General features: G+C 37.6%; 2 long non-coding RNA genes and 2 pseudogenes across 2 annotated transcripts; 2 read left to right on the plus strand and 2 right to left on the minus strand.

Annotated features, from left to right (window-relative positions):
• Nucleotides 1-20686: 20686 nt before the first annotated feature.
• LOC129053295 (testis-specific XK-related protein, Y-linked 2-like) lies at nt 20687-21185 on the minus strand (annotated as a pseudogene).
• Nucleotides 21186-33306: 12121 nt separating this feature from the next.
• Nucleotides 33307-56803, plus strand: LOC129053296 (centriole and centriolar satellite protein OFD1-like; annotated as a pseudogene).
• Nucleotides 56804-57343: 540 nt separating this feature from the next.
• On the plus strand, nt 57344-76681 carry LOC129053205 (uncharacterized). Its single transcript, XR_010139066.1, has 3 exons — nt 57344-57451; nt 58174-58318; nt 76524-76681. It is a non-coding gene; the product is annotated as an uncharacterized LOC129053205 (long non-coding RNA).
• LOC129053204 (uncharacterized) lies at nt 76395-115145 on the minus strand. Its single transcript, XR_008518258.2, has 5 exons — nt 113879-115145; nt 111388-111477; nt 93162-93291; nt 78520-78663; nt 76395-76800 (listed from the first exon to the last, which is right to left on the minus strand). It is a non-coding gene; the product is annotated as an uncharacterized LOC129053204 (long non-coding RNA).
• Nucleotides 115146-144179: the final 29034 nt, after the last annotated feature.

The following is a 144179-nucleotide window of genomic DNA, read 5'->3' on the forward strand; positions in this document are numbered from 1 at the left end:
TGATATTTCCCTCCCTGTATTCCCATTGTTCAATTCCCACTTATGAGTGAGAACACATAGTGTTTGCTTTTCTGTTCCTGTGTTAGCTTGCTGAGAATGATGGTTTCCAGAATCATTCATGTCCCTGAAAAAGACATGAACTTATTCTTTTTAATGGCTGCATAGTATTCCATGGTGTATATGTGCTACATTTTCTTTATCCAGTCTATCATTGGTGGGCATTTGGGTTTGTTCCATGTCTTTTTCGTCTGCGAGTAGTGCCATAAGAAACATACATGTGCATGTTTCCTTATAGCAGAATGGTTTATAATCCTCTGGGTGTATACGACATAATGTGATTCCTGGGTCAAATGGTATTTCTGGTTGTAGATCCTTGAGGAATCACCACACTGTCTTCCAAAATGATTGAACTAATTTACATTCCCACCAGCAATATAGAGCATTCTTATTTCTTTACAACTTCAATAGCATCTGTTGTTTCCTCACTTTTTAATGGTCACCATCCTGACTGCTGTGAGGTGATATCTCATTGCAGTTTTAATGTGCATTTCTCTAATGACCAGTGATGCTGGCTTTTTTTATGTATGTTTGTTGGCTGATTAAATGCCTTCTTTTGAGAAGTGTCTGTTCATATGCTTTGCCCACTTTTTGATGGGGTTTGTCTGTTTTTTATTTTCTTGTAATTTTTTTTAAGTTTCTTGTAGATTTTGGATATTAGATCTTTGTCAGATGGATAGGTTGAAAAAATGTTCTCACATTCTGTATGTCACCTGCTCACTCTGACAATATTTTCCTTTGCTGTGGAGAAGCTCTTTAATTTAAGTAGGTCCCATTTGTCAATTTTGGATTCTGTTGCCATTGTTTTTGGTGTTTTTGTCATGAGGCCTTTGTCCATACCTATATCCTGAATGGTATTGTTTAGGTTTTCTTCTAGGGCTTTATGGTTTTAGATTTAAGGTTTAAGATTTTTTTAAAATTATACTTTAAGTTTTAGGGTACATGTGCACAATGTGCAGGTTAGTTACATATGTATACATGTGCCATGCTGGTGTGCTGCACCCACTAACTCGTCATTTAGCATTAGGTATATCTCCTAATGCTATCCCTTCCCCCTACCCTACCCCACAACTGTCCCCAGAGTGTGATGTTCCCCTTCCTGTGTCCATGTGTTCTCATTGTTCCATTCCCATCTATGAGTAAGAACATGTGGTGTTTGGTTTTTGTCCTTGCGATGGTTTACTGAGAATGATGATTTCCAATTTCATCCATGTCCCTACAAAGGACATGAACTCATCCTTTTTTATGGCTGCATAGTATTCCATGGTGTATATGTGCCACATTTTCTTAATTCAGTCTATCATTGTTGGACATTTGGGTTGGTTCCAAGTCTTTGCTATTGTGAATAGTGCCACAATAAACATACGTGTGCATGTGTCTTTATAGAAGCATGATTTATAGTCCTTTGGGTATATACCCAGTAATGGGATGGCTGGGTCAAATGGTATTTCTAGTTCTAGATCCCTGAGGAATCGCCACACTGACTTCCACAATGGTTGAACTAGTTTACAGTCCCACCAACAGTGTAAAAGTGTTCCTATTTCTCCAAATCCTCTCCAGCACCTGTTGTTTCCTGACTTTTTAATGATTGCCATTCTAACTGGTTTTGATTTGCCACTCATTGTGGTTTTGATTTGCATTTCTCTGATGGCCAGTGATGGTGAGCATTTTTTCATGTGTCTTTTGGCTGCATAAATGACTTCTTTTGAGAAGTGTCTGTTCATATCCTTTGTCCACTTTTTGATGGGGTTGTTTGTTTTTTTCTTGTAAATTTGTTGGAGTTCATTGGAGATTCTGGATATTAGCCCTCTGTCAGATGAGTAAGTTGTGAAAATTTTCTCCCATTTTGTAGGTTGCCTGTTCACTCTGATGGTAGTTTCTTTTGCTGTGCAGAAGCTCTTTAGTTTAATTAGATCCTCTTTGTCAATTTTGGCTTTTGTTGCTATTGCTTTTGGTGTTTTAGACATGAAGTCTTTGCCCATGCCTATGTCCTGAATGGTAATGCCTAGGTTTTCTTCTAGGGTTTTTATGGTTTTAGTTCTAATGTTTAAGTCTTTAATCCAACTTGAATTAATTTTTGTATAAGGTGTAAGGAAGGGATCCAGTTTCAGCTTTCTCCATATGGCTAGCCAGTTTTCCCAGCACCATTTATTAAATAGGGAATCCTTTCCCCATTGCTTGTTTTTCTCAGGTTTGTCAAAGATCAGATAGTTGTAGATATGCGACATTATTTCTGAGGGCTCTGTTCTGTCCCATTGATCTATGTCTCTGTTTTGGTAGCAGTACCATGCTGTTTTGGTTACTGTAGCATTGTAGTATAGTTTGAAGTCAGGTAGCGTGATGCCTCCAGCTTTGTTCTTTTGGCTTAACATTGACTTGGCGATGAGGACTCTTTTTTGGTTCCATATGAACTTTAAAGTAGTTTTTTCGAATTGTGTGAAGAAAGTCATTGGTAGCTTGATGGGGATGGCATTGCATCTATAAATTACCTTGGGTAGTATGGCCAATTTCACGATATTGATTCTTCCTACCCATGAGCATGGAATGTTCTTCCATTTGTTTGTATCCTCTTTTAATTTCATTGAGCAGTGGTTAGTAGTTCTCCTTGAAGAGGTCCTTCACGTCCCTTTTAAGTTGGATTCCTAATTATTTTATTCTCTTTGAAGCAATTGTGAATGGGAGTTCACTCATGATTTGGCTCTCTGTTTGTCTGTTATTGGTGTACAAGAATGCTTGTGATTTTTGTACATTGGTTTTGTATCCTGAGACTTTGCTGAAGTTGCTTATCAGCTTAAGGAGATTTTAGGCTGAGACAATGGGGTTTTCTAGATATACAATCATGTCGTCTGCAAACAGGGACAATTTGACTTCCTCTTTTCCTAATTGAATACAATTTATTTCCTTCTTCTGCCTAATTGCCATGGCCACAACTTCCAACACTATGTTGAATAGGAGTGGTGAGAGAGGGCATCCCTGTCTCATGCCAGTTTTCAAAGGGAATGCTTCCAGTTTTTGCCCATTCAGTATGATATTAGCTGTGGGTTTGTCATAGATAGCTCTTATCATTTTGAGATATGTCCCATCAATACCTAATTTATTGAGAGTTTTTAGCATGAAGTGTTGTTGAATTTTGTCAAAGGGCTTTTCTGCATCTATTGAGATAATCATATGGTTTTTGTCTTTGGTTCTGTGTATATGCTGGATTACATTTATTGATTTGTGTATATTGAACCAGCCTTGCATCCCAGGGATGAAGCCCACTTGATCATGGTGGATAAGCTTTTTGATGTGCTGCTGGATTCAGTTTGCTAATATTTTATTGAGGATTTTCGCATCAATATTCATCAAGGATAATGGTCTAAAATTCTCTTTTCCGGTTGTGTCTTTGCCCGGCTTTGGTATCAGGATGATGCTGGCCTCATAAAATGAGTTAGGGAGGATTCCCTCTTTTTCTATTGATTGGAATAGTTTCAGAAGGAATGGTACCATTTCCTCCTTGTACCTCTGGTAGTATTCAGCTGTGAATCCTTCTGGTCCTGGACTCTTTTTGGTTGGTAAGCTATTGATTATTGCCACAATTTCAGATCCTGTTATTGGTCTATTCAGAGATTCAACTTCTTCCTGGTTTAGTCTTGGGAGAGTGTATGTGTCAAGGAATTTACCCATTTCTTCTAGATTTTCTAGTTTATTTGCTTAGAGGTGTTTGTAGTATTCTCTGATGGTAGTTTGTATTTCTGTGGGATTGGTGGTGATTCATCTTGCATTAATTTTTGTATGAGGTATAGGAAAGGGATCCAGTTTCAGCTTTCTGCATATAGCTATCCAGTTTTCCCAGTACCAGGGAATCCTTCCCCCATTGCTTGCTTTTTTTAGGCCTGTCGAAGATCAGATCATTGTAGATGTGTGAATTACTTTAAGCAGTATGGTCATTTTCACGATATTGATTCTTCTTGTCCATGAACATAAATTTTTTTCCATATTTTTGTGTCCTCTGTTATTTCCTTGAGCAGCGGTTTGTAGCTCTCCATAAAGAAGTCCTTCCCATGCTTTGTAAGTTGCGTTTCTAGTAATTTTATTTTATTTGGAGCAATTGTGAATTTGAGTTTGCTCATGATTTGGCTCTCGTGTGTCTATTATTGGTTTATAGAAATGCTTGTGATTTTTGCACATTGATTTTTTAGCCTGACATTGCTGGTGTTCTTTACAAGCTTAAGAAACTTATACAATAGACAAGTTAAGGAGTATTGGAGCTGAGAAAACGGGATATTATAAATATACAGCTGTGTCATCTGCAAACAGGGATAATTTGATTTCTTTTATTTTTATTTGAATACCCTTTATTTCTTTCTCTTGCCTGATTGTCCTGGCCAGAACCTTCAATATTATGTTTAATAGGAGTGGTGAGAAAGGCCATGCTTGTCTGGTGCCTTTGTTTTATGTTTTCAAAGGGAATGTTTCCAGGTTTTGCCCATTCGGTATAATATTGCCTATGGGTTTGTCACAATCAGCTCTCATTAGTTTCTGATACATTCCATCAATACCCAGTTTATTGAGTGTTTTTAGCAAAAAGTGATGTTGAATTTTATCAAAGGCCTTTTCTGCATCTATAGAGATAATTATGTGTTTTTTGTCATCAGTTCTCTTTATGTGCTGGATTATGTTTATTGATTTGCATATGTTGAAACCAGACTAGCCATCTAAGGATGGAGCTGACTTTATTTTGATGGATAAGCTTTTTGATGTGTTGCTGGATTCAGTTTGCCAGTATTTTATAGTGGATATTCACTTCAATGTTCATCAGGGATATGGGTCTGAAATTTCCTTTTTTTGTTGCATCTCTGACAGGCTTTGGTAGTAGGATGATGCTGGCCTCATAAAATGAGTTCAGGAGGAGTCCCTCTTTTTCTACTGTTTGGAATAGTTTCAGAAGGAAATGGCACCAGCTTTTCTTTGTATGTCTGGTCGAAGCCAGCTGTGAATCTCTCTGGTCTGATGATTTTTTGTTTGGTAGGCTATTAATTACTGCCTCAATTTTGGAATGTGTTAGTCTCTTCAGGGATTCTACTTTTTTTCTGATTTAGTCTTCGAAAGGTGTATGTGTCCAGGAATTAATTTATTTCTTCTAGATTTTTTAGTTTATTTGAGGTGTTTACAGTATTCTCTTATGGTAGTTTGTGTGTCTAGAGATCAGTGGTTACATCCCCATGGTCATTTTTTTACTGTGTCTAATTGATTCTTCTCTCTTTTTTCTTTATTAGTCTGGCTAGCAGTCTATCTATTTTGTTAATCTTTACAGCAACAACAAAAATGCTCTTGGATTCATGGATTTTTGGAAGGATTTTCCTGTTTCTATCACCTTCAGTTACGCTCTGAACTCAGTTATTTCTTTTTTGTGTCAGGTTTTGAATTTGTTTGTACTTGCTTCTCTAATTCTTTTCCTTTCTTTCTTTTTTTTTAAGGCGTCTCATCGTGTCACCCACGCTGGAGTAGAGTGGTGCCACCTCAGCTTACTGTGACTTTTATCTTTTGGGTTCAAGAGATTATCCCACTTCACCCTCCCGAGTATCTGGGATTAAAATTGTGTGCCATTTTGACAGGCTACTTTTTTGTATTTTCTGTAGAGATGGAGATTCGTCATGTTGGTTGGCTAGGCTGGTCTTGGAGTCATGAACTCAGGCTACCTGCCTGGCTCAACTTCCCAAGTGCTGAAATAATAGGCATGAGCTACCATGCCCATCCCTCTAGTTCTTTTCATTCTGATTTTAGGGTGTTGATTTAAATCTGTCCCACTTTCTGACGTGGGCATTTAGTGCTATTAATTTCCCTCTTAACACTGCTTTAGCTGTGTCCCGGAGATTCTGGTAGGTTGTGTCTTTGTTCTCATTGGTTTCAAGCAACTTCTTTCTTTCTTTCTTAATGTTGTTATTTACCCAGTGGTCATTCAAGAGCAGGTTTTACAGTTTCCATGTAGTTGTGCAGTTCTGAATGAGTTTCTCAATCCTGAGCTCTAATTTTATTCCACCCTGGTTTGAGAGATGGTTTGTTTTGATTTCTGTTCTTTTGCATTTGATGAGAAGTGTTTTACCTCCAATTATGTTCTCTATTTTAGAATAAGTGCTATATGGTGCTGAGAATAATGTGTATTATGTTGATTTGGGGTGGAGAGTTCTGTAGATATCTATTAGCTCTGCTTGATCAAGAGCTGAGTTCAAGTCCAGAGTATTCGTGTTAATATTCTGTCTCATTTATCTGTGTAATATTGATAGTGGGGTGTTAAAATCTCCCACTATTATTGTGTGGGAGTCTAGGCTGTGTAAGTCTCTAAGAACTTGCTTTATAAATCTGGGTGCTCCTGTACTAGGTTCATATATATTTAGGATCATTATCTGTTTACCATTATGCAACTACTTTCTTTTTCTTTTTTGATCTATGTTGGTTTACAGTTTGTCTTAGGAGAGACTAGAATTACAATCCCTGCTTTTTTTTTTTTTTTTTTTTTACTTTCCATTTGCTTGGAAAATATTCCTTCATCCTTTTAGTTTGAGCCTATATGTGTCTTCACTCATGAGATGGGTTTCCTGAATATAGCATAACAAAGTGTCTTTACTCTTCATCCAATTTGCCAGTCTGTGTACTTTAATTGGCAAACTTAGTTCATTTACATTGAAGGTTAATATTGTTATGTGTCAATTTGATCCTGGCATAGCAATGCTAGCTGGTCATTTTGCATACTAGTTGATCCACTTTTTTCATAGTGTTGTTGGTCTTTATATTTTGATATTTTTTTCAGTGGTGAGTACAGGTTTTTTCTTTCCATATTTAGTGTTTTCTTCAGGAGCTCTTCTAAGGCAGGCATGGTGGTGACGAAAACCATCTACATTTGATTGTCTGTAACAATTATATTTTTCTTTTACTTATGAAGATTTGTTTGCCTGAATATAAAATGCTAGGTTGAATTTTTTTTTTCTTTAAGGATGATGAATATTGGCCCCTACTCTCTTCTGGCTTGTAAGGTTTCTGCAGGGAGAGCCACTGTTATTCTGATGGGCTTCCTTTTGTAGGTAACCCTGACCTTTCTCTCTGGCTGTCCTTAAAGTTTTTTCTTTTTGTTCAACCTTGGAGAATCTGACAGATATAGGTCTTGATGTTGCTCTTCTCGAGGAGTGTCTTAGTGGTGTTATCTGTATTTCCTGAAATTGAATGTTGGCCTGTCTTGCTGGGTTGCGGAAGTTCTACTGGATAATGCTTTGAAGTGTGTTTTCAAACTTGGTTCCATTTTCCCCATCACTTACAGGTACACCAATCAATTGTAGGTTTGGCCTTTTGACATGGTCCCATATTTCTTGGAGGCTAGTTTGTTCCTTTTTATTCATTTTTCTCTAATCTTGTCTTCACACTTTATTTCATTAAGTTGATCTTCCTTCTCTAATATCCTTTCTTCATCTTCATCGATTCAGCTACTGATACCTGTTTTTGCTTCACAATGTTTCTTGCACTGTGTTTTTCATCTCCATGAGGTCATACATGTTCTCCTCTAAACTGGTTATTTTTGTTAGCAGTTCCTGTAACGACTTATCAAGGTTCTTAGCTTCCTTGAATTGGGTTAGAACATACTCCTTTAGCTTAGAGAATTTTGTTATTACCGACCTTCTCAACTTTACTTCTGTCAATTCATCAACCTCATTCTCCATCCACTTTTGTGCGCTTGCTGCAGAGTGCTTGGAATCATTTGGGGGAGAAGAGGCATTCTAGTATTTTTGAATTTTTAGCACTTTTGTGCTGGATATTCCTCATTTTTTGCGGATTTATCTACCTGGGATCTTTGATGCTGATGGTCTTTGGATTGGGTTTTTGTGTGTATGTACTTTTTGTTGATGTTGATGTGACTGATTTCTGTTTGTTACTTTTTCTTCTAACAGTCAGGCATCTCTTCTGCAAGTCTGCTAGAGTTTGCGGGCGATATACTTTAGATGCTGTTTGCCTGGGTGTCATCATCTGAAGTTGCAGAACAACAATAATTGGAAGATTTGTTCCCGAATTGTACCTGACTGGTGCCAGCCAGAGCTCTCCTGTAGAAGTATCTGTTGAGCCCTGCTGGGAGGTGTCTCCTAGTCAGGAGGCACATGAGTCAGGGGCACATTTGAAAAGGCAGTCTGTCCCTGAGCAGAGCTTGAGCACGCTTCTGGGAGATACCCTGCTCTCTTCAGAGCAGGCAGGCAAGAATGTTTAAGTCTGCTGAAGTTGCACTCACAGCCATCCCCTTTCTCACAGGTTCTGTCCCAGGGAGATGGGAGTTTTACATATAAGCCCCTGAATGGAGCTGCTGCCTTTCTTTCAGAGATGCCCTTCTTAGTGAGGAGGAATCTAGAGAGCCAATCTGGCCACATCTGCTTTGCTTGCTTCTGTGAGTTCCATGTAGGCCAAACTTCCTGGCAGCTTTCTTAACACTGTGAGGGGAAATCCTTATACTCAAGTCTCAGTAATGGTGATCAATCGCCTCGCCACCAAGCTTGATCATTCCAGGTTGACTTCAGACTTCTAGGTGGATAGTGAGAATTTGAAGCCAGTGGATCTCTGCTTGTCGTGCTGCATGGGAGTGGGACCTGATGAGTGAGACCACTTGGTTACCTGGCTTTAGCCCCCTTTGCAGGGGTGTGAATGGTTCTTTGTCACTGGGGTTCCAGGTGCCACTGCGGTACAAATTTTTTTTTTTGCAGCTATCTCAGCCTCTGCCCAAACAGGCACCCAATTTTGTGCTTGAAACCTAAGCCTGTGGTTGCATAGGCACACTAGGGAATCTCCTGGTCTGTCAGTTGCAAAACCTGTGAGAAATGTGCAGAATGTGGGCTTGATAGCACAGCCCCTGATGGCTTTCCTTGGCTGGGGAGGAAATCCCCAGCCCCTCACACTTCCTTGGTGAGGCAACACTCACCGTGTATCTGCTGCCATTTGTGGGCTGCACTCAATGTCTAACCAGTCCCAGTGAGATGAACTGGGTACCTTAGGTGGAAATGCAGAAATTACTGGTCTTTTGTTGGTCTCTCTGGGAGCTGCCAACAAGAACTGTTCCTTTTCAACCATCTTGGCAGATGCCCACTGGCTTTTATTCTTATTTAAAGTGTGCACTCTTGAAATTACCAGAAGTTTCACTTGTATTTTTTAAAAGCAAAAAGGAAAAGAACAGGGAGAATTATTTTAATAAATTAGTCTCTGTCTTCAAATGTCAATCAAAATCAGTGCCATGTTGTGAAAGGTGAAGGAAAAACTAATAGACCAAAAACATGTGATTTCACACTTTGGCTCACTTTGAAAAAGCAGATTTGAGAAGGAAAACCTGAGAGTTCTATTCTGTATCAAGTATTTAGCATTGCAAAGTATGTACTGAAATTGAAATCAATGTTTTTTTTCAGTTCCCAAAGAAACTAATTTGTACTGTAGAAATTCATGTTGCTGCTTTGACATCTGTGGGTGTTCAGTTAGGATGGTGGGGAAAATTACTGGATGCAAACCTGACTGAGGGGTTGGCATCAGCTCCAGTGATAAACTTGGATGAAGGCAGCCTTTTCCCTTTAGTTAAATATATTAGAGTAGAAACAAAGGAATGTGGGGTGTTTATGCAACTAGCTTGCTTAGTCATGAGGTCCTAAGACTATCCTTTGACTTTCCATGGGTGCTTAGTTGCTTTCTAATCAGAAGTCCACACTGACAATTACCCTTTAGTGGTGTAGACTCAAGCTTTTGTCAATTAGTCGTTACTGAATAAATGCAAGTCTCACTAGCTGGTCAGGGCCACAGTCAAAACTGTTTACAACACTCTGCCTGGAGTCTGTAAGCAGCCCAGATGCTCAGCTGGACTGGCAAAGCAGAGTATCTGTGTTTCAGAGTACTTTATTCCCCCATTATTGAGTCAGGGTCTGTGGGACAGACCCCTGCAGACACCTGTAAAGGAGTCACTTTGTTGAATGAGATCTCTACATAGCGAAGTATCACACTAATTCAGCACATTGTCTTATTAGCTACAGCTTACTAACTCATTGTAGAAATCATGAATTAAAAAACAGGATAAATGCCACAATATGTACTAGCATATATTTTTTTAAAAATTTTTACTAAGTAGGGCTCAGAGTACAATCAATTTTCTGTGGCAAAACACATGCATGCTTCTTTTGGAAGCAATTGTGGAATAATGAGAAAACAATAATAACAAAAAGCGCCAGTCTGAAGATGTCATGTACTGTATGATTGCATTTCTATGACATTATAGAAAAGTCTACAGAGAAGGTAAACAGACCTGTGATGTACAGTGGTTTGTAGGGGGCAGGGCATGAGTTGAAAAGGGGAATAGGTTGTTGGAAAGAGGTACAAATGGGCCAGTTAGAATTAGCCTCCCTCTGGTTGGTGAGATTGTGCTATGTGTTTGGAAGAGCCAGTAGTGTGTAGTACCAGCATGAATAAAAAGGCTCCTACTCTGCCAGGCGTGGTGGATCATGTCTGTAATCCCAGCACTTTGGGAGACTGAGGTGTGTGGATCATGAGGTTAGGAGATAGACACCATCCTGGTTAACATGATGGAGCCCCATCTCTACTAAAAAATACAAAAAGTTAAGCCAGGCATGGTGGTGGGTGACTGTAGTTCCAGTTACTCAGGAGGCTGAGGCAGGAGAATGGCATGAACCCATGAGGTGGAATTTGCAGTGAGCGGAGACTGCGCCACTGCACTCCTGGCTGGGTGACAGAGTGAGACTCTGTCTCAAAAAAAAAAAAAAAAGACTGCAACTCACTCTAGAAGAGAATGCTCTTCTTTCACTACACATTGAACTATTTCAGGACCAATTCTTAGGAAGCCTTTCTTGTATGGGGTAAAGAATCATAAAATAAAATTCACCAATCTAAACATTTGTAGGTGTATAGGTAAGTGGCATTAAGTATGTTTGTGTTATTGTGCAACCACCACCACCATTTCACATTCTCACCAGCAATGCACAAGGGTTCCATTTGCTCCACATACTCTCTAACTCTCCTTTTTTCCAAAAAAAAAAAAAAAAAAAAGGCATTCTAGTGGGTATAAAGTGGTAATCTCATTGTGGTTTAGATATTTGTTTACCTAATGGCTGATGGTGTGGAACATATTTTTATGTGCTTATTGGCATTGAATTTGACAATGGTTTCCTGGGTATGACAGAGAATGCACAGAAAACAAAAGAAAAAATAGATAAATTAAACTTCATTAAAACTAAAATATTTCATGCTTCAAAAGACACTATCAGGTTAGTCAATAGAAAACCAACAGCATAGGACAAAATATTTGCAAGCCATATATAAGAATAAGGTCTACTATCCAGGATATAGAAAGAATTCTTACAACTCAAGAACAAAAAGACAAACAATTCAATTAAAAAAATAAATAGAGAAATTGAAAATACTTTTCTCCAAAGATACACAAAAAAACACATAAAAATTAGCTCAACATCACTCACCTCAGGGAAATGCAAATCAAAGCCACAATAAGATAGCACTTCACACTCATTATAATTATTACTATTTAAAAACCATAAACTAAAAAGTGTTGACATGGAAATGGAGAAACACAAAGGTAAAATCGTTCCTCTGCCTTGGAAAATAGTTTGGTATTTCTGCAAAAAGTTAAACATAGAATTATCATAGAAACCAGCAAATCCACTCCCAGGTACATTCACAAAACAACGTAAAGCAGGTATTAAAAAAAGTGTGCACATATATTGATAGCAGAATTATTCACAATAACTAAAACATGGAAAAAAAACAAATGTCCATCAACAAATAATAGAGAAAGAAAGCAGATTGCTAATTGTCAGGAGTCAGAAAGAGGACAGAAAGAGGACAGATTGGAAGTAGCTCCTTAATAGGTAGGGGATTTCCTTTTGGGATGATGAAAATAATTTGGAATTAAGAAGTGGTAGAACATGCACATTCCTGTGTCACTGAATTATACATTAAAAAACAGTTAACATTATTATGGGAATTATACCTCAATAAAAAAACAATCCTATCTCCAGTATTCCATCAGCGGGCTGAAGTCTCTTTCCATGGTGACCCCTTAGCCCGGGGTTCAAGTCCCTTCACAGTCCAGGACTGCTTGGGGCCTGGGCAGAAACATTCTGGACACATACTTCAGCCACCATGTCCACAAGCTCCTAGATCTGTTACTGGTGGAAAATATCTGATTTACTGGCAGCAAATCCATCTGCGTCTTTAGCAATGTCTGTTCTTGCCTCCTCAGGTGAAAGAATTCAACTGATGGGCATAAAGAAGGAAAAAAAAAAAAACCTGAGGCAAGTTTCACAGCAGGAGTGGACATTTACTAAAAAGCTTTAGAGCAGGAAAGAATGAAAAGTGCACTGGGAAGCGATACAAATGGGTGACTTGAAGAAGAAGTGTGGCCATTTCCCTTCATTCTGGGACTTTATAGGCTGGCCTAACTTGAGCATCTGGTGCCCCTTTTTCCATGATTCTTTCCTAAGCATCGGCTGCCAACAGGCACAGTGCCCTCCTTACCCTTGGGAAGTGAACATAGGCAGTGTGTTTGAGCATGTATATGCATGCCCATCTGAAGCTTCCTTCCTTTCTTTGGTGGAGTGATCCCAGAAAGTCATGCTGTGCCATTGTGTCTCTTAATGTGCATGCCTCAGTTCACTCACCCAGTATCTGAAATTTTATTGGAAGCCCTTGTTCCTCCTCCCTGGAGTGTGAGTTTAATTAACACTTTAATATTACCAGCTGTGTATCAGTAGGAACTTGTCTATCCCTGGCTCCCCTGCCAAATTATCATTTTTAGAGAAGCAATGTGATAACTGTCCAACCATTACCCAATGGCCTGACATTCCTGGCAGGTGGATGGCGAGAACCCTCTTCTGCCCCACCCATGCATGTTTAACTTCCTGTAACAGACCCATTGGCCATTTCCAGCTCCAGGTCACTTTTTCTCTGCTGCCTTTCCAGACTCCCAGTGATCAGTGATGCCTCCTCAGGGTTGTTCTGCATCTTGCTCAGGGTATCTTGCTCAGATCTGTATCTTGCTCAAGAACATTTCCTCAGGGTTCTTCTGTATCTTGCTCAATTGTAATCCAGACCTCAGCACATAATACCCATGGGTTGTTCCATTTCAATAAAGGAAAATTAACATTTTCTGAGCACCACCATGTGCAGGTGTCTTGCTCAGGTGAACTCACAGCAACGCTGCAAGGTATGAGTAGTCCCACATGTAGAGGAAAAGGCCGGGATCAGGTGACTGAGTGACTGACTTTCAATCACACAGCTTCCAAGTAACTTCAAGATTATTGATTTCATTTTTTAAATAATTTGTATGTCTTTATTGGTATTTTCAATTTTGAATCACTGTTCTCCTGGGTTCCCTTAGGTCTCTGAGAATAGTAAAATGAAGTAAATTGAAATATTGGATATTATTGAGCGTATTTGGATAACAAATTCTTAACCTCCACTATTCCTTAGTTTGTGGGTTATTTACTTGTTTAGCAACCCTCCAGAGCTATTTTTGTGGTCTGTGTTATTTGTGTTGTATATCCACTTAACCTGTGTTCTGTCACCCTTTTGATCATCTACTGTTCTCGACATATTTTTAAAAAACAATCCAAGAGAAAAAAGGAAAAGAAAGAAAAGAAAAACTGCCCAGACTTTGTATATGGACTCTTTGAGGAACTCTAGTGTTTAGCCCAAAGTCAGGGAAAAGTGAAAAGCTTTGGGGTCTTCTCCATGCATGCATCCAAAAATGGGCATGCTTACATCCTTCTAAATATACCAGTAGGAGTCTGAGTGTCGTGGTTCATATATGTAATCCCACCAATTTGGAAGGCTTAGGAGAACAAATCACTTGAGCCAGAAGTACGAGACCAGCCTTGACAACATGGTAAGATCTCTTCTGTTTAAAAAAATACAAAAATAAGCTGTTTCTGGTGGCCCATAATCTGAGATGCTGAGGGGGGAGGATAGGTGGAGTCCAGAGAGGTGAGATGCTCAGGAGGCTAACGTGGGAAGATCATTTGAACCCAAAGAAGTTGAGGCTGCAGTGGATCATGATCATGCCACAGGACTCCAACGTGGGCCACAGGGCAAGTTCTGTCCCTATTTAAAACCTAATCCAAAACAAACAACAACAAACTGTGAGAGTTTTTTGAAGCTGATTTTCCACATCAATTTTATTCCCAGACTCTTCCTTGCTGGCATTTTGTTTGTGTACTGCTTGACCTGACTCTTTTTCCTTGCTACAAGTGGCTCTGACCAGTATATTTCCTTTCCATAAATGCCTCCTGGGAGTCACCTTCTGCCCACAAGAAAGCTCTGAGGTGGGCTAAAGAAAAGCCTATGAGCTAATAATCTCCAAGGGAACCTGAGACATTTTAAATCACACAACCACAATTCTTTGAGATAAGCTCTCTATTTTCCCCATATGCATCAAAAAGCTATATCTAGAATTTAATCTTCTTCACAGTTGCCATGAAGCCATGGAGTAGGTGATGATGGGAAGTTAAAATGCCACATACTGTCTTGCCCAAACTCAGAGGTCAGGTCTTTCTTCATTAAACGATCCCCTGAGTTATGTTATTAGATTCCAGAGCTCCAAAAATCAAGTCTGAGGTCTTCTTCTCTTCCTTATATCTCTTCACTTTTAACCCAATGAACTCTAATGACAGCATAAAATAGAAACTTGATTAAATTTACCTTTCTTTTTAATGTTCAGAGAGGTTTTTTTGAGATGGAGTCTCACTCTCTCATACAGGCTAGAGTGCAGTGGTCCAATCTCGGTTCCCAGCAGCCTCTGCCTTCCAGGTTCAAGGGATTCTCTTGTCTCAGCTTCCTGAGTAGCTGGGATTACAGACATGCACCCCTGTGCCTGGCTAATGTTCTAATTTTTAGTAGAGAGGGGGTTTCACCATTTTGGCCAGGCTAGTCTCAAATTCTTGACCTGAAGTCATCCACCTGCCTCAGCCTCCTAAAGTGCTGGGATTACAAGCATGAGCCATCATGTCCAGACTGTTCTGTTAGATTTTATTTCAGGCTGCTTCCATCATTATCATGACAGCTATTCTGTCTTTCATATAATATGAAATAGTTAAGAAATATACGTTTTTGTTAGTAATTTTAATAGATATAAATTTATTATTTTCCAAATTATTAAGAGTTCAGTTAATTCATTTCACCACAGTATGGTAGTTGTTACAAAAAATTAAGTTCCATCTTGGGCCAGTTTAATCTCACAGTCTCTAACTCAACTATTTGAGTGTAAAAATTGACTCAATAATTAGACTATGTAATGTACAGCTCATTTATTATTATTGCATTAGTGGTATTTTATATAATTAAATGTAAAGGTGATATTTTAGGACATTATCATATTCATCTTGCAGAATTATACCCTCCTAAGAAGACAGAGTTACACTGGGTAGTTGTAGGCATTTCGCTACAGAGTTCAAAGCACACTCCTCAGATTTCACTGGGAAATGAAAAGTGAAATGTTATGATGGTTCTGGATAATATGGCCCTAACCAGTAAGGAGATGGCTTGTGTCTTCTGTGATAAAAAGGACAATAAATAATGAATTACTTGAGATTTCCCCACATGTTTGTTTCCTGCATTGTTTGAGTTTTAAATAATAAAAAGTCCAAATAATAACTGTCATAATAAATTTAAGTAATAAAAACATTTCAATAAATTTAAATATAAAATATTTATATGTGTTAGATGAATTAAATGGTCAGTGTACATTTCTCTATTCATGTAGCTTCAACAGGCTCTCAAGTACAGGGAAGAATATGCCAAGTTCCCACCTCTAAATGTCTTATAGCTAGGATGGATAGAAATGGAAGGAGTGAATAAAAAATTAACATAAGCTTATCTGCAACTCAACTGAAATCTTGTTTCATAAATAATCTATAGATGTGGTATTGAAACATTTAACACTGAAATTACAAAGTTGTATTTTTTACTATAATATTAAACACTTACAGAGAAGTTATTACATCTCAGAATTTTAGCTTAAAATGGTGGATATAATAGTAAATAACATTGAAATAGCTCCTCGCTGTACACAATAACAGTTAATAGTGAAGCAGAAAGGAAGAAGAATAGAAAGAAAAAGAAAAGAGATGTGTTTTATTCATCAAAAAGAAGAATAATTCTAGACCCTCAGTGAAAAATCAGTTGAATAGGGTGACACAGAAGCAGGAAATAAATGAAGATGTTGATACTATCATTTAGGGAATGATGAATGATGACCTCAACATTTGTAAGTGGTAGATAATAGAAAAGTTAATGTAGATAAAATATGAAAGAGATGAGGGAAAATAATATATTTGGAATACCTCAGTTTTTATGTTATATAGATGATGTATTTTTAGACAAAATAATGATGGAAGAGAGAGGCATGTAGAAAGTGTAAAGAAGTTCAGAGGAAGTTATCAATTTAGCTATCTTAATCTTGGGGTGCTTGTAAAAAAAGAAAAGCACAACATATAGGAATCCAGAGGTCATAACACTGATTGAATTCCTTAGAACTACAGGTTTAAAACAGAAGAGGCTTTTGTCTCAAAACAACATAAATAAAAAGCCGGGTGTGGTGGTGTGCATCTGTAGTCTCAGCGACTGTGGAGACTAATGCAGGAAGATTTCTTGAGCCCAGGAGTTTGAGGCTGTAGTCAGTCAAGGTCTCACTACTGCTCTCCAGGCTGGGTGAACATTTTCTTAAGGAAAGAAAAGAAAAAAGGAAAGGAAAAGGAAATGAGAAAGGGAAGGAAGAAGAGGTGTTCTGTGTAGTTACATTAGTGGTCTCACGAACAGACATCTGTGAGATAAAATGAAACAAAGGGCACTTAAAATTAAATAGAGAAATCAGAGGAAAGTTGAATCATATAATCCAAAGCAAAATAGTATTTCAGGAATGAGGGTGTGAATCAGTTGTGTAGATACACATGACTGCTTGAGTAATACGCAACAGACAAGTGAAATATGGGATTTAGTGACAAGTATAAGATATGATTCTGAAAAACAGGGTAAATGCCCGAAGAAAGGAGGGTTAAGAGAAATAAAATTAAACCTTGTCATGGCAAACTCTTTCCATGAGTCTTTCTATCATGGAAAATAAACAAATGAGTTGACAGTGCCATATCAAGGACTAAGAAAAGCAGCATGTTGATCTAGTAAAGAAAATGATCAAGCCTGGTTTGGTGGCTCACACCTGTACTTCCAGTACTTTGGGAAGCTAAGGTGGCGGGTCACTTGAGGTTTGTTCGAGCCCAGCCTTGGCAACAGAGTGAAACCCCATCACAATTCAAAATTCAAAATTTAGCCAAGCATTGGTAGTACATGCCTCTAACATCAGATACTCAGGATGCTGAGTCAGGAGAATCACCTGCATCTGGAAGGCTATGGTTGCAGTGAGCTGAGATTGTGCCAGAGACTCCGTCTCAAAAAAAATTAAACTAAAATAAAATAAAAAGTAAAGAAAATGATCCTGTAGGTAGAGTGAAGAAGTAATGGTACAGAGAGATAACAAATAATAAGTAAATCAGTGTTTTAAGAAGCTCTGAAATCCAAAGCACAGGTGAAGAGAGTCATAGATAGGAGCAGAAAAATAATACACACATCTACAGGAGCTTTGTTTTTGGTGGTGATTTCTCATGAAAAAGAAACACAAAAGAAAGTGTCAATAAGAAAGTTGTCTCCAGTGGTTGGTAGAAAAATAATGGAGAAAACAACAACAACAAAATAATGTAAATTATATAACATTAAGCTTTAGCGTTCTTCATCCCTTCCCATCATGATTGTTTCCCCAAGAAATAACAGAATCCAAATAGTCAAAACAGAAGAAAACATTAGCATATATTACTCTCTATGTATATTAAGCCAATTTTATTTTAATTGTAATTTGTTCTTTCAAAATTTTTATTTTAAATTAACAAATGTAAATATTTATGGGACACAAACTGATTTTTATAATGTATGTATATATTGCAAAAGAATTAAATTGGGCTAGTTACCATATCTATCATCTCACATAGTTATGATTACTTTCTTGTGGTAGGAATATATAAATTCTACTTTTTAAACAATCTGTTTATCTGAGATAGAATTCAACCTCTGCCTCCCTAGTTCAAGTTTTTCTCTTGCTCAGCCACTCGAGTAGCTAGGATGACATGCGCATGCCACCAAACCTGGCTAATTCTTGTATGTTCAGTAGAGGCAGTGTTTCATCATTTTGGCCAGGATGGTCTCAAACTCCTGGCCTCTAATGATCTTCCCACCATAGGCGTTCAAAGTGCTTGGATTTCAGACATGAGCCAACATGCCTGCCCTTTGTTTTTATTAATCAATTTTGAAGTTGACTTTTATTAACTGTGGTCACCATTCAGTGCAATGGATTTCCAGAATGCCTTCCTTTCTCACTGAAATATTTTACCCTTTGATGAACATCTCCCCTTTCTCTATCCACTCCTATCACCACCATCCACTCCAATCTCTGACTCTTTTCTTCTGTGTTTCTTTAAAGTGTCAGGGCCTTGCTGCATTGCCCAGGCTGGAGTACAGTGGCACAAGTATGGCTCACTGGGTCCTAAAACTTCTGACCCCAAGTGATCCAACCACCTCATCCTCCCAAAATGCTGGAGTTACAGGCATGAGCCACCACATCTGACATATTCACTGTTTGAATGAGTTCAACATTTTAGAGTTTATATATAATTGTGATCACCCTATACTTGTCTTTCTGTGCCTCTCTTATTACACTGAGCATAATATCTTCTATTTCCATTCACTTGGTCACAAATAAATAACAGGACTTCCTCCTGTTTTTAAGGCTGTATAGTATATCTCATTGTATGTATGTGCCACACTTTATCTGTTGATCTGTTGATGAGCACTTGGGTTGTTACTGTATCTTGGCTATTATGAATAACGCTGAGATGAATATAGGACTGCAGATATCTCTTTGATATACTAATTTTATATGCTTTGAGCACATATTTTGAAGTAGAGTAGCTGGATCATGTGGTAATTCTATTTTTAATTTAACTTTATTTTTGAAACCTCAATTCTATGACCCCAAAAGCACAGGCTACAAAAGCACAACAAAAAAACAATTGGATCACATTACATCAAACTAAAATGTTTCTGCACTGCAAAGGGAAAAAGGAAACAAATAACAGATTGAAGAGACAACTGAAACGCTTAGAGAAAATATCTGCAAACCATATATATGATAAACGGTGAATAATAAATACATACAAGGAACTCAAGCCACTTAACAACAACAACAACAAAAATTAAGCCTATGAAATATGTTCAAAGGACCTGAATTTACATTTCTCAAAAGAAGACATACAACTAGCCAACAACTCTAAATTTAATATTGATTAATTGATTGATTTGAGATGGATTCTCACTCTGTGATCCAGGCTGGAGTGCAGTGATATGATCTCAGCTCACTGAATCCTCCACCCACTGGTTTCCAGCAATTCTGCCTCAGCCTCCCTAGTAGCTGGGATTACAGGTATGTGCTACTTCTCCCAGCTAATTTCTGAACAACTGTATATTTAAAGATGCTCACCACCACCATCAGGGAAATGTAAATTAAAACCATCAACGAGACCTCCTTTCACACATGTTGGAATGGCCATTACTGTTAAGATGAAAAATGACAAGTGTTTTTGAGAATGCAGAGCACAGAGAATCCTTGTGCACTATTGGTAGGAATGTAAATATTAATTTAATGTAAATATATTAATATTATATTATTAACCTGATGATTTCTTTTTAATAGAACAGGTTTTGTGCTTTAAGATGCATTAATATGAATTGTTTTCTGTTCGCCAGTTTAATGAGAAAGACTTTAGTTACCTTAAATTAATATAAATAGGAGCATGCTCATAAGACTTCTCTTTCAGGTTCTCCTTAAGTACAGAATGAAAACTATAGGAAGTACTGTTTCTGAAAAGAAAATATTCGCTGATAATGTACATGCTAGATTACAAGCACTTGTTAAATTAAAGGCATACGTTCCAAAAATGTACTAGGTGAAAAATGCATTATGAGTTATTATTTTTTTTTTCTGCTCAGATTTTGGACACAGATGGATTTTTGATTTCGTTTTGTTTAAAAAGTTGTACAATTATATTGAAGAAAATAAAAATTACTAATGCATAGTAACAGGAGAAAAATCAATTTTATTAGAAACTACTTTCAAGACTTGCTGTTTATATTTTTATGAGTATCTTTATAAAGTCATATTCAGCCTCTTTACTCTTTGTTCTGTGAAAGTATATATGGATATTGCATACTTTTTATCGAAAATATCCAACCCTTCTCCATGAATGATAGTAATTCCTCAGCTGCTTATTTTTATTCTTTTAATTGAGTTTTCTCTAGATGTTTACACAATATCACAGTGCTTCTGGATGATTTTCTGTATGTCCTGGCAATACTTTCTCTGATCACCTTGGATGCAGACACTGACAGAAGAGGAGCATAAAGTCAATGGCTAATAGGTAGGTTATGATGAGCTATACGGCAATTAATGAGTCGCAAGACTTCAGTAAAATTTTCCCTCCAAAGAACTGAAATACCAATATTATTATCACATTTTCTAAAACCGGAAAGCTGCAGTGTTGGATTCTATGGCCCACCTCTGTCTCTTGTCAATTATTTTCTCATTTGACAGCTGCAGTTTCACTGATGACCAGCAGAGAAGTTGATGGCAGCATATAGTAGCATGATTAAGATATTATTAAGATAATAAGATCCATACTGTACCCACCATGCTGGAATTATTTTCTGTGTTGCTATGAAAATGAACTCCACTTTTCCAAAACTGCAGCCACGGTGCCAAAACTAATACAAAATATATGATTAATAGAAAGGGTAGGGTCCTCACTTTCAGAGATGCAGGGAAAAATTCCAGAGTCACTACACGTGAGATAATCACCAAGGAATGCCATATCATGACAAAGATGAATTTTATTACCCATAGCTTAATGGCAGCAAAGTCATTGCAGGTGTGGATTGCTAGTATGTTGCAGTGAATGGCCCCATACACAACTGATAAGAGAGAACATGTAATCAGCAATGCTATTAATGGTAAACATGAAAATGTTAGAGAATAATTTTTATTAGTAATGGCCACTTTCTCTTTTAAACTTGCCATGTTAACATATACGCCTTCCAACCCACCTCCTTCAGAAAATAATTTACTTAAAAGAAACAAACAAAAAAAAAGTGCTAACTTTCAATTATCAGGGATTTATTAAATTTATGCATACAAAATATATATTACTTCTGGGAAAAACAAATAATAAGAGAATACACATATACTCATATTTATAAACTTAAATACACATTCCCTCAAAGGAAATAACTGGAACAGATGAAATTGGATAGATACATTCATATCTGATGCTATAAGGTGTAACAGCACATACAAAGAATTCTCAATTAAGAAAAAATAAAATTACCTGAATTAGATCTTGAAAATGTAGTTTCTTTTTTGTAGAAAGTTAGAGTGTAAAGTAGGAAATTACAGTGTAAAATAGGAGGCAAATGTAATATAAACTGTGTTTTAGACTATGTTGATAACAGAAAATAGCAAATAAGCTGTGGAGTTAAAGTAAATCCTGGAAGTAGAACTTAACAGATTTTGCTAAGTGATGGAATACAAGGTACTAGAGAAGCAGAAAAACTGTAAGTTTTAGAAATTAAGTGGTATATGTGTACGTGCTTTTGTTTGTGTGTATTTATGTAATTTTATCAGAAAAACTTTTCATAAGCAAATTAATTTAATTTTGACATTGTTCTCCAAATAATTAGACTACTACGCACAAGAAAGAAAACCAAAATTATAAAGTAGTTGAATAACCAGTTTAAACAATTCTGTACTACATTCAGTTGAAAGAGTAAAAATTCATTTCACATATACAGGCGGATTAAAAAAAACACTCTTCATACATAACGAAATGAAGCCAGAAAACAAAAAGAGGCCAAATAGTCATCGCTCATCTAAAGTAATTACTCATTTTATAACACCATTTAGAAAATGAATATCAAGAGTCCATTTATTCCTTCAGGAATACCCAAAGAGAAACTCTAAAGCAATAACAGTCTGAACTGCATTTATGAGAAATAAGACTGAATAAAAATAAATGACCTAAAAATTAAATATTAGAAAGTAATTTTAGCTGGGTGTAGTGACTCATACTGTAATCCTAGCACTTTAGGAGGCTGAGGTGAGTAGATCACTTGAGCCCAACAAAACAACAATGACATCAACAACAACAACAACAGCAACAAGAAAACACACAAAAAAATGTTAGCCAGGCATGGAGGCACATGCCTGTAATCTCAACTATTCAGGAGGCAGAGGTGGGAGGATTGCTTGGACAAAGGAAGTAGGCATATAACTTTTTTGCCTTGGGACTTTTATATCCCTTTCCCCTGAGCCCAGCACTTTAGGAGGCTGATACTCAGGGTTAATCTTATAGACCAACCCAGGCAACAGATCAGAAACTATGATCTCAGCAGAACGGACTTCAGTTCCAGTCAATATTCCTGTTGATTGACTACAGTAACCTCAGGTACCAAATAAAAGACACAGGGCAGACCATGGAAGCTACAGGCCTTGAGTGCGCCCATTGCTGAACTGTGTGCTACGGGTGCAATCTGGCCCTGAGTCAGATTTGCTGGTCACATTACTCCAACCATGAAAGTCTGCTCATTAGTGTTTCCCCTAGTGCTACCAGGGCTGAAGCTGTCTTCGACTTAAAGACTTTAATTTCTTTCTTCTCCTTGCCCTGAATCTCTGGACAGGCTTACCATGGAAGAAAGCTTCCAAACAAAGCCAAACCATCTACATTGAATTAGGCACCTACATCACTGTGCAGACATTGATGCATAGTCACAAGGATTAGGATCGATGAGAGAAAGATGATGGCATCAAGTGGTCAAAATAAGGTGTCAGTGGTGACTGACCCAAAAGAGATGGGCATGGACACATTGCCTGACAAGGAACTCAAAATGGTTATTTTATGACAATGCAGTAGACTTCAGGAAAACACAAAGAATTCTGAAATTTATCAGATAAACTTACCTGAGAGATTAAAATAATGGGAGAAAAAACAAACAGAAATCTTGAAGAATAAAACACCACAAAATAAAAAATGCAATTGACAGCAATGACAACAGAAGTGGTCAAGCAGCAAAACTCAAACATAAGTCAATTCAAAGTATACAGTCAGAGGAGCAAATATAAATAAGATTCATGAGATTAATGGGATAACATCAAAACAGCAAAGGTATCAGACACTGGCATTCAAGAGTGTGGTAGAGCTGGGCACGATGGCTCATGCCTGTATTCCCAGCACTTTGGGAGGCCAAGGCGGGAGGATCAGATGTTGTCAAGAGCCTGAGAGCAGCCTGGCTACATGGTGAAACTGTTTCTCTATTAAAATACCAAAATTAGCCAGGTATATTGTTGGACATCTGTAATCCCAGCTACTCAGAAGGCTGAGTTTGGAGAATCACTCCAACTCAGGAGAATCTCTGGAACCCAGGACTTGGAAGTTGCAGTGAGTCACAATCACACCATCGCACTCCAACCTAAGAGACAAGAGCAAACCTCCATCTCAAAAAAAATGTATAAAAAAGAGTAGAAAGCTTGTTTAGAGAAATAATGAGAAACCTTTCCAAACTTAAATAAAAATATAAATATTCTGCCACAGGAATATCAAAGGTTTCCAATCATATTCAATTTCAATAAAAATATCTGCATGACTTAATATAACCTAACCAGCAAATATCAAAGACAAAGAGAGGATACAGAATTAAGCAGGAGAAAAAAAAGAAAATATTATATCAGGAATACAAGTATATAAGTAATATATGCATATATATAATACAAATGTTAATAGATCCAAAGACAGACAAAAAGTGCAAGATAATAATAGAAAACTTCAGCACCTTACTTTCTGCAAAGAATAGATAATGCAGACTGAATTCAATAAGTAAGCATTGGATTAAAATGCCCTGTAGGGCAAATGCTAAAAACAGCTACTGAACTATCCATCCAAGAGCTATAAAATAAACATTCTTCTCCACTGCATACATGGAAGATCTTCCAGGATACGTCATACATTAGGCAAAAAAAAAAATTACATCTTAACAAATTTGAAAAGATCAAAGTCTTATCAAGTATCTTTTCTGAAACCACTAAGTCATAAGTATATCAAAATTAAACAACATAATCCTGAACAACCAATGAGTCAATGAAGACAATAAGGAGAAAACACCGTGTTTCTTGAGTCAAAAATAGAAACACAACACCCCAAAACCTGTGGGATACAATCAAAGCAGTTTTAAGAGGGAAGTTATGGCAATAAATGCCTTCATCTAAAACAAGATATCAAATACACAACTTGATATTTCAATCAAGGAATTAGAAAAACAAAAAGCTAAACTTAAAAGTAAAAAAGCCCCTAATAAAGAAAATCAGAGCCAAAAAAGAGATACCATAACTGACACCAAGAAACAAATTAATGGAAAGAAATAGAATCAGCTTTAAAAAGTCACCTATTAAGGAAAAGCCCAGGACCTGATGTATTCACTGCTGCATTCTACCTACCACAAAAAGGAAACTACTGCCACTTTTTTTTTAACCTAGTCAAAACAAAAACATAAAAGTAAAAAGGAAGATGTGGGAACTGTTCCAACTCATTCCATGGGGATGGCATTAGGCTGATTACTAAACCAGACAAGGATACAAGAAAAAAGAGAAAACTATGGGCTAATATAACTGATAAACATAATGCAAAAATCCTCAACACAATACTGGGAAAATAACTTATAATGCACATTTAGGAAATCATTCACCATGATCAAGTGAGATTACAGGAATGCAAGAATGGTTTAATATACAAGAATTATTAAATGTCATAGATTACATCAACAAAATAAAGAACAAAATCTACACAGTCATTTCAATATATGAAAAAAATTAACAAAATTCAACATTTGTCACTATAAAATCTCTTAATAAATCATGCATAGAACAACTGTAACTCAACACCACAAATAACATAGACCCAAATAACCAGATAACACTATATATAATGAGCCCTTAGCTAATATCACACTCAATGAGAGTTAAAAGTTGAAAGCTTTACTGTGAAGATCTGAAAGAAGACCAGGATGTTCACTTTCACTACTTATATTAACATAAAACTGAAAGTCATTAGCCAGGTAAATTAGTCAAGAGAAAGTGAGAAAAGGCACCCAAATTGGAAAGGCAGAAGTAAAATTGACCAAATATGCTAATGACATAATATGGGAATCCTTAAACATACCACTGAAAAGTAGTTAGAACTAATTCTGAAAGTCAGTGATGTTTCAGTTTACGAAATCAACATATACAATTCCATAGCATTTCCATACACTAATAGCAAAATATATATAAAGAAAAACTTAAGAAAAATTCTCATTTACAATAGCTATGGGGGATAAAAAGGAGTAAATTTAACCAAGGGGGTAAAAAACATCTGCATTCTGAAAACTATGAAACATTAATAAAATGTTAAAATGACATAAATAAATGAAAATATATCTATGTTTCGACATTCATTGATTGGAAAAAGTAACAGGGTTAAAATGTTTATATGATCCAAAGCAGTGCAAAGATAGAATGCAATCTCTATCAAAACACCAATCACATTTTTCACAGAAATGGAAAAAATCCTAAATTAATACAAAAGCACACAGACACACGCACAAAAAACCTGAATAGTCAAAGCAATCGTGAAGATGGCAGTGCGGTTGGGGAGTGAACCCACAGAACTGGAGATGTCACAATGCTATAAACCGATACAATAGAATACAGTGAACAAAAATAAATTTACACCTGTATAGCCAACTGATATTCTGCAGAGGTGCCAAGAACACAAAACGAGAAAATGTCAGTCTCTTCAATAAGTGGTGCTGGGAAAACAAGAGGGCTACATGCAAAAGAATATAATTAGAACCCTATCTCTCACCACATACAAAAATTAACTCACACGGATTAAAAAGCCTACTGCAGTGGTGTGCCCCTGTAGTTTCAGCTACTCAGAAGTCTCAGACGGGAGGAGCACCTGAGCCTAGCTGTTCAAAGCTGTAGCATGAAACACTTATACCACTGTACTCCACACTAGGTAATATAGTGAGACCTCTCGTATAAGAATATATTTTTAAAAACATTTAAAAATAAAGACGTAATGAAAACACCAAACTGTCAAACTAGTAGAATAAATCACAAAACACATTTAATGACGTTGGTCTGGCAAGAATATTTTTCGGATAAGACTTCAAAAACACAAGCAAAAAACACACAAACAGAAAAGTGAGGTTACATTATACTAGAAAACTTCCATACAGCAAAAATGAAAATAAAATAAAATAAATCACCAGAGTGATAGACTGAGAGAAAATATTTGCAAACTGTACATCAGACAAGGAGTTAATCAAAATATACCAGGAACTAAAAAGGATTCAAAAGAACAAGAGAATAATAACCCGATTAAAAATAAGTATCTTCTGTTTTCAAAAGAATATACACACAGAGCTAACAGGTATGTGTGTGTGTGTGCGCGCGCGCGCATGTCTGTGGCTGTGTGTATATATATGTATATGATTACTCTCTCTCTCTATATATATATACACACGTACACACACACACATAAATATGCGTATAGTAATCTTAACATTTCTCATGATCACAGAATTGCAAACTCTACCTTCCAGGTTCAAGCGATTCCACTGCCTCAGCCTCTAAAGTAGCTGGAATTAGAGGCGCGTGCCACTCACCCAGCTAGTTTTCTATTTTTAGTAGAGATGGGGTTTCACCATATTAGCTAAGCTGACCTGGAACTGCCAACCTCAGGTGATCTGCCCGACTCAGCCTTTCAAGGTGCTGGGATTAGAGGTGTGAGCCACCATGCTCAGTCTATTGCAAGAAACTTAAGAAATTTATAAAATTTCATAAATTGACCTTGTAAAAAAGAATAAGTTGGCCAGGCACGATGGCACAGACCTGTAATCCCAACCCTTTCGGAGGCCAAAGTGGGTGGATCACGAGGTCAGGAGCTTCATACCAGCTGGACCAGTATAGTGAAACCCCATCTCTACTAAAAACACAAAAATTATCTAGGCATGGTGGTGTGCACCTGTAGTCCCAGCTACTCGGGAGGCTGAGGCAAGAAAATCCCCTGAACCTGGGAGCTGGAAGCTGTAGGGGGGTGAGATAACACCACTGCACTCCAGCCTGGGTGACAGAGCGAGACTCTGTCTCCAAACAACAACAAATATAGCAACAAAATGAGGTCTGTTTTTACTACATGGAGATTTGTTAGTTCTGATATTGTCAGGAGTTTTATTTACTGATCTCAGACTGCTGTGCTAGCAAACAGCGAGACTCCATGGGGTAGGACCCTCCGAGCCAGGTGCGGGATATAATCTCCTGGTGCCATTTTTTAAGCCCGTCAGAAAAGTGCAGTATTAGGGTGGGAGTGACCCAATTTTCCAGGTGCCGTCTGTCACCGCTTTCTTTGACTAGGATAGGGACCTCTGACCCCTTGCACTTCTCGAGTGAGGCAATGCCTCACCCTGCTTCAGCTCACACACGGTGTGCTGCACCCACTGTTCTGTGCCCACTGACTGGCACTCCCTACTGAGATGAACCCAGTACCTCAGATGGAAATGCAGAAATCACCCGTCTTCTCCATCGCTCACGCTGGGAGCTGTAGACCGGAGCTGTTCCTATTCGGCCATCTTGGCTGCCAGTCCAGTACTTTTCAAAAAGCAACATTAGGAGATAATGTCGGCTGAGCACGGTGACTCAAGTCTGTAATCACAGCACTTTGGGAGGCCGACGTGTGCAGATCACAAGTTCAGGAGTTTGAGACCATCTTGGCCAACATGGTGAAACCCCATCTCTACAAAATACAGAGATATATATATATATATATATATATATATATTTAACCAGTCGTGGTGGCACACCTGTAGTCCCAGCTTCTAGGGAGGCTAAGCCTGAGGAATCACTTGAACACAGGAGGCGGAGGTTGCAGTGAGCCGAGATCTTGTCCCTGCACTCCAGCCTGGATACAGAGCTAGACTCCATCTCAAAAATAAATAAATAAATAAAACAAAAGAGAGAGAAAGATAACATCAATCAGGCACAATATCTAATCTTAAAGATTACCAGAAAAATGAAACAGATGCATAAATAACTTGAGAATACATGAAATACATTAAAGTTACACAAATTTGCTATGCATTTATATATACATATATGCATATATGTATATGGAATATTGCTTGTACTTTAGGACACATTACATGTTATAACAATTAAAATATGATTCACGTTTTATATTTAAAAATATAAACATCATTGATATATCATTATGAAAATGTCTTACCTAAACTGGTGTATGTTACAAACAAGTAAATATATTTCTGTAAATAAAATCCCTATGATCTGAATCTTTTCTTCTAAGGACGTTAAGTACTCCTCTTAGTAACTGATCACTCTGGCTCAAGTTGTTACATTTCTGTGAAAAAGAAGTATTCATTGGTGTAATAGAATCAAGATTACAAAACAGCTTCTATCTGAATTAAAAGAGTCTCGTTCTTATAAAGAGCAAACGTCTCACAAAGAAAATTATTAAATACAATTCCTCTTTGAGAGAGAAAATAAAGAGCTGTGGTAAATTTTATTGTAGATTTTTTATGCTGCTATAATTAAAACAACAACAACAACAACAACAACAACACTTCCACAACTTCAACAGAATAATTTAAGACATTTAGTTATTTACATTATCACTAATTTTAATTTTATGTTACAGTTTCTTACTAAAATACTTTTCAATGTAACCAGGAGAAAAGTAAATTAAAAAAAAATAAACTTTAGTGATTTCCTAAATAATTGTGAATATTCAATACACAAAATAATTTAATCTTGTTTTTCAGAGGGCTGAGAAATCACTATTCATTACCATAAAATAATTTTTAAAACTCACAGGTGTTATAATGTGTAAGCATGCATTTGTGTATGGCAGATACATCAAATAGAGTCACATAAATTTGCTGATTTGAATTTGCAGACAACAGAATTTACTTCTAAGTATGTAATTACTCCAAAAAACAAAACAAAACTAACAGCTGTGCAATTACCTGACTAGAAACTGATAGAGCAGGAGCATCTTCATCTTTTTTTTTATTTTATTATTATTATACATTAAGTTTTAGGGTACATGTGCCCAATGTGCAGGTTTGTTACATATGGATCCATGTGCCATGTTGGTGTGCTGCACCCATTAACTCGTCGTTTAGCATTAGGTGTATCTCCTAATGCTATCCCTCCCCCCTCCCACCACCCCACAACAGTCCCCAGAGTGTGATGTTCCCCTTCCTGTGTCCATGTGTTCTCATTGTTCAATTCCCACCCATGAGTGAGAACACGCAATGTTTGGTTTTTTGTCCTTGCGATAGTTTACTGAGAATGATGCTTTCCAGTTTCATCCATGTCCAGCAGCTTCATCTTGAACAAATACTGCCACATTAACTTCCAGCTCTCTTTTTAACCTCGTGCATTTCAAGGAAATCACTTTTCTACTTACTAAAAGTAATAAGCACATTCCTTTCCCTTCAGGTGCACTAAGATAGGGAAGCTAGAAGCAGACATGGGGGATATGCCTACAACTCCAGAAAGATGTATGAAAACAGGCACAGAATGCTCTCTGTCAGAAAACCACAACAAAGAGACACAGAGGCAGTCAAAGCCTCTGATAAGCTCTGTGAGGCTGAATCATGAAAAACTCTTAGTCTGTTAACAGAGTGTGGCTCTGACTTAACCTGGCCAGCCCCCTCTCTCACACTGACTAAAAATAAACCTGTCCCTGTTGTCTGTCAAGCCACCCTTCAGGTTTCTCTCCTTTCTTTAATCCTTACAGTGGTTGCTGAAACCCTGGACCGGTATTGGTGGCAGAGGCTCCCTTACATCCCAGGAAGCTGTGGGCAATGGCAGCTTATCCTAAGTTAACTCCTGGGTCCTGAGAGTCTCTGGCCACCTGCCCCATCTTTTCTCTCATTTTACTCTCCAAGTGATTTGTGTGAGGACAACTGACCTGAAGGAAACTGCAAGGCTCAGGCCAGGGCTCTAAATCCCTCAAGTCTCAGGAATCCATCTCTAACACTGGCTCCCTCTTTCCTCTTCTCTCTCTCTTCCTCTCTCTCTCTCCCTCTCTCACTCTCTCTCTCTCTCTTACTCTCTCTTCCTCATGTGACTCCAGTCTGGCAGTCCCTTTGCCAATTCCAACTGGAACAGGCAACACTAATTCAGCCACCTGGTAAGATTTAACCATTTCCTGCTTTGCTCCTGGTAGCAGAGAAAGTCCAGACTGCTGTCCACTTCCTCGAAGGACCAATGGGACTAAGCTCGAGCAAACCCTGGGGACACACAGTGCTTTCTCAGCATAACTGTCCTCTTTCAGAAGGAGGATTCCAGGTCTCTGTCTATTGTCTGAGGACATCTAGAACAAAACAGAGCTGTTTCAAAATACCTTTATAGCAAATGCAGCTTCCAAGAAACGTCAATAATTAAGTATGTGAATGTACAAATATATCATTCAGTTGTACCCATAGGAAAGGTTTAGTATTACTGATATTTACAAGAAAAACAGACAAACAAAAAAACTTAACAGGTTTTACATTAAGGTCAAAAATTGCCAAAAGTTACATTATAACATGTAATTGAAAGTGCTAAACATAAATTTTCATGCAAGGTGTACAAAAACAGTAAAAATTTAAAAATTGTAAGAAGACTTAAAAATGTACATTTTGATTAAAAAGTTAAAAATAGGTTTGGGCAGACACTGAGCTAGCTTGAAGAGTTTTTTTTTTTCTTACCCCAGGGGCACTTGAAATGTCAGAAAGAAAGAACCATTCACTCCCTTGAAAGGGGGTGAAGCCATGGAACCAAGTGGTCTAGCTCAGTGGATGTTACCCCCGTAGAGCCCAGCAAGCTAAAATCCACTGCCTTGAAATTCTCGCTGCCAGCACAGTAGTCTGAAGTCAACCTGGAATGCTTGAGATTGGTGGGGACAGGGATGTCTACCATTACTGAGGCTTTAGTAGGTGGTTTTTCCCTTCACAGTGTAAAGAAAGCCACTGGGAAGTCACGGCAGCTCAGCAAAGCTGCTGTAGCCAGACTGCCTACCTAGATTTCTCCTCTTTGTTCAGAGCATCTCTGAAAGAATGGCAGCAGCCCCAGTTTGGGGGTTATAAATAAAACTTCCATCTCCCTGAAACAGAGCCCCTGGGGGAAAGTGTGGCTGTAGGCGCAGCTTCAGCAGACTTAAACCTTCCTGCCTGCTGGCTCTGAAGAGAGCTGCAGATTTCCAAAAGACTGCCTTCTCAAGTGGGTCCATGAAGCTCATGCCTCTTGACTGGGAGACTCCTCCTGGCAGGGATCAACAAACACATCATAGAGGAGTGCTCTGGCTGGCACCTGGCAGGTGCCCCTCTGGGATGAAGCTTTCAGAGGAAGGAACAGGCAGCAATCTTTGCTTTTCTGCATCCTCTGATAGTGACACACAGGCAAAAATGGTTGGAAGTAGACCTCCAGCAAAGTCCAGCACACCTGCAGCAGAAGGGCCTGATTGATAGAAGGAAAACTAACAACAGAAAGGCATAGTGTCAACATCTACTAAAAGGATTTCCTCTCTATATAGGAATATATATATATATATATAAAATATATTCAGGTTTTATTTATATATATATATATATATATACACATATATGTGTGTGTATATATATATATATATATATAGATAGATAGATATTCAAAGGTCACCAACATCAAAGAACAAAGGTACATAAATGAACAAAGATGAAAAAAGAAATCACAAAAAGGCTGAAAATTCCTAAAACAAGAACACCTCTTCTCCTCCAAAGGATCACAACTCCTCACCAGCAAGAAAACAAAAGTGAGTAGAGAATGAGTTTGAGGAATTGACAGAAGTAGGTTTCAGAAAGTGGGTAATAACAAACTCTTCCGAGCAAGAAAGAATGTTCTAACCCAATGCCAGGAGGCTAAGAACCTCAAAAAAAGGTCAGGGGAACTGCTAACTGTAATAACGAGTTGAAGGAAAAACATAAATAACACAATGGAGCTGAAAAACACAGCACAAAGACTGCATGAAGCATACACAAGTATCAACAGCCAAATCAATGAGGTGGAAGAAAGGATATCAAAGACTGAAGATCAATTTAATGGAATGAAGCATGAAGAAAAGTTTAGAGAAAAAGGAATAAAAAGGAACAAACAACGTCTCCAAGAAATATGAGACTATGTGAAAAGACTAAACCTACTTTGTTCATTTGTTTGTTAGTTTGTTTGAGATGGAGTCTTGCTCTATCGCCCAAGCTGGAGTGCAGGGGTGAGATCTCGGCTCACTGCAACCTGCTCCTTCTAGATTCAAGGGATTCTCCTACTTCAGCCTCCTGAGTAGCTGGGATTAAAGGCATGCATCATCATGCCGGTGTAAGTTTTGTAACTTTAGGAGAGACAGAGTTTCACTATATTGCCACAGCTGGTCTTTAATTCCTGGCCCCAAGTGATCTGCAGACCTCAGCCTCTCAAAGTGCTGAGATTAGAGTCATGAGCTACCATGCTCAGCCCAATTTCAACTTGTTGTATAAAATTTCTGTGACATCATCCACCTTCCCTTCACCCACAAAACGACTATTATTTAGAATTCCAATATATAATGCAAATAAAGCAACTGTCATGACCGACATATCTGCATTGGTATTAGTGTGTATTCATGGTCTGCTTGATTTTTTTATTGCTTTAAATAGGGGCCTTTGAAGAATCTCCAAGGAACATTTGTCCCAGAGACCCTGAGGAGGTGGCTACTCAGAATTAGATGATAGATTACATTGGGAAATTGAGGGCAAAAAGAGAACCTGGGATAGTTTCCAAATGTCTAGCTGAGGGGAACAAACAGTATGTGGCCTCTCTTCTAAGATGCCCTGATCCCAATCTGCAAAACCTGTGAGTACGTTAGGGTTCATGGCAAAGATAAATTAAAGTGGCTCATCAGTTGACCTTCAGATAGGAAGATTGCCCAGGATCATCCAGCTTGATCAATGCCATTAAAATGGCCTTAAATGTAGAAGATGAAAGCAAAAGAGGAAAGTCAGGGGGAAGTCACAGAAGAATGGAAAAACAATGTGATGTTGATGGCTTTGAAAACAGAGGATGGGGCTATAGCTAAGGAATACAGGAGGCCCGTAGAAGCTAGAAAGTGCAAGGAAACAAATTCTCCTCTAGAGCATCCAAGAGGAACACAGTCCTGTGCACACTTAGATTGTAGCCCAACAAGTACCTGTGTTGCACTCTTATGCTACAGAAGTGTAAGATGATACACTTATCTTCTATTAAATCACTAAATTTTTAATAATTTGTTACAGTGGCAGTAGGAAACTAACATAAGCCAAAGCCAGAAAAACCTGCAGATATGAGAGAAAAGGAAGGAAACTCCAGGAAGTGTCAGCAAATGAGTAGAAGGCACATTCTCTTAAGAGACTGGGGACAAAGGGAGTTCATCTGCCAGGGGCATGCATTTCAAAGCACTGTAGATAAGTTGTTGCATAGAGGCAATGAGGCATCAAGGTGAAGATATCTGCAGCAATATGGAAATGAGAGTGTGAGAAAGGGGTGGTTCCTCTCCACTGTGTATCCCCACCACTAATACAGAAATTGGTACTCAGCAAGTGTTCAATGCTTGCAGAATGGTACTGGAGGGTAGTGGCACGGCCTGCAGCATAGACAATATTGAAATGCAAGAATGACAGACATGGCAAGATTTCAGTGCTAAGTAGACTCAACAGTGCAAGGAGCCTTCTGAAACTTCCCATGCCGATGTCTCAGGGGTTTCAGAGGCTCCATGATGAAGTTTATGTTCAGATCGTCGACAGCAACTTTGTGAGAAGTTACTGGAGTTTTTTAAGTTACCTATGAGGAAATCCTGCATAACAAGAAACTGGGCTTGTTGGCTGAGAGAGAGCCAGGATCCTTATTTGTGATGGAAACAACAGCTGTCTCTGATAGGTAGGGCAACCTGGTCTTTGACAGGGAGAAGTCTAAAGAAATCAACTTGGTGATATGACGAGATCTCTCAATACCTTAAATTTAAGGAGTCTACATACACTAACTACTAATCAACATGAGCATGGGACCAGATGTCAGTGAGTCTAGAATCAAAAGGCTAAAAGGCCTCCAGTGAGTGGAAGTATGACACAAACACACACACACACACACACACACACACACACAAACACACATATATATATAATCAGGCTTTGAGGTTGATCGTAACTTAGTCTACCTCAGCAATTAAATCAATAACTTGAATGAAGACAACTTATCACATTCAAAAATAACACCAAGGGTTTATTTATTAGAATTCATTAGAAGGCAGAAGTTAGGATTCAAAATGATCTCTGTGGCTAAGGAAGTTGGGTGAAATTAACAAGATAGAAGTTAAGCGAATAGGAAAGAAAGCCCTGTACTTTGGATTAGAAATCAACTGTACAACCATAGGACAAGGGAAACCTAGATTAAGAAGAGTTCACCTACATCAAGTAAAGTGTTAACTTACTGCAAGCTCTGTAAGATGTAAAAGTCTGAGAGTTTGGTCAAAAAGCTAATGCAGTTCTAGCTGGTATTAAGAGCAAGATCGGGGAGAATGTTCATGCCCTCTTAGGGGAAGATAGTGAGTTCTGGGAATCATATCATCTTTGTGGAAGAAACTCATTTCTGGAAATCTATTGTAAATTAATCCATAACTCTGACCTGTGTGTGTTATAGGTGAGGGGAGGGCAAGACTTATGCTAGGGAAAGCTCTGGAAAGAAGACAAAAGCAACTGAAGGAACTGAGGATGTTTAAATGGTGCTGAGAGGAACTTTTTGGGGTGGAAGGGGAACAGGGTTTGGCATAGTACTATCTTTAAATACAATAAGCTGTCTAATGGAAAAGGTTGCCAAATGAGTTTCCTCTCATGAGTGAAATCTAATCAACTGGTATTGACTGCCATGAACTGGGGCTGAGAAATTTTCTGAGACTAAGTGTGGAAAGAAAAGGGGAAGAATGCTGTGTAGAAAAGAATGTAGGAAAGAATGCTGTGATCAATTATCCTTGTCTCCTATGGATTTCGGGATGTGCAGTGCCTACATGAGGCTGAACTCGACAGACTTATTCCAAACCATCACATAGGTCAAGCCCAGGGCTGCTCATTTGAAGTCACTGAAAACTACAATCTAATGGGTGGCTAGAACACCACCAGTGTCAGAGTGAGAGGATGCTTAATGAACTTGGAAGTCCCTGCCCTTAGTTTAATTTGCAGGAAAATGCACAATAAAACTCACGGACTCTCGTTCCAAACACATCCCTTTTTGTAGCTGGCCTCTGTAGAGACTCTATAGAAGAGCTTCTGGAAAAACTGTTCATTCCTGCCAACAGCAGTGTTTTCAGTCATCCCATAGACCTGGGGTCACTGATCTGTCATGGTACATGTCTATTGGAATAAGGAGGGGCAGTTTGAACACTGTTGATAGGTCTCTAATGTGACATTTTTCTATTAATATTATAAGCAATTATCTCACCTTTGGGAGAAGTTATGCTAGTTTTTGAAGAACATTTTATCTAATTGTATTCATATATTCAACCGTGTGATCAAAAGTGGGAGTGGGGTCTTCAGACACAATCTTTTTATTTGCTTGTTTGCTGTTCTTGCCCATGCTAGAGTGCAATGGCACGATCTCACTAACTGCAACCTGCGCTTTCCCAGATCAAGTGATTCTTCAGCTTCAGACTCCCAGAGAGCTTGGATTACAGATGTACGCCACCACACCTCGCTAATTTTTTGTGTTGTTAGTGAAAACCAGGTTTCACCATGTTAGCCAGGCTTGTCTGGAACTCCTGACCTCAGGTGATCCTTGAGCCTCGGCCTCCCAAAGTGCTGGGATTACAGGCATGAGCCACCATGCCTGGCAGATTATTATTACTTTTTATACAGTGGACTGGTGATACTACCTAACAACATTTAAAAGCTATCAACCTATTTTTAGAACACTGCTTTCATCATTTCATTATCCCATTCTAAAGCCTGGATGCGTCTCAACTACAGGAACATGTACTGGTATTCAAAGCAGACTCCCACATTGGGTCATGTCTTTTCTCAGCCCTATTGTTCCACCTCCACTAGAGTTTAGTCGTTTATTTTTTTTTTTCTTCCCGAAATCCACTTTGTCTGTATCCACTTCAGAGCTACTATTATTTCTCTTGTCTTGCCTGGAATGTTCTCCCTGATACTGCCCGCAACCCCTACCTATTTTTTAAAATCCAACTAAGTCTCTCCTCCTCAATTATTTCCACCAAAAACCTACAGGTTCTCCACTTCCTAAGAAGTCCTGTCACTCATACTGCCTCTTAAAGACTTTAAGTTTCTCACAGCCAGTCATGAAAATTCGTTTTACACTTCTTCATTGCTGTGTACAAAGCTGAAACTGATCAAATTTTATCCTCACAGGACTTAGATACCTTTTCAGGCTTATATTCCCAACATACAACTCTGGACTCAGGGTAGATTCCTTACTGACCCCAGAAGGTCCTGGATTTTTGTTTTTTTTTGTTTGTTTGTTTTTTATTACTTTATTTTATTACTTTTATTACTTTATTTATTACTTTATTACTTTTTATTACTTTACTTATTTATATATATACATATATATGAGTATATATATATATATATATATCTGAGCTCTTGCTCAATTATCTGGCTGTAACATGTTCATTATTGCTTCTGAGAGGGTTGGCTCCTTTTCTTTTTAATTACATGTAAGCATCATGAGGTCAGGCTCGCCTTTCCTCACAATACACAATGGTGGCTACTGAAAAACATTTAGCTCGTGGGTCTCGACCCTGAGCCATCTTGCTTCCAAGAGGTAATCCGGCAATGTCTGGGGACCCTTTTGGTTGTCTCGCTTGGAAGAGAAGATACTATTGACAAAATAGAGACCAAGGATACAGCTAAATCTACAAAGCACACGACAGCCTCCCAAAACAAAGAATCTGCTGGCTCCAAAAGGCAACAGTGGCTCCATTAAGAAACCCTGGGTCAATTGAATATTTGACTGTTAACCACCAAAGCAAAGACCCCAAGAGGGCAGAAACTTGCAGCTGGAAGTTCTCAGTGAATGGATGAGCCGGTCAGGGCGTGGTAGATCTGATTGGGCTACCCGAGGGAGGAGTGGAGATACAGCACCAACCTGCGCCGTCAGGCAGGGCCAGTGAAGTCCCACAGGGATCCAAAATGCGTGTTTCGACTCACTCCATCCTCTACCTGAAGCGACAGGCCAAGGAGGGAAAGGCAATCTCAGTCCCGCTGTGAAGACCGGCACCCCGCTGCTTCAGCCGAGTTCCCCGGGGGCAGATTTTTGGATACCCTGGATGTGCTCCCTCGAGATGTGGGTGGAGATTCTGGCCGGTGCTAGGCAACCAATGCATGTGCCATGTATCTTCAGACCAAGAAGACTGTACTAAGTAGGTCCCCAAGAGGAGCAGGATGCGATGTGACGGCTGTAATCTCACGTTGTTTTTCAGTCGTTCACCTCCCCTCTACCCCCGAAGTAATCTGTAACCATTTTGTCTTCTAATCCAACTTGCTCCCCATGTCTGTTGAGTCAAGATGAGCTGCGCAAAAAGCTACACCAAACGTTGATGAATGTGGGTGTACTGGGCACACTCAAACTATCGGATTTAGGTTTATCTGTTCCATAAGTTTTAGAAGTCTAACCTGTAATAGGTAGTTCACATTTATATTCATCCAATGTTTGGGTTTCAAAACTCTGCCCTGAAATATTACAGTCTCTTTGAAACCATTGAGAAAATGTTGCATTTGAGTCAACTTAAAGGAGAATGTTCAAATAATTAATTGAGCTGCCAATAAGATAGGAGCAGAAAGCATTTATATAATGAACACATTTTAGTAAGAATAGGCCTCTTTTATAAATCTGGCCTACAGTTTCCTAAACTAACAAGTGGGTTTGTAATGCGTTTTGATGTGGGACATTGGCGACATATAGAAAAAAACTAGTGTTCTGTTTTAATAGTCTAATCGGGAAATTAACACTTTCATCTTTAAACTATATTGATATGCCTGAATATTTCATTTGAGCAGCAAATATTTGTTAGTATACTTTATATTTGGATTAACAGCTAGGAATAGGATTAGCTCAATGTGTTTTCACTGCAATATGCATTTCATAAGCATATTTTACATTTAAAATGTGTAGATATATCCTGTGCATATATCCTTTTTAAATTTAAGTTATATGGTGTGAGCATTTCTCTGTTTCCTTAAAAGTTTCTTGAAATCCTCATTTTTAGTGGCAACAGTCTTATCTTTGGATATTTTTGTGACATACATAGCAGTCCCTTGTTGTTAAATATTTTGGTTATATTTTGCAACAGTCCACAGAGGTGCGATGAACTGGCAGAATTTTTTCCTATACTTCATATCCCAAGCATAAGCTGCTGAAATGGACTTCTAGGGAAGTGAAGTTAAGAGTCTGCAAATGGGTCTGGCTAATCACCAATTTCACTTGGAAGCTGAGGAAAGAAACATTTTTGTAGAACACACTGACCTTCTTGTGTCATGGGGTAAGACTTGTGTAGGGGAAGATTCCTAACTTCTGGCTATGGATCTAGAAACATTATGGAAATAAAAGGAAGTTTTCCAATGAATGTAACACATCTGTGTATATCTCTACTGAGACAATCCTACTGAAATTATTTTACCTTGTTTGACTTCCTTCCTTCCTTCTTTCATTTCTTCCTTCCTTTCTTCCTTTCTCCTTTCCTCCCTTTCTCCCTCCCTCCCTTAATTCCTTCTTCTATCCTTCATTCCTTCCTTCCTTCCTTAATTGTTTTCTTTTCTTTCTTTCTTCCTCCCTTGCAAGACACAAATTCAAAACCACCTAATTCATGAGTTGATGCACCCTGTATTGAATGAAGAATTGCACCCTCAGTCCATTTCAGTGCAAGGGAACTCCCTGTTACTAGGAACCCCTAACTCTTTAGTGGCTGATCACTAACAAAGATATGGCTATGAGTCTTCACTTTCTGTTTTCTTTCCAGAAATTTGTTAGCAAAAGAAAAGATAATGTATTTCCTTTTCTGTTTTTGAACTTTTTATTAACAGTTTTTTTTTCAGCTGACTGTAACATGCTGCATTATAGACAATTGCTTTTATACTAGGTCCACTTCTCGTTTCTCTTTGAATTTCCATTGTACCTGCACACAATACATTTGTTATGTAACAAGTGATTACTAAATTTGAAATTAATTTATTGGTATCACATTTAGTCTTTTGTAAAATTGCGATCTACAATCTCTAAATGTTTAAGAGCTCAAATTGATTTATCTATTTTCCATGTTGTTTGATAAGACTCTGCCAATCTGTTGAATGTCTGCTCTGAATTTGGCACTGTGATAGACACACAACAGATGTTTCGTGTGTTACAGATGAGGAACCAGACTGTGGAGAGTTGAATCAAATAACTTAAGTGATGTAATCCTTAAAAATCTTTAAAGTTTCCAAATAATAAAGTGACTGTCATTTTATTTTTTAGTACATTTCTAATTATTTTAACTATATTTCTTCACCATTATGGTTAAACATTTGTCCCAGTTTATTATTTTAAAGGTAGATGAAGCAAACTTTCCCTGTGAATGTGCGTGTGTGTGTGTGTGTGTGTAGACTGTTTTTTAATGCAGGTTTTAGTTCACGGCTAGGTTGATGGAGAAGTACAAAGAATTCCTATACACCCACTGCTCCTACACATGCACCGTCTTTCCCACTGTCAACATCGTTCATCAAAGTGGTACATTTGCTAGAATTGATAAACCTTCCGGGACAAGTCATTATTGCCAAAGTCTATAGTTTACATTAAATTTCACTCTTGGTGGTGTGTATATGCTTTTACTTTCTTTAGGTTGTCTATAGTTATCTAAGAGTTTCATATTCCAAAGTTTTAAGGACACAAGAAGCTTAGTATTATAATTATTTTATTTGATATGGAGTATTACTCTGTTGCTCATCCTGGAGTGCAGTGTCATGATTCCGGGCTGCAAACTTCACCTCCTGGGTTCCAGCGATTCTCCAGCCTCAGCGTCCAAAGTATCTGGGATTACAGGTGCTTGCCCAAGAACCTGGCTAATTTTTGTATTTCTAGTAGAGGCGGGGTTTCACTGTGTTGGCCAGGTTTGTCTCGAACTCCACATCTCAAGTGATCCATTTGCCTCAGCCTCCAAAATGCTGAGATTACATATGTGAGCCACAATGCGTAGCCTTAGTGCAGTATTTGAATTCAAATTTTAAATACGCTGAGTTTCTTCATACACAACCAAATTTTACTTATCGGCCTTATGAATGTATTTATTTACATATTTATTTTTTAGAAGTAGGGTCTCACTCTGTTACCAAGTCTGAAGGGCATTGGCATAATCTCAGCTTACTGAAACATCTGCCCCTCCTGGGTTCAAGCAATTATGCTAACTGCAACCTTTCAAGCAGCTGAGATTACTGGCACACACCACCACATTCTGCTGATTTTTTTTTTTTTTTATAGAGTCTGGGTTACTCTTGGTGGGCAGTGTTGTTTTCAATCCTGAGCTCATGTCATCTGCCCTCTTAGTCTGCCCAAGTGCTGTAATTACAACTATGAGACACTGTACCTTGTCTGGAATTCTTTTTTGATGTATCTTTCTCTAACTTTCTAATAATTATATACTCCTACTTATTGTGTACTTAGCAATTGTATAATTCTTACAATAGGAATTAATCCCACTCAAACAACTTAATGGTTTCTACTAACATAAAATACCAATGTAAAATATTTTCTTTAAAGGAAATTCAGTTGAAAACATATTCGTGTTCTTAGAGTAGACATAATTATTCATATATACTATAGCAGAAATATATATAAATACTTGCCCAAAATGTCTGTTTAACAGAATTTTAAGTGCACTGTAGTCATGATTGCAAGGACAGTGAAAATTTAGCTTATTTACATTTTTAAACACTACTTTTAAAAAATTGTAATTGAATAACATTTGATGTAAAACACTTAGAGATTAATTACATGATCAAGAAAGATATTTTATTATTTTAACTCAATGTTTTTGTAATTTATCTAACAGTGTAAGAAAGAGCTTGTATTTTGCTTTGTTAGCATAGTTGTAATCTTATTTTTTCTGAAGGAAGTTTCTTAATCTCTTATTCATAAATATATTATAATGTATCATTTAAACACTGCCATAAAACTATGTCTAATTAGTAACCTTTTATTTTCTTAAGGTATTTACTATGCAGGATTGATTGCACTCAATAAAATTCAGCCTACTTCCAGTTTCTAGAAATCACTGGTATGATTACTTAGTTTATATATTCTGCTTCGGTTTGTTAATTATAACTGAATAGCTTTATAAAGGTAAAATATTTTCTTTTAACAGGTCTCAGGATTTGATAAAGAAAATCAAAAATATAGGAGCCTACATATTTGTAAGCTATAGCAAGATTTTTCTATGTACTTTTCCTTATAAAATAATAAAGCTAATTTTGAGGGAGAACAGTAAGAAATTTAATTAGATTTAAATTACATGTTTTTCCTTGCTGACCATATCTTACTTTTTTAAACAATAGTTCACCTGTTCTGTAGGTCATTATTCCCATATTTTCATTTTTGTAATAACTTTCAGATAGTCAAATAAGAAAACTTCACACAGTATCAATGGCCCTACAGACACACTGAAAGATACTGTTTGTAAAAATATCTACTGTTGGGAATATTTCTAAAAAAAAAAAAAATCTTCAAAAAGCTGACTTTTAGGCCAAGTGTCTTTGTATACTAGGTATGCCTCTCAAGTACAATTGATAGAGTATTAAATGTGTTAATATGTCATTAAAGAAGAAAATATGTGTTTAGTAATGTGTAATATAACTTTTGTTATATATAAGCACCATCCACTGTAACTCTTTGTGATGGTGGAAATGTCTTTATCTATACTTTTTAATGTGGTAGCTGCTAGTCTCATGCGGCTATTGAGCAACTGAATGGTAGCTAGTGTAACTGAATAACTCAATTTTTAGTTTACATTTAATTAGCTACATGTGCTTAGTGACTACCAAAATGAACAACATGATTCTAAGGTATATAGGTAGTATCTATTGCTTAATTTTTACTTCAAAAGAAAAGGAGATATTACAGAACAATCTGTGGGCCAGGACAACTGCCTCATGCTTGTAATCTCAGGACTTTGGGAGGCAGAAGCAGGAGGATCACTGAAGGTCTGGAGTTAGAAATCAGCATGGTAAACACAGGGAAACCCTATCTCTACTAAAAATTCAAAAATTTGTGAGGCATGGTGGCAAGTGCCTTTTATCCCAGCTACTCTGGAGGCTGAGGCAAGATAATCACTTCAACCCAGGAGGGGAAGTTTGCAGTGAGCTCAGATCACATGACTGCACTCCAGCCTGGGTAACCTAGCTAGGTGCCATTTTACTCCCCACCAAGGAAAGAAAGAAGAAGAAGAAGAGAGAGAGAGAAAGGAAGGAAGGAAGGAAGGAAGGAGGAACTGTGGTAACACTTCTCACGCTGTGGCACCAAATTTGGGGGTCTGTCCCTTGCAGACCCCTGAACCCACAACGGATGAATAAAGTACACTGAAACATACATATTCTGCTTTGCCAGTCCAGCTGAAGCTGAGTGTCCGAGCCACTTACAGACTCCAGTAGAGTTTTGTGAACAGTGGCAACTGTGGCCCTGACCAGCAAATGAAACTCACACTTATCAGTAAAGATTAATTGACAAAGACTTGAGTCAACATCACTGGGGCAAAATTGACATTGTGGACTTCCCTAAGCACTTAAGCACCCATGGTACCTCAAAGGTTAGTCTTCAGACCACATGAGTAAACAAGCTAGCTAGATAACTTCCCCACATTCCTTTGTCAGTACTTTAATTTATTTAACTAAAGGTAAAGAAAGTCACTTTCAACCATATCTATTACTGAGGTTATGCAAACTCTCTGGCCTTCCAAGATGGTTTGTGGCTATTACTCTAACTATGTTTAATATTTTTTCCCACCAGACTGACTGAGCCCCCCAACATGAAAGAATCGATACATTTACTATATTACATTATCTTTAAAAATAGTTTTTCCATCTTTACAGAGTCTCTTTAAATGCATCTCCTTCAGAAAGATATCTGGGTGACAACCCTTACCAGCTTTACCTAGCATCCCAGTAAAATTTCTGGGAGTCAGAAAAATGATGAGTAGTGCTAGTCATACTAGTGCCAAAATTTGGATAGAACCTTTAGCTAACAATAAAATAACTTCTGGTAAATTAAAATTATTTTAAAGAGTGATGGCTTCTAATTAAACAACAGAAAACTTATAGGAAGATATATTGTATTTAACGGTTTTCTGCCCCCTGAGTCAGAGACCTGTGATCTTATCCTATTTTAGTATATCTACCCTCAGGGGATGCTAAGCTGTTGAATACTAACAGTACTTTCCTCCTAGATTCTAGTCACCCGTTCTTCCCAATCTTAATATTTCATTTGGCAGCCAAAGATACGCAGACAATGAAATGCACAAAATTTCGATGAAGAAAGAAAATTTGGACATTGACGCTTTGCTTTCTGAAAGTTAAAATTCTTATCTATAATTGGCAAAAGAATAGACACATACATCAATGGGAACAGACACAGAGAATCCAGAAATAGATTCACACAAATATTGTCAATTATTTTTTTTAACAATGGTGCAAAGGCAATTCAATAGAGGAAAGATAGTCTTTTGGATATGTGGCTCTGAAACAATTGAATATTCATGTGCATGAAAATGAACCATAGATCTAAATGTAAATTGCAAAACTATAAAATTTCCAAATAAAAACAAGAGAAAGTCTATGTGATCCTGAATTTCATGATGTGATATAACACCAAAAGCAAGATATATAAAAGAAAAATATAGATAAGTTAGACTTAATTGAAATTAAAACATCTCTGTGGAAGACACTGTTAAGAGAATGAAAAGACCCAGTGTCAAACCCATAAAGCTTTACATCACCAAGAATAAACATTAATGTTTGCCGTTGTTGGTCTGCTGATCCCTGGATAGAATGCAGACTTTGTCAAAACAATCTAACTGTAATGCCCTCACTGAAGAGGATAGGGATGGGGATAAGGTGCTGAGCTGACTAATGGTTTTAGTTTCAAGAAACCAAAAATTTCAAAAATAATTCATGCTTCTCGTTTAAAACAAAGTTTCAGATTATTCGGAAGGATATAAAGTGAAAGCAAACTAGCAATTTGTGCCCATGTCTAATCTGACTCTCCACTGATAATTAGAATTTTAATAATTTTGTTTCTTGGTTATTTTTGTAGAATTGTCTGAGTTTAAAACTCTATGTATTTCTAATTAAAACACATAATCAAATAAAATTATATTATAGATCATTTTGGCAATTTGCTTTTTCTATCAACCAATATATCTATCTGTAGCAGTATATTGAGACTAATTATTTTTAAAGTAAATATTTAACCCCCTATTAATGGAGATTTAGTTGTCTTATTGTATGCTTTTTTCCAATAGAGGCAACCAATATGCAGTGTGCACGCTGTGTGTGCTTATAAAAGTACAGCTGTGTGAATTCATAGAATTGGAATGAGTAGATTAAAAGACACTTGCATTTTGAATATATATAAGCACTGACACATTCCTCTCCCAAGTGAATGAGCACAGCTATACTTCCACTCCATTCCCAACACTAGCATTATCAAAAGTTTAATCTTAATGGTGTTATAGGGAAAATAATGGTTTCTTTGCTTTATTAATTTGCGTTTATGATTTTGTTCATGTTTACTCAACATCTGATAATCTTGCTTATCTTTGTTTGACATGTTATTTTTTCTGCAATCTGTCCATTTTTTTCCACATTTTTCCATTTTGTTTTCTTTTGTTTTAACTGATTTGTAAGAGCTCTTTAACGATATGACAATTTCATAACTTTAGTTCTGCTTATGCCTCCATATTATTGCAACTATTTTTTGAGTATATTATTTTTCTTTATTTTATGCCATATGTAAATTTTTAAATTTTATGTAGTGAGATTGATGAATATTTCTCCTTATTGCTTCCAGGTTTTGTATCATGCTTGGAAAGGACTTTTCGAAGATTTATTCTTAAAAGCTATTACCAGGCAAAGCTGCTCATTCTTGCGATCCCAGCCCAGGCAGGAGGATCACTTGAGGCCATGAGTTTGAGATCAGCCTGGGCAGGCAACACAGGAAGACCCTGTCTCTACAAAATAAATGACTAAATAAATAAATAAATAAATAAATTAGCTGGGTGTGGTGGATGTTGGTAAATGCCTGAGCGTTTTCAATATACAGAAAACTTGAAACAATTCTAGTCAACACTTACATACCTCTCACCTAAATTTCACTATTACATTTGTGTTATATATGCTTCATCATTTTTATCTGTCCATCTATTCATCTATCTTACTTTTTTTTTGTATTTCAAAGTAAATTGATGACACATATGCTTTCCCCTAAGTATACTCTTTACTTTTGAACCAGAAATCTGGCCTCTTACATACCTAAGCATACTTCTGTGTCCTAATTTTATGTGTTACTTTTTAATAGCTGACAACCTTCAGCTTATTAATGATCAATTGGCAGATGCTTATTCTCAGCATATAAAGTTTGAGTCTTTAGAAACAAAGCTAAATGAATATAAGAGGGAAATAGAAAACCAACTTCTGGCAGAAATGTGTCAAAAGGTAATCTGTATCTTGTTGCAGTTAACAAGAGTCATGTTCTTGTTTGTCACCTAAAGATTTAATCTTAGGTATGTTAAAAAATACTTGGAACTTTTAATAAAAAATGGAGTGCTTCAGTGTTGTGCATATCATTTTTTTCTGATGAGATTTGTTTATGACTTTGGATTGAGTTCTACAAATACAGTAAATGATATAAAACTATAGATTAAATAAATATAATACATTTGGACAGAGCATTAGTGTGGAGGCTAGCTGTAAAGGGAGAATCTGTTACTGTTCTTATAGTATAATGACTGGCGCTTTTATTTTTTGTAATAAATTTGCAATTGAATTCTTCATGGAAGTGATAAGAGTATGAGAAGGAATTAGCTATGTTCTGAAGTTATTTCGAGAAAGCTTGTCAAGCAGAATCTGAAGCCTTCATTCTTTGAGAAAAGAGTATCCTTGAAAGAAATCAAAAGCACCAAGAGGTGGTATTTAGAAAAATTTTTACTGGGTGGCTATTTTCTACAGCTGTTACTGGATTTACTCAAGATCCAGGAATGAGATGTTTCAATTGATGGAACAAGGCCCCTGAAGAGCAGTAGGGACTTTGGCCAAGAGTGCAAAAAATAAATAAATAAATAAAAAGAACGATGGACCTTGAGAAGGATACACAAATTTGTGCCCTTTGAGGCTGGTGGAGAGACAAGAATTGAAGAGGTGACCAGTCAAGTTGGAATTATGAGAAACATAGTTCCACTCACTCTAAAATTTTCTATAGCATTTCTGGAAATAGGGCTTGCTTCAGCTATAAAAAAGCTTCATCTTCTCAGGCAAATTAAGGAGATAGATTAAGGATTTCAGAAGCAACTTGGAGGTACAGAGTAGCTCATATGGATAAGGTAAGAACAGCTCTTTAAAGGAGAGTGCACTGATTACCTGTACTGATGGCCCAGTTGTAGTTTGGGTAACCTGGAATTGAGAGAGACAAAACCACATGTTTGTAGGTGAGTTTTCTGTTCTACCTCTGGGGAGGAATTTTAAGGGTCTCTTTCTGCTGCCCCTTTCAGTGAGGGTGGAAAGATGGAGATGCGCAGGAAGTGGAGCTTTGCAGAGCATAATTCATTTTCCTTGAGAAATGCAGCTTGTTCAGTTGGAGATTCTGTGTAGTAAAAGTAAGCAGAGAAGAGGGCAAGTGGCTGGTAACCTAGGGGGAAAGGGAGGTTTGAGCGGTAGTCTCAGTGATCAAGAACTAGATCTGGAGAGACTGGTAGGTGGAAGAATAAAGATCGTCCAGGAGTGCAGATTTGCAGAGTGAGGTTTCAGGTGGAGAAAGGAAATCAAAGGCAGTATGCTGCCATTGGATGGAGACATGAAAATGTGCAAGGGTAAAGATCCCTGGGGCGAAGGAGTCACCAGGGCCCCAAGGGTCATCCATGTGGCCATTTGATCTCATCACTGGGAAAATAACTGCAAAGGATTTGAAGAGGATGAGGAGTTACAGGGAGTTTATGTTGGCTTCTCCTTTAAGATATCTTATTCCTTTTCTAAGTGTGTGCCTTAGACGTGACAGTATTTACAGCAGTATTTCAAACATACATCTAAAACAGTTGCTGCTAGATGTTAAAAGTAGGAAAGATTCCCCCTAGTGCCCACTCTTCCTTGGAGCTTCTCAGTGAGACATAGCTGTTTAATGCTAAGGGCACCCACTCTAAAATTTTCTATAGCATTTCTGGAAATAGGGCTTTCTTCAGCTATAAAATTGAATGTTGGATGCATAGATCTTTGAGATGATTACATTGTGTTTAGACTAATAACTTCATCTTCAAGATAGATGACTGACTAGAATTCTGTTTATTCAAATGTGAGTATCTGAAGGCTTTGAGGAAGATTGTCATTCTCATAAAACCCAACTTGACTGTGTTTCCTCACCTGGAATATCAATCTCCTTCTCTCCTTGATAAAACCATAGTGTCATTCAAGGCCCAGCTTGGATGTCACTGTTGTGATGCCTTCTCTGACTCCCACTGAGCAACTCATTTATGTCTCATTCCTACATGCAGTCATAATTTACCTCAGTTATAAAATTATCCTATCTTAGTTTGATTGCTTCTCCCTGACTATACTGTGAGGTCTTCAGAGAGGAGGACTGTATCTGTCTACATCTTTATATCCGGTTACCAGTATGCTGCTTGATATATGATATGTATTTAGTAAATTTTTGCTCTGTGAAGACATAAGTGGAAGGTTGGCTCATTCATTTACAAGTTCATATGAGCTTGCTAACCTGAGTCACAATGACTCATGAACTAAAACACTCAGAAAGCACCACCACAAAAAATGATGGGGATTTTATTCTTTTGGAGTTTTATTTCTAAATGTATATTTTATTTATTTTTTTCCTTGAAAAACTTACCAAATTTTAGTTAAGGTGGCCAGGCATGGTGGCTCATGCCTGTAGTTTTAGCACTTTGAGGGGCTGAGATGGTGATCTCCTTTGAGCCCAGCGGTAGAAATGGTACCCAGCGGTACCAGCGGTGATCTCATTTGAACACCAGCCTGGGCAGCATGGCACAACACCATCCCTACAAAAAAATTAGCTGAACTTGGTGGTGCGTGTTTGTAGTCTCAGCTACCTAGAAGGCTGAGATAGGAGGATCCGTGTCTGGGAGGTAGAGGTTGCAGTTATCCGAGATCACAACACTGGACCCAAACCTGGGCAACAGAGCAGAATCCAGTCCCCCCAAAAAATTACACAAGGGATTGCAAGATGTTAATTAAGTAGCATAAATTACACAAGGGGTGTTAAAATATATGGAAATGTAGTTTAACAGAAATTGAGAGAGTAAATATTTATGCAGCTGGAATAGATAGTTGAGGAATACACTGAAGTGGATTTTTGTTTTGTTTTGTTTTGAGAAGTAGTTTTAATCTTTTGCCCAGGCTGGAGTGCAATGGCACTACTGTGGCCACTGCAACCTCTTCCTCCCAGTTTCAAGTGATTCTTCTGTTTCAGCCTCCCAAGTAGCTGGGATTAGAGGTGCCCACCACTGTACCCAGTTAATTTTTGGAATTTCCGTAGAGGTGTGGTTTCACGATATTGGCCAGGCTAGTCTCAAATTTTGACCTCAGGTGATCAGCCTGTTTTGGCCTCGCAAAGGGCTAGGATTACAGGAGTGAATCAGCATGCCCAGCTGAGTTGGAATAATTTGAAGGTAAAATTGTTATTCTCAATTTCTGTACATTGGTTTTTGGAATTTAGGAAGCACTATATTTATTTAAATTTGTTATGTTTTCATTAACTTGCTGCCTAAAACTTAATGCCTTTTGTTTTGAGACAGATCTTGCTCTGTCACCCAGTGGAGTGTGGTGGCATAATCTCGGCTCACTGCAAATTCCGCCTGTCAAGTTGAAGCAATTCCCTTCCTCAACCTCTTGAGTAGCTGGGATTACAGGCACCCACCACCATACCCAGCTAAGTTTTGTATTTTTAGTAGAGATGGGGTTTTACCATCTGGGCCAGGCTGATTTTAAACTCCTGATGTTGTGACCTACCTGCCTCAGCCTCCCAAAATGCCGAGATTACAAGCATGAGCCACCACAGCCAGCCAAAATTAATGCGTTTTACTGACTGAAAGAAGAAAATTCATGCTCAAAGCCTTCTTTTACTAAAAGATATGGATTTGCTAAGAGAAGGAAAAGCAGAGCTGAAACAGAGAGTTGAAGATTTTGGATTGTATGTATGCATGATTATTTTGGACATTCAGAATGAAGAGATTAAAAAGAATTACTAAATATATGTGCAAGTGTTCTAATGTTTATTGCCAGGTGGAATTCTTTTTTATAAAGGTGATATCACACAGCATTAGAAGTTACACATTAAGAGAAACAAACACTACGGCTGTGCTTTTGAAATATTGAACATTAAGATGACAGGCAGAATTAGATGCTATCACCAGGCTGCAGTAACATCAAACAGAAAATTTGGAGAAGCTGTTAATACTTGAACAGGTCATATGTTTTAAAATTAACTTCAGTCCTCCAGGTTTGATAGTTTTTTGTGTTTATGTATTAGACCTGGATTTCAAATATCTAGGCCTGCGGCTTTTACCAGCTCTGTGTGCAAAAAAAAGGAAGTATAGTGGTTTGACTTGACTTGTATTGGATGAAACTATTTCTCAATGCTATTCACTTTTTCTAAGTGCTCACAAATGTTTCATCCTTCATATATTACCTGGGATTGACAGCAAGCTCACTCGTCTATATTTTGCACAAGAAGCCTTCTTTTCCATTGGGAATGTGCTGTTAAATGACATCCATAGATACTTTAGGAATTTTAGCTCATTAAAGAATTAGTCTCCATTTTATTTAATGTTGTTTTCTCACTTCTATAGGTTTGATTTTTTTATTTCAGCTAGCTGTGTACCTTACTCTCATTTTGGCAATAATGAAAAGGTAAATTAATCGAGAGAGAGAAAAAAAAGAGAAACAACATTTGGGCAGAGAGAGCGTGTCACTTTTTTTACCCTCATTTACTCTACTTCTTTTCTATTCTTTCAGCATATGTACTAAATTCAATGTAGTTTACCTCTTCATGGCTTTCCAGATAACCAGCAGAGGGAGCTGATACCTGGAGCCTTCAGCTGTTCTTAGACTAGTCAGTGTTTTGCAGTGCTTCTCAGGATGGCTGGATCTCATCACTGTGAATCCACCTCCCTGGCTTGGGAATTGGTACAATTGGTGATTTGAAGTCTCACTATGAAGATCATTTTATTCTTAAGCACTTAAAAGCCCTGAATGACCCATCTATCTGTTGCCCTCTCTTTGGGAACTTGATGAGTATTCAATCAATTGTTGTTTGTTTGGTTTTTTTCTGTTTGTTTTCTTTGTAAGTTTTGTTGTTGGTGGTGGTGGTGGTGGTGTTGTTTTGGTTTTAAGAGACAGAGTCTTGCTATGTTGTCCAGGCTGGTCTGATACTCTTGGGCTCAAGTGATTCTCTTGCCTCAGCATTCTGCAAAGCTAGAATTATAGTTGAAGGCCACCAAACTTAGCTAAAGCTGATAGATTATTAAGCAAGAAAAACAAATATTGTACCTTAAATATCTATGAGATTATTAATTAAATTCCAGAGTTACAAACAGCATTATAAAAGATTCAGATACATAAGTACACTTTTTTTTCGAGATGGAGATTTGGTATTGTTGCTGAGTGCAATGGTGCAATCTCACTTCACTGCGAAATCTGCCTCCCGAGTTCAAGCGATTCTCCTTCCTCAGTCTCTTGAGTAGCTGGGATTATAGGCATGTGACAACGTGCCTGGCTAATTTTGTATTTTTAGTAAAGATGGGGTTTCACCCTGTTGTCCAGGCTGTTCTTGAACTCCTATCATTAGGTGATCCACCTGCCTTGGCCTCCCAAAGTGCTGGGATTACAGGCATGAGCCACACAGCTCCCAGCCCATAAGTGCAGTTTTATTACTTTGTAACTAATAGTATCATTCTTTCATCCCAGCATTGATTTGGACCATTTATCACCTTTAACTATTGTTTAAGTGTTAATTATCTTCTATGAGAAACCACTTCTTCCTTGAGACTCTCCCACTCCCCTCAGTAAGAGACCCTCCCACTCTTCTCACTCATATGTCACAGCCCCCTGCTTCTGCTAGTTTCAACACACTGTAACTAGGTCAGTTCATAAAATACACTGAGGACTTTTGGCTGTTTTCTTCTACTTCCCAGTAGTAACTGTCATGTAGCAGTTTTAGTTGGTTGAACTAAAAACATGTCATGTGATGTTTTTCCTAAATTTGTTAACTCAGCTTTTATAGTTTATTTACTTTATGTATTTTACTGATTTCAGAACCCAGAAACTCCAGGAAGAAAAACATAAAAGCATGACTGAGGATTTAGGAGATGGGAACAGAATACAAAGTGTCTTGAGGGGACCTATGACTGAAAGCTGAAGAACAAACTTCTTAAGTAATTGCTTGGCACATTTGTGGAAGTAATATGTTTAAATTTCTTTGGTAGAAACATAACAAAAGCTACGGAAGTAGTCTCTGATTAACATCTTATGCAAACTTTAGTGTTTGAAAAAATACATGTGTTTATCAATAGCCAATACTTTCCTGCATTTGAGTTAGGGTCGTTTTTAAAAGATAAGGTATAGAAAAGCACATCCTCTGTTGTTCTTACTCATGGCTTCTCAAACATGTATCGAGGGTTGTGATTTGCTTTAAATTTCACGCTATGTTGTGACTTGCTCAGGTTGCATAGTTGATAAGCTGTAAAGTTTGAATTATCATTGCTTTTCCTCTACCCCACTCATACTGCCACAAAGATGGGGATATCTAACAATGTATAAATTAAACTTAGTGGTCTGACTGTTTGTCAGTGAACATGTGCCTTGTATTCCTTGATGATTCTGCAAAGCCAGAATCAAAAGAAAAGAGCTAAAATTAACTATGTAATTGATAGGGAAAGGGAAACATGCACAAGTATGGTTACTTTGTCTTTTCTTTACTTTGACCTTGTGTATCAGTAAGTAATACCCCTGTGCTAAGACACTATGTTCATGTGGTAAATTTTCAGTGCATTCAAAAGCATCTTACACATAAAACATGCTCAGTTAATATTTGCTGTTAATGTGTCAGGAGGAAATGACTCAACTCAAGTGTTCTGGGCAATTTATTGGCCTCTTTTTATTGCCTTCCTCATAATTGATCATTGATACTCCATTACACAGAACTTGCAAAGGTTTCTTGAGGTTATTCTATAAACAAGTTATATTTTTTAAAAATAGAATAGTTTTTTTTATAGATTCTGAATTCCCAATATATTCTCAATATATTTTGATAAATCTGTAGTTGTCAAGAAGTTGGCAGCAGCTTATTGCCTCTGGTACATGTTACTACTAACCATGAGAAACTTTATTTTTTACATGTGAAAATGATGTATTTTACCCAATTTTTTTGTCGGTTTCTATGTTAAAATAGCTAACGAAGTTTCTGTAGTTACTGAATTTTTAGGAATACATGTATTAAAGTATGTTTGTTAATTTTATAGAGTTGTGGAGCTAGTGAACTATTTGGTATCATTGTGACAGCTTCCATGGCCTGCGTGGTGTCTTTCTGGCATTTGGAATTCTCGTATGACTTTGGCAAGAGTTGGAGTCTGGGGACTGGTCACAACAGGAGTGTTTCTTCATCCTTTTGGAATCAAAAGACAGCTTATAAAAGCAGGAAAAGAAGAGTAAAACTGTGAAAATGTGCCTTTGGGTATCGCTCATTCAGATATAATGCTCTTAGCACCTGCTTCCCCGGACTGTGCTTGGTCCCTGGGCACAAAATTCCTTACGTTTGTTTGGGCTGGGCAGATAGTACAGGTGGGCAGATAGTACAGGTGGGTTGAAAGTGGCTAATTATCATTTGGGATTGAGTCTGTTGTGTGCTGTGTAACTTTAATTTTCTTCCTCACTTTTCAGGTCAGTTGACACCAACTGGGAAGTGATGCTTTCAGTAACCTGATGACAACACAACCCTCCATTTTGTATGATTATGCTTTACAATATCAAGGCAGGATTTTACTGGACATTTTATGTTTGACATTCATGTCCCTGGCTTTACTACTGAGGGACTTTGATGTTCACACAATGTCGTGTTCAGTGCCCTCAGGTGCACTTGTACCATAGATAAGCTCATATATTGATGTTCATCTTTCTGGAAAGATAACTCAGAAACTTATATTTAATCATTCTGATTCTCAGGTATCAACTTGAACTAACGGATGACCGCATCATTAGAACTAATGGACTGATTGAAGATAAAAGGAAGAATAAAAGTAATGTTTGGATGGGGTAAGAAGCTGTAGTTTTCAGTTGTGATACAGGTTATTAGCTTCCCAGTTTGGGTCTGCTTTATATTCTAAAAAAAAAATACACTACACTTCATTGTCTCTTCAATAGTTCATTTTTTTTGTAATTTTAATTATGTAAAAATTTAAAAAAATTGTTTTCACTCACTTTTGAGAAAGAATTATCTTTAATATTTTATATAATCAGAAAGGCCAGTGATTTTTTTCTGTATATTTTATTAAACTTTATTTGAATATATTTTGATAAATCTGTAATTATCAAGAAGTTGGCAGCAACTTATTGCCTCTGATACCTATTACTTTTACCCTTGAGATACATTCTTTTTCACTTAGAAAAATTTTAACTTCTCTGTCTCCTGTGACATAGCTTCTTATTTTGTTGGCTTCTAATGTATTTCTTTATTTATAATATTTTTACTGTATATATAACCTCCTGAAATCTTGTATATATTGCCCTTGAGACTGGAAGGTGAGTGATTTCTCAGTCTTCAGATATTTTATATTTCAATATAATCCTAGGAAATTGCCTGTAATGAGAGGTGACGTTTTGGTGGACTTTTCAATTAGACTGTTGGGAGTATACCAAGGGTGGTTATTTGATGTTGTCCAGACACCCAGTGTGTGGCTTCCCCTTTTATTACTATCTTGTGGAGACTTACACTTCTTTTATACATTAGTACCATCATCTATGTAACAAATTATGCTTTGATAATACATCTACATAGATTCAAGTTAAATACAATGAAAATGACACAATAATACCTACAATACAGTAACTATATTATCTTTTGCAATATAGTAACAAATAGATCTTCAACTTCAAGGAAGTTAAAATCTCTCTGATTAGCATGTGTAGATTGTGGAATTTCAACACATAGATGACAGTTATAGCTTCACATCACCTGTTAGGTAACAGGGCTTATTTCTTACTCGCCTGTGAAAGTTTTGTCCCCTACACAGGCTATTTCACAATATAAAATAATGGTCATTAGGTCTGACATACTGGCCATAGATATTAAATAGCTTTGGTATTCACTAGGAAAACATTATGGTGTTTAAAGGGCTCTTTCTTTCAGGAAAACCTGTTTACTTGCAAGAGGAGAACACAGTTACTAATTCAAAAAGGAGGAACTCAATGAATCTGTAAATTTTATGTAAGAACTTGAGGTCATTGTTCAGCATATTTTTTGAAATAGATTTTAGACAATATATAAAATTCTAGTCATACATAATTTATCCAAAGTCTTCCTCTTGATGTTTAAACTGCCATTTCTATGGCGAAGAAGGGGATGACTAAAGTTAATTCAATAGTTCTTAACTTCAATCAACACCATATAGGAAAGTGTAGATAGTGCTTTGATTCTTAGAGTCCTTCTTGCATCCTATTTGTGCATCTAATTTCTTGTGTGCCTTTGGGCAGGTCCTTTGACTGCATATTCCTCAGCTGTAAACTGTAGGATATTTTCCGCACTATAGGGTTGTTGAGGGAATTCAGTGATCCTAGTTCATAGCAGGTGGCCAATATTATCATCGGTCTGTTACTACATCAACCTTTTTCTCTCTTTCCATCAGCAGCAGCTAAAAATGTCTGTCATTACAGTGTTATCTCACAGATTAAAACGAAATGCATTGCATTTATCACACCCCATTGGTTCCTTAGTTTTCTGTTTATTCTTGTGCTTGCTGTCTGAAGAAGAAGCTGGAACTTTAGGCACTTAAAACATTTTAAATATAAAGTTTATTTTGCAAGTTCAACTTACATGAGAACTTTGTAGGCCTTCATATGCAAATATGAGATATAGTATGCTAAGAAAAGAAAAGCACTACGCAAAATGTTATTTTTGTTTGTTCTTTGGTTTTTGAGACTCAGTCTCATTCTGTCATTCAGCCTAGAGTGCACTGGTGTGATCTCAGCTCACTGCAATCATCACCTCCCAGGCATAAGTAATTCTTGTGTCTTCACCTCCCAAAAAGCTGGGATTATAGCCATGCCCCACCACACCAAGCAAATGATGTATTTCTTTTTTTACTTTCTTTCTTTTTTATTTTTTAAGATGGAGTCTCAGTCTGTTACCCAAGCTTGAGTGTAATGATGTGAACTGGGCTCACTGCAACCACTGCCTTGGGGTTCAGATGATTCTCTTGCTTCAGCCTCCTGGGTAGTTGGTATTACAGACACCTGCTGCCATGCCCAACTAATATTTGTTGTTTTAGTAGAGATGGGGTTTCAACATGTTGGCTAGGCGGGTCTCAAATTTTTGACCTCAAGTGATCTACCCATCATGGTCTCACAGTCTGCTGAGATTACATGTCTGAGCTGCAGTAGTGCCCTGCTGTATTTTTAGTAGAGATGGGGTTTTTCCATGTTGTACATGGTGTTCTGTAACTTCTGAGTTCAAGCAATCCTCTCATCTTGGCTTCCCAAAGTGCTGGAGTTACAGGCGGGACCCACCATGCCTGGCCATTTTTACCTTACCTTTTCATATTTAAAACAAAGGTATATTGCTGTTATGAGTGATTGTTGTTAGGTACTTCGCTGCTTCTGAAAAATGGGGTGATAATCTTAGAAGGACCTGCTTCATGCGATGTGGTCCATAAAACTTCCTCTGCCCCAATTTTAGGGCAGAAGACAATTTCTGTTACTGCAGTTTGGCCATTTTTGCAGAGATTCAGGCATCTGTTTAGTGACCTTAGTTAAATTGTGACATTATGCCTAAAGGAGCCTGCAAGCTTTTACTTTTGCAGCACTATGAAGTCATCATTCAATTGTAAAATTTCCTTTTTAAATTTCAGGTTGACTTAATGTCTGTCAAAGCAGTCTTTAGCAATAACAAAACAAATATATGCTGAATGAAAATGTTCAAGAGATGAGTGACTATTTACTACTAAAAGAAGAAAAATTGGAAGAGAATAAAAATGAAAACATACATCTCTTAAACCATATGTCCACCCCCTAGGTTCAAGCAATTCTCCTGCCTTTGCCTCCCAAGTAGCTCAGACTACAGGAATGCACCACCCACACCCAGCAAATTTTTGTGTACTTAATAGAGACAGGGTTTCACCATATTGGCCAAGCTGGTCTCAATCTTTTGGCCAAAATGATCCACTAGCCTCGACCTCACAAATTGCCGGGATTACAAGTTCAATCCACTGTGCATGGCTTGCATGTTTTAGTGATTCATACTGCATCGGTATTATAAAACTATGCTTTGTCCTTGTAAGGGCAGGCTTAGATTGGGAAGATTTATAAAATTACAATTTCTGGATTAAACTCTGCTAACCTACCTCTAGGTGGTATCAAGACATTTTTTGCCCTCTACCTGCTGATTGGGTTTGGCCAGTGGGGACACCAGCCTACACATACAGTAGCGCTGGACTTGCTGCTTTTTCTCAAGGCCAAGTGATGTCATAATTCCTGCGATGACATCTTTCAAGTTCTCTGCACCATCCGCCTCTCTCCATTGCTGATAATTTCTCCCTCCTTTAATTCTCCATTCCCAAGGAGTGCTAAGAGTGTGGTCTTGCTACTATCCATAGGAACTCTGCCATCTTTTGTGAGTACACTGAATAAGTCACTCTTTATTAAAAAGTTCTTAGATGACTTTGATTGTGGGGCCCATCAGTTTCTGCCTGGATCCCAACTGCTGCTGACAGATGCACAGATTACATTGAATCTCGAGTCTGTCATCGAAAGGTAGACCAGATAGCTCCTTCTGTGCATGGTAGAGATGAGAAACAGGCTTTCAGATTAATTTGAGAATGTGAGTTCTTTTTTTCTCTACCATTGTGCATTCCACAAGCAATGAATGAATTCCTGTTTTCCCTCCAACAAATCATTTGTCATGTTTTAAAAGAGGTTTAGCCATTCCAGCAAATATAGATGGGCCATGCTATCTCACTGTTGTAATTTTCAGTCCCTTAAAGATATATGAGTTTGAGCATCTTTTTGTTTGCTTTCTATCAGTGTATTTTCATTGGTGTGTTCAGCTCTTTACTCATTGTTAATTGGGTAATATATCTTATTTTTCAGTTTCAAGATTTGTGTATTTTCAGTGCAAGTTCTTGATTAGATCTGTATTTTGCAGATATTTCTTTTCAGTCTGTTGCTTATCTTTCTATTTCCTGAACAAGATTTTACTCAGAGTACAAAGTATTAATATAAGAAAACTAAAATTATTAATTTTTTTTTACCATTACTGATCAGCTTTGGTGTCATTTGTTAAAGCTTATGACCAAAACCGAGATCACATAAATTTCTTTCTGTACTTTCTTTTAGAATTTGCATAGTTTTACATTTCCAGTTAATGGCTTCTTCACCATAGAAAAAAAAAAAAAAAAAAAGAGGAGAGGGGGAATTGCTGGCAAGATGGCTGAAGAAAAACAGCTCCAGACTGCAGCTCCCAGGGAGATCGACACAGAAGGTGAGGGATTCCTGCATTTCCAACTGAGGTACACCGTTCATCTCATAGGGACTGGTTGGACAGTGCCTGCAGCCCATGGAGTGCGAGCTGAAGCAGGGTAGGTCATCACCTCTCCCGGGAAGCCCAAGGGGTCAGGAAATCTTCTTATTTACCAAAGGGAAGTTGTGAGGGACTTAGCCTGAGGAACCATGCACCCGGTTACTAATATGTGCTTCTCCCATGGTCTTGACAACCTGCAGACCAGGAGATTCCCTTTGGTACCTACCCCATGAGGGCCATGGGTTTCAAGCACAAAACTGGGTGGTTGTTAGAAAAAACACTGAACTAGTTATAGGAGTGTATTGTTGTTGTTGTCATTGTTTTTAATACCCCAGTGCTGCCTGGAATGCCAAGGAGACAGAACTGTTCACTCATCTGAAAGGCGGTGCTAAGGCCAAGAAGCCAAGTGGTTTGGCTCGGCAGGTGCCACCCCCGACGGTGGCAATCCAACTAAGGTTCACCAGATCGAAATTCTCACTGCCAGTGCAGCAGCATTCTGAGATCTACCTGGGACACTGGAGCTTGGTGGGGGGATGGGCATATGCCATTGCTGAGGCTTGAGTAGGCTGATTTACCCTCATGGTGTAAACAAAGCCTCAGGGAAGTTTGAACTGCAGCTCAGCAAGACTGATGTGGCCAGACTGCCAGATTTCTCCTCTCTGGGTAGGGCATTTTTGAAACAAATGACAGTAGCCCCAGTCAGGGGCTTATAAATAAAACCCCCATCTCCCCGGGACAGAGCACCTGGGGGAAAAGGAAGTCATGGACACAGCTTCAGCAAACTTCAACATCCGTGCCTGATGGCTCTGAAGGAGCAGCTCACCTCCCATCACAGGGTACCAGCTCTGCTAATGGTCAGACTGCCTTCTCAAGTGTATCCCTGACCTCTGTGTATCCTGACTGGGAGACATCTCCTGGCAGGGGCTGACAGACACCTTGTACAGCCAGATGCACTGGCTGGCATCTGACAGATGCCCCTTGGGGATGAAGCTTCCAGAGAAAGAATAGACAGCAATCAATGAGACAGAAAATTAACAAGAATATTCAGGACTTGAACTCAGCTGTGGACTAAGTAAACCTAATAGATATCTACAGAACTATCCACCACCAAATCAACAGAATATACATTCTTCTCAGTGCCACATAATACGTATTCAAAAATTGACCACATAATTGGAAGTACAACACTCCTCAGCAAATGCAAAAGAATGGAAATTATAACAAAGAGCCTCCCAGACCACAGTGCAATGAAATTAGAACCCAGGATTCAGAAACTCACCCAAACATTCACAACTACATAGAAACTGAACACTTAGGAGCAGGCTGCAAATCATTGCTGGGTAAATAACGAAATAAGGTAAAGATAAAGATATTCTTTGAAACCAATGAGAATGAAGACACAATGTGTCACAAACTCTGGGACATATTTAAAGCAGTGTTTACAGAAAAATTGATAGCACTAAATGCCCAAAAGAGAAAGCAGGAAAGGTCTAAAATTGACACCCTAACATCAAAATTAAAAGAACTAGTTTAGCAACAACAAATGAATTCAAAACCTAGCAGAAGACATAGAATAACTAAGATCAGAGCAGAACTGAAAGAGATAGAGACATAAAAACCTTTCAAAAATCAATAAATCTGTAAGCTGGTGTTTTGAAAAGATCAACAATATAGATAGACCACTAGCCAGACTAATAAATAAGAAAAGAGAAAAATCAAATAGATGCAATAAAAAATGATATAGGGAATATCACTGCCGATCATCGGATAATACTATAAACAGCTCTATGCAAATACACCAGGAAATCTAAAAGAAATGGATAAATTCCTTTTCTTTATGTGTTTCTTTAAACACACCCTCCCAAGTTTAAACCAGGAGGAAGTTAAATCCATGAATAGTCTATTAACAGTTCTGAAATTGAGGCAGTAACTGATAGCCTATCAACAAAGAAAATCCAGGACCAGACAGATTCATAGCTAAATTTTATCAGACATACCAAGAGGCGCTAGTACCATTCCTTCTAATATTATTACAAACAATACAAAAAGCGGAAATCCTTCATAAATCATTTTATGAGGCTAGCATCATCCTGATACTAAAACCTGGCAGAGACACACCAAAAAGAGGAAATTTCAGGCCAGTATCCCTGAAGAACATTGATGTGAAAATCCTCAATAAAATACTAGCAAACTCAATCCAGCAGCACATCATAAAGCTTATCCACCATGACCATATCAGCTTTACCCCTGGGATGCAAAGCTGGTTCAACATATGCAAATCAATAAACATAATGCATCACATAAACAGAACCAATGACAAAAACCACATGATTATGTCAATAGATGCAGAAAAGGCATTCGTCAAAATTCAACACCACTTTATGGTAAAAACTCTCAATAAAGTAGAAATGTATGGAACATATCTCAAAATAATAAGAGTGATTTATGCCAAACCCACTGCCAATATACTGATGGGCAAAAACCAGAAGAATTCCCTTTGAAAACTGGTACAAGATAAGGATGCACTCTCTCTCCACTCTTATTCAACCTAGTATTGAAGCTTCTGACCAGGGTAATTGGGAAGAAAAAGACATAAAAGGCATTGAAATCACAAGAGAGGAAGTCAAATTGTCTGTTTGCAGATGACATGATTGTTTACTTAGAAAACCCATCATCTCAGCATAAAATCTCCTTAAGCTGGTAAGCAACTTCAGCTAAGCCTCAGGTTAAAAATCAATGTGCAAAAATCACAAGCATTCCTACACACAATAACAGAAAACAGAAAGACAAATCATGAGTAAACTCCCATTCACAATTACTACTAAGAGAATAAAATACCTCGGAATAAAACTAACAAGGGAAGTGAAGAACATATTCAAGGAGAACTTCAAACCACAGCTCAAGGAAATAAGAGAGGATACAAAGAAATGAAAAAAAGCTTCCATGCTCATGGATAGGAAGAATCAATATTGGAAAAATGGCCATACCGCCCAAAGTAATTTATAGATTCAATGCTATCATCATCAAGTTATCATTAATTTTCTTCACAGAATTGGAAAAAAAGCTACTTTGAAGTTCATATGGAACCAAAAAAGAGCCTGCATAGATAAGACAATCTTAAGCAAAAAGAATAAATCTGGAGGCATCACGCTACCTGTCTTCAAACAATATCACAAGGCTACAGTAAGCAAAACAGCATGGTACTTGTACCAAAACAGATATAGACCAATGAAACATAACAGTAGCCTCAGAAATAATACCACACAATCTACTGCCATCTGATCTTTGACAATCCTGAAACAAGCAAGAAATGGGAAAAAGATTTTCCCTTTAATAAAGTGTGTTGGGAAAACACGCTAGCCATATGCCGATAACTGAAACTGGACCCCTTCCGTACACCTTATGTAAAATCAACTAGAGATGGATTAAAGACTTAAATGTAAGAATTAAAATCATAAAATTCCTAGACAAAAACCTCGGCAATACCATTCAGGACACAGGCATGTGCAAAGACTTCATGTTTAAACACCAAAAGCCATGGCAATAAAAGCCAAAATTGACTAATAGGACCTAATTAAACTAAAGAGCTTCTGCACAGCAAAATAAACTATCATCAGTGTGAACAGACAACCTACAGAATGGGTGAAAATTCTTGCAATCTGTCTATCTGAAACAAGGCTAATGTTCAGAATCTACAAGGAAATTAAACAAGTTTAGAAGAAAAAAGAAAAAAACCTCATCCAACAGCGGGCAAAAGATACGAACAGACACTTCTCAAAGGAAGACTTTGATGCAGGAAACAAACATGTGAACAAATGCTCATCATCCCTCGTTATTAGAGAAATACAAATCAAAACCAAAGTGAGATACCATCTCATACCAGTTAGAATGGCAATCAGTACAAATTCAGAAAACAGCAGATGCTGAAGAGGACATAGAGAAATAGGATGCTTTCACAGTGTGGCTGGGAGTGTTAGTTATTTAACCATTGTGGAAGACAGTGTGGCGATTTTTCAAGGAGCCAGAACTAGAAAAACCACTGGACCCAGCAGTCCCATTACTGGGCATATAACCAAAGTACTATAAATCATTCTACTATATGGACACACACACGTGTATGTTTATCACAGCTCTATTCACAGTAGCAAGGACTTGGGACAAACCCAAATGTGCATCAGTGATAGACTGGATAAAGAAAATGTGGCACATATACTCCACGGAATAGTATGCAGCCATAAAAATGGATGAGTTCATGTCTTTTGCAGGGACGTGAATGAAGCTGGAAACCATCATTCTCAGCAAACTGTCACAGAAATAGAAAATCAAACACCGCATGTTCTCATTTTTAAGTGGAAGTTGAACAATGAGAACATATGGACACAGGGAGAAAAACATCACATGGTGGCAGGTGGTGGGATAGTGTAGAGATAACATTAGGAGAAATTTAGGTAACGAGTTGATGGGTGTAGCACACCACCGTGGCATGGTCATTTGCATTTCTCTAATGACCAGTGATGATGGGCCTTTTTTCATATGTCCCTTGGCTGCATAAATGACTTATTTTGAGAAGCGTGAACAGACATACAGGTGGCCAACAAACTTTTTTTAAAAGCTCAATATTATTGATTATTAAAGAAATGCCAATCAAAAGAAAAATGAGATACCATCTCATACCTATCAGAATGGCTATTATCATAAAGTAAAAGAATAACTGATGCACTTTTGTCTGCTTTCAATTGTGGGGACACAGACTCTTGGGTGTCTCAGGAATTTTATGTGTAATCTCTCAATCTATTCACCCAGTGCCCATCCTTATCTAATTTTCCAAGGCTTTGTCCAGCTAAGACTTTAAAGTCAGAGCTTGTGCTATCTAACTATAGAAAAGCTAATAATGTGCTGTTTCTAAAGATAAAAAGAATTTCATTGTTTGTTAGATAATTGATAAGATCACTCTCAATTTATAAATCAAGGAAATAATGGTTACTGAAAGGAAAGTCTGTGTTTGTGATCATAAGAAAAGAAAAAATCTCAGCGCTGAAGACAAATGACACAATTTTTGAAATTACAGAAGAATTTATTAGACAGACTATTACCTTGATATCTTCCCTGTGTGTTATTAGTTCCAAGTTTTGTTAGGTTTAAATACTTACATGTTATGTAGTCCGTCAGTATATTTAAATGACAAAAAAGTCCTAGCACACATCATGACAATTCATATAAATATTTGTAAATCTCCTTAGTGGTACAGTGTAAAGTAAATAAAGTAAGCTTAGATATTTAAGCAGATGATTTATTAATATTTAAATATTGAAATGCTGTGAAGGTATGTAATTATGTCACAGTTTTGGTATGCGACTTGGGGCATTTGTTTATCCATGTACCCCATTAACTTAATGACTTCCCTTATTACTTCCTGCTGGATGATAAATTTTGGGCCCATGGAGGCTGAGGGACAAACTGTTACCTTTATTGGAAACTCTAGTCCAGCAGGAAAGTTTTCATTTCAGAATATTATTGCCTGTCAGATAGTTTCTTTTCTCATCTAAGGAAACTTCAGGAGTATGCTACTTAGCTGCTCCTCAGGTGGAGCTGGACAGGACTAATTTTACCACACAGAATAACATGGCTATGAGAAAAGCTAATCTATGAAACACTTGATGGAGCAAAACTGATATATTTTACTGTTCATCTTTTTATGTGCTGTGCTTGTTTTCCATATGCATGTCTTTCTGCTGAAGTGTGTGTTCAACTATTTCTCCATTTTGTAATTGGATTGTTTGTCTTTTTTTGTTGCATAAGTATGCAACATATATTGTGTTGCATGTATTGTGGATAATATATATTGTGGATAACAGTCTTCATATATTGTGGATAACAGTCTGTTGTTACATACATAACATACAAACCTTCCTTTCTGTAACATGTCATTTCACTTTCTTGATAGTATCTTTTGATACACAAATATGTTAATTTTGAGAAAATTCTTTAGTTGCCTGCGCTTTTGGTATCAGATCTAAGAAACCACTGCTAAATCGAAGGTTATGAAGAATTATCCCTATGTTTTCTTCTACAGTTTATGTTTTTACCTCTAATATGTAGTCTTTGAACCATTTTGAGTTAATTTTCTTTTGTGTTGTGAGAAAATAGAACAATTTCTTTGTTTGTGGTAGTCAGTTGTATAACACAATTTGTTCAATTTACTGATTTTGGCTACATGTCAAAAATCAATTGACCATAGAGGTATTGTTGGATTTAAAATTCTGTTCCATTGACCTCTGTGTGTGTCCTTATTCCAGTATTATGCTGTTTTGATTACTGCTGCTTAGCAGTAATATTTGAAATTGAGAAATGTGAGCCTCCAAGTTGGTTTTTGTTTTCAAGAACAATTTGGCTATTCAGGATCTCATGAAATTTATATGAATGTTAGAATTGTCTTGCCCATTTCTACCAAAAGGACTTTGGTGTTTTCATAGGAATCACAATGAATTTGTAGATTGCTTTGTGCAGTATTGTTACATAAAAAATCATCTTCTAATCCAGAAACATTGAGTGTCTTTACATTTATTTAGGGTTTCTGGAATTTATTTCAGCAGTATTTTGTAATTTTTCATGTCTAATTCTTCCACCTTGGTTAAATTTAGTCTTGAAAACAATATGATCATTGATTTTTTGTTCTGGCTTTTCTGTTGCCCAGCTGGGAATGTGGTTGTGCAATCATATACCTCACTGCAGCTTCAAATAGTTTGGCTTGAGCAATCATCCCGCCTTGGCCTCCCAAAGTGCTAGAATTAGACTTGTAAGTCACCACACTCAGCCTGTTTTTTTGTCTTTTTTCTTTTTGTTTCAAAAGTTGAAAAAGATGATTTACTTTATAATCAATGAAAATATAGTACTTTGAATTTCCCAAAAGGCATAATGCACAAGAACTCTAATTTGCATAGTTGACTTACTGACCATCTTGGTAAAGTTCAATTACTTCTTAAGAAATTGTACCCGGTAATCTTCTAAAATCATCTTTAAATAAACTTCTTAAATTGTAACAATAAAAAAATGACAAGACACATTTAAGCAATACTGGAAGTTTATCAAAGGACTTAAGACATTTCAACGCATATTTTTTTCTCTCTCTTTCTTTTTCTTTCTTTCTTTCTTTCCTTCTCTCTCTCTCTCTCTTTCTTTCTTTCTTGACGGTGTCTCATTTTTTGTTGAAGGTGGACTGCAATTGTTCTATCATGGCTCACTGCAGTCTGCAGCCTCTCAGTCCTGGGCTCCTTTGATCTTTCTGCCTTAGCCTCAGCCAGAATACCTGGCAAATTTTTTTTTTTTTTTTTTTTTTGGAGACAATGATTTGCCATGTTGCCTGGGCTCATCTCAAACCTCTGGGCTCAAGTGATGTGCCTGCCTTGAATTATAGGCATTAATAAAACATTTATTGTGTTAGAGTCAGTAAGAGTAAACCAATGTTTTGGCAAAGTTTTGAACCTACATATAATGCAATTATTTGCATAACTCTGGTAATGCTATGGGCAGCTACAACATCAAAATAGTTTCATTAACAAACAACCAAATACATAAAAACTCTTAGCCCAATTGTTTAATTGTAAAACATGTTTATTTTTTCTAGTTTTCAGCATTTTCTAGATCATTGTTCATTTTAAAAGTCATATCCATAGGATAACGAAAAGCACCTATGAATTACCGTATTTGTTTATTTCTCAGTTTGTGAAAATATCCTTAATTTGTTGACATTGCAAACGAATTTCAACTCTGTTATGAAAAAACAGAAGACAACCTTGTTAGCAATTAATTTGATAGTTACATTGCATACAAGGAATGTGCTATCCATTAAAAACTACAAACTCAACTACTGGTCTTAAACACTCAAAAGAGTTACCAGTTGGTTTTAATTTATTTTATTATATCAGTCTATTGTATTTATAAACAATCCACTGTATTTACATACAATCTAGAAAGTTTACAGCCATCAGAAGTTCTAGTGCAGTTTCAGGTGAAATGGGAATTTAAAAATCCCTATGGAGCTGTAGATGTACTAATATGTGTAGGTAAAATATGTGCACTCTCTTCGCAGTACTTTTGAAGGGATGTCTCTCACATTGACCTCAATGGTTTTCTTCTCAGAAAAATGACTTGGGCCACTCAACAAGGGTTTCATTATTGCTGATATTTATGCATGTTCTTTTATAAAAGATTTATGACTCAAAGGATATTTACTTGACATCATGGGGTTAGGGCTTTCAAAACCACTGGAGGTTTTCTCTTCATCCATTATGTTTTAAAGTAATTCTACTTTGATTTCTCAGAAACTTGAAGAGTTTCTTTTTAGCCCCACAGCCACTAAAGCTAGGTCCCAACGTAGCAGCACAGCCTCAACTCCAAGGCTGTCCCTCCCCCAGCTGCCTGCATCTATGGCTTCCCAGGGCAGTGGGAAATGTTTCACCTTCCTGTTTTTTTGAGAAATGAAATTGTTGTCTTAACTTCATTTTTATATGGTTTATTGCTAGTGAATAGAAATAGATTTTGTGGCCAGGTGCAATGGCTTATGCCTGTAATCTCAACACTTTAGGAAGCCAAGGTGGGCACATCATCTAAGGTCAGGAGTTCGAGACCAGCCTGACAGCATGGAGAAATCCAGTCTCTAGTAGAAATACAAAATTAGCCGGGCGTGGTGGGGCCTGTCTGAATCCCAGATACTCAGGAGGCTGATGTGAGAGAACCACTCAAACCCAGGAGATAGAGTTTGTGGTGAGCCGAGATAGTGCCATTGTATTCCAGCGTAAGCAACAAGAGCAAAATGCCATCAAAAATATAAGATTTTTTGTGTTGATATTTTGTCCTGTTACTTTGCTTAATTTGTTTGCTAGATTTCATAATTTCTGGTTGGTTCCTCACGGTTTTCTGCGTATGAGATCTGTCGGTAGTTTTACTTTTCTCTTTTACATATGAATGGCTGTGTGTGTGTGTGTGTGTGTGTGTGTGTACATATATAATTGTTCCACTGGAACTTCTAGTACAGGGTTTAATACAGTCGAGTGTCAGTGATGTGTTCCTCATCTTAAAGCTTTGGTTCCCATAAATTTAGATAATGATTGTTATGAGATTTTCATAAAGACATTTTATCATGTGAAAAAAATGTGAACCACAGTTTATTGGATTTTTAATTGTTAAATATGTTTTAATTGTTAAACACGTTAAATATGTTGACTGTCTTTAAGTACTTTTGGTAAAAGTTGAGACAAACGTGGTGTATTCCATCATTTGATTTACATAATATATTGAGAAGGGATGGCATTAGAATGGGAAAAAACCATCGCTTTTCTGAGAAAAGATCTTAAACATTGTGGTGTATAATGTCTTCGCTATGTAACAAATTCCATGTACTGTTATTTGATTAAATATTATGATGTCTATAGTTATCAGATTTAGTAACATTAATTTTTTGTCCTAGTGATATCATAAGTTTAATTCAATACTCATTTAGGGTTAGAAATGGGTATGACTTCTTGTACTTTTATGGGTATAAGGGGTTTGAGATTAGTGTCATAGAGGATGTATTTACAATTTTTTAAGCATAATGGTGTAACCTTAAGGATAGGATAGAAACGGAAGATTATGATACGGTTTACAATTGCAGAAAAGTTCAGGATTAGATTGAGGGTTAGGGTTGGACTTGAGATAAGATTTAATGCTGTGGTAGGATTAGGGTTGTAGTTACAGTTATGATTAGGGTTATGGGTTAGGGTTAGGGTTGAGTTTAGGGTTAGGGTTCATAATCAGGGTTATAGTTTAGGTTTGGGGTTACATTATGCTTAGGTTTAGGGTAAAAAGATAGGCTTACGTTTAAGTTAGGAAATAGGGTCTTGACCAGGGTTAGGGTTAGTTCTAAGGGTTAGCTTGAGGGTAAAGGTTAGAGCATTAGTGTTGGGTTTCTGTGTTTGGGTTAGTGTTTAGCATCAGGATAGGGCTTTGGGTTATGTTTAGCGTTAGGCTTCAGGGTTCAGGGTTAGGGTTCAGGGTTACTGTTAAGGTTAGTGTTCAACATTTATGGTTAGATGTTAGTGTTAGTGTTGGGCGTACAGTTAGAGCTTTGTATTTAGGTTTAGCATGACTGTTAGGGCTGGGTTTGTATTGAGGTTGAGCTTGGTGGTCATGATTAGGGTTATTAGCATTAGTATTAAGATTTTTCAATAGTTAGGGGCTAAGATTAGGTTTAGGTATAGTGTTTAGGTTTAATTAGGATTACAGGTTTTGGTTTAGGGCTAGGGTTAGTGTTAAGGTTTAGGGTTTATGACTTAGGGTTAAGGTTATGATTAGGTTCAGTGTTTAGGGTAAGAGTTATTTTTAGGTTTAGTGCCAAGGTTAAGATTATATTAGAATAATGTTAGCTTTACTGTTAGGATAAGGGCATTAGGGTTAGTGTTTAATGTGAGTGTTAGAGTTATGGAATGTAGTTAAAATTACCTTCAGTGTTTTTGGGAATTAGTGTTTTATAGTTAGAATTAGGATTAGGTTTATGTGGTAGTATAAGGGTTTGCATTAGGGTTTGGTTTAGGGTCAGGTTTAGGATTCAGGATGAGGGTGAAAAGTAGGGTAAGTGTTATGTTCAGTGTTAGGGTTATGATTAAAAGGTTTGGTTTAGTGTTAAAATTTAGGGTTAGGGTTTAGTGTTCATTTATGGTTTAACACTGGGTACCTGCTTGTGGTTCAGTTAGGGTTAAAATGATGTTTAAATTGTTTGTCTAAAAATTAGGATTAGGGTTAGTGTTAGGGTTAGAGCAGGGCTTGGGATTAGGTGTTAGTGTTAGAGTTAGGGTTTACGGTTTGGCTAATGTTTGGGGTATTGTTTAGGGTTAGTGTTATAATTAGGGTTGGGATTTGGGCTTAGAATTCTCTGTTTAATGTAAGGTAAGGTTTATGTTTATGTTTGGTGTTCGTGTAGGGGTAGGGTTAAGTTAAGGGCAAAATGGTTAGGATTAGTGGTAAGGGTTATGTTTAGTGTCAGGGTTAGGGTTAGGCTTACTGGTAGGGCATACATTTGGGTTTGGTGTTATGGTTGAAGTTAGGGTTAGAATTTGGGATAGGGATTAGGCATAGGGTTTCAGTTAGTGTTAGGGTTTAGGATTAATGTTAGGGATTAGCATCGGCGTTAGTGTTACAGTTAGGGACTAAGGTTTAGTTTAGCTTTTAGGGTTAGGGTCTTGGCTTATGGTTAGGGTTATGGGTTATGATTAGAGTTTATAGTTTAGGATTAGGATTATGTTTAGGTTTTAGGCTTTAGGTTTACAGTTATCATTTAGGCTTATTTTTAGCAATGGGTTTAGAGTTAGGTTAGTTTTAGTGTTAAAGTTCAAGTTTTATGCGTTTATAATTAGGATTATTGTTATTGATAGGGTTATGTGTTGAGCTTATGGTTAGATTCACTTTTTCAGTGTTTCATTGTTAGGATTAGGATTACTTATAAAAATAAGAGATTGGCTTTGGGTTAAGGTTAAGGTTTCAAGGTTAGTTTTAGGGTTAAGTGTTAAGGTTAGTATTTAGGGTAAGGATTAAATTTAGGTTATCAGATAGAGTAAGTTTTAGGTTTAGGATTATAGGGTATGGGTTAAAATTCAGGGTTAGGGTTAGCCTCAGGATATAGAATTAGTCTTAGGGGTTAGTGTTAGTGTTAGAGTTAGAGTTTAGTGTTAGTGTTCGTGTTTTCATTGCGCTTTTGGTTGTAGGTCTGTTGGTGTTATAGATAGGGCACAGTGTTAGAATTAGGATTAAGTTTAGAATTACTGTTTAACGTTATTGTTAGGGTTAGGGTAAGTGTAGGTTAAGCTTTAGGGTTATAGTTGTGGTTAGTGTTTGAATTCATATTAAGCAGTTAAGGTTAAGTTTATGTTTAGTATTATGATTACAGTCAGGGTTACAATTATTGGTTAGAATTAGTGTTAGGATTGGCATCAGGGTACAGATTGGGGTAACACAATAGGGTTAGAGTTTATGTTAGTAATTAGGCTTAGGGTTAAGGGTTAGGGTTAGGTGTAGGGTTAGGTTTGGGCTAAAGATTAATGTTAGGATTAGGGTTTGGGTTTTACGTAACAGCTAGGTTTAGGTTTGGGGTAGGTGTAGGGTTAGGGTTGTAATAAGATTTTTAGGGTTCAGGTTAGAGATTAGTATTAGACTTAATGTGAGTGTTATGTTCATGTTCAGAAGGCAAGTTTAGGAGCTAGAAGTTAGGATTATGTGATAGGGGTTGTGGTTAGTGTTAGAGACTTTTAAAGTTTAGAGAGATGGTTTTTGTTTATGGTTAGTGTTTTTGTCTTACGGTTAGGGTTTTGGGATTAGGGTTTTAGACTTAGGGTTTAAGTTCAGGTTTATGTAATGTTTGGGGTACCTTTGTGTTAGGGTTATTATCAAGGTCAGAGTAAAATTCAGGTTTCGCTGTTAGAGTGAGATTTTGAGTTGGGATTTGATTTGGGGTTTTGGTTTTAGTGAGTAGTTAGGCGTAGGGTTGATGTTGGCATCAAGTTTGTGGCTTAGGTTTGCTGTTAGTGTTAGGGATTCTGGGTTAGGATTAGGGAGAGGGGCTGAATTAAAGTTAATGTGATGATTAAGTATAAGGTTAGGGAAGGCACTGGGCAGCTAGGTACTATATTATGTCATCACTGTGGTTTGCAGAAGGGAGGACTGAACATTGTACCCAGAACTTATTGGGTCTGAGTTCAGGGCCATCTTAATTGCTCATTGTACAGTCTAGTAGATTTGGAGCAGGAAGGAAGCTGCCTTCTGAGGCCACAGCTTTTCTAAATATCGACCAAGAGCTGACCAAATCCACAGTAGCTTGTTTTTGAGAGTGACAAATGTTTCAATGTAGTCTCTGCAAGGCCCAAAGGAAGGGAACATAGTGACAGCTTACACCAGAGAAACATTTTGGTAAACCTTAGAGGAAATAGTGGAAATAATTAAATGCTGGTGGCCAAGAACTGTGTGTACCAGCCACAAGTGGAGACTAAGTTGGCACATTCTCCCGCACCAGCAAGAAAAAGCACCTTGCAGACTCTGACTCCAGTCTCTGGTGCAGGGGTTGTGTGAGATCTGGAATGACAGCAGAATTTAAAATCAGCTGAATTCCAAGTTGTTTGGCCTATTAAATCCTGGAAGGGCTATTGAGATTGATGGTTGTGGCAGTTCCTTTCTCAAAGAGGGAGACTGAGGCCTGTAAGTGGTGAGCCTGGTTCATGTGGCTTGAGATGACTGGACTAAATGTTGTGTCCACTTCTGTACTTTACATTCTTTGTTGTAACACATATCAGCTGTGCTCCTCCTTCCAGGCCTGTGACCATTAGGAGCCAACAGGATCAGGCTCCAAGGCTATGAAGTTCTCCTGTGTCTGGGAGCTGAGACCAGGTTGGCTCCAGGCAGGTGCCCAGTAAGGACTGAATTATAGGGGACCTATGAGAAGACAGGGCACAGTCCCCCAAATCACAAATCAGCTCTCCTTGCTGAAACAGCTAGATTGTGAAAAAATCCACACTACAAACATGGGCTCACTTTTCCTTTCACCACTGGAGTTGAGACCGGGCAGAGGCTGCCACAGCCACTATGTCCCCTGGCACTTACCTATCCTCTCCACATGGCTATCCTGACCCTTTCTCTTGCTCCTCCAACTCTTATGCCTCCTGCCCATTTTAACCTCAGTGAAATGCAAGTCAAAACCACAGTAAAGTACCACTTCACATCCATTATAATTGCAAAAAACAAACAAACGAAAAGGTAACAATTGAAATGTTTCAAATGGAAGTGGGAAAATATGAAAGTAAAATGCTGCAGCTGCTGTGGAAAATAGTTTGGTAGTTCATCAAAAGCTAAATATATAATTACCATAGAACCCACAAAATCCACTCCAAGCTACATACACAAAATGTAAAACAGATATTCAAACAAAAACATGTATATGTATGTTCATAGCAGCATGCACAGTAACTAAAATATGGAAACAAACCAAATAAATGTCCACCAACAAAAAATAGGAAGCAAAATATAGTATGTCCATACAATGGCATAATACTCAGCTGTAAAAAGGATTACAATATTAATGCTACAATGTGAAGAAAATTCAAAATCATTTTGGTTTAAGAAGCTGAACACAAAACTCACATACTGCATGATTTTATTTATATAAATATTTGGAATAAGTAAATCCATAGAGACAAAAAGTAGATTACTGGTTGCTAGGTATCAGAAAGAGGACAGATTGGATATTAGCTACTTAATAGGTAGGATATTTCTTTTTGGGATAATGAAAATAATTTGGAACTAAAAGGTGATAGTTGCACAGAAATGTGCATGTACTAAGGATCACTAAAGAATTCATTAAGAAACAGTCAATTTTATATTATGTGAAGGAATTTCACCTCACTAAAAAGACAAAATTTCTTCTTCAGCATTCTCTCAGTAATTTGAGCTCTCTTTCCACAGAATGCTCTTAGCATAGGGTTCTGGTCCCTCCACAGTCCAGAACTGCCTCGGCTAGGACAGCCACACACTAGCACCTACTCCAGTCACACTGTCCACCAGCTCCTCGACTTGTTACTAGTAGAAGGTATCTTCGTTACTGGCATCAAATCTATCATGGTCTGCACTAACCTCAACTCTTGCCTCCTCACAAGAAAGAATGTGACTGAGGGGAATAAAGTAGCAAAAGAGGCTGAGAAAGATTTCACAGCAAACATGGATGTTTATTTAAAATTTTTAGTTAGAAAAAATGGAAAGTGCACTTGGAAGAGATCCGAATGAGTGACTTGAATATGTACTATATATATATGACTTGCAAATATTTTGTCCCATGCTGTTAGATTTCTTTCCACTGTACTGTGTCCTTTGATGCACAAAAGCGTTTAGTTTTGATGAAGTTCAATTGATCTATTTTTTTCTTTTGTGTTCATTCATCAATATAGCTGAGAAATCATTTACAAATCCACAGCCAATAAGCACAAGAAAAGATATTCAAAATCACTAGCCACTTAATACATGAATATCTAAACCACAATGAGATTACCACTTTATCCCCATTAGAATGTCTATTTTTTTTTTTTTTAAGGAAAAGTTTGAGACTGTGGAGAAACTGGAACCCTTATCCATTGCTGAAGAGATTGTGAAATCGTGGTGATGGTTGCACAATGTGAGCATAGTTAATGCTACTGAACTATACACTCAATAATGTTTGAAATGGTAAATTTGTTTATGTTTGTTTTACCACATGCAACAAAAGCTTCCTCAGAAGTCATCCTAAAATAGTTACATGTGTGATGAAAGAAGAGAATTCTCTGTTATGAGTAGGAGGCTATTTATTTATTCATGGTGGTATACACACTCCTAGCTCTTCTACACGAACAGCATGATCTCATCAAGCAGAATGAGTCCCTTCTCACCTGGCCCATTTGCGCTTCTTTCCATCATTGCATTCTGCTAATCAACTCACTATCTACCCACTACAAACCACTGTAAATTGCAGGTCTGTTTACCATCTCTGTAGACATTTCTTCTCTGTAATGTAATAGAACTGAAATCATACAATATATCATCTCTTCAGACTAGCTTTTATCACTTAGCTTTATGTATGCCTGATACATCCATGGCTTTGCATGACTTCATAAAGCACTCCTTTCTTTTGATGAATAGTATTTCCTTTTATGAATTTTCTTGGCTTGGTTAATATTGAAGGGCATCCTGATTCCTTAAAGTATTTGGCCATTGTCAAGAGAGCAGTTATACATAAATGCCTGTGGTTATTGTTTAGGGGTAAGTTTCTAAATCAGTTGTCTAAATACCTAAGTGTACAATTGTTAGCCTATATGATGAGACCATGTTTACCTTTGGAAAAAAGCTGCCAAGCTGGCAGAGGAAAACAATCATATTTTAATGTTGGTGTACAGTTATGCATTCCATCAGCAACGAATGAGATTTTCTGATGCAGTTTTGACTATATTTAAAAAGAAATTCAGACACAGTATAGCTGTTTAGTGCTCTCACACTTATTTTAATTTGCCTTCCCTGGATGACAAGTGTTCTTGAACATCATTTTGTAGTTATTGTTTGTTCATTAAGCTATGATTGCTGCCGAAAAGCATGCATGTATTGTGCCAAAGGAAACCAATTGTAAAAAACATACTGTAAGCTCTACTTGGTAAAAACTAAGAAAATTATGCTGGTCCTCAGAGTCATTTATCCTGCTATTTTTTCTAATCTTATAGTTACTACAATAAAATAGTGAACTGTAGCTAATAAGACATTGTGGTGTATTAGTTTGATGCTTTGCTGTGTAGAGATTCCTTTCAATCAAGTGATTTCTTCATGGATGTCAAGGGAGCAACAGGAATTTCTAGAGTACAAACTGTTTCTGTTGGAATTCACAAAAAGCTCTGATTTCAATTTCAGTATATATCTTGCAATGCTGAATCATTGACAAAGATTAGAACTACAAAGATTCTGGTTCTTAAATCTGCTTCTGAAAAGTAAGCCAAAATTTGAAATTCCATGTGTTTGGTCGGTTAGTTTTCATCTTTCACAAAACATTCCACTACATCAGAATCAAATTTGAAGACTGGGATTCATTCAATAACAGTTTATTGTTATTCCTTTTTGCATTTAGAAATCACAAGTAAAATGTCTGATAATTTCAGTGGTACGCATTTTAAAAAATAAAAGCCAGAAAGAAAGACAGATGAAATTAATTCCATGAATTTATAATAACTTGCTATTTGGTTTTTCTTACTACTGTTACTGTGTTATCTGTCTTGAGAAGATCAAAATAATAATGCATTGTACCAAGCATTCCAAAATAACTGCCAAAAAAAAGCAATTGAATCCTTTTTTTTTTTTTTTTTTTTTTTTTTTTTTTTTACGGAGTCTCACTCTGTTCCCACGGCTGGAGTGTTATGATCTCAACTCTGGTAACCTCAGCTTCCTGGGCTCACACAATTATCCTGTCTCAGCCTCCTGAGTATCTTGGATTACAGGAGCCCACCACCACTCCTGGTTAATTTTTCATATTTTTATTAGAGAGGTTTTTTCACCATGTTGACCAGGATGGTCTAAAATACCTGACCTAAGGACACCCACCTGGCTTAGCCTCCCAAAGTGCTGGGATTCCAGGTGTGAGCCACCATGCCTGGCCAAGTTAATTATTTCATCTCTTTATAGAGACAAGTGTAGGTTGAAAACCATCTTTTCTAATACTTATCAGTGCCTCAAAATTGTTAGGATAAAAATAAAACTTCCAATCAAAGGATACTTATTGACATTCAGAATTTTAAGAAAAGCTGAGAAATAAAACATCCAGCTTCTGGCTTTTTCCTGGAGATCATGCCCAATGTCTGGGGAACACTTGGACCCTGGAGGAAGGGTAGAGCTGGGGTAAATAGTCTTTGGAGGAATTGCCACTATGGCAGCCACTTTTGCTCCTCAGGAAATGGCTTGGAGCCTCAGGCTTCAGCAGAAGTAACAGGGGCTCAGCAAGCAGTATTTTGTGTGCCTGTTTTCCATCTCCATATCTTCTTTGGTGAGGTATGTTTTCAGGTCTTTACCAATTAATTGGGTCATCTTAATTCTTTGTATATTGTGCATGAAATTCACTTTTCAGATGTGTTTCCTAAATTTTTCTCTGCCTGTGGCTTGTATTTTTGTTCTCTTAACCTGACCATATGTTTTTTTCTTTATTACTTTTTTGTTTTTTTGCTTTTTTTGAGATGAAGTCTCAATGTCACCCAGGCTGTGGTGCAAAGGTGTGATTTTGGCCCACTGCAACTTATGCCTCCTGAGTTCAAGGGAGTCTTCTGTCTCAGCTTCCTGAATAGCTTGGATTGCATGAGCCTACAAACAAGCCCACTTTTTTTTGTTTTGTTTTGTATTTCTAGTAGTGACAGTGTGGCAGTCGGTTACTATGGGATGAAACGAAGGGGGATAAATTCAGAAATGAAGACAAAGACAAAAAAGATCTGTTTTAAAAGACGAGTCACGAGGCTTATTGCTTCTAGTGAGCAAAGACCCTGAGCTTCTACAGGCCTTTGTAATTATTAGTCATAATCAACAGGGAAGAAAGGCAATTGTTGTTCAGCTGCTTCATTTATCACAGGCTCACATATTTGCTTTCTTTATACTACAGGCTTCAAATGTTCCTATATGTAACAACAAGGACTACTGCACTTGGGGAATGACTGACCTCAGCATTCCTTCTGGTACCAGACGTGGTGTGTCAGTTTGCCAACATCTTGCTTTCACGAGAACAGTTTACTGCCTGCTTACAGCCCCTCCAGTCGTTACTGAGTTGGTCATGACCCTCATTCTTTTGGCCTCCAATATTTTTTCCTTTTTGTTTTTGCATTAGTTGAATAAAGGTAATTGCAGGCTATGCAGATCTCAATTGCTGTTTGGTGGTCAAGCTGATTTTACAGACAATCAACATAAAAGAGACATAATAACATTACTCTGATAATCACAAAAAAGATATTGAGATGCTGTTTCAAGGAGGTCCAAACGTTAAGGCTCTCTAAACCTTGCTGGAATTCTGCCCAAGATTTTAAAGATGGCTAAAATGTTTCAGTATGCTTATTCAACTTAAGGATTTCACTTTGTAAATCATTAATATCAAAAGCAACATTGGGTGTGAAAACCCCTGTAAATGGGCCTTTACAAGATTCCATGGATATTCCCTTTGGTTTTATTCCAAATTGGTTACACAAATATGATTTTGGTTAAAATTACAATACAATTGCTGATGTAACTACAAGCTTTGTACTTGTTTTCGGAGCCACAGAACTGTAGTCTTTAACATTGATACTTCCGTTTGTATCTCACTGCTAAGTTTAGTTTTATGCCCAGTCAGCTGTACACATCCAATTTTCTACATATTGAGCTGCTTGAATGGAACTGTGCATTGCTACTAAGGACCACACAACAGATGTTATTAATGTACCTAAGAAGACTTTCACAAAAATTATCATGCCTAAGGCTCTACAAGCACAATGCATAAGCTGAATAAGAAAAATGTTTACAAAATGTAAACCAGAGGTGGCTACCCAAGTCTCAGACAGATTTACAGGAATCCATAATCTGGAATGGTGACCTAGCATTATTAGAGGGGTATATGCTGTATGTTTGTGTTGTGCTATGATTAATGGAATGATACAGCTGAGATGAATCATAAGTCAATTTGGCATTGTTTACCTGGAGTTTTTTTTTTTTTTCTGCTTGAAAAACATGTTTTAAAAACACAAAGTGTAAATTGAGTGGTAATATTTTCTACCAAAGTAACATTAAAACTGTGTTCAGCACAATTAATATAATTAAATAGTGTTCTGACACAAATACTGCCACTCATAGAGGGAGTGCTGCCCTCCCTATTGACCCCTGAATTGGAACTCTCTTTCCTTGATAATGCCGTTGAGGCAAAGATGAAAGATGAGCTCAAGCCTTTTCCATGCCAGGCAAGCTGTGCTGCAGATTGGGATTGAATTCCAGGGTGATGTAGTGAAGAGATGCTAAAGTTTCTTCACCAGTGTCATCGAAGTTTATACAATGAGGTAGGATTTTCATCTCTCCCATCTAAATGACCACAGGGTCCCCAGTCAATAATGTCTCCCATTAGCATGGACTGATGTCTAGCTAGGAGGCCAAGACACTGGGTCCAAGGATGGGGGTAAGAATTATCAAAGGAAGCCCATTCTGCATAATTAATAAAACTTGAGTGATGGGGCTGGGAGTGATTAGTAGCTATACCAGTAATGTTAATAGAGCTAAGGCGTAATAAGTACATAATTTTTCCATAGTAACTCAATCATGCTTGGGATTAAATTGCAAGGCCACTGCAGTTGACTGATGTGCCCTGGGTGAGGCATAAAGAAGTCTCTGCAATGGAGCAGCATAATTGATAATCATTGTTCTGAGAATCTAATTGCTCTGTGTCGGGGAGTTAGGTGTTCTGGTGCCCACACTCCATGATCATGATAGATCACAGGGGGACTGTCAATCCAAATTACAGTCCATAATACTTAGGGATTGGAAACATATGTCCAATATGTTTTTGTCTCTGCACAGGGAAAACAAACCACACAGGGTGTTACAGGTAGCATGGCCATAAACGTGAAGGCAGGGGTTTTTACCTGAACCTGGTGCTCCAGCACTTTCAACTGACTCACAGCTTGTAATGGAGGAGTTGCATCCATAGTTGGGATAAATGGTTCTCTCCAGTCTCCCTTTCCATGGTCACAAACACCTTGAGGGCACCCACACATTTTATCCATCTCCTGAAAAAACACAAGCATACCCTCGTCCTTACATCAGTAAATCTACTGAGCCTTTTCATCATCCTTCTTCTGGGTATTTTCATAATAACTTTTGGTATACTTTCCTTTTTCCCTCTAACATTTACCAGTGTCCTTCTGCTGCAGTCTTACTATCGGTGACAAAAGTCAAAAAATTAAAGTAAATAAGTTTAAAAAAATTAAAGTAAATAAGTAAAAGTAAATGTAATTTTGTTTGAGGTGGTATCTGGTCTCTTATTTTTGCTTTCTGTTTTTCCAGCACATGTTGTAATGTTTGATTTGCCCACTGTATAATTCCTTATCCTTGAGGAGTGTAAGGAATTCCTGATTTATGAGTGATTGAACATAGCTATAATTTTTTTAAAAAATGATAACTAACATAAGCGGGTCCATTGTCAGTTTTTTATTTTATTTGTTTAGGGACCCTATATGAGCAAATGATGAGAGACAATGTCATTATACATGACCATCTCTCTGACCTGTTTTGCATGTAGCATTCAGCAAATGAGAATAAGTGTCTATAATCACATGAACAAAGGAGAGCTTGCCAATGGCAGCTTCATGAGTAACATCCATCTGTCAGATTTCATTTGGAGCTAAGCCTCATGAGTTACAACCTTCTATGGGTGCAACTCCAGGTACTTGCTGGAAGGTAGGACAGGCTTATACAGGCTGCAGCCTGGCTGTGAGGCAAATGAAATACACAAATAAAGGCAGAGGAGGTTTGAAGCAGTAATGCATGAGAAGCTTGAGCTTGTTGAAATACAGAACAAATCAATCTATCTGCTCTATGATTACCTAGAAACAGTAGTGTAGAGAGTTGTGTGGGAAATCAAATATGAGAAATATAAAAAGGAGCAGCACAAGAGCAAAGGGCTTGTTGAAGTCTTAGGAACAAGTTAAACAGCTGTTGTTCTAGGATGCTTTAAATAGTGGCAATCGTAATGTGACTGGCTACATTACAACATAAGCTGAATCACAGACAGTGTTAATAGGAGATGAAGCAGTGAGTTGTAAAACCGGAATAACTGCCATTAGTTTTGAGCATTGAGCTGAAACTCCAGGAATTTTTATTCTTTGAGTAGGCTTAGGCCCATAAGTAGCGGTGCAACCTTTGGAAGAGCCATCAGTAAAATAGGTCTGGCGGTTTGAAATGTGTTTGTGATGAGTAATCACAGGGAAGATGAAAGGTTGAGCTTTTAAAATTGCAAAATTTTGTCTGATGGATAATGTTTATCTATTATTCCTACAAAGTCTGCAAGAGCAATTTGCCACACAGTCAACATTTCCCACGCTGCAGCCTGTTGTTGGGAATCCAGTTTTTTCCCTTCATAGTTTTAGACTTGCTCTAAAGAGAAAAATATTTTTTTCTAGATCATATCTCTTAAGCATTTTGCATGTATGCCTACCCATTGTTATAAGTTGAGTAATTAAAGAAAGATAAACTTGCAGACACTTTTACTGTCTGATTGATTTCTTTTTTTAAAGCTGTCTATTACAATTACAGATTTTTCTATGAACTGGCATAAAAGTCCTGTTGGAGAATGGGGGTAGAAAGAATAAAGAGAACCAAAGATTTTGTGGCTGTAGCAGGGAGGCATGTGTTTGCTGAAGCATTTGCTCTACAAGCTGTAACTCAACTTCTGTCTCCTTAGTCAGTTGCCGAGGAGAATATAATGAATAATCTCCATGGAGTGTCTGAGTGTTTGAGTTGATAACTATCAATACCTCATACTGGACACAGACAATTTATGTCCCCTAATAATTTTTGGAAATCATTCATGATTTGTAATCTCTCCCTGGGGAGGACTAGTTTCTGAGGTCAAACCTTTATTTCAGTAACAATAGTGCCTAAGTATTGGTATTGGGAGGTCGTTTATACCTTTCTTGAGCTATTTTGAGATTCCATTTAGGCAAACCCTGTTTTTTTCTCTGAACAATTGGTGTAATTGTTCCATAGGAGCACCCAAAAGAATGTCATCCATATAAAGAATGATGAAGGCAGTAGGAAATATATTATGAGGCTCCTTTAATGACTGTCCTACAAAATGCTGACGTAGCATAGGAATGATGAGCATGCTTTGGGGTAAAACTCTCTCACTGGTAATGAGAGAGGCTATTTTTGATTGCTAGAAGGCACAGAGAAAACAAATCAAGGCTTATCCATCTCATGTAAGAGTATAGTAAGGAAAGAATTTTTAAGATCTACTGCTATGAGAGGCCAGTCCCTTGGAATGGCTGTCAGGAAGGGGAGACCTTGTTGTAATGCACCCATTTATTTAATCTGTGCATTAGTTGCTCTCAAATCATGTAGTGATTTGCTGGGAAAATGATCTCTTCTCTGTATACTAAAGGTTTGCTGAAACTTTTCACTTGTGTTCCCACTACTTAATCTTTTAAATTAAGTATTTGTGTGTGTGTATTCCAACTAAGTTTTCAAAGAGCCATGTCTTTCTTCCTGTTGGGAATAAAGATTCTACTATCTGTTTACCTTACTTTGTCTTTCACCCTCCCTTTATCTAGATTTTTTTCACTTAATATTTTTAGACTGGTTGTAGTAAACACATTGTTCATCTTCAAATCGTTCTGTTGCCTGAAAAGCTGCCAAATTTTCTGACAAATATAGAATTGGGTTTAGGAGTAATGCAGCATCTTTCCACATAAAATGAAACACCTCTGTTAGATTTTGGAATGCCTCTATATATCTATCAGAGTAATCAGAGAACTTGACTGGATATAAATTTGTTTTTTTTTCAAAATCTTGCAATAAAAAGTAAACCTGAAACTTAGTAGTACCACGTTTATTTGACATTTTCTGCAGGGCCTACAGTGAAGGTGCAGGGTTACTGGGTGGCACAGGGAGCGAAACTGATGATAGAGCTATTGGAAAGTGTGTAAAAGAAGGACAGGTAGGGTATTTAGAAGTTGCATTTAACGGCTACCCAGAGGTTTGTCTCTCTGATTTTGGGAAATTATCTTCTGTAGCCTTGCTTGACATGACTACCAAAAGGCCAGAATCAATTTTACAATGCTTACAGTGGTCTGGGTTATCTCCCAAGGTAAACAAAGCTTGTACATCAGAAACTCATACTAATGGATATTTCATCTGAAGAAAACATCTGATAATTAGATACTTTCAGATAAAATTTTATCTCAGAAGGCCAGGAGTTTTTGTCTTAGAGCTAGTGTAATTTCCATATCTTTGTGCAGTATAATATGAGCCTTGTTTTTTCCCTCTGAGTCTTGAGGGCAAAGAAATTCCAGCGTTTCAGAATGCACTGGAGAAAGTGCAGACTGAAGAGAGTTTGCTACCAAATGAAAAATAAGAAAGATGAAATGTGCCTTATTTATTTTTTGTCAATTTGACCCTGGGTGGGGAAAAAGATACAAAGTGTCTTCCTTGTTATTTCTTACCTCCCAACTCCTTTGTGTCAGGTGAACAACATAGGTGCCCTTCAGGGATGCCAACATAAGCTTCACCTATGTTTTCAGGGAAGGTAGCTGGCAGGAGTAGGCCTGTTTACTGGTGTACAACCCTAGCTCTCCATTGCTGATTCCTTGTTTGTCTCCTAAGCCCATTCAACCAAAAGAACTTCCAGGTACCTGGGAAGCCTGTGAGAGATTATACAGTAGCTGGATTGAAGAAAGAGTCTTTAATAGAGTTTGAGTCTTTATACTCTCTCTGGCTTCCCTTACTGTGGTCCAACAAAACATTGGCATCGCTGAGAATAAAATGGATTGACTTGGAAATGTAACATTCTCTTCTTGTTAACATATCAATGTAGCTGGTGCCTCAAAAAAAAAAAAAAAAATGCCTTTCCTTCTTTTATAAAAGCATCAGCCCTGAGGTTATAATTTGTCTCTCAAGAGCAGATTCTTTTGACTGTTGAAAGTGAGAGTCTTACAACTAAGAGCAAGATGTGGAAGAGAAAGTTGGAAACTATACATTTTAGGCAAAGTGCTGACACCGCTCTACACAGAGAAAAACTCCATTTTACTAGGTGGAACTGTAGAATCTGAAATATTAAGTGAAAACACTGATTCCAAACACTTTTTTGTCAAAAGTTAGAAAAGGAGGGTTAAGGCTTGATAAAAATTTCCCACAGTATGCCTCTTAAATTAATAAGACAGTAGAGAAAGAAGAAGAAGAAGAAGAAAGAAGAAGACGAAGAAGAAGAAGAAGAAGAAGAAGAAGAAGAAGAAGAAGAAGAAGAAGAAGGAGAAGAAGAAGAAGAAGAAGGAGAAGAAGAAGAAGAAGAAGAAGGAACAAGAAGAAGAAGAAGAAAAAGAAGACATGCAGGAGAATGTATTCACTTGGGGTAAAATAACTTTTCTTACAGTGTTATAAACGTCTATCATTGATTGCCAAAAAGGTTTTCACCAGCTTAAAATTTAGACTAATATCTTCAATTTTGTTTGTTTCCAAGACACCACCAAAACAGCAATATTTAGTAATATTCCTGATTACTAAATCACCAACTGACTTCACCCAATAAGATTGTATCTCCAGGTTGCAACATTGCATACTAAGAAGAAATAAGAGACATGATTGACATAAAAAGAAAAACAAGAAAATTAAATAGAAAATTCTGGAATTCCTGATGCCAACACCCTGAGGGGCTGTCATTGACTGGCCTAACTTAAGAAGGCTTTAGGTAACACTGAGATGTAGCCTTGGCCAGAAACTTTCAATTGCCTTAAGATAGCTTCCAAGTCTCTTCATGCATAAGCTGCTTCGTGAAGAATAATGAGTTGGAACAGAAGCAACCTTTTCATCAACTGATGGTGTTGGGGGATTGTCAGTTTTCTCCCACCAGCCTGTCACCTGAGTCTTATAAGGCTGGAAGCCATCCTATTGATTTGAACTGGCTGACCGAGTCTCAGTGTTGTTTGCTCTTGAGTACAAAAAAGAAAAAAATTAGGACCAAATCCTCAAAAACAAAAGTAAAGGAAAGAATTTGAAGAAGTGCTCCTATACTCTTACTCACTCTTCAATATATTGCTTTCTTAGACCATGTACCAAATATATATAAATTGAAAATGGGGCTTTTGTCTCTTTCCCACTCATTTTTTTTTGTGGACTGATTTTCTGCTTTGCCTGGACATATGAAACATGCTATTTGTCTCTGAATCTCTCTGTTGCCTGTGGGGCTTCCTGTTGCTCAGCAGTACTTAACGTTTGGCTTGGGAATGACATAACATGTTGCCATGCAAAATCAAAATTTGGGTAAGATTTTGGAAAGCTTCTTTATATTCAACTGGGTTATCAGAATACTTTTCTAGGTCCCAATCTATTTGTCTAAAGTCTTGTAATTAAAAGAGAACCAGGAACTTAAAGGCACAATTTTTATTGGGCATTTTCTTTAGTGGTAGTGGTTTAATGGAGTCTTGGATGGGAGAATTGAAGAAGCTGAGGATTATAAAGCGACTGGAAGAGTCACTGGATATGGGACATAAAAAGAGCTGGAGCAACTGGAAGTTTCTTCTGAGGGTTTCCCAGGGGTTTGTTTCTCTGACTTTTGAGAATTGATCACTAGACACAAGTCTGATGTGCTTAGAGGGCATGGTCAACATTACAATGTTTACAAATATCTGGGTTGTTTTATAATACCTAACCTTGTTTTTAATATGACTAGATTCTCCCTTAGATACCTAACATTGTTTTTAATATGAATAGACTCATCCTTACAGACACTCTTTCCCTGAGTCTGGACTGAGTCAAACGCCCCAGGACTGGCTAAGCACCATCTGCCAGTGGTTGTAGAACTCCTGATCACCACCTTTCTGGTCTAGGAAGAGCAATATCCAGTGAGTCAGTGGGCTAGACAGGGGATCAATCCCAATATTCAGTGACTGTTACAAGATGGCATACTCACACCATGTCAGTCGGCCTGGAATACTCCATTTTTGCCAGTCCAGAAACCCAGAAAAAATGATTACCGGCCAGTACAGGACTTAAGGGAAGTTAACAAATGTACAGTTACCATCCATCCAACTGTGCCTAATCCTTATACTCTACTCAGCCTGCTGCTGCCAGAACATACAGTATACACTGTCCTTGACCTAAAGGATGCCTTCTTTGCTATTCCTCTGGCCCCAAGAGCCTACCAATCTTTGCTTTTGAATGGACAGATCCTGGCTTGGGAGACACTACCCAATTGACCTGGACTTGGTTGCCTCAATGTTTTAAAATTTCTCCTACTCTTTTTGGGGAAGCTTTCCAGCAGGATCTTATACCATTCTGAGCCAGTCACCCAACTGTACATAGATGATCTTTTATTAGCTACTGAACCTGCTGACAGCTGCCTGCAACATAGTAGGGACCTACTTTACCTCCTTCAGGAACTCGGATATCGGGTCTGCAAGGAAGGTCCAGCTTTGTCTTCCTAGAGTGTCCTACCTGAGTTACAAGATAAACCAAGGAAAAAGGGCACTCACCAGTGCCCAGAAGGAAGCTATCCTATGAATCCCCACTCCCACCACCAAGAGACAGGTACATGAGTTCCTGGGGGCCATGGAATACTGTCACCTATGGATATTAGGGTTCATGGAGACTGCCAAGCACCTGTAAACTCCTACAGGAGGGAATGGCCCACTAATTTGGACTGACAGAGAGGAACAAGCTCTTTAAAACCTGAAAAAGGCATTAACTGAGGCCCCTGCTCTAGCCCTTCCAAATATCTCAAAGCCATTTCATCTTTTTGTCCATGAAAACTAGGGAGTTGCTAAAGGGATACTCACTCAGATCTTGGGGCCATAGTGATGTCCAGTTACCTATTTGTCCAAGAGAATAGACCCCGTGACCTCCGTGTGGCCCAGTGGCCTGGGAGACATAGCAGCCACAGCAAGCCTAGTTCAGGAGGCTGATAAACTGACTTTAGGTCAAAACTTAACCCTTACAGCTCCTCATGCCATAGAAACTTTGCTGCAAAGTGCTCTGGCAAATGGATGTCAAACGCTCATATTTGACAGTATCAGAGCTTACTATTAGATCAGCCTTGTTTAACTTTCTCTCCCACAAAGTGTTTAAATCCAGTAACTTTACTCGCAGATCCAGACTTCACCAAACATGTCCATGACTGCCCACAACTGTTAGAGACCACAGAAACCGGCTGACCTGATCTCCAAGATGTGCTCTTAAAGGAGGCAGACACCACCATGGTTACAGACAGTAGCAGCCTCCTTGAGCAGGGAGTTCAAAAGACTGGTGCGGCCACCACCATGGAGATGGATATTCTGTGGGCCCAAGCTCTACCAGCTGGCACCTCAGCTCAGAGAGCTGAGTTAGTTGCCCTCACACAGGCTCTCCGATTAGGTAAGGACAAATGTATTAACATTTACACTAACAGTAGATAAGCTTTCGCTACTGTATATGTGCCTGGAGCCATCTATCAAGAGTGCAGGCTACTCACCTCAGCAGGAAAGATGATCAAAAACAAAGAAGAAATTCTAGCCCTGCTTGAATCCATATGGCTCCCTCAGCAAGTGGCTGTAATTCATTGCAAAGGACATCAAAGAGAAGACACGGCCATTGCCTGTGGTAATCAGAGAGTGGACTCTTTGGCCGTGGAAGCTGGATGGCTTCCAGCCATGTCTTTAACCTTACTGCCTGAAGTGTCCTTTCCACAGCCTGACTTATGCAATCATACTGTATACTCAGCAGAAGAAGTAAAACTAGCTTCAGATCTCTAGGCCAATAAAAACCAGGAAGGTTGGTGGATTCTTCCTGACTCCAGAATTTTTGTAGCCTGAGCTCTCGGGAAACATTTAATCAGTCGTCTACATTCTACCACCCATTTGAGAGATGCAAAACCGGCCCAGCTCCTGAGGAGCTATTTCAAGATCCCTCACCTCCAGAACTTAGCGGATCAAGCAGCTCTCTGGTGTATGGCTTGTGCTCAGGTAAACACCAGGCAAGGTCCTAAACCCAGCTCAGGCCACTGCCTCTGGAGAAACTCATCAGGAAAAAAGTGAGAAATTGACTTTACAGAAATAAAACCACACTGGGCTGAGTACAAATACCTTCTGATACTAGCAGACATTTTCTCCAGATGGACTGAGGCATTTGCCACAGAAAATGAGACTGCCACAATGGCAGTTAGGTTTTTACTCAATGAAATCATCCCTCAACATGGGCTGCCTGCTGCCATAGGGTCTGATAATGAACTGGCCTTCACCTCGTCTATTGCTCATTCAGTAATGCATTAAACATTCAATGGAAACTCCATTGTGCCTATTGACCCCAGAGCTCTGGGCAGGTAGAATGCATGAACCACACCCTAAAAAGTACTCTTATGAAATTGATCTTAGAGACAGGTGAGAATTGGGTAAGACTCCTTCCTTTAGCCTTTCTTAGAGTAAGATGCACTCCTTACTGGGCTGGTTTTTCACCTTTTGAAATCATGTATGGGAGGGCGCCACCTATCTTGCCTAAGCTAAGGGATATGCATTTAGAAGAAATATCACAAGCTAATTTATTACTCCTGCAGTCTCTCCAACAGATATGAGATATCATCCAGCCACTTGTCTGGGGAGTTCATCCCAATCCAGTTCCTGACCAGATGGGGCCCTACCACTCATTCCAGCCAGTGACCTGGTGTGTGTTAAGAAGTTCCAAAAAGTAGGACTCACTTCTGCTTGGAAAGGACTCATACTGTAGTCACCATGCCAACGGCTCTGAAGGTGGACAGCATTCCTGCTTGGATTCATCACTCCAGCTTCAAAAAGACCAACAAAACCCAGCAGGAAATGTGCATCCCCAAGCCTGGGCCATGCCCCTTAAAACTGTGTCTAAGTTGAGTGAAGCTATTAGATTAATTCTTTTTTTTTTTTTTTTACCTCTCCTGTTTGTTTCCACCTGTTACGCCCTCTGCACCTTCCTATTCCTTTCTTCTCACTTCTTTCATGCCAGGACATATATTTGCAAACATTACTTGGAAGGCAGGAACCTCCAAGGAGGTCTCTTTTGCAGTTGATTTATGTGCTTTGTTCCCAGAACCTGCCCTACCCATGAGGAAAAATGCAAGCTGCCAGTCGTGGGAGCAGAGAACGTCGACCTTGCTGCAGGATTTTGGACACTCCAGGAGCCAGACTGGATGTGGGAGCTGCAAAGGTACACTTTTACTTCTCTCCTGGAAATCATCCTGACTCTAGTTTTTGAGATACTTACCAGTTTTTCTGCCCTGACTGTACATGTGTAACTTTAGCCACTTACTCTGGGGAATCAACCTGATCTTCAACTCTTTCCATAGCTCATGTTTCCCATCCTAGACTGTGTACCAGAAAAAAATTGTAATACTCTAACTATGACCGCCCATAACCCTAATTCAGCTCAGTGGTATTATGGCATGTCATGGAGATTTAGGCTTTATATCCCGGGATTTGATGTTGGAACTATGTTCACCATCCAGAAGAAAATCCTGGTCTCATGGAGCCCTCCTAAGCCAATGGGGCTTTTAACTGATCTAGGTGACCCTATGTACCAAAAACACCAAGACAAGGTCGATTTAACTGTTCTGCCACCATTCCTAGTTCCTAAACCCCAGCTGCAATGACTACATCTCCAACCCAGCCTGATGTCCATTCTAGGCAGGGTACATCACCTCCTTAATCTCAGCCAGCCTAAACTAGCTCAAGATTGTTGGCTATGTCTAAAGGCCAAACCCCTTATTATGTGGGATTAGGAGTAGAAGTCATGCTTAAAAGTGGCTCTCTTTCTTGACATGCACGACCCTGTGCCCTCACACTAGGAGATATGTCTGGGAACATTTCTTGCCTAATTAGTACCAGATATAACTTATCTGCTTCTCCATTTCAGGCTACTTGTAATCAGTCCCTGCTTACTTCCTAAAGTACCTCAGTCCCCTACCAGGCACCTAATAATACCTGGTTAGCCTGCACTTCAGGTCTCACTCACTGCGTCAATGGGACTGAACCAGGACCTCTCCTGTGTGTGTTAGTTCATGTGCTTCCCTAGATATACGTGTACAGTGGGCCAGAAGGACAACTTCTCATCGCTTCCCCTGAATTGCCTCCCAGGTTTCACTGAGGCCTCCTGCTCCTAGTACCCCTCCTGGCTAGCCTTAGCGTAGCCGGATCAGCAGCCATTGCTATGGCTGCCCTGCTTAAGGGAGAAACTGGACTAGTGTCCCTGTCTCAACAGGTAGATGCTGATTTAAGCAACCTCCAGTCAGCCATAGATATACTGCATACCAGATACAGTCTCTGGCTGAAGTAGTTCTTCAAAATCGCCAGGGCTTAGATCTGCCATTCCTCTCCCAAGAAGGTTTATGCACAGCTCTTGGAGAAAGTTGTTTCTCCTATGCCAATCAGTCTGGGGTCATAAAGGATATTCTCCAAAGGGTTCAAGAAAATCTAGATAGATATCAACAAGAATGAGAAAATAACATCCCCTGGTATCAAAGCATGTTTAATTGGAATCCACGGCTAACTACTCTAGTCGCTGGGTTAGCTGGACTCTTCTCCTCCTGCTGTTAGGCTTAATATTCAGGCCATGTATATTAAACTGGTTTCTTAACTTTGTAAAGCAATGCATAGCTTCTGTCAAACTTATGTAACTTAAAACCCAATATGACCGACCCCCTTGTATAAATGAGGAATCAATGATTTGACTCCCCAAAAACACAAGTGGGGAATGTAACACCTAACCTTGTTTTTAATATGAATAGACTCACCCTTAGCTGAGAAAAGCGGATGAATGCCATTTGGCTCCTTCATTTACAAGACATCAAGGGCTCCTTACCCACCCCTTTTCCTCAAGGACTTTAACTTATGCAAGATTCTCAATGTATCAAAGAGTGCAATTAACTGATAAGGTGCTGAGGCAAGCGATGTCTGCAGTCCCCAGCAATTTGCTCAGAGATGGTACAATAAGGCCCCCACGTTTGTCCGGTAGATAACGCCCAGGGCCCCCTCACCTATCACCTTCTGGTGAATTTAAAGCCCCTGCACCTGGAACTGTTTGTTTTCCTGTAACCATTTGTCTTTTTAACTTTTTTGTCTGTTTTTTCTTCTGTAAGATTGTTGCAGCTAGAATCCCCACTCCTCTCTCTAAACTGAAGTATAAAAGAAAATCTAACCCCTTCTTTGGGGCTGAGAGAATTTCATGCATTATCCATCTCTTGATTGCTGGCTGATAAAGGAGTCTTGAATCCATCTCAAAGTGTGGTGATTTCTCTCTAACTTGCTCAGTTACAACAGTTTGCAGGACAAAGAAAGCTGGCACATATTGGACCTCAGACAATTTGCCTTCTCACTTGCAGACAACATCTAGATATTGGATAATATTCAGAGAGAAATTATGTAGATAGGATGGATTCTTGTTAAAACTACTTTAAGCAAAGAAACAGACTGAAATACCAGGCTGCAGGCAGATTTTTTAAAAAACCTGCACAAACCTGCAGTCCACTCATATAAAGGAACAAAGCCTATCAAAGAAACCCTTTTGTATTTTTTTTGGCCTAAAACATGCCTACAGTTTTCTGATAAAAGATGAAGAAGATTCTGCATAAAAACATTTCTCTTCCACAAAAAATCTCTATTTCTTCTACCCAGAGGGCTTCAGTGTGTTCTGATGAACACTTTTGTAGTCATGTGGATTCACCACTATATATATGTCTGCTATTGTGAGGTATCATCAGAGTTTTTCCTCTCACTGCAAATAATAATAATAATAATTATTATGACTGTACATGCTAAAAGTGAAATCTGATTGACAGCTTAAGCAAAAAATTATTCACAGCACAGATAGGAGACAGAATGGGTTTTTCACTATGAGGCAGTTTCTGATGTTTTTATGAATTAAGAAAACAGTATGCTTACTAGTCCTGAAGAAGTACTAGTTGGCTTGGCTCAGAACCTTGACCTGGACTGAAAGGTAGCTGAAATAAAAATTTATAGAAATTTTTATTTCTATAATAAAGTGGAAAGCATATCCAGAAAAAAAAAAAGAAGAAGAAAATAAAACTATTCAACAGAGGACACTGAAGCCCACTGGGTAAAAGGAATAGAGACTATTTTCTGGAAGTATGTGATTTATTTAAAAAAGAAAAATGTTTTTATGCAGACTCTTCTTCTTTTATCAGATTATCTGTTGGTACATTTTAGGCAAAAAAACAAACAAACAAACAAAAAAAAACTACGAAAATATTTACTTGTTAAGCTTTGTTCCTTTATATCAGTAGACAGCAGGTTTGTGCAGGTTTTTAAAAAATCTGCCTGCAGCCTGGTATTTTAGTCTGTTTCTTTGTTTAAAGTAGTTTTAGCAAGAATCCATCCTATCTACATAACCTTTTTCTCTCAATACTATCTAACATCTAGATATTCTCTGCAAGTGAGAAGGCAAATTGTCTGAGGTACTTTCTTTGTCCTGCAAACAACCCAGATATTTGTAAGCATTGTAATGTTGACCATGACGTCTTAGCACATCAGACTTGTCTATAGTGAACATTTCTCAAAAGTCAGAGAAACAAACGCCCAGGAAAGCCTCAGAAGAAACTTCCAGATGTTCCAGCTTTTCTTCTATCCCCTATTCAGAGGCTCCTCTAGTCACTTTATCATCCTCAGCTTCTCCAATTCTCCCAAACAACCCTCCATTAAATTGCTACCCCTAAAGAAAATGCCCAATAAACATGGTACTTCTAAATTCCTGGTTCTCTTTTAATTACAAGACTTTGAACAAATAGATTGGGACAGAGAAAAGTACTTTGATAACCTGGATGAATACAGAGAGGCTTTCCAAAATGTTATCCAAGTTTTTGATTTTGCATGGCAATATGTTGTCATTCCTAAGCCAAATCTTAAGTACTGCTGAGAAACAGGAAGCCCCACAGGCAACAGAGAGTTTCAGAGACAAATGACATATTTCATATAGCCATGCAAAGAAGAAAACCTGTCCCCCCAAAAAAAAGTGGAAAAGAGACAGAAGCCCCATTTCCAATAAGAAGGGAGACATTGCTCTTAAAAACCCTAACTAAAGGCCTACTGATTTAATGGATGAGTAGAAACAAAGACTTTCCGATGTACATATTAAAAAGCTTTCAAGAAACTGGAATCACATCTCTCAATTAATCTAAACTGGCCATATTGAAATAAAAAGAAAATCAAAATATTTCAGACTTCATGAAAAGGCTGAAAGGCTGAGAGAGGATTCTGTGGATTTTGTGAAACAATCCTATCTCCTGATTTAAATAAAATACAGATAATCTTAAAAGAAGAGTTTATTACTCAACCTTTACATCAGAAGGTAACTTCAAATGCAGGCTATGTTGTGGGATACCACATAGAAAAATTGTGGAGTGGCATTCCCGGTCTTTTACAGCAGGGACCACAAAGAGGCCCAGGAAAGGAGGAAAAAAACAGGAGTCAGACAAAGCACTAGTGACTGAATTACAGGTCTACAAAATTCAGGAGTTTTGAGCTGGACCTTCTAACTTCTTCAAGTTTGGCCATCCAGGACTCTTCAGGAAGAACTGCAGAGAAAACAAAAGGATGCCACCTCAACCCTGTCCAGCCAGTGGTGGCGACAACTGGAAGGTGAAATGTCTGCAGAGACATAGATTGCTTTCCAAGGCCAGATTTTAGATGATCCGTTAAGACTTATTGTGTCCCAGGGCTCAATTCAGATTTCATTTTTTGTATTCTCACCAATGAACCACGTGTAGCAAATTCTTATTGTGAGATATCACAAAGAGTTATTTGTCTCATGGCTGAAAACTTGAGGAAGGTGCACACAAATTGAAGTTAGAAACAAAGTGTAAGAAGGAAATTAAAATAGCTCTCCACAGTGGAAACCAAAATTAGTTGCCCACTGTGATGCTGGTGTTTGGGGTCCTCATGTATGGGGAAATGGAAGAGTGTGATGACTGATCTGGAAAAAGCTTTACTCAGCTTGGCCCATGACCTTGACCCACAACTAACAAGTGCTAATATAAAAGCTTGGCCCACGACATTGACCCATGACGAATCAGAGACTGACATGATAATTTATACCAGTTCCGGTTGTATTCCAAAGCATGTCCAGGAAAGAAAACGGCCCACTAAAACTTATTGTCCCCCACCGTGTACTTCCCCCACCCGAAAAAAAAGCGACTATATTTGGTAGTCCATTGCTTATACAAAAGACCAGGGTGTTTTGATGTTGCTGTTGTTTTTCAGTTAGTTTCTTTGTGAGCATATCTTTGTGCACAAAGAACAAAGATATGTTTATGTCGGACTGCATTTCTTCATATCAGTGGGCTGAAGGTTTGTGCAAGTTTACTAATATGTGTCTGTAGGATTTTTTTTGCAAGCTGGATCTTTGTTTCTAGAAGTTATACCAATGGCCCCTTCTAACTACCTAACTATTCTCTGCTGTTAGGGAGAGGCCCACCCTAAATACCTAACTAACTGCTGTTAGGGAGGCCCACCCTAAATACCTAACTCACTGCTGTTAGGGAGAATCGATCTTTCCAGCTACTTACCTTTAGGGAGGGGGGTTGTACAATGAAATACAACAGCTGGAACTCCACCTGAGGTCAGGATAATATTTCCAGAAACAGGATGTTTTCATAAGTGGTTTCATTTGCAGTACCATTTGGAGTTTGATTTTCTCTACGTCAGAAGAAAAAATTTGGGTTATCAAAATATATGTGTTAAAATGAGATTAGCTGAGGTAATAAACACCTTAAAAATTCTGAGGCTGTGGACATGTCCTGATAACTGAGGGCTATAGTTATGCCAGAGAAGTTGTGAGTTCATGGGACTTTGCTTTGCTTAACTTCCTTATTCTTAACCCCACAAACACAAACACCCCTTGATTATGAGTCCACAATGTACTCTCTTTACCTGGCAAAATTTGTAGAATAATTGCCTACAACAAAAGTATTGTTACATGTTTCACAATATTAATGTTTTTATGTTTTCTACTTAGCTGCAGCTGGAGATTTCTGAGTGGATCACAGGAATTAACAGGGATAGTATAAAATATAGGCAAATTCTAAAGACAACTAATGAGACTAGAAGATAATGGCCAATGTAAGATTTGAGATAAAATTTTCTCTTTTCCTTGTTCATTTCTATAAAAAACAAATATAATAGGCCTGAGTTGATAGCAAAATAGTCTATAATGTAATAGTTAAATTAATTATTGGCATAAAATGCAGGCCAAATAATTATTCTTAAATAGCCTTTGTACATTGGCTTTGATGAAACTCTTTTTCATGAGGAACCTCTTATAAGACCTCTTAAAGCCAAGCACAACCATGGGTTTTACTTCCAAATACCTATGAGTTGGGTAACCTTTTCACATCTTGAAGTCCAAAAAAAAAAAAAAAATGGGATTTCTGGGCATGTTAAAAAGTGACCTTCTTTGGTATTTGGAGTTTTCTAAAGACTGTTGCAGGGCCTAAAAAGGCCTCTCTTTTATAGCTTATTTATAATGACTTCTAGCCCTTTCCCACCTTCTGGCTTTGGGAAATACTGCTTCTGGATAGAAAAAAATAGTGAAATCCTTAAAGTAAATATGGATGCATACAGTGCTTGTAGCCCAGCAACATTTTTGTCAACATCCCACGCTTGTTATTTAATACTGGTTTCCACTTATGGGAGACAAAGAGTTTGTCATGCAGCCATTCAGATGGATGCTTCTATATGGGCTAAAATATCTCTACCTAGTAATAAAGTGGAAATTTCAGGAATTATTAAATTGATATGACCAAATAGAAGGCTATTTCAACCATAACTAATGGGCTGAGAAAATATTATATAAAGATCTTTGCTGACACATCCCTCATTGTCACATTATAGGAAGAGGGAAAGCCTAGATTGGAAAGCAGAACAAACAGACCTGCTCCAGTTTCCAGAAGGAAGTCTACTTTCCTCCCTTCCACCTCCAGAATCACCCAAGGATTTTGAAGAGTATGGAACCTGAAGAGTATGACAGATGTTAGAGCTGGAGAATTGGTCTCCAGGAACTGTCAGTCCTGCTGGACCCTTTGTGAGACTGGTCCTGGGCTTAGTGATGTATGCCTCTTAAATTAGCACACGCTTCAGTGGTCACCACCATAAGTTGGGCAGTGTTGAGGTGGCTTCCTATTGTTGTCTCAGCATGTCTTGCTAAAGAGTCCTGTCTTGCCACACAGTTAGCAGTTAGCAGGTGCCACCCTGGGACCTGCATTTTTAGAAAACTGTATTGTGTTAGCTAGAGTCTCTGTTCTTTTCTTGTCTTTACTCTTCTTCTTTTATGCCTCCTCATGTTTCCTATAGTAAAATCTGAAGTAGACACATTCAGGACCTTCTTTAGGGTGTTACTGAGATGATAAAGCTAGCTTGACTTAGGGAGACAGCAAGGCAAGTGTCCCTGGAAACCCAACAGTCTACATGTTTGTGTCTCATTTATGCATAACACATAAACAGCCTGAAAAAAAAAAAATCACGTTGCAGACACCAATGAGATAACTAACAAAGGGGGTTGTATCTTGAGATTCATATCTTCACAGACAGAAGAACCTTCAGTCAATTCAGGTAAAAATCTTGAAGAAAACTCTGGCTCACTGTGATAAGAAAACCAACCCTGGCACAAAAATACCCTTGTCTTTTGCATAATCATTTGGCTCCCAGGAAGTAGTTTCTTGTCCATTTTTTGGCATAAACACAGTGGGTCCTGGTGGGTTCTGGTTAGTACATTTTTTTTTTCTTTTGGACAGTGAGCCTGTCCTTTATAAATTACTATTTTAGTTCCTGATTAAGTTGGGGCCAAATTCTTGAGCCAAGCTTTTACACAAGCCCCTAGTAGGTCATGGGATGAGCTCAGCAGCTTCTATAAATTATGATTAAACCTCCTGATTATTTCTAGGGAAATTTCTTGGGTTAAGCTTTCCATTATTCTCAGGCCAAGACCCTGGGCCCAGCTGAATCACATGGTCTTCAGAACAGTGCATTGACTTAAAACATTTCTTTCTCTTGCTAGTTCATAATAACACTGAACCCCCAACCTCATAGTGGGAAACAGATTTGTGCCCTTGTTTTCACTGGCAGAGAGCTTTCTTCTTGTGCTTATTTAATTTTTTTTGCTTTAATCTCAACTTTGTTTCTGAGCTTCTTAATTTTTTTTTTTTTTTTTGAAGTAAGACAAAGATCACAGACAAAGGGATACCTTTACATCTTGTTGCATTTGTGAGCTTATAACATATATTAATGCATGGGCTGAGAAGAAAATAATTCATCAGAAGGGTAAAAATAGAATTTAAACTTTCACATTTATTTCAAAAATATTTCAAAAATATCTTCTTTGTTTCAACTTTTTTTTTTTTTTTTTTCATAAAGAGCCTGGCAGTCACATGATATTTAAAGGAGATCCTAGGGAAACTGAAGTTTCAGCTTGAGGCTACATCTCAGTGTTACCTGATTGCCCTTAGACTAATTCTGGTCTGTGACCGCTCATCAGGCCTTTGGCTCAAGGACTTCCCATTTTTATCTATTAAATTTACAATTTTGCTTTGCACAGCTATAAAGCCTTTCATATTTTTTTGTATGCAATGCTGTTGGCACGTTTCCAGCCTAGTTGTATACAGACTTGCTTACTACACTCACTCAGTGTGTTAGTAATTATGAATGTAATTTGAAAAGGTTGATTTTTGTGATTTCCCTGAAACAAGTGGAACTCAAGATTTCAGTATAAATTTTTACGTATAAACGGCCTTTTTGTCCCTCAATAATAGACATTCATGGCGCTGTATGAGAGGAATTTAACCCCAAGTAAGTACCTTTTCCTTTATTAGGAATTTTTACAATTATATTGTTTTCCTCCACATAAAAGTTCCATCATGAGACAAGTTAATTTTTGCCTGTTGGGAGGCATGCAGTAGAGACAAGGTATCAAAACTCAAATCTCTCTTCCTAACTTATGAATAAAAAGAATTTTGAGTCAGAATTCTTAACCTAGCATTTCTAACCTTACATTGTCCCCTAGTGAAATGAGATTTCTTGTCTACCTGGAGCCTTGGCAATTCATTGTCCAAAACTTACATGTTTCAAATTATTTTCCCATTTATATTCTGCTATCAGTGGTTAGGCCCCATGTCCTATGTGTAAACAGGCAGACTCCACTATTAATTGTTGGGAGAAAGACAATGTTACAGGGCATATTTTAGCTTCTTTGCTCTCTCTACCTAATGAAGGACCATTCAGCCGTTCAGTTTCTACAGTTTTGAGCCACCTGTTCTGTGTTGCACTAATTTTGGATTTAAAATGTTTGAAAGTCAATATCTCTCATTCTCTGAGATTCTGATGTTTCACTGAGAACATAGTTAGAAAAACCAAAGTTAGTAGGAAGACACTTCCTCTATTAAAATAACTTGAACAGGTTTTACTACTATGTAACATCTCCAAGGCCTCTGGGGTGAATTGCAAGCCTTTGGGTCTCAGTGGGTCTAGGGCAGAAGCATGGCAGAAAAGCAGGGATTTGCACAGGTGAGTGTCACTAGTGCTGCTGACAAGCTCCTCCAAATTTATGAGTAAAGGCTATACTTCCATTTATGGGCAGCACCTGTGACCATTTGGGGGCACCAATGAGAGAGGAAAAAGATGTAAATGTATACCTTAACTCTTTCTATTTATGCTGGGTAACACCAAAAGGAGGAAGGCATCTGAGTGATGCCTTGTTCCTCTCTGTTTCTAGATGGCAACAAAGCATCTGTAGACTGCACTCCCCGTGTGTGCACTTGGAAGCACTGGGACTCCATTGACCCTGAGTCTCTAAATTTAAAAACAATAATAATAATAATAATCAATTGACAACAAGGTGGCCATATTCCTGACAGGAGGCCTGGCCTTCCCAAAGAAGCATAATTTCAATAATATCTAACAACTAGGTCTTTTTGCTCTTCAAAAATAAAACCTAGATTTTGTAAACATTGTAAAATTTCCCCTGCCACTTTGGGAACCATGCAAGGTAAGTCTACCAAAGTTAAAAAGCCAAATCTCTAGAGAACGGTCAAATGCAATTTCTGAGCACCCAATCTGCCTCCTTTAACTGAGACTCAGAATAGCCGTATAATAATCCCTATGGTTGTACATTCTCAGGAAGCGTCCAACTTTGCTGTTGCCAATATAACAAATGTGCAATGAACACGGTGCTACTAAGGTTTAAATTTCCATCTCATTGCAGTAAATGTACACATAAAGCCAGACTTAGGACAGTTCCCTTATAGACATACACAGGCTTTCCATAATTTAAACCACATTTTTCATCTTCTCTGCAGAAATGCAGTGCAACTTTTAAGCCACATTTTAACTACTGCTGAAAAACAGGCAGCACCACAGGCAGCATTATAGGCAACAAAGGAGTTTGAATATGAACAACCGACATCCCATAGTCAATCAAAAATAAACACATTTGAAAGATGAAAATGGATTAAAAAAGACAGAATTAGTATTTTCAATAGAAATAAAAACACTGCTGTTTGACAATCCTAATTGAAGCCTTAGTAAATGCATAGATCAATGGAAAAGAGAACACTTTCTACTGTGCATATTAGCAGACTTCCAATGAACGAGAATAAAACTTGTTAATTACTCTAAACTGTCCTTGTTGAACCACAAACCAGAAAAAAATCTCTCAGGCTCTTTGGAAAGGCTGAGAGAAGCTTTAGCAAAACATATCTCTCTATCTTCTAATTCAATCAAGAGTTAGACAATGTTAAAATACTAGTTTATTTCTCAGCCATCCGCTAATATCAGAAAAAACTACAGAAGTAGGCCTTGGGATCCAATAGCACTTTGGAAACCTCCTGGAGTGGCTTTTTGATCTTTTAAAACAAGAACTGGATAAAGGAGACCTAGGAAGTAGAGAGAAGACACAAGAGAATGAAAAAGGCATTACTTGCCATTTCACAGGCCTACAAGAGCCAGAATCCCCAACACCTGCTGATTTCTACTAGTGTGACAAGCCAGGGCACTTTAAAAGGAATTGCCCAGGCAGAAAAAGAATATACCTTAATGTTGTTCAGTCTGTGAGGGAGATAAGTGAAAGTAGAAATGTCCCCAGAGACATAGGTCACCAGGTCCAGCATGTGTATCCCAGATTGTTCAGCAGGAATAATGGGTCCCAAGCTCGACCAGCCATTGTGACCTAGAGGATTCAAGTAATTCCTGAGGCAAAATGGAAATTAAACACAACAACAGCAAAAAGTACAACAACATTTTTCTAAATTCTAGAGCCTGTTTCTCTCTTCTTTCCAACCCAGGGCTCTCCTCCTCCAACAGTGAAAAGTGTTACCTAGATTGCCTTCTACAGACAGAAATAGAAGTGTCCCCAGAAACTTCTGAGCCCACTGGTCAGTGTCTCATTTCCACATAAGATAAAAAGCAGCCTGGAAAAAAAACATTCAAGCTGCAGGCACCAATAAATGAACTGGAACAGAGAGTTGTGTCTGAAGACATGCCCGCAGCTGCACAGATAGAAGAAACTCCAGCTCACTCAGAAACTTGCAGAAACTTCAAGCTTACTCAAATGGGAAAACAAGGCCTGCAATAGAAATGGCTTTGTCTATTTTATAATCAGTGGGCTCCCAGAAATGTTTCTTTTCCTTTTGTGAACACAAACTGAGGGGGAGAGTGGGAGCAAGTGCCTTCCAGGGGACACTTTTCTTTTCTCCTTGGATTGTGAGCCCCACTTCTCTGAATCATTACTTCAGCTTCAGATTAGTTCTGGACAAAATCCTGGGCCATGGTTTCACTTCAGCTTCTGAAGAGTTGCTTGCTAAGCAGAGTAGCCTCTACGAATATTGACTTTTGCCACTAATAGGTACTGAGCTAAGGTCTCAGGCTAAGCTTTCTGATTGGGCTGGGATCTAAGGCCCCAGGCAGAACTAAGTCACACGTTTTTTAAGAGAGCCTACAGACTAAGTCCATTTCTTATGACTCACAACACACAAAAACCCTGAACCCAAGTTTCATGTTGGTTAACCCATTTTGACCACATCACTGCTGTCATTGAGCTGTTTTCTTTTGCTTATTAAACTTTCTCTTCAACCTTCGTGCTCTTTAGTCTTCTAAAACGTGTCTGTGATTCTTATTCTTCTAAAACATAGAAAAGAAACCCCCGGTATTAACTTAGATAAGTAGAGACTGTTATGTGTTTGTGCACTGGTGAAATAACAACAATTGCAAGATTGTGATGGGCTTCCTGGGAACACACTAATGCTCTGCTAAACTATCTGGCAAAAATTTAAAAAAAAAGACAAAACATTGATGCTCAAAATCTAATGCTCAGCTCTCTCAGACTTCAGTACAGTACCTGAGTCTAGTCTTATTAGAAGAGACCAACGCACAAGGTCAGGAATCCATCCCATTTTTCTTGACAGTTAAGAAGATTCTTGGACATTACCTGATTTTTCAGATGGCAGGTACTTCGGTACAGAGAAGTAGCTATCTTTTATACCATGTCATAGAAGAAACTAAAGCAAATAAAATTCAGTGCTTAACTTAAGAACCTGGTACTCAAAAAAATTTAACCAGCTAAACAAACCTTACTTAAAGCGCAAGCCCTAGGTTTTTCCATAGTAAAGGCATATAATCTCCATGTATCAGGAAGAGAGAAAATAGACCTTGAAATCTGAGATGAGGCCCGAGGTCCAGCTCAACAGCCAGTGGTTTACCTAAGCAAGAAATTTAGCTTGGTTTCTAAAAAAATGGACAGCCTACCTCTCAGCAGTTGCGTCAGTGACATTTTTGGTGTCAGAAGTCACCAATTTATCTATGAAAATAACATACCTGTTTGCACACCACACTGCATAGCAGGAATGCTGTTTCCTTAAAAACTCTCTTGTGAACTGACAATCACCTACTCAAATATCAAGCTTTGCTGCTAAAGAGATCTGCAGCCCATTTGAAAGCCTGTCCTTGCCTGAACCCAGCGACTTTCTATTGGGGAAACTTGAGAAGATGAACATGATTGTGAACAGGTAGTGGAATAAACCCGTGAAATAAATTATACACATCATGGTTTATATTCTCTGTAAAGTAAAATTAATAAAAAATATTAAAAAGCAACCAGCATAATTAAAAGTGGAGATTTATGCTATAGGTATATTCAAAAGACATTTATATTTTTCTCCTCATAAATCTTGCTTACTTGAAAAAGTTTTTTCTCTCAGTCCACTAAATTACCTTTCTCCACTCTATCTTGACATTTTTGGTGCATGCATAAAAGGTTCTTTGATAAAAGCAGGTGGCCAGGGACTTCTTGAGGCTAACAGAAAAAGCACCACATATCATCTTTTATGAGAAATCTATATTTCTTATGTAGCCCTTGGAATCAGAAGTGAATAATACCTCTCAAAATCTCTCTCTTATCTGTCTCTTTTTTCGAGCTATGCTTTCTCTTTTCTTTGTTTCTTTTTTTTTTTTTTTTTAGAAGTCTCACTCTGTCACCAGGCTGGTACAACCTTGCATCATTGCAACCCCTGCCTCCTGGGTTCAAATGATACTCCTGTCTCAGCCTCCTGAGTATCTGAGACTGAAAATTGCACACAATCATGCCCAGCTAATTTCTGTATTTTTAGTAGAGATGGGGTTTAACCGTGTTGGTCAGGGGGTTGTCTCAATGTCTTGACCTCCTGATCCCCCAACCTGGGCTTCCTAAAGTGCTGGGATAACAGGTGAGAGCCACCATGTCTGGCCTCAGCAAGGCTTTTTTATTAGGCCCTGGAAACTATTCATAGCGCAGTTCTTAAAGGGCCTCAGCAAGAGGTCAATAATCCAATTGGAAAACTGATAAAATAAAATTTTATAACTCCTGGAACTTCTGTTTCTCTGTATTGTTACGTATGTGTTATGTGTATTTTTTTAATCTGATTAATTAACTTAGTGAAGAATATGTACTTGAACTAAATATTTTGCTGAACCAGAAAATAAAGGCTTTTGTGCTTTTCAGTTCAAGTGATTTTAACTTATGAAAATCAAAAACCAGCTAAGGCCTGAAGATGTATAAAAATAAACACTCCCTTAACAATGCTGTAATAAATCAGAATTTATCTGCACCCAGCCCATAATTGTATAAGTTCACAAGGTTTTACATTCAGTTATTATTGTTAAAAAGTATTATTATACTGTGTAATTGAGAATATGGAATATAAATTTAATCACTAGGTATGGTAGAAGAGTAAAATGTGTTTGTAGTAAAAATAAATTATAGAAAGGCATGGGTGAACTCCCATTCACAATTGCTTCAAAGAGAATAAAATACCTAGGAATCCAACTTACAAGGGATGTGAAAGACCTCTTCAAGGAGAACTACAAACCACTGCTCAAGGAAATAAAAGAGGATACAAACAAATGGAAGAACATTCCATGCTCATGGGTAGGAAGAATCAATATTATGAAAATGGCCATCCTTCCCAAGGTAATTTACAGATTCAATGCCATCCCCATCAAGCTACCAATGCCTTTCTTCACAGAATTGGAAAAAACTACTTTAAAGTTCATATGGAACCAAAAAAGAGCCCGCATCGCCAAGTCAATCCTAAGCCAAAAGAACAAAGCTGGAGGCATCACACTACCTGACTTCAAACTATACTACAAGGCTACAGTAACCAAAACAGCATGGTACTGGTACCAAAACAGAGATATAGATCAATGGAACAGAACAGAGCTGTCAGAAATAATGCCACATATCTACAAGTATCTGATCTTTGACAAACCTGACAAAAACAAGAAATGGGGAAAGGATTCCCTATTTAATAAATGGTGCTGGGAAAACTGGCTAGCCATATGTAGAAAGCTGAAACTGGATCCCTTCCTTACACCTTATACAAAAATCAATTCAAGATGGATTAAAGATTTAAATGTTAGACCTAAAACCATAAAAACCCTAGAAGAAAACCTAGGCATTACCATTCAGGACATAGGCATGGGCAAGGACTTCATGTCTAAAACACCAAAAGCAATGGCAACAAAAGCCAAAATTGACAAATGGGATCTAATTAAACTCAAAAGCTTCTGCACAGCAAAAGAAACTACCATCAGAGTGAACAGGCAACCTACAAAATGGGAGAAAATTTTCGCAACCTACTCATCTGACAAAGGGCTAATATCCAGAATCTACAATGAACTCCAACAAATTTACAAGAAAAAAACAAACAACCCCATCAAAAAGTGGGCGAAGGACATGAACAGACACTTCTCAAAAGAAGACATTTATGCAGCCAAAAAACACATGAAAAAATGCTCACCATCACTGGCCATCAGAGAAATGCAAATCAAAACCACAATGAGATACCATCTCACACCAGTTAGAATGGCAATCATTAAAAAGTCAGGAAACAACAGGTGCTGGAGAGGATGTGGAGAAATAGGAACACTTTTACACTGTTGGTGGGACTGTAAACTAGTTCAACCCTTGTGGAAGTCAGTGTGGCGATTCCTCAGGGATCTAGAACTAGAAATTCCATTCGACCCAGCCATCCCATTACTGGGTATATACCCAAAGGACTATAAATCATGCTGCTATAAAGACACATGCACACGTATGTTTATTGCGGCATTATTCACAATAGCAAAGACTTGGAACCAACCCAAATGTCCAACAATGATAGACTGGATTAAGAAAATGTGGCACATATACACCATGGAATACTATGCAGCCATAAAAAATGATGAGTTCACGTCCTTTGTAGGGACATGGATGAAATTGGAAATCATCATTCTCAGTAAACTATCGCAAGAACAAAAAACCGAACACCGCATATTCTCACTCATAGGTGAGAATTGAACAATGAGAACACATGGACACAGGAAGGGGAACATCACACTCTGGGGACTGTTGTGGGGTGGGGGGAGGGGGGAGGGATAGCATTGGGAGATATACCTAATGCTAGATGACGATTTGGTGGGTGCAGCGCACCAGCATGGCACATGTATACATATGTAACTTACCTGCACATTGCGCACATGTACCATAAAACCTAAAGTATAATAATAATAATAATAATAATAATAATAAAAGAAAAAAAAAGAAGAAAAAAAAAAGAAAGGCATGGAAATGTACATTTTGCCTAGAGTTAAAGGATTTCCTTTAATTTACTAAAATAAATCTAAACGTTTACACAAGTTGTGGAAAAAAACTGTAAAAAATTTGATATTGCCAAGAAAACTCTGTAACCTAGTAACTAGATTCAAAAGGGTATTATGTCTATTTCTTCAATTAAGCACTGAAATGAAAACACAACAAAAATTTCTGGAAACACTAATCTTTCTTTAGCAAATTTGGAAAAGGTTGTTAAAATGTTGTAATAACTTTGTGAAAATCTCACTTCATGCTCAAACTTTCTAAGGTGAAATATAATTTTACATATGGTTTCATTGAGCTTAGGGTTAATATTAGGAGGAGACTAATTCAAGAGTAAAATTTGTCTTTCTGAAAGAGTTTATTACATAATAGTGAAGGCTGATAAAATGTTTCTGCCCTTTCAAACATTTCTCCCTATTGTATTTTGGCAAAACAAATGACTTAAGGAAATCTGGAATTGTGTTTCATAATATTAAGTGTCTTAATCCTCTAAAATATTTGGCAGGCTTCCCAGAATAAAATTTTAATTTCAAGGATGAATTTTCTGAAACCTATATTTTCAGTGCTTCAGAGAGCCCCTGGAGCATAAAAGAAAAAGTTAAACAGATTTATAAAATATATTTAAATACATGTGATTTTGACAGTAATATTTTATTTTTCAGCATATATTTCAGTGAGTCATATTAACACAAGTCTCAAAACCACATGGTGTTCTTAATGTTCTTAATCTCTGAATATGTGCTATCAATTTTAATTAAAATTATTATGTTAAGCTATTGTAAACCACAGAAATAACCAAATGCCTTGTCTATTCTGTTTCTAACCACCCTAGATATGTCATTTACAGACATTTAATCTCTCTCAAGAATAACAGTTTATAATTAGCTATAGAACTTTTCCAGGTCTTCTCAACTACAGGTTTTTTATAACAGAAAAATGAACAGAACTTAGGAATAGCTAAACTGTTTATAAATGTCAAGCAGGACAAATGTTAAAATAGACTAAAGCAACAGAGAATGAAGCAATCTCTACCTTTTGTTTGGAAAATTTCTGATTGTTGTTTTGTTTTTTAAATTCAAGAACACTTTCTTTTAAACTAGCTACAGTTTTTAACACTATGATTTGATATACTCTTGCTAACAAAACTTGGAACATGCTTTTTTTTCTCTGTGTCTGGTTCCTCTAAAATTCGGAAACTATGTGTGATTATTCTTAACTTACAGCAATATAATTGTTTGAATCAGTGCAACCAAAAATGTATTTTCATTTGCAACAAACCCAATAGGAAAATCTGGTTGATTTTCTAAGGCTTTGACTGGAAGAGGGTGTATTCTTTAATGAATCAAATTTGACCTCTAGAAACAATAAAAGCCCCTTGGGAAATCTAGCCTTATACAGTGTTTACACAATCTCAATACAGGTTTTCCAATCACTTTGTAAGTAAAAAAAAAAAAAAAAAAAAGCCACTTTGTTTCAGGCCCAGGAACTTCATGTGCTTGGAGCCTCAAAAAATAGGGGAGTTTACCCAAATAATATGTATCCAAGCGTACAAACTTATGGGAGGGCTCAGCTTTATAATATCTTATTTAAGATTCCTTGTAAAATAAAGTTTCATAGAAAGCCAATGAGGAAAGCGCATCTAAAGTTATTTCTTGCACCACTATACAAAAATAGTCTGGCTAAGTGTAAGATAAGTCTGTTTTGCAAACAACTCCCTTTTATCATGATTCATTTTTAACAAAAATCAGAGAAGAAATATATATGTTTCACAGTCTAACACACCTCTGTCACTAAATTCTCATCTCATCTTACAATTTTAATGAAGCTTTTTTTTTCTTTGAGCCAGCTGGTGATGTCCAGCTACAGTTCTTGGAAAACAGAAAGATATGCGTAATAGAGAAATCTAGAACAATATTCTAATTTTGTGCAAGCGTTCCACAAATATTTTCAGGTAATTAAAAAAATAGGATACCTCTAACAGAGAATTTTTGTTTTGAAAAATAAAGTCAAGAAAGGTAAGTAAACCCAAGTCTCACGTAACCAAATCTTAACAAGTATAAATATAGCCACCTGTTATCCAAGCACGTCAGCAGCCTTGAGGTATTTAAGGTATTCTCACTCTCCTTGTCTGGTTGTGATGTGTTTTCTAATAATCCAAACTGTTTTTTAGCCTAAAGTCTATCACGCTTTAATATGTAATGCAAATAAAATGATGCATTAACATGCCTTTCTTCTACAAACACTTAAACCAACTGTCAGTAGAATCCTACCTACTGTTTTCTACACGACACTCTTCTCCAGCAGCAAGTAGCCAGAAAGACCAATGCCCAATCTCCTAAGAGCAGTTAGAGTTTTCATTTCTGTGGGAGGACAAAGACAACTTAGCTAGCTTTTCCTGTGTAAAGAGCAAGGAAAGGGTCCCTGGAAGACCCCAAGTCTACAGGTAAGGGCCTGATTCCAATATAATATTATAATCAGACCAAAAAAAAAAAAAGGTGTGGGCACCAGTAACAGATCTAACACAGAAGGTTATGCCTGATAACATGGCTGCAGTGACACAGAAAGTAGAACCTGCCATCCGTTCAGATAAAAGCTTTTACAAAACTCCCACTCACTCAGTTGGGGAAACAATGCCTGGCAGAGAAATGCTGTTCTCTGTATACTCAGAGGGCTTCCAAACAATAAAGTTTCTTTTTTTTTTTTTCCTGTGGACATAAATCCAGTGGGATCTAGTGGGTACCAGCTGGATTCTTTCTTTTTGTTTTTGACTGTTTACTCAACCCATATGAATCATCACTTCTGTCCCTGATTGGTCCTAAGCCAGCATCCCAGGCCAAGGTTTTACTTTATCTCATGATAGGACCTGGGCCAAGCTAAGCAGTCATTACAAATTATCACTTCAGACAGCTCCCAGGCAAAGTTCCTGGGCTAAGCTAACAGGTCTTGGGCCTGGGCAAAGTTAAGTCACACATTCTCCAAGATAACTTGCAAACTAAGCATATATCTTTATTTTTTAGGCCACAAAAACCTTACACTCCAGTAGATAACTTATTCAAGCTTATAGCTCTGCTGACAGAGAGCTTATTTTGCCTCTTATTTAAACTTTTGCTCCAAACACTTTCCTGTGTTTACAGTCATTTATCTTAAATGTAAAATAAAAGACTCATGGTGTTATCTCAAATGAAAGAAAGGCTGTTACATCTTGATGCATTGTTAAAACCACAATATTATCTGAACCTATGACATGTTTTTGCAGCTTTCTTTTGATATCAGGGTCTGCTTGAGTAATAAATTTTTCTCTTAAGATTAACTCTGTCTTAACCAATAGGGAGACAGAAAAATGTGTTTCACTAGAGCATCTCTCAGGATTTTTGAAATGGCTAATTTTTATGTGGTTTCAACATATTATGAGTAGTTTAGAGTAATTAAGAAGTTTTGTTCTGTTTCTTCATAAGCCTTCATGTATGCTCTCTATATAAACTCCTCTGTTGGATCACTAAGTTTCCAGTCAAGTTTTCAGCAATGCATTCTTTCCTATTAGGAATAAGTATTCTGTTAGTGGTTCAACATTTTTTTTTTCCTTTACACTCTCCATTTTTCAAGATTTTAAAAAAGACATGTGGGTCATCCATGGATAATTCTACTCTCTGTAAAGCTGCCTGCTTTAGGGCAACGGTTATGGTTTAGTTTAGGAGTAATGTATCATCTCTTCAGATATGATTAAACACTTGAGTTAGATTTTGAAATGCCTCTGTATATCAATCAGGTTCATCAGAGGACACTTGCTTAGGTTTTCCATTATTTTTCTAAGTCTCTGCAATGAGTAGAAAACTTTTACTCTACTAGTATCACATCTATGGAGTATTTCCTGCAGGGGCCACAGAAAAGTTGGGGGTTTCTTCAGTGGCAAAATAAGACAAGCTGGTAAAATTGCTATTGGAGGTTTTAAATAAGGGTTGTAGTTAGGGTGTTTGGAAGTTATATTTGAGTGTTTGTCAGGGGTTTGTCTCTGACTTTAATGAATTATCTCTTTGAAACTTGCCTGATATGACTGCCAAGAGGGCAGAGTCAGTTTTACAATGCTCATAAAGATCTGGATTTTCTCCCAAGTCAAAGTAAGCTTGTAAAAAAAAAAAAATCAAACTCTTTTCTTCGCTATGTGAAGAAAAGATGTAACTGTTGAATAGTACTAAAATGAACACTTCCTTCAGAAAGCTAGGCCTGTCTGTCCTGGAGCTGGTAAGATTGTCATGCCCTTCAGCAATAAATAAACAAATAAATACATAAGCCACTTTCTTTTTCAGAGTCTCAGAGTCAATTAAATGTCTGTATTCTAGAATGTAATCTAGAGAGGTGCACACTGCAGATTGTTTGTGAATTTTCTAAAGAAATATATAGAGAAAGCATCCCATACTCCTTTTTCCCCCTTTTGAAGTAGCCTTAACTGAATAAAAATATAGAAAGGATGTTCCTTGATTTTGCATTCCTCTTGTCTTCCCTGAGTCTGGTGACTGACATAGGTGTCCCCCATGGAGGCAAGCCAAACCCTTGCCCACAGTTCAAGAGGAGCTATACAGCAGGATGAGTAATGTTTACCTTCATTACTAAAGCCCTCCACTGGTGACTCTGTTGGTTTCCTAAGCCTACTCAACCCAGAAGATTCCCAAAGTAACTTGGGAACCTAAAAAAAAGACTATACAGTTACTGGATTTGAGCAAGACCATTATATAGAGTAAGACTTTTAATACTATTTCTGGCTTCTTTTGATATGGCCCCAGAAAAACATTGAAATTCCAGGAAATGAGATCGATTGACTTTGAAACATAAAAATCTCTTTTAGTTTAAATGTCAGTGCTGCTGGAAGAAGGTGTGACTCAAAACATGTAAAGCTAGTATGGCTGGCTTTCATAAGACAGCACTTAGCTAGATTATGTCTCTAAAAGGCACCTTCTTTCCAATTATTGAAAGTGGAAATTTTCTGTTTTCAGATAGGGCAGAGAGTCTTATTACTGTTAGAAAGACATAGGAGAGAGAGGAATTAAAAAATCAAAAGTTTTGTGCAAAGTACTGACAAGGCTTCCCACAGAGAAAAACCTCATCTCACTAGGTTGCATTTTAAGATCTAAAACATTACATGAAATTGACGAATCCTAGGTTTATATAGTCAAAAGTTAGAAAAAGAAAGTTAACACTCTATTGCCTGTCCCACAGTATATGTCTGGGCAGAAAAAAATGATGTGTCTCAAAAAGAATCTTTTTAGATACATACAGCAGTGCTGAGCTTTTTGAAGAGAAATAAGCACCCAAAAAGAGAAATTTTATTTAAATGTATGCCATTCCATACAGTGTGTGAATATCTATCACCAGGGGACAAAAAGACCCTTACCAAATAAAAATTTTTAGACTACAATTTTGGATTCCTCTTGTTTTGCAACTGTTTGAATTACATTTCTAATTACTATGACATCCACTGACCTTTCCCAGTAAGATTATATCTCCAGGTTGCAACATTGTATACAAAGAAGAAATAGGAGACACACTAGGCACACAATGACAAAAAAGAAATGCAACAGCAAAGTCTGGAGTTTTTGATGTCACCACTCTGATGGGCTGTCAGAAATTGGAATTACTTTTGGGCCTTCACATAACACCATAACGCAGTCTTAACCAGAAACCTTCAGTTACCTTAGATATCCTTTCAGTCCCACGTGATGCTTAGATCCTCTGTAAAAGAAAACAGTTAGAAAAGAGGCAACACTTTCAACAGCGGAGGGTGAAAAGAGACTGCCAACATGTCTCCCCTGGCGTGATCTTGGCTAACTGCAAGCTCTGCCTCCTGGGTTTATGCCATTCTCCTGCCTTAGCCTACAGAGTAGCTGGGACTACAGTTGCCCACCACTACACCTGGCTAATTTTTCGTATTATTAGTAGACATGGGGTTTCACCATGTTAGAAAGGATGATCTGGATCTTGATCTCCTCTTAATTTGCCCACCTTGACCTCCCAAAGTGCTGGGATTACAGGCATGAGTCCACATGCCCATCCCCTACTGACATTTTTAATTAAACCTTTTCTGGGTCCATGAACCAAAAACAAATCTTGCAGTCCCCTAATGCACCACAATGTATCAGTCTCTCATTTTGAGGTGTCACACAGAAATTTTTTTAACCTCAACAAAATTAAAAAATATGAATGCAAAAGGTGAGATTATAGGAAAGTTTAATACATTAACTTCTGGCAGAGTAGGTTTAGTTGCCCACTTTGACGAAGAGTCTGATATCTTTATGGAAGAAAGAAAATGAACTAACTAGTCTTGAAGAAAGCACTACTCATCTTTTCTGAGACCTTGAGCCTGGAACTATTAAGAGCTGAAATAATGAATCAGCATGGGTCAGGAACTTGGCCCTGAGCCACACAAGAGGTAAAGTGAAAGCATGGCTGGGACCTTGGCCTAGGACCAGAGGTTAAATTGATAATTTAAAGAAACTTGGCTCAGAGTCTAAAGCATGTTTACTAATATAAGGTACCCTTTGTAACACACTAGAGGCCAATGTGTACATGTCCAGGAAAAGAGAGAGGGTATTTCCTGGAAGCCCTGTGGTTATACAAAAAACATAGCATTTTTAATGTAGGGTCATTTTTTTTTGTGTTTTTGTTTTTGTTTTTTTTTTTTATCTGAGTAGCTGTGGGCATGTCTTAAGCACACACACACACATACAAAGTTGGATTTTTTTTATTTATTTTCATGGGCCACAGGATTGTGCAGGATTCTTAAATTTGTGTCTGCAGCCTGCTTTTTCAGGCTGTTTCTCTGCTTGTCAAAATTTTACCAGTAATCCACAATTACGTAGCTTTTCTTTCTCAATACTATTGAAGACCTAGATATTTTCTGAGGGTGGGAAGGCAAATTGTTTGAAGTTTCCTATGTGCAAAGCATTTTTGCCCTGTGAAACAACCCACATTTTTGTAACTATTGTAAAATTGTTCATGCCTTCTTAGCAGTTATATCAGAAAAGCCCACAGTAAACAACTACCAAACATCGGAGAAACATTCTCCCTGGAAACTCTCAAAAGCAAATTTTGCTGCCCCACCTTTTCTCATATTCTTGATCTAGAGAATCTTTTAGTCACATCATCATCAGCTCTTCCAATTTTAACATCCAACCCTCCAAGTCCATTACTACCCCTATAGGAAATGCCCAATGAATGAGGTGCCAGTAAAGTGCAAGTTTCTTTCTCATTACATTACCTTAAACAAATAAAGTAAGACCTGAGGAAATTTTCTGATACTTCAATTTATATATAGAGACATTCTAATATCTAGCTTTTTTTTTCATCTTCCATAGGAAGATGTTACGTTATTCCTAAGCCAAAATCTTACTGCTTCTGTGAAATAGCCCTGCAGGCAACAGAAATATGCTATGGCAAACAGCATTTGTTCTATAGCCTGTCATAATAAATGCAAAGCAGTCAAAGAGAGAATGAGGGAAGAAAAGACAAGATCCTAATTTCCAGTAGCAACACAGAGCCCTTTGAAAACCTTAATTTGAGCCCTAGTGATTCCATAGATAAGTAAAGAAAAAAAAAAAAAAGAAAGAAGAAAGCAGGGCTTTGGCCCTTAAAAGAGCCCAGATCTATACCTTTCCCAAGCCAGGGCTGTGACAACATCTTTGGATCTCTGCAGTTTCTGTCATTTCTACATATCTGGATTCCACTGCATTCTTCAGTGCCTGCAGAAAAGAAAGCTTGTGGTATGGCTGATTCACCTAAAAATTTGCAGGGAGCTGCCACCGGTACCAGCACCTGACCTGCTTACCCCATCCCAGGTAATGTGCTTAGCTGTGTGAAGTGGCTGGACTCAACCATCACTCACTCATACGTCTGCCTCCATTCTGTGCCAGGCACATCTATAGTGAAATGAAAACTAAGCCCATAGTTCGAGCTGAGTGCAGCCTGCAAGATGGGTATGTAAAATTAGAAAGCAGGCTCAAGAGAAACTTGCACAAAGGTGCCATGATCCACAGAGATTCTTGGCTGGTGAAGTGACACCCTAGAGATCCTGCGACAAGGATGACATTCATCAGCAGTGGCCATTGGATTATTCAATTATGCCTATGTAAATGGAGCCTCCATAAAAACTTACAGGACAGGATTCAGAGTGCTTCTGGGTAGCTGAACACGTACAGTATTCTAGAAAATTGGATGCACATTACAACAGATAATGATAATTTTAAATTTCATAGAGTGTAGGGGGCTTTTATTTGTTTTGAAAGAAGTTTCTGCCTTAGTAATATGTCCATAATTTTAACTTGTTTGCTAGAACATACTCTAAGTTAACCTAAATCTAAATCTGCACATTATAAACTTTAGAACTTGGATATTTCCACAAAAATGATTCCATAATTCACTAATAGGGTACAAGTTTTATTTTAGGGAGATAAATATTCTTTTGTCAACTGGGTAACAACTAGACATTTATAATAGAAAAGAAAATCAAGCGATATCTCAACAAAAATTCTAATCATATGTTCAGTTTAGGAGAATGATCAGTGAATTTTGTGTCAAAAATATTTATTCTAAAAGATAAGTTTTTTAATTTATGATTTTGTGTCTCTGAAGTATTTGTGCTACTATAAAGTCAAAGGCACAATCTCTGATAGTTCTGTGCCTTTCTTTGTGGGAGGGAAGCTGAGGCTGCCTCATACCCCAGTAGACTCTGTATTCTAGGATATAAAAATAAGAAAAATAAACATTATTACAGAATTCTCTGTCATCCACTTCTAATAAAACACAATTCTGGTTATATATATAGTAGTAGCCATAGATACAAATTAGGGCAGTCTAGTACCCACCAGTCTGCTTTTGTATTTGGTCTCACGTGTGCATAAAATAATCACATATGGGCAAATAAGCTGTTTTATTACTTATTTAATGTTACAGTGCTTAAAAAGGCCTTGATAATTTAAATACATAGCTTGGATCTTTCCAGTTCTCTTTCTAAGCCTTAGCTATGATTGAAATTGTTTTGGGCAATGAAGATAGCAAATCATTATGCATTTGGTTCAGCTTAGTTCTTGTGACCTGAGCAGACAGACTGACAATTAAAACTCATCAATTTTATTCTGCACATACTTAAACAAGAATTCTTTTTTTTTGAGATGGAGTCTCATTCTGTCACCCAGTGTCACCCAGACTGGAGTGCAGTGGTGCGATCTCGGCTCACCGCAAGCTCTGCCTCCCAGGTTCATGCCATTCTCCTGCCTTAGCCTCCCAAGTAGCAGGGACTACAGGCTCCCACTACCATGCCCAGCTAGTTTTTTTGTATATTTTTATATACAAAATATACAAAAAAATATTGTATACAAAATATACAAAAAAATGGAGACGGGGTTTCACAGTGTTTAGCCAGGATGGTCTCGATCTCCTGACCTCATGATCCACCCACCTCGGCCTCCCAAAATGCAGGGATTACAGGCATGAGTCACCATGCCCAGCCACTTTAACATGGATCCTATCCCTTGTGCCGAGCCCCATATCTTCCTCAGCACCTCCAACTCCATCTTAATGTTACAGTGAACAAGGGTCTTACATTCTTCTAGTGCATCTCGATTATATGAGGCAAGCCCCTTAATTTGAATCACAACCCCTTGGGTTAAAGTTCCAGTCAAAAACACGTGAGAGACCAGCCCTTTGGTACATGCCTCCCATGCTGTCAGCTTTTGCCCAGCAATTAACATTTCATTGGCAGATGCTTCACCCATCATTTTTGGAAACATAGCAGTAGAACAGCCATCTGGACTCTGTCCAAAGGCTGTATAAGGGGTTTGGAACCAAGCCGTTTCATTAGCCCACACAAGATCACAAAGAGGCAGTATGGATTCACCTAGTCCAATGGAAGGGCCATTGACTGATACAACAATAGGCTTTTTAAATTGAATAAAAGTAGTCACAAAATTCTTGATGGTGTCCACAATCTCAAGTCTTGCTCTCTTTCTGTTATTCCTTAAGTGCTTCGCAAAGTACCCCAAATCAAGGCCACAGCAAAAAAAAATTTCCAGCTGCACTGAACAGCACAAGCTTGCTGGCATCCACAACATCCCTACTCAGAGCATTAACCATTTCTTTAATTACCTCTGTATTCACTGCACTTTTTTCTGTCGATTGAGTTGATAGTGATATTTGGGTGAATCCATCCTCTTTCTTCACTAGAATGTGTCTGTATGTGCTGGCATTTTCTGTCAGCCTTATGGTGAAGTACATCTTCTTGATAAAAGGCTGGTCTCTGCCATCATCAGTAACATTTATTTGCCCTAATTTCACTCTTGGAACTGATGTATGCATGTCTGTTATTCTATTGGCTGATAATGGGTCTATTAATGCCACTATACCTTTTTTGGTAGCTGAGCCTGTGGCCAAAAAGCAGTTAAGTGAGCCAGACATCTGAGACATTAGTGGGTGTATCTGGATCCTGTTCTCTATTCCAGCCTGTTCTGCACCAGAGCCTGATAAATTCCTGATGAGCTTCCCTTCTGTCACCTTGAAGACCACGGTGTCCTGTAGATCTACCATAAAAGCTTCCAGTTTCTCAAGCTCCTGAAAGCCACTCACAGTTTTCTGTTGTTAAAGGGGCTGTGAGGTGCAAACATCTTCACAGTTGAGTTTACTGGCTCCATATTCTTGTGTCAAAGAGAAGTGAAGCTGTCTTTCTCCTAACGTTCTTGCTGGCAGCAAATAACTGGCTGTTTTTGGATTTGTGGTGTTTGCCAGCCACTAGCATTTTAGGAGAGTTCTTAGAAAACTTGGGGTTGGTAGATCTGGAAGTTCCTGTAGCATTGTTTGAAGAAATTCTACTTGCTCTTGTCCATGTATTTTTTTTTCTGTTTTTCAGTCTGTTATCTGTTAAAATCATATGTTTTTCACAGTTCATGAGGCGCTGCTTTGGTTCCCAAGTGTCATCCTGTTTGTCACAACCTTTCCATTTAACCAAATACGCTATATTCACATTTTTTCCTTGTCTTTTGTCAACAATAGTTTCAACCTCAAACTCCTGGGAAGCCATGAAGAAAGACACAGGATTGGAGCAGGTGCTGTGACAGCTTTATTTCTGTTGCGTCTCTAGTAGCCACTTCTTTCTGCCTCCAGTGCTTCATCAGGTTCTGAGTATGGATGAGTCTCTTCTACTTCGTTGCCACTGGCATAGTGAAAATTGTGTGAAATAGCAGCTATGCTATGTGCCCTATGCTCTTCGCACTTTCTCCCTGGTGGGACAGCTAGGGCCTTATCTCATGGTTCATGATAGCTGACTCAGTAGCCTCAGAAAACAGTAGCTAAATCCACAGCCCCTACTCTCTGGTGTAGTACAGAAAGCCTTCTTCCTGCCTGTTACTCTTTTGTGTTTGTTTGTTTGCTTGTTTTGTCTAGTTGTGGTTGCTATGATGATTATATTGAACATTCTAATGTTATAACATTTTTAAAGCTACACTAGCTTACCTTTAGTAACATACAAAACCTTTACTCCTGTATAACTTAACTCCATTATTTCAGTTATTGAGTTCTCAAAATCATACCTTGATGCATTGTATGTCAAAAACACAAATTAGTGGTAGTGTTGTGGGAAGTCAGGGACCCCGAACAGTGGGACTGGCTGCAGCTATGGCAGAAAAACCTATATTGTGAAGATTTCATGGACATTTGTTAGTTCCCCAAATTAATACTTTTATAATTTCTTACACCTGTCTTTACTGCAACCTCTGAACATAAATTGTGAAGATTTCATGGACATTTATCACTTCCCTTATCAATACTCTTGTGATTTCTTATGCTTGTCTTTACTTTAATCTCTTAATCTCATCATCTTTGTAAGCTGAGGATCTATGTTGCCTCAAAACCCTGTGAGGATTTCATTAACTGCACAAAGTGTTTGTAAAGCATTTGTGTTTAAACAATATGAAATCTGGGCACCTTGAAAAAAGAACAGGATAAGAGCGATGTTCAGGGAACAAGGGAGATAACCATCAGATCTGACTGTCTGAGAGCCAGGCAGAACATAGCCATGTTTCTCTCCTTACAAAAGCAAATAGGAGAAATATCACTGATTTTTTTTTTTTTTTTTTTTTTTTTTTTTTCTCAGCAAGGAACAGCCCTAAGAAAGACAATGTGTTCCTAAGGGGAGGACTCTGAAATGGCTGTTCTGGGAATGTCTGTCTTATATGGTTGCAGATAAGGGATGAAATAAACCCCAGTCGGCCATAGTGCTCCCAGGCCTATTAGGATGAGGAAATTCCTGCCTAGTAAATTTTAGTCATACCGGTTGTCTGCTCTCAAACCCTGTCTCCTGATAAGACGTTATCCATAACAATGTGTGCCCAAAACTTCATTAGCAATTTTAATTCTGCCCCAGTACTCTGCCCCCATTAGCCTTGTGATATTTTATTGCCTTGTGAAACATGTGATCTCTGTGACCCACACCCTATTTTTACACTCCCTCCCATTTGAAAATCACTAATAAAAACTTGCTGGTTTTGCAGCTTGAGGAGGATTACAGAACCTGCCGACATGTGATGTCTTCCCCAGACATTCTGCTTTAAAATTTCTCTCTTTTGTACTCTTTCCTTTTGTTTGTCAGACTGGCTGACACTTAGGGAAAATAGAAAAGAAACTACATTGAATTATCAGTGGTGGTTCCCCCAATAGTGGTAGTTTTTTTTAATTAAATATATTAGTGTTTTCTTGAAGTGTAGTTTACTGGTTGAAAGTGTCAGCTTTTATCTGGGAATGTTATAATTTGTCCCACATATTTGATGGACAATTTATTGGATCATAAGGTTTAGGTTTGACAGTTTTTTCTGACATCACTTGGAATATATTAGCTACTGTTTTCTATCATCTTAGTTTTCAGAAAAGAAATCCACTGGTTATTCAGTGGTTATTCAGATAAGAAATCCACTGGTTATTTTTGAGGGTCCCTTTTACATGACTAGCTACTTCCCTTGCTTCCCTTGAAAATCCTCAAGTTTCTCTTTGTATTTGTTTTAGACAGTTCAATTATCAGGTAAGTTTGAGTTTGTTTCTTTGAGTTTCTGTTACTTGGAATGTGTTGGGATTCTTGGGTGCTTATTTATTGTCTTAAATTGTTACCTTCTTTACGACTATTTTGTTAAATAATCTGCTTGATTCTTTGCCTATTCGTTTGAATTTCCAAATTGCATAAGTATGGCTGCTTGATGGTGTCCCTCAGGTTTCTAGGCTGCATGAAGCTACATTGACCCTTTCCAGCCTGTATTGGTAACCAGTACATGGTTGACTGCCCCCAAGGGTGTGTATTACAGTGTTGCAAGGCTAAGGCATCCCAGAGCTGAATTCTAATACTTCAATCATTGCAGTCTCACTAATGCACCCCAATGTAGCAGTCTCTAATTGTGAGGTATTGCACAGAGCTATTTGTCTCATGGCCAAGAAAATTAAGGAGAATGGATGCAAACAGGTTGAAGCAAAACTTTTCTAACACTGCATATTCTCACTCATAGGTGGGAATTGAACAATGAGAACACATGGACACAGGAAGGGGAACATCACACTTCGGGGACTGTTGTGGGGTGGGGGGAGGGGGTGGGATAGCATTGGGAGATACCCCTAATGCTAGATGACGAGTTGGTGGGTGCAGCGCACCAGCATGGCACAGGTATACATATGTAACTTACCTGCACGTTGCGCACATGTACCATAGAGCCTAAAGTATACTACTACTACTACTACTACTACTAATAAAAAATCCCATCTTTCCAGACAAAATAGTTGGATAAAAAGAAATGAATCCAATAAAGCATTGTCTCTTAAAAAAAAAAAAAAAAAAAACTTTTCTAAGTGAAAGTAAAAACTCTTCACAGTAGAGGTGGAATGCAAATGGTTTACCTACTATGAGACTGGGCTTTTTAGTTTCTAAAGACAGGGAAGTAAAATCATGTGCTTAGTGGTCTTGGAGTGTTATTTGGCTTGGCTCTGAACATTTTTCTTGGATTCATCTGGAACTGAAGTTATGATTTATAGAAGCTACTAGGCTCAGCCTTGGAACTTGGCCCTGGACCAAGAAGGAAGTGACAGCTTGGCCTGAGTCCTTGGCTTGGGACCAATCACAGGCTGAAGTAATGTCTCATGGCCACAATAATTAAGGAGACTGCATGATGCAAAGTTCAATTAGGAACAAAAGATTAACAAGCAAAAAAGAAAGCTTTTGACAGTGAAGAGGGTATTTAAGAGAACTTCCAACTATAAAGCTGGGTCAGGGCTTTCTATGAACTGGAAAGAACAAAATGTTCTGAGGTGTCTGTGGCCTGTCTTGAATAAAGCACCACTTAGCTAGTTTCAGTACCTGGCCTGGGAAAAATGAGAGGCTAAAGTAAAAGCTTTGTCTGGAACATTGGGCCAAGAAAAAGCAGAAGCTGAAGGGATAATTCATAAATGCTTGGCTCACATATCCAAAATAGAAAGAAAAGATATTACATCAGAGCCCACTGGAGCCTACCATGTGTCATGCTCACAAATGGAGGAGTGTGTATTTTCTTGAAGTCTGCTGATTATATGAATGACAAAGGCATTTATTCATTTGGCCTTGTTCCCTTATCTGTATAGCTGTGAATATATTTTAAGCAAAAATGACAAAGTCATTTTCATATTCTGCCTTGTTGTCTTATTAGTGCAGTTGTGGATATATGTTTAGGCTATCATCCTCTTCAATATTTTTTATCAGTGTCTGCATCCTAAGTTTTCAGGCTGTTCCTCTGTATGAAAGAGTTTTTCCAAAAACTGCTTCTAGCTTCCTCACTTCTTTTTTCTCTCACACTTCATGAAGGTAATTTTGTATATTTTGTAGATTAAACAACATTTATGTTAAGGGCTTTTCTGTGCAGTTTTTCACTTTTGTTATGGAATCTATCAAAGTTCACATTAGAGTACATTTGAAATTTTTGTGTTAGCCATGTTCAATCTGTACTTTCTTCTTTTAAAATGAAGGTTTTTAGTAAAGGAATACATTGTTTTAATTCTTAGAATTCAAAATTTGAAACTCTAGTCCTGGGTTTTCTTTTTAGTAGCTGTAAGTTTGTAAAATATCTTTGACGTTTGTCTGCTTTCTGCTATAAAACTCCTAAAACCTTTGGAATCTCCAAAGTGCTGTCTTTTAATATGATAATGTTGATGTAGAGCTGCATGCTGGGGCTTTTCAATGAAAAGACAAAGGCATGATTTATGGTAGGAACTCTCAGATGCACTCTGCATCATTCTGAAATGGGAGAGATGCTGCAGGTAATGGCAGCAGCAGCCCATTTAGAGAGGCTGCTGCAAAGATTTCAGGTGCAATGAGGGAGGTGAAGCCAGGGCTGTGTACTCTGTGAAACTCATGGGAACCAAGAAAAGGCAGAAACCACACGCACATCCAAGTTGAATTATAAGGAGCCCCAGCTACTCAGGCACAGTGGCAGCTGCCCCACCACAGCTGTAGACTCAAGCGTGTATCTGCTTTCTGAGGCTTGGGAAGCCATCCTTCCAACAAATTCCCTGAAGTTCCTGCTCCCATTGCCTGGCTTCTCCAAGCTCCCAGTGCCCACTCTGACATTGTGCAAATGTGCCATCATCCACAGTTTCTTGGCTGGTGAAGCAATACCCTAGAGATCCTGTGACAAATTTCATTCATCACCAGTGGCCAGTGGATTATTCAATTATGCCTATATAATGGATCTTCCATAGAAATCAACAGGAAAGGATTCAGAAAGCTTCTGGTAGCTGAACATGTAGAGTATTCTAGAAAATTGTGTGTACATAAAAACAGACACCAATAATTTTAAACATCATGATGAGTGTAGGAGTCTTTTCTTTATTTTGAAAGAAGTTTCTGTCTTTAATAATGTGTCCAGAATTTTAACTTGTTAACTAGAACATACTCTATGTTAATCTATATCTGCAAAGGATAAACATTAAAACAAGGATATTTCCACAAAAATGATTCCATAATTCACTAATAGAGTGCAACATGTTTTACTTTAGAGAGATAAAGTTTTCTTCATGTTAACTGAGTAAGAACTAGACATTTATAAAATAAAATAAAAGTTGTATCTCAACATAAATTCTAACCATATGTTTAGTTTAGGATAATGATCATCAGTGAATTTTGTGTCAGAAATATTTATCCTAAAAGAAAAGTCTTTTAGTTTAGAATTTTGTTTCTCTGAGTTACATGTGCCACTATAAAGTCAAAGGCCCCATCAGTGATAATTCTGTTTCTTTTTTTTTTTTTGTGGGAGGGAGTAGAGGCTGCCTCATATCCCAGGAGCCTCTGCATTCTAGGGTAAAAATAAATAAGAAAAACAATTATTATTACACAAATTTCTGTCATCCAAGTCTAATAAAACACAATTCTCGTCTTATATATTATAGTAGACATAGATAAAATGTAGATCTTGCAAGAACAGTTTAGTGCTCACCGGTCTACTTTTATATTTGGGCTTGTGTATGAATAAAATAATCACATTTAGGTAATGAAGCTGTTTTATTACTTATTTTAAAGTTACAGTGCTTAAAAATGTTTTGATAATTTAAATACATAGCTTGGACATTTCCAGTTCTCTGAATTCCCATTTGTGTATTGTTTTGTGTCAACAATAGTTTCAAACTCAAACTCCTGGGAAGCCGTGAAGAAAGACACAGAATTGGAGCAGTTGCTGTGCCAACTTTGTTTGAGTTGTCTCCACATAGGTACTTGTTTCTGCCTCCAGTGCTTCACCAGTTTCTGTGTATGGATGAGCCCCTTCCACCTTGTTGCCACTGGTGTAGCGAAAGTTGTGTAAAATAGGAGCTGTGCTCTCTGCCTGAAAGTCTCCACACTTACTCCCTGATGTGACAGCTTGGGCTCTGTTTCATGGTGCCATGATAGGTGGCTCAGTAGCCTCAGCTCCTGCTCTCTGTTGTAGTAAAGAAAGCTTTCTACTTGCCTTTTACTCCTTCTCTTTTTTTAATTGTCATTGATAGTATGAGTACATTGAATATTCTAAAGTTATTCCACTTTTAATGTTATGCTGGCTTACCTTCAATAACATACAAATCCCTTACCTCTGTATAGCTTTACCCCAAATATTTCACTTATTGAGTTCTCAAAATCATACCTTTAGGCATTGTATATCAAAAACACAACTTACTTCTTAAATATATTAGTGTTTTAAATTATATGGAAAACAAATTGTGGAGGCGCACATTGTTAATTTTTTATGTTTTGTAATTGTTAATGTATTTATATTTACTTTAATATATATTCATTTTTGCTACTGTTTAATGTCTGTTCATTTTACCATGAAGGACCTCATAAGGCATTTTTTAAAAGGTAATCTACTGGTAAAAGTGTGAGCTTTTATCTGGAAATGTCATAATTTCTCCCGCACTTGTGAATGACAATTTTTTGAACATAAGATTTCTCTTCAAAAGTTTTTTCTTACATCATTTGGTATATGTTAATCTATTGCTTTCTGTCTTCTGAGTTTTCAGATAAGAAATATACTGATTATTGTTGAGGGTTGTTTGAACATGGCTAGCCACTTCTCTTGCTGCTTTCAAGATTTTCTCTGTCTTTCTTTTAGAGAGTTTAGTTATCATAGAATTTGAGTTTGTTTCTTTGAGTTTCTCTTACTTGGAGTTTTTTGATCTTGGCATTCTTTGCCACTGTTGTTTCTAAATAGTCTCCCTGATTCTTTGTCTCATCCTTTGCACTTCCATTGTGTGTAAATATGGCTGCTTGATAGTGTCCCACAGCATTCTAGGCTGTGTTCTCATTTCTTTATTTTTTTCTTTCCTTTCATAACTTAATAAATAATGTTAACTGCCCTTTCTTTACTATGCTGATATTTTATTCTTCCCCTTGCTCATATCTGCTTTTAAATATCTGTAGTGAATTTTTTTTTTTTTTTACTTTTATCTCTAGACATTTTTAGGTTATAAAATAACTTTGCTGTTTTTATTAAGAATTTTTCTTCATATTTTTTCAGCTTCATTTATTATATTATCTTAATATGAAGCTTAATTGTTAACTATTATGTTTTAGTAAGACTGCCATTTGGGCTGTCTAAAAAACTTTTTTTTTGTAATTTTTTTATGTTCTTAAAATGAACCATACTTCTCCATTTCATTCTGTCATTTGTGATTTTGCTGGTGCTGAAACAGAAAATTTAAATTTTAAAGTGCTGTAACACTGAAAATAACATTTTCTTCTTTTATGGTTTGGTAAGATTTTGTTTATTCTTTTATAGGCTTTTTCTCTCCTGTAAATCAGCCTTACTGAGATTCTTCTTGGATCTCTTTTGAGCCTCATTGTTTTGGGGCACATATTGTTAAAACCACAATTCATTCTACATATATATATATATATACACACATGCATATATGTGTGTGTGTGTTTGTGTGTGTGTGTGTGTGTTTAGTTTTGAATATTTTTGTCCACAAATGTCTAACCTCTTAAGAGAAAAAGAAGAACAATTAGGAAAACATGTCCCGACTTTTTAATCTTCTGAAAGTTTGTTGTGTAGAGGGACAAAGAGACAGAATAATGTTTGGGGTATAAAACAATGACTATTCACCTCTGTTGGGATGTCCATAAGCAGAAGCAGCAATTGGTGAACAAGTCCTCCTGCAATTTGGAGGACAGGGTCCTTTCTGTTTACCATGGCTCTTGTAAGCTGCTCCAGAAATATTTGCTAGGAAGCATCCCTCAGTGGTAGTTAATAAAGAATAAAGTTAATAAAGCAGTTAATAAAGAATAAAGTTAATAAAGAATAAGTAGCTGCTATTGATCTGTGCTATAAAATTGATAAAATTTAATCTTTGTTTACTATACAAATTTTTTTGGAAGCTGTAAACTTCAGGTAGACTCTCAAATTCTACAGTAACTGCATCATATTAATCCTGCCACTGCACCTATTGTATAGTTGAAGAGACGGATATAGAATGCTCCGCAGTATGTTGCAACACTTTCCCAGAATCTACTATCATCTTACTTTGGTCTATTTGTCTTTGCACCTAAATTATGCCTTGCATAGAAGTCACCGAGTGACTCCTTCATTTAAGGGTACACTGTCACCAGTGTGTGACTTTTTAAGAAAGAGCTCACATTTAAAGTTGTTACAAGTAAAATATTACATACTCTGACATTGACTTACTTGTTTTCCATATGTCTTTCTCTTACTTGATCCTCAATTTTTTTTGCTCATTTAAAATATTTGGTTAATTTTTTAAAACCTTCATTGTATTTTTTGTATTACAATTAGCTATATTTGGGACTTCAATTATTATTGAAAACTTAAAATAACCTAGTATGAACAATACTAACTTGTGTGAATAATCTAATGTTTAAGGTCAACAATATAAAAATATGCTCCTCTTGTAGTTTTCCATCCTTCTCAATTTATATTATTGTCTCTGATTATATGTATGCACACTGAGTGTTCATTAATAGTTGTTTGCCAGGGTTTAATAGTAATATCATTTTCTTTTAGAGAAGCATTAGTCATAGTTTCCTTTAGTTTTTCTTTATCTAGATATTTTTGCTTGAATGTCATTTTACCAGCTATATATTTCAGGCTTGATAGTATTTTTTTTTTCTGCTAAAATTTGTATATCACACCACCTTCTGACTTCCGTGGTTACTACTGAACCATCACCTGTTAATTTTAATCAAGACCTTCTTGCACATAGCAAGATGCTGTTCCCTTTCTGTTTTTACAATTTTCTGTGTATTGGCTCCTGATTGCCTATAATGTTTTCTGATGTGGCTATCATTAACTATACTGTGGTTAAAGATTTTTGTTCTCTTTCAAATTTTAGATACAGATTTTTAAGTTCAGGAAATGTACAGCTATTTTTGCCTTAAAATTTTTTGGCCTCTGTTTTTCTTCTTTTATCAGATGCCCATATTGCATGCACCAGTATACCTCATGGTGTTCTATTTACTCTTTAGTTTTTTTTTCAGTTAATTTTTTTTATTTTACTTCTCAAAGTGGGTTATTTCAGTTTTTATTCCTTCAGATTGACTGAATATTTACCTGCTCAAATCTGCTTTTAAACACCTTTATGGTCGACTTTATTTCAGTCATTATCTCCATTTTTTTATGGTTTCTTTTATAATTTGTCTCACTGATGCTCTCATGTTGTTCTTTCATCATTTGTCAGTCATTTCTATTTAGCGTTACTTAAAACTGCTGTTTTATTTGTCTTTAAAATTTGGGACACATTTAATTCCTGCATTTAGTTTACATTGGTCATAATTTTCTCTTGGTTTTTGTGTTTTTGCTTTTCAGAAAACTATATTTTAAATGTTATAATGTGCTAACACTGAATGCTAACTCTATATTTGAACTGTCATAGCATGCTAACTCTGAATGCTTTTCTTTATTTCTGAAAAGCAAAGTGTTTTGTTAGTTATTAAAATGAATAAGAGCAATGTAAAAACTATCACTTTTAAACACTGGGTATGTATTAACACTTCCTTTAACTCTCAGAGGGATTTTTGCTAATTCGGTCTTATCCTTCGGTTTCTTCTCACTTTGAGCTATAGATAAACTTGGGGGTTAATACATAGTGTTTTACTTTTTTTTTAGGATGTTTCCATAGTAAGCATATGCATGACTTTCCAAGTGCTTCAGTGTATTAAACCACTTTTGAATATTCAGATATTTGCAAATACAAATCTCTCCAACATTTCTTCCTGTTTATAGTTTGCCTATTGTGTAAAATAACTATATTTTTTATTCTCCAAAACTTAAATATTTGTGACAAGTTCCTGTCATTTCTAACAGAGAGCGATTTTTGAGTTAGGCAAAAGAGAAATACATAATTATTTTATAAAATTTCATGTATCCTCCAGAAATCCTGGGAAAAAAACACAATAATTTAGCACATAAGAGTTTCTTTGCTTTTTCCAGAAGCAGGAACCAGGTCTTCACTTTGACAACGTGGATTTCAATTCTGAAGGCTTCATCCATGACTTGGAGGTGATATGGCAATTCACAAAGAAAAAAAAAAAAACTAAAAAACTTTGCACTTTTATAATTGTTTTTCTTGATTAAATGTTTACTTGGTTGATATAAACTATTTATTTTCAGGTCCAGGCTGTTTTTGATTTTTTTTTTCTTTGGAATGATTTGAAACTATCAGCCCTGCAGTTTTGCTTTTATTTTTATCTATGAAGCACTGAGTGTTTTCTAATTTGAGAGATTATTTTTATTTATGAGATTTATGTTTTCTCTCTTGTTTAAAATACTTAAATTGAATGTTACACTTCCAATTTGGAATCCCAAATGTTAGGCTTTTGTTTTAGTTTTTATGTTATAAATTTTTTGTTTTTTTAAATTAATTGAAATGGTCAATTTCATATAAAATGTATGAGGCAAGATTCTCTGTTATAAAATTCATTTTGGTTTTATGTAAAACAAATATACAATAAGTGGCTTAAAAAGTGACTTTCAAGTAAATATCTAAATAAAACAATAAAAAAATTATGTAAGCATGCAGCAAAGTCAACAACTGGCATGATTCCTGGTGGAAGCCTGTTTAAATTGTTTTTAAAAAGCCAGCTACCTGTGGCTGCAGCAGACAGTAGAAGGGAAACAATTATAGTGGATGAGCTCATAGAAGTAACCAACAGTCCATGTGATTGGCTAGGGTTTTTATGGGTTTGTAGATTTTACTTTAAATGTCATCCTAAGCTTGGTTCATGATTGGAAGTCAAAGTTTTGAGGCTGTTACATTACTAGTATCTATTGCTGAGGGGTTAGAAATGCTGCTAAATATCCTAAAATCTTGAGTCTCAGGCGCCTTTGAGAAAGTAACAGTGTTGAACCATTTCTGGAGAAAATTATTTTAAAAAACACACACTTAGAATTCTTTGATATTATATTTTGAAGATTTCTTAACTCCAACTTTGTTTTCCATAAAGCAGAAGGATTTGAACAAGCCTGTGTAAAATTGAATTGATTCAACTTAGGGTAAGCGTTAGTAAAGTAAGGTCAGTTAATTTAATCAATGATTAGAAACTAAACGATATATTTTCTATTTTTCTGCTTTTCCTTTCTATTACTTTTTCAATCTTTCTGCAAAACATTAATATCAAAAAATAAAGCCCTAGTCAGCCTCAATTTTGGAGGTACCAAGGGAGAAAACTCAATCCGTGGCATTTGGGATAAAGCTAGTATTGGCTAGAGGTGAAAGTCATAAATAATACACATGCACACATGTGCATTGGAACACTATATTATGGATACACATTGTGCATTCAGCATGTCTTATGACATGAAAGTTCCTAGGATATTACAATAAGCATGCTAAATGAAAACCAAGTTTTCAAGGACTATAGCTGGGGTTAAGGATTTTCACTTTTGCTGAAGTTGTTGAGTAGAACTAATGCTCAAGTAACTTCTACGGTTTAAAAAAAATATTTGATAGAAGTTTGCATAGTGGGCATCTTTGATCAGAATTATTTGTGCTTTGCCTCTTGTTCCAACATAATAAAAAGTGCATGAACAAAAATACATATTAGACAATAAGAGAAAATAAAGATCAGTGAATGAGGAAATTGATGTAATAGGAAAAAATATTTGAAAATGTTAAGATAAATCCAAAAGTAGTTGAATTTCTGTGATGTAAAATCCTTTTAGTTTGAATCAAAAATTTGTTTCAGAACTTTAGCAAGTAGCAGCAACATGGTAGTTATCCACACTTACACTGCATACTTTGTTCCCACTTAGCGCCTAACCTGTAAGCTCTGTTCTTGATGGTAGAGCCTTGTCTACAAGGCAGAACTCCTACCCATACAGGGCTTGCATTTTCTCCAAATGCCATTCAATACCTAAAATGAAAAGGCAAGTTTTGTTGTTGTTGTTGTTGTTGTTGTTTTTACTTAATATGCTAAGAGAGAGCTCTGCAGTTTAGACACATTCTTGGAAGAATGCAGAGTGTGAAGTCAAGGCATTGGCAGATATTAAGCAGTCTACAGAAGCTGGCATTATTTGTAGAAACCAAGTTGTTCAGGCCAGTCTTGTAGTGAAAGTGGAATATTTATGGAAGTCTGTGATTGGCCTCCTGATTTTTCAAAGTGCTGGCACTGCTTTATATTATTACTATTGTCATTACTTGTAAAAGCTTTTTCACTGAGGTAGTTAGGCTTTATAGATTACTTAAATTTAAACCTGATTTTAATGGCTACATTTTACAATATAGAACCAGTATTTACTAAGTCTTTGTGAAAGTTTAAATTGTCATTTTCTAAGAAGACGTAATACACTTTTATTTTAAAAGATAGAGTATTTACTAATTTGTAGTCATTTATTAAGTAACTACTTTGATTTACGTTCTAGAGCTTTGGCAGTAAGTGAATAGAAAAATAAGTACTTTAAAACTGTTTGTTTTACAGAGATCTGTATGGGTCACTGAAACACACACTCACACGTATATGTATGTCAGGATTTTTTGTATGGTATTAGTTTATGATATCACCATCAAATAAGCTGACTTAATAAAAGAAGGTTTACAGTTACAGTATTTATTCAAAGAATGCTTTTTGAGATACAAACTATTTAATTTGCCATCCTTTTATATATTTATATATATACACATATATATGTATGTGTGTGTATATATATATATATATAAAAATATGTACTTACATACATGATCACAATAGGCTGCCTGCAAGCTGGAGAACAAGGAGAGTAAGTTGGAGTCCCAAAACTGAAGAACTTGGAGTCTGGTGGTCAAGAGCAAGAAGTATCCAGCGTGGGAGACAGATACAAGCTTTGGAAGCTATGCCCATCTTACTTTTGGATGTGTTTCTGTCTGCTTGATACTTGCTAGAAGCTTATTAGATTGTGCCCAACAGATTAATATAGATCTTCCCATTGAGTCAAATGTTAATCTTTTTTTTGGGAAACACCCAAGAAACACCCCCAGGATTCATACGCTGTATCACTCAATCCAATGAATGAGACACTCAGTATTAACCATCAAAGTCCACCTCTTTTCAACTTGAATCAATACACATCTCCTGCTATAATACATAATCTTCAAATGCAGACAAAAATGAGGTCATAATTATACCTAACATAATACAATTAAACCTAACATAATACAATTATCCTCTTACAACCAGGAATGCAACAATCCCCAAATCAACCTCTATTTCATGACGTCTACAATACACGAATTTTGATAAGAACTCAGTAAATCTTATGTAATATGATAAAGGAAAATAAAAGAAGAAGATAATTTCTTAGTATATGTGTATATCTGCACAAACTTTTTTTTTTTTTTTTAACAAAAGAAGGAGGAAATACTTAAGATAAATACAGCCCTTCAGGTCACTCAATAAGTGGGCCAGGGTGATGTATTCAAATGAAAAATATGCTGTCTCAAAAATCCGAATAGGCTTAGTTGGTATTGTGCCTCTTTCTTGGTTATAAGAGGGTTATACAACAACTTGTTCTTTACCCTACAAAAGATATTTTGACAGGCTTCACAATACTGGACCCCTATGAATATTATGGAGGTAGAAAGTCTCTGAATTTTAGTGATATTAATTTTCTATCCTCTGGTACATAAATGTCTCACCAATAATTCAAGTGTGCTTGCTACTTCTTGCTCACTCATTAAATTAGCCTAATATCGTCAGTGTGATGGACCTATGTTCTATCTTATAGAAATGAAAAGAAATCAAGATCTCTCTCAATAAGATTATAACAGGAAGCCAGAGAGTTAGTATATTCCTGAGTGAGGATAGTGAATGTGAATTGATGGCCTTGCCAGTTGAAGGCAAATTGCCTCTGGCGATCCATATAGACAGTAATAAAGAAAAGGGCATTGGCCAAGTGAATGGCTGCATACCACGTACCAGGAGATGTATTAATTTGCTCAAACAATAAACCACATCTAGTACATCAGCTGCAAGTTGACTGACAACTCGGTTAAGTTATGATACTCCAATGTAATTCTCCAAGATCCACCTGTGTTCTGCACAGGCCAAATAAGAGAGTTGAATGAGGATGTGCTGGTAATTATCACCCCAGCAACTTTGAAATACTTTGCGGTGGTACCCATCTTCACAGTCTTCTCAGGGTTTTGGTATTTTTTTCTTATTTACTATTTTTCTAAGTAGGGGCAGCTCTAGTGGCTTCCATTTGACATTTCGTATTGGAGTATCCCTCACCCTACAAGTCAGGGAAATGTGGGATTCTGCCAGGTGCCAAGTATGTCTATGCCATTTATACATTTTAGCACTGGGAAAATGCCATGGAATGACTCTAGGGACTCACTAAACACTGTGTAAATCTGACCTAATAAGCTAAAGCTCTGTTAACTACCTGACCTCCCTGAGCTCCTACTTCAACTGTAGGACCACGATAATGTTTTGGGTCCTTGAAACCCATATCATCACAGAGCTAGTGTCCAGTAGTTTCTGAAAAGTCTGATTATTTCCCTTTCCCTAATGCACAGTCACCTTGATGAAAACCTGAAGGTCTCCTTGGGGAAAGATGGTGTAAAGATTCACTGTATAAATAGTTATGTAGTGGGTTTCTTGGTCCAGGGAACCCAGCTTCCCCTTCATTCTATGGGTTCTGGGTCTTTAAACTGGCTCTCATCTGGAAATTCATGGAGGGGCTGCACTTCTCTGTTTTCATCATTCAAAATAGTCTTTTGTACTTTTGACCAAAAGATTTTTGTAAGTATAACCTAAGTATGAATGCAGTAGCTTTCCATCAATATCAGTTCCATGAACACCATGATTAATTAACCAATGATAGAGCTCTACAGGAGTCACATTATTCTGACTGCCACCATCCTTGGCTGTGCCCACATTGCCTTTGATGGTTGAGTGCTACTGCTTGGCCCCTGTCACATCGGGATCCAATTTTTCTCATCATATTTAAATTTTATAGTTGTGTCATTGTGGTTTCCCCCATTAGATCTGACAGAAGAGAAAAGCAATTACGGGGCTATTCAAAGATGCAGGTGCTGACCACCCAATCTATTTCACAAGGCATTGGTCAAGGATATGTGTTCTGGACCCTAGCAGACTGGATGAGTAAGTCTAAAGGATGAGTCTACTTCAAAATCCCAATCTCCTGAAGCTTTTGGATCTTCTCCTCTCCATTAAACAAATGTAGGCCAGGCATTTCCAGCTCACTCACAGCAGGCCATCTTTTAATCCACATTTCAGCTAACTAAGTGCGTAAACTATTGGAATTTTTTTTTTCTTTTTAACTCCCCAAGCTGCCATATTAAACACAAAGTCACTACCTTGATGGCCCTAATCAGTAAATTCAGCATGATACAACTCTATGTTCCTTACACCATAATCCCATACAATTAATATCCATCCCCATGCCTGTTCTCCAGATTTATGTTCATATAAATGAGATAACTCAACAGTTTATTTGTGTGTGTGTGTGTGTGTGTGTGTGTGTGTGTGTGTCTAGTACACTACCTGATGGGTCACACTCTACCTCACCTCTAGGAGCCCACCACAGCATTCTAGCCTGGTTTAGAAATAAAGAGGTGTTCAGGATGGCTTCTGAGAAGAATCAATATTATCTTTCCTGGCAACTGTCCCAGGGAAGGCCATAACTGTTGCCTCGGCCAGTGCAGGGTTTATCTCAGACTGAGTTGGAAAGACTGATGGCAGCATGGATCAGAAAGATGATGTTGACCCTTCTGGAGATGAGAAAGCTTTTCTTTTTGGCAAAAAGCTTCATCAGAGTTTACACACTCAGTATCCCCAGCTTCATCAGGGTCCTCCGACACATCCTTTCACAGTTGCAGGGTCCCATTCTATTCAATCAATCCCTCACTATAACAGTAGACACTTTTGAGGATGTGCATGCATCTTTCATTGAAGGTCAGTCACTTACATGTTTAAAACCTGTAATTTTGGCTCTTTCTCTACAGGTGATAAGACTCTCACTCCATACAAAATTAGCAGATTTGGGGCTTCTGAAGCTGGGAGACAGAGTTTCTGAATACATCATTACCTCTGATCATTGTGTCTACTGAACTTAAGAGCTACCAAGCAGCTTCATTGTGATTCTTGGTTCTCCACATATAGTCAAAATTATTATACAGTGAGTAAACAAAACTCCTTGCCTCTCACAACTGGTGAATCAGGAGTGTCAAATGCATTTACTTTGCATGACTCTATGAACGGTTTCCACCAAGGATTATCAGTGTTCTCCATACAATTAGAAGTAGAATCCTTAGCATTTTTGCATCAAATTATACATAGCAGGCAACCCCAGAAACTCCAAAACCAATGAAACAACTTCCTTTTCAATATTCTGTTTTTCTAGAACCACTTCTGGTACCAAAATCTGTATTTACTCAGGATTCTCTAACAGGAACAGTACTTTAGGAGAGTTTATTAAGTACTAACTTACACCATTGCAATGTCACATAACAGACTGTCAGAAAGCTGAGGAGCAACAAGATCCAGTCCAAGTCCCAAAACTGAACAACTTGGAGTCCAACATGTGGGGCAGAGAGCATGCAGCACAGGGCAAAGATATAGGCTGCAAGGCTAAGCCCATCTCATCTATTCATGTTTTTCTGCCTGTTTTATATTCACTGGAAGTTAATGAATTATGCCCACAAGATTAAGGGTGGTTCTGCCTTCTCCAGCCCACTGACCCAAGTGTTAATCTCTTTTAGGCAACACTCAGACACATGCCAAATTAATACTCTGTATATCTCAATCCAGTTAAGTTGACACTCAGTATTAGCCATCACAGGCTCATGACAATAAACTTGCTGGCCCCCAAAGAGGCCCTACTGGGGCTCCACCTTCAAGCCAGTGATGGCCTGAAGTCTGGGTCTCAGGATGATGGACAATAATGGGAACCAATGGTGCATTTTGAAATGCACGCATTGTTGCCAAATAATCCAATCAGCAAGCACTTTGTTTCCTTTGAAGCACATAATATTCCTGGACTCAGCAAGATTTGAGGACTTTTCAGACCACCGACTGTGGAGAGGAGCTACCCACTCAAGTGCCATCTCTTTGTTGTGAGCTGAGGAGACGTCAGGACTGTCAGTGGTGGGATGGAGCTACCCACCACAGTCTCTGCTGGAGAGATAATGGGATGACCAGCTAGAGAAGGGAGATACCCACTCGAAGGTCTTCTATTGGCTGAAGTTTTAGCCGATGTTAGGACCACCAAGTGTGAAGAGGACCTACCCACTCCAAAGTCTTCTCTCTGTGGAGAGCTTAACACCTCATAAGATGATCAGCTGGATGGAGAAGCTGCCAAGTCCAGGGTTTCTTTCCTGTTGAGAGCTGGACAGTAATCCTTGACACCTTGCCTGTGGAAAGGAGCTGCCTGCGCTAAGCCATCTCTCTGCTGAGAGCTGGACACTCATCAGAACATCCAGCCTGTGGAGAGGAGTTACCCAATGGGGATCTGTTTTGAGTTCCGTTCCTGAGTAAATCTTATCTATACATTTCTCACCCTCCACGTGTTCATCTACCTCATTCTTCCTGGATGCAGAACAACTATTTGAGAATCGCTGAATGGTGGAGCTGAAAGAACTGTAACAAAAATTGGGATAAAAAGATGTCTCTTGATCATCACATTCTGAAAGACAAAAATAAGAGGACAGCTGTGGCTCTTCAGGATGCACAGACCTAGGGTCTCTCAGACAGGGCTGTGACTCCCTTTTTAGGGCTTTGCTGTTTTTGGCATCCTGAAACTTCTGGGAACCTCTACATTCCCCAATATCAGCTGTGGAAGCTGCTTGCAGTATGCCTGGTCTAGCTGCTGTGTCTCAGTGAGATGGCACTTCTGTTGGCACCTGAAATTTCCTGCTTTGCCACTGCTGGCAGGCCTGGCTGTGTATATTGGCTGGACCCCACACTTGATCACACCCCACTTGCCACTCTACCTCATGTTTGCCCTTGGCAGGTGTGAAATCCTGGCCCATAACGCAAGCTGAGTGTAGCCTGTCTGGCAGAGTGGGTAGAGCAAGCTTAGCAGGCATGAACAAAACTCAGGCAAAGGCACCACTGGCCACAGAGGTTTTCAACTCTCAAGGTGACTCTCCCAAAATCCCATGAAAAAAGGAGCATAGCTAGTTGTGTTTAAATGCATTACTTCTATTGGATCTTGAAATAGTTAAAATTGAGTCTCCTACAATTTGGCATTTTTAATCCTTATTTGAAAATCATTTTGTTTCAAAATCCTTTAGAAATTAAAGTTGAAAGGTTGGTATTTGCATTGAACCACCCTATCCCACTTACTTACACAGACATATATTCTGTGAGAATATAATTCTGTAACTCATAGCATTGGGCTTCAGGTTAGCATTCTTTCAGTAGATTATAAAGCTTACTAATGGAACAGAATTTCTGATCCCTGGACTTTGACATTTTGTACTCACATAATTTCTTTTTGTGAGGAGCTTTCGCTGTGCCTTGTAGGATGATGCGCAGCATTTCTAGCCTCTTCCATTAAGTGCAATTGTAAACTCCTTTTTCCATGGAAGCAATATCCAAATATGTTTCTGTCTTGTGGAAACAAAGTTGATGGCTATCTTTATCATATATGTTAAGCCCATAATACTTTTCCTTTTGCAGGATAGTGTTAAAAACACAGGTGAAATGGGTGTTGAAGAGCTGATATAAAAAGGCCAAATTCGGGTAAGAAAAGAGTTACTGGTCTTCCTTCTTCATGTCAAAAAGCTCAACAGCTCTAATTGTGAAGGAAAAGGAAATCTAAATGGCAATGAGATACCGTCTTAGGCCAGTGGAAATGGTGACTACTAAAAACCCATGAAACAACAGATGGTAGCAAAATAGTGCAGTAATACAATTGTTTTTACATTGTTGTTCAGAATATAAATTGGTACAGACTATGTGGAAAAGTGTGTGGCATTTCATCAAGTGTCTAGAATGAGAAATACCTTTGGACTCAGCAATTTCATTACTGTGTATATAGCACCTCCCCCAAAAAAATGAGTCATTCTATCACAAGGACATGTGCGTGTGTATTTATATTACAACTTATTCTTTTTAAAGGCTGCATAGTATTCCATGGTGTATATGTGCCACATTTTCTTTATCCACTCTATCATTGATGGGAATTTGGGTTTGTTCCATGTCTTTTTTGTATGTGAATAGTGCTGTAATAAATATACATGTGCATGTTTCCTTATCGTAGAATGATGTATAATCCTCTGGGTATATACCACGTAATGTGATTCCTGGTTCAAATGGTATTTCTGGTTATAGATCCTTGGGGAATCACCACATTTTCCTCCACAATGATTGAACTAATTTACACTCCCACCAGCAGTATAGAGCATTCCTATTTCTCCACGTCTTGCCAGCATCTATCATTTCCTGACTTTTTAATGGTCACCATTCTGACACACAGATATCATGGAGATGGTATCTCATTGTGGTTTTGATGTGCATTTCTCCAATGACCAGTGATGCTGATCTTTTTTTACATATGTTTCTTAGCTGATTTAATGTCTCCTTTTGAGAAGTGTCTGTTCAAATCCTTTGCCCACTTTTTGATGGGGTATTTCATTTCCTTGTAAATTTTTTTAATGTTACTTGTAGATTTGGGATATTAGACCTTTGTCAGATAGATAGGGTAAAAAAATTTTCTCACATTCTGTATGTTGCCTGTTCACTCTGATGATAGTTTCTTTTGCTGTGGAGAAGCTCTTTAGATTAATTAGGTCCCATACATTAATTTTGGATTTTGTTCCTATTGTTTTTGGTGTTTTTGTCATTATGTCTTTCCCACATCTATATCCCGAATGGTATTGTCTAGGTTTTCTTCTAGGGTTTTTATGATTTTAGGTTTTATGTTTAAGTCTTTTAATTCATCTTGAGTTAATTTTTGTAAGTGATGTAAGAAAGGGATCTGGTTTCAGATTTCTGCATATGGGTAGCCAGTTTTCCCAGTACCAAGGAATCCTTCCCCAGTTGCTTGGTTCTGTCAGGCTTGTTGAAGATCAGATTGTTGTAGATGTGTGAATTACTTTAAGCAATATGGTCATTTTCATGCTATTGACTCTTTTTATCCATGAACATGAATTTTTTCCATATTTTGTGTCCTCTTTTATTTCCTTGAGCAGTGATTTGTAGTTCTCCATAAAGAAGTTCTTAACATGCCTTGTAAGTTGTATTCTTAGTTATTTTACTTTCTTTGGAGCAATTGTGAATTTGAGTTACTCATGATTTGGCTATCTGTTCATCTATTATTTGTCTATAGAAATACTTGTAATTTTTGCACATTGATTTTGTAGCCTGAGATTGCTAGAGTTGCTTATAAGCTTAAGCAAACTTATACAAAAGACAAGTTTCTTGTCTACTTTTAAGAAGTTTTAGAGCTGAGACAATGGGGTATTCAAAATATACAACTATGTCATCTCCAAACAGGGACAATTTGATTTCCTTTATTTTTATTTGAATACCTTTTATTTCTTTCTCTTGCCTGATTGTCCTGGGCAGAGCTTTCAATACTATGGTGAATACTATGGAGTAGTGAGAGAGGCCATCCTAGACTTGTGCCTTGTGTTTTGTGTTTTCAAAGGGAATGTTTCCAGCTTTTGCCCATTCAGTATAATATTGCCTATGGGTTTGTCAAAAATAATTCTCGTAAGTTTCTGATACATCTCATCAATACCTAGTTTATTGGGGGTTTTAGAAGGAAGGGATGTTGAATTTTATCAAAGGCCTTTTCTGCATCGATAGAGATAATTATGTGGTTTTTCCCATTGGTTCTCTTTATGTGATGGATTACATTTATTGATTTGCATATGTTGAAACCAGCCTTGCAACCCAAGGATGGAGCTGACTTGATTGTGATGGATAAGATTTTGATATGTTGCTACATTCAGTTTGCCAGTACATTATTGTGGACATTCACATCGATATTCATCAGAGATATTGGCCTAATTTTTTGGGGGGTGGTCTCTGACAGGCTTTGGTATTAAGATGATGCTAGCCTCATAAAATAAGTTCAGGAGAGGTCCCTCTTTTTGCATAGTTTGGAAAAACAGTTTCAGAAGAAAATGGCACCAGCTTTTCTTTGAACAACTGGTGGAAGTCAGCTGTGAATCTGTCTGGTCTGGGCATTTTTGTTTGGTAGGCTACTAATTACTTCCTCAATTTTAGAATTTGTTGGTCTCTTCAGGGCTTCTGCTTTTTCTTGGTTTAGTCTTGGAAAGGTGTACGTGTCCAGGAAGTTATTTATTTCTTCTAGATTTTTTTAGTTTATTTGCATAGAGGTGTTTACAGTATTCTGGTAGCTTTTATTTCTGTGGAATCAGTGGTTATATCCCCATTATCCTTTTTTACCATGTCTAATTGATTCTTCTCTCTTTTTTTCTTTATTGTTCTGACTAGCACTCTATTTTGTTAAACTTTACAAAAAAATAAGAAAGCTCCTGGATTCATGGATTTTTGAAGGATTTTTCTGACTCTATCACCTTCAATTATTGTCTAATCTCAGTTATTTCTTTTTTGTGTCACCATTTGAATTTGTTTGTTCTTGCTTCTCTAGTTCTTTTTCTTTCCCTCTTTCTTTTTTTTTTTCTGAGAAGGTGACTTTCTCTGTCACCCATGCTGGAGGGGAGTTGTGTGAACTCAGTTCACTGTGACATTTATCTTTTGGGTTCAAGAAATTATCCCATTTCAGCCTCCCAATTATCTGGGATTATAGGTGTGTGCCACCAGGCCAGGTTTTGTTTTGTTTTGTTTTGTTTGTATTTTCTGTAGAGAGAGAGTTTTACCATGTTGGTTGGCCAGGTTGCCCTTGAACTCTTGAACTCAGGTGACCTTCCTGGCCCACCTTCTGAAAGTGCTGAAATATGAGGCAAGAGCCACCATGTCCATCCCTCTTGTTCTTTTCATTGTGATTTTAGGGTGTGGATTTTAGGTCCTTCCCACTTTTTGATATGAACATTTTGTGCTGTCAATTTCCCTCTTAACACTTCTTTAGCTGTGTCCTAGAGATTCCAGTAGGTTGTGTCTTTGTTCTCATTGATTTCAAACAACTTATTTCTTTCTTTCCTAATTTTCTTATTTATCCAGTGGTCATTCAGGAGCAGGTTTTACAGTTTTCTTGTAGTTGTGCAGTTTTTAATGAGATTGTGAATCCTGAGTTCTAATCTTATTCCACTTTGGCATAAGGGACTGTTTTGATTTCTGTTCTTTGAACTTGCTGAAGAGTGTTTTACCCCCAATTACGTGGTTGATTTTAGAATAAGTGCTATGTGGTGCTGAGAAGAATGTATATTCTGTTGATTTGGAGTGGAGAGTTCTGTAGATGTCTATTAGCTCTGCTTAGTCAAAAGCTGAGTTCAAGTCCTGAGTATTCTTGTTAATATTCTGTCTCATTTATCTGCATAATATATCTGACTGTTAAAATATCCTGTTATGATTGGGTAACAGTCTAAGTCTGTGTAGGTCTCTAAGTATTTGCTTTATAAATCTGAGTGCTCCTGTATTAGGTTCATATATTTTTAGGATCATTAGTTCTTCATGTTGCATTGATCCCTTTATCATTATGTAATTCCCTTCTTTGTCTTTTTTGATCTATATTGGTTTAAAGTTTGTCTTAGGATAGACTAGTATTGCAACCCCTGTTTTTTTTTATTTTATTTTTGACTTTCTACTTATTTTGGGTGTATGTGTGTCTTCATCCATGAGATGGGTCTCCTGAATGTAGCACACCAGAGGGTCTTGACCCTTTATCCAATTTGCTAGTCTGTGTACTTTTACAAATTTAGTTCATTTACATTTAAGGTTAATATTGTCATGTGTAAATTTGACCCTGCATTGGCAATGTTAGCTGGTTATTTTGTATATTAGTTGATCCACTTTCTTCATGGTGTTGTTGGTCTTTATATTTTGCTATTTTTTTCAGTGGTGAGTACAGTTTTTTCTTTCCATATTTAGTGCTTACTTCAGGAGTTCTTCTAAAGCAGACATGGTGGTGACATAAACCATCTATAATTGGTTGTGTGTAACAATTTTATTTTTCTTTTGCTTAGGAAGATTTGTTTGGCTGAATATAAAATTCTAGGTTGAATTTTTTTTTTTTCTTAAGGATGTTGAACGTTGGCCCCATTCTCTTCTGGCTTGTAGGGTTTCTGCAGAAAGATCCACTTTTAGTCTGATGGGCTTCTCTTTCTAGGTAACCTCATCTTTCTCTCTGGTTGTCTTTAACATTTTTTTTCTTTTTGTTCAACCTTGGAGAATCTGATAGTTTGTGTCTTGATGTTGCTCTTCTCGAAGAGTATCTTAGTGGTGTTATCTCTATCTCCTGAATTTGAATGTTGGTCTGTCTTGTTAGGTTGGGGAACTTCTCCTGGATAATACCTTGAAGTGTAGTTTCAAACTTGGTTCCATTTTCCCCCTCACTTCAGATACACCAATCAGTTGTAGGTTTTGTCTTTTGACATAGTCCCATATTTCTTGGAGGCTTTGTTTGTTCCTTTTCAATCATTTTACTCCAATCTTGTCTTCATGCTTTATTTCTGAAGGGGTGGACTGCCAGTCCACACTTGTGGGTGTTTCTCGTTAGGTGGAATGAGAGACAGAGAAAAGAAAAAAGGCACAAAGACAAAGTATAGAGAAAGAAAAGTGGGTCCAGGCGACTAGCGCTCAGCATATGGAAGACCCGTGCCAACACTGCTCTCTGAGTTCCCTCAGTATTTATTAATCATTATCTCTACCAACTCAAAAGGGGGATTGTAGGGATGAGCAGGAGATAGATGCCTTCCTCTTATCACAACTGCAAAGAGGCCTTCCTTTTTTACTAATCCCCCTCAGCACAGACTCCTTATGGATGTCGGGCTGGAGGATGATCAGGTCTTTCCCTTCCCATGGGGCTATATCTCAGGCTTCACTTGGTGAGAAATGTTGGTCGATACCTAGTTTTCCTAGGCAGAGGTCCTTGTGGACTTCCACAGTGTATTGTGTCCCTGGGTATTTGAGATTAGAGAATGGTGATGACTTTTAACAAGCATACTGCCTTCAAGCACTTGTTTAACAAAGCACATCCTGCATAGCCCTAAATCCATTAAACCTTGAGTCAACACAGCACATGTCTCTGTGAGCACAGTGTTGGGGCTAGGGTTACAGATTAACAGCATCTCAAGGCAGAAGAATTTCTCTTAGTACAGAACAAAATGGAGTCTCTTATGTCTACTTCTTTCTACATAGACACAGTAACAGTCTGATTTCTCTTTCTTTTCCCCACAATTTCATTAAGTTGATCTATAATCTGTGATATCTTTTCTTCTTTTTCATTGATTCAGCCAATGATAATTGTTTTTGCTTCATAATGTTTCTTACGCTGTGTTTATGAGCTCCATTAGGTCATACATGTTCTTCTCTAAACTGATTGTTTTAGTTAGCAGTTCCTGTAACATTTTATCAAGATTCTTAGCTTCCTTGCATTGGGTTAGAATGTACTCCTTTACCACAGAGAATTTTGTTATTATGGACCATCTGAAGCCTACTTCTGCCAACTCATCAACCTCATTCTCCATCCACTTTTGTGCCCTTGCTGGAGAGGAGTTGCAATCATTTTGAGGAGAAGAAGTATTCTAATTTTCTGAATTTTCAGCACTTTTGTGATGGTTATTCCTATTTTTCACAGATTTATCTACCTGGGATATTTTATGCTGATGGTCTTTGGATTGGGTTTTTGTATAAGTGTCCTTTTTGTTGATGTTGATGTTGATCAGTCAGGCATCTCTTCTGCAGGTCTGCTGGAGTTTGCAAGAGGTCTACTTCAGATGCTGTTTTACTGGGTATGACCATCTGAAGCTTCAGAACAGCAATAAGTGGGAGATTTTGCCTTGAGTGGGACCTGAGTGGTGCCAGCCAGAGCTCTTCTGTATGAAGTGTCTGTTGAAACATGCTGGGATGTGTTCTCTAGTCAGGAGGCACAGGGGTAAGGGGCACACTTGAAAAAGAAATCTGTCCCTGAGCAGGGCTTGAACACTATTCTTGGAGATACACTGCTCTCTTCAGAACAGGCAGGCAGGAATGTTTAAGTCTGCTGCAGTTTCACTCACAGCCATCCCTTTTCCCATGTGGTTTGTCCCAGGGAGATGGGAGTTTTAAGTATAAGCCCCTGACTGGGGCTGCTGCCATTCTTTCAGAAATGACATAACCAGCGGCATGGAATCTAGAGAGCCAGTCTGGCCACAGCTGCTTTGCATGCTTCTGCAAACTTCCTGGAAGTTTTCTTAACACTGTTAGGGGAAATCCTTATAAGTAAGTCTCAGTAATGGTGATCGACCCTCTCCCCACCAAGCTTGATCATTCATGGTTGACTTCAGGCTTCTATGCAGGTAGTGAGAATTTGAAACCAGTAGATCTCAGCTTGCTACGTTTGATGTAAGTGGGACCTGATGAGTGAGACCACTTGGTTCCCTGGCTTCAGACCCCTTTCCAGGAGTGTGAATGGTTTTGTCCCAGTAGGGTTCCAGGTGCCACTGGGGTACAAAAAAATCTTTTGCATCTAGCTCACTATGTGCCAAAGCAGCCACCCAGTTTTGTGCTTGAAACCCAGGGTTGTGGTTGTGTAGGCACACTAGGGAATCTCCTGGTGTGTGTGTGGGTTGCAAAAACCATGTGAAAAGTGCAGGATATGGGCTTGATAGCACAGCCCCTGATGGCTTTCCTTGGCTATGAGAGGAAGTTTCCAGCCCCTTGCACTTCCTGGGTGAGGCAAAAATCACCCTGCTTCTGCTTGCCTTCTGTGGGCCTCACTCAATGTCTAACCAGTTCCAGTGAGATGAACTGGGTACCTCAGGTGGAAATGCTGAAATCGCTGGTGTTTTGTGTTGATCTCACTGGGAGCTGCAGACCAGAGCTTTTCTTTTTCAACCATCTTGCCAGATGCCCACTGACTTTTATTCTTATTTAAAGTGTGCACTGTTGAAGTTTCCAGAAATTTCACTTGTAATGTGTAAAAGCAACAAGGGAAAGAACAGTGAAAAATATTTTAATAAGTTAGTCTCTGTCTTCAAATATCAATCAAAAGAAGTGCCATGTTGTGAAACGTGAAGAAAAACTAACAGACCAATGCATGTGATTTTACACTTTGTCTTATTTTTGACAAGCAGATTTAAGAAAGTAAACCTCCAAAGTTCTAATCTGTATCAAGTATTAAGCAATGAAAATATGTACTGAAATTGAAATCAATGGCTTTTTCAATTCCCACAGAAACTAATTTGTACTCCAGAAATTCTTGTTGCTGCTTTGACATCTGTGTGGATTCAGTAAGGATGGTGGGGAAAATTATCAGATGCAAACCTTCTTGGAAGGCTTTGGGGGTTGGCATAAGCTCCATTAATAAACTTGGCTAAAGGCAGCCTTTTCTGTTCAGTTAAATAAGTTAGAGTAGAAACAAAGGAATGTGGGGTGTTTATCTAACTAGCTTGCTTACTCATGTGGTCCTAAGACTAGTCTTTGACTTACCACAGTGATTAATTGCTTTCTAATTGGGAAATCCACACTGTTATTTACACTTTAGTGGTGTTAACTTAAGCCTTGGTCAATTAATCTTTACTTAATAAATGTGAGTCTCACTAGCTGGTAAGGGCCAAAGTCAAAACTGTTTACAGCACTCTTCCTGGAGTCTGTAAGCAGCCCGATGCTCAGCTGGACTGGCAAAGCAGAATATTTGTGTGTCAGTTTACTTTATTCATCCATTTATTCATTGTAGAAATCATGAATTAAAAAATAACAGTATAAATGTGACAATATGTACTAGCATTTTTTTTTTAGTTTTTACTAAGTAGAGCTTAGTGTGTGATTGGTTTTCTGTGGCACAAGACATGCATGCTTATTTTGGCAGCAATTATGAAATAACAAGAAAACATTAATAACAAAAAGCACCAGTCTGAAGAGATCACATATTGTATGATCGCATTTCTATGACATTATAGAAAAGTCTACAGAGAAGGTAAGTGAATCTGTGATGTACAGTGGCTTGTAGGGGGGCAGAGAATAAGTTGAATGGGAGAATAGGATGTTGGAAAGGGGTACAAATAGACCAGTTAGAATTGGACTGCTTGTGATTGGTGAGGTCATGCTTTGTGTGTGGAAGAGCCAGGAGTGTGTGGTACCAGCATGAATTAAAAGGCTCCTACTTAGCCAGGTGTGGTGGCTCAAGCCTCTATTCCCAGCACTTTGGGAGGCCAAGGTGGGTGGATCATTAGGTCTGGAGATCGAGACCATCATGGCTAACAGGGTGACATCCCGTCTCTTCTAAAAAATACAAAAAAATTAGCCAGGTATGGTGGTGGGCGCCTTTAGTCCCAGCTACTTGGGAGGCTGATGTAAGAGAATGGTATGAACATGGGAGGTGGAGCTTGCAGTGGGCAGAGACCGCAGCACTTTCCTCCAGCCTGAGCCACAGAGCAAGACTCTATTTCAAAGTAAATAAATAAATAAAAGCTTCTACTCCTTCTGGGAGAGACGGGTCTTCTTTCATTCACATGGAACTATTTCAGGACCAGTTCTCAGGAAGAATTTGTTGTATGTAGTAAAAGAAACATAACATAAAATATACCAATCTAAACATTTGTAGGTGTATAGGCAAGTGGCATTAAGTATGTTTGTGTTATTGTGCAACCATCACCACCATTTCACATTCTCACCAGCAATGCACAAGAGTTCCATTTTCTCCACATACTCTCCAACTTTCCCTTTTCCAAAAAAAAAAAAAAAAAAATCACTTTCTAGTGGGTAAAAAGTGGTAATATCATTGTGGTTTAGATATTCGTTTACCTAATGGCTAGTGATGTCAAACATATTTTTAAGTGCTTATTGGCATTGAATCCATCAATAGTTTCCTGGGTATGACAGAGAATGTACAGAAAACAAAAGAAAAAAATAGATAATTTAACCTTCTTTAAAACTAAAATCTTTCATGCTTCAAAGGACACTATCGGGATAGTCAATAGAAAACTAACAGCATAGGACAAAATATTTGCAAGTCATATATAAAGGTAAGAGCCTAGTGTCCAGCATATAGGAGAAATTCTTACAATTCAAGAACAAAAAGACAAACAACACAATTTTTAAAAAAATGAATAGAGAAATTGAAAATATTTTTTCCAAATATATACAAAAAAACACACATTAAAAGTAGCTCAACATCACTCACCTCAGGGAAATGCAAATCAAAGCCACAATAAGACACCACTTTTCACCCATTATAATTATTATTATTTAAAAACCATAAACTAAAAAAGTTGACATTGAAACGGAGAAACACAAAGGTAAAATAGTTCATCTGCTGTGGAAAATAAGTTTTGTGTTTCTGCAAAAATCAAAACATAGAATTTTCATAGAAAACAGCAAATCCTCCCCAGGTGTATACACAAAAAAATATAAAGCAAGTATTCAAACAAAAACTTGTAAACATATATTCATAGCAGAATTATTCACAATAACTAAAACATGGAAAGAAAGCAAATGTCCACCAACAAACAATAGAAAAACAAAATGTAGTATATCCATACAGTGGCATAATATTTAGCCATAAAAAGGATTGAGACACTCATACTACAATGTGAAGATAGTGCAAAACCATTGTGTTTAAAGAAGCTAAGCACAAAAGTCACACACTGTATGATTTTATTTGTATAAAAATGTCCAGAATAAGTAATTTCATAGGGAAAGAAAGCAGATTGCTAATTGTCAGTTGTCAGAAAGAGGACAAATTGGGTAGTAGTTCTATAATAGGTAGGGGATTTCCATTTGGGATAAAGAAAATAATTTGGAATTAAGTGGTGGCAGAACATGTATATTCACGTGTCACTGAATTATATGTTAAAAATCAGTTAAAATATTTCGGGCATTTTACCTCAGTAAAAAATCCTATCCCCAGTATTCCAACAGCAGGCTGGGCTCTGTTTCTATGGTGTCCCCTTAACCTGGGGTTCAAGTCCTTCCAGAGTCCATAACATCCTGGGTTTAGGGCAGGCACATTCTGGACACGTACTCCAGCCTCTATGTCCACCAGCTCCTAGACCTCTTACCAGTAGAAGGTATCTGTGTTACTGGAAGCAAATACATCTGGGTCTTTAGCAATGACAATTCTTGCCTCTCAGGTGAAAGAATTCAACTGATGGGCATAAAGAAGAAGAAGAAAAAAAAAAACCTGAAGCAAGTTTCACAGCCGGAGTGGATGTTTATTAAAAAGGTTTAGAGCAGGAGAAAATGAAAAATGCACTTGGAAGAGATCCAAATGTGTGACTTGAAGAACAAGTTTGGCCATTAACATTTATTCTGAGACTTTTCAGACTGGCCTACCTCCAGCATCTGGTGCACTCTTTTCCATGATTCTTCCCTTAGCGTGGGCTGCCCATAGGCACA

This window comes from Pongo abelii, chromosome Y (assembly GCF_028885655.2).
Source record: "Pongo abelii isolate AG06213 chromosome Y, NHGRI_mPonAbe1-v2.0_pri, whole genome shotgun sequence".
Taxonomy (NCBI): Eukaryota; Metazoa; Chordata; class Mammalia; order Primates; family Hominidae; genus Pongo; species Pongo abelii.